Here is a 144,179-nt window from a genome sequence, read left to right as displayed (position 1 = left end):
AGCTTGAGGTCAGGGATCATGATGCCTCCAGAGGTTATTTTATTGTACAGGTTTCTTTTAGCTATCCTGGGTTTTCTGTTTTTCCATATGAAGTTGAGTATTGTTCTTTCCAGGTCTGTGAAGAATTGTGTTGGTATTTTGATGGGGATTGCATTGAATCTGTAGATTGCTTTTGGTAAGATTGCCATTTTTACTATGTTAATCCTGCCTATCCATGAGCATGGGAGATCTTTCCATTTTCTTACATCTTCAATTTCTTTTTTCAGGGACTAAAAGTTCTTGTCATATAGGTCCTTCATTTGCTTGGTTAGTGTTCCCCCAAGGTATTTTAGATAATTTGTGACTATTGTAAAGGGTGATGTATCTCTGATTTCCTTCTCAGCCTGTTTGTCAATTATATATAGAAGGGTTACCAATAATAGGTTACTTTATGGGTGTATATTTTCTTAGTTTGGGGAAAATTTCTTCTATAATATTGTTGAAGATCTGGTCTGTGCCATTAACTTGCCATTAACTCCCTCATCAATGCCTATAATTCTAACTTTTGGTAATCCTCATTAGTCAACATTTCTCCAGTACTGGTGGGTTTTAGAGAAAAGATACTGACTTGATCGTTCATATTGTTGGTATTTTTTGCAATGAGATCTGGGCATGTGGACTTCTTTCATTCTGAATCTGTTGGAGCAAGTTGGAGTAGAAGAAAGGTTTGGATAGTCAGGGAAACTCACAGGACTAGATCTTGGAGGAAGCTGTCTAAAGTCTGGTTACTAAGCAGGGTGCAGTGCAGAAGTGACCTGTAGGTGGCTTCAGGTAGGGCAGATCTTGGCAAAACTAAAGGTTGGTTTTAGTACTGGGAGGGGTGGTGTGACTAGGCCAGGGCATGAGTATGGGACCTGGAAGAAGCCTAGAGATTGGCTGTAGTGCAAGTTGAGATGGTCAGAGTAGCCTAGGGCTCTAAATTTTTGACCCAGGCTAGATCTGGAGTGCTTTGATGAAGCTATGGATGGGGAGTTCAGGGAGACTCACCAGGCTAGACCTTGCAGAAGGATGTACCTTTTCTGTCCTTCAGTGGGGAGACACATCCACCTTTCACACCCGTTGTCATGGTGGTGGTGTAATAAAGAGGCTTACACACTGCTGCATGGCAGTCATAAGCCATGGAGGCCAGGAGATAGGACTCAACAGTAGCAAAACCCACAAAGAAGAAAAACTGAGCTGCACACCCATTGTAGAAGATGACCTTGTTCCCTGACTGCAGTGTAGCCACCATCTTAGGAGCTACAGCAGATGAGTATCCCAGATCCACAAAGGACAGATTACTGAGGAAGAAGTACATGGGAGTGTGGAGATGGGAGTCTGAGAAGATAATGACCATCATCCCTCCATTCCAGAGGATGGACAGCCTTTAAAGCCCAGGATCCATTTCACAACTGAGTCTTTCTCCATGGTTTATGGGAGCTGAAGAATGCTGGATTTGGAGTTGGGTCTGGAAAGCAGCTATTCAAGCATCAAATGAATTCCAGTCTTGTCCTTTCTGCCCTTCTCTTCCCTCTACCTGTCTCCACTTTCCTTTCTCCTCCTCCCCATTTTTCTTGTCTTCTTAATCTCTTTCTACTCTAACCCTGTGCAAGACCTTTCCTCATCCTTGTGACATTTAAAGCTCTATGAGAAATTAAAGTTCAAGATCTAAACTCTAAAACTGTTATAGTACATAGTGAATTGAGTTTCTAAGTATATTTCTTTTTTAATCTATACCCCAGCAGAGGCAGAAAAGTGTGGGTCTTCCCATTATCTTAATGGTCTAAAGGCCTTTATAGTGCTATTTTCTGTCAAACTCACCTCAAACAGAGTTTGAATCCAAGTGCTACACAAGGATGCTGATTCTACTGTCAGTAGCTGGGAGGAAATCCTTATTCTCATCAGCTATGTGATCTCAATAAAGTCGTGTATTCTTTACATCAAACATGCAAGATAAATTGCAAAGATAATATGGAATCAAGTGTGTGTGAATCCATCATATTGAGGTAGGAAATGGCCTGAGTGGAATGAAGGCATGTGGACAGAGGGGACAATACCAGCATAAGATATGTACCCTGGTCCAAACATGGAGTGTGAGAGTAGATCTACCTAGGTGGAAAGGTTGAATATAATGGGAGAGAGTCCTGTTGTTTGGGCAATAGGTAGGGAGAGTACTGGCTGAAGCCTAAAATTCTGTTGTGGTTCAGGTAGGGCAGGCCAGATTAGGCCAGGGCACTGTACGTAGGATCCAGTGTGTATCTGGTACATTGTAGAGAAAGAATAGATGGGGTAGTCAGTGGGTAAGAGGATAGACAAGCTCTATGTAGGTTCTCCAGATCTCCAATTCAGAAGCTTACTATGTCTCCCTGTGGTAGTCACCATGGGACAAGAAAGTTAGATCCCCTGCATGTTGGCCTCCTATTCCAAAACTCCCTCTTTGCTTTGTTCTCCACAAGACCTATGAGGTGTCTTTCTTATATAAAGCCTTCCCTGTGTACAATCTAAAACTAAACTTTGAGTTCTATATACACAGTTAAGATTACCCAGTTTTAGGCAGTGGGACCAAGTCCTGTGCTCATTGCATGAGTTGGCTGTTTGAAACCTGGAGCTTATGCAGGAACACTTGGCTCAGTCTGGGAGGAAGAGACTGGACCTGCCTGGACTGAGTCTACCAGGTTGATCGCAGTCCTTGGGGGAGGATTTGCCCTGGAGGAGGTGGGAATGGGGGGTGGGCTGGGGATGAGGGGAGGGAGTGGGAGGGGGGAGAATAGGGGAACCCATGGCTGATATGTAGAACTGAATGGTATTGTAAAATAAAATTAAATAAATAAATTAATTAAATTAAATTTTTAAAAAAAAGATTACTCAGTTTTGTATTTGAGGTGAAATTTAATGTATTTCATTTGAGGGGTTTCTTTTTTGAGATTGTTTTTCATTTTTCTGTCAGACAGCATTGTATTTTAATTGAACTGTACATTATTAACTTGCAATATACTTAAAATATGATTACATTAGGTCTACTCTGAACTATTTTTGCTTACACTCTCTGCTTTTTTCTCTTTTATTTCTCGTTTTATAGTTTTACTTCTTGAGAACTTTATAAATGAGTACTTCATCTACATCACTGCCACCACATTCTCTCCCCCACTCAACTCCTCCCACATTCCTTTGTCCCAAACTCACGATGTCTTCTTTAATTAATATTGTGACATGTATATATCATGTCAACTGGTAGTGTCATTATGTTGGTCTTATTCATAGAACCATATTGTTAAGAGTTAATGGGTACATTTCCCTGTCATGTCTAGGGGACATTATTTACCAGCCAATATTCTGGGCCTCTGACTCTTGTTCAGGCAAAATCTGTTTATATTTTGAAATTCTAGACTATATAGTGACTTTCATTAATTATATCTATAAACACCATCAAGCAGTTAATATGTAAGAAGCAATATTAATCACTACTCCATTCTCATGCAGACATATTTTCTCACACCATTTGGCTCATGGAACAAGATATGAGTGAGGGTAGGTTTGCACTGTGCATCTTTGAGTCACTCTTATTTTAAGAAATAAATTCAGGCAGACTTTTTTTGTTCTTATAAAATCTAATTAAAAAATACCAGACTGCAACAGTTAGCCAGAGGTGAGGGGGGTTATTGAAAAAATAAAAATAAGAGCAAAAGTCTAGAAGGCTATTATACATAGTTATGCTAGATTTGCCAAACTTGATAGTTCTGAAAAAAATGCAATAGTTCAATTCAGAAGATAAAAATCTTTTTTCATGATCCTTGGAATAATTGCCAGTTTTCTCCAAATCTTCTACACATGTTGGTAAATACATTAGGCAGAAACCAAAAGCACAGAATGCAGGGCAGCCTCTCCAAAGAAAGGCATGTGAACTGAAGTTAAAGTTGATGGCGGTCATCTATTGAAACTGTTGAATTATTCCTAGTAGCTTATTACTTGCTACCAAAGTTATCTCATCACTTTGGTAAAAGCAGATGGAGAATACAGAAGCATAAAACTATGAATCAGAAGTAGGAAAGTGAATGGAGACAGAGGGCAAGTGTTAAGATTTGATCCTAAATCATCTGATTCTTAGTCCAAGCCCTACCATTCTCTGATACATCATTAAAAATAATGAAGAATACTCTGTTGGTATTAGAAAGTTAAGTACTAATCAAACAATGTTGAATAAGGAGACAAAAGAGCAGCGGAAATTTACCACATTCACCAGTATGCTTTGATCTACTTTAAGCAATGTCAAGAGAACCCCTCAAGAAAGCATAAATGTCCCAGGTTATGTTTGTTCTACAGAAGATCATCCTCTAGAACAAAACATTTCCAAGTGCTGCTTCTTATACTATTGAAATAATCACTATTCTTAGGGAAGGTAGAACTGAAATTATTCAGACTTCAAAAGTCTTAATGGCTCAGAAGATGTAAGATCCCTTACTTACCCGCCTACTTCCACCTCACACTAAAAGACGGAGGGTAAAGATTGTTGAGTATTTTCCAGAAAGCAATTTTCACTTCTTTGTTCCTCAGGCTGTAGATCAAGGGGTTCAGCATGGGAATCACTACAGTGTAGAACACAGATGCTATTTTGTCTGTGTCCATGGACTGACTAGAACTGGGATGCAAGTACATGAAGATGATTGTGCCATAGAAGATGGACACAGCGGTGAGGTGGGAAGCACAGGTAGAGAAAGCTTTCTTTCGTCCCTTGGAAGACTGTATGCTTTGAATAGCAATGTATATGAAGACATAAGAGATGAGAATTACCAAGAGGGTAAAAAAGACATTGAATCCCACAACAAAGAAGACAACAAGCCTAGTGATGTGTGTACTGGAGCATGCAAGGGCCAGGAGTGGGAGAACGTCACAGAAAAAATGGTTTATTTTATTAGAACTACAGAAGGAGAGTCTGAAGGTATCTGCTGTATGGATTGAGGCATTGAGGAAGCCACAGACATAAGAGCCAATGGTCAGGATGGTGCATACACCCGTTGTCATGGTGGTGGTGTAATGAAGAGGCTTACACACTGCTGCATGCCGGTCATAAGCCATGGAGGCCAGGAGATAGCACTCAACAGTGGCAAAACCCACAAAGAAGAAAAACTGAGTTGCACACCCATTGTAGGAGATGACCTTGTTCCCTGACTGCAATGCAGCCACCATCTTGGGAGCTACAGCAGATGAGTATCCCAGATCCACAAAGGACAGATTACTGAGGAAGAAGTACATGGGAGTGTGGAGATGGGAGTCTAAGAAGATAATGACCATCATCCCTCCATTACCAATCAGAGTAACAAGGTAGATGAACAAAAATATCAGGAGTAGAGGAACCTGAAGTTTGGGGTCATCTGTCAACCCCAACAGGATGAATTCCATCACTTCTGTGCTGTTCTCCATTGCAGTCAGCTTGAATTTTACCTGGTGTTTAAAGAGAATGAGCCATGAAGCTATAAAAGAGGACATTTTGAAGATATAAAAAAAAGGACACTAACATATATGAAAAATGTACCATGATCTACCCTTTCATTTTATTATAGTGTTAAATCATTTGAGATGACTACAATGTGCCTATTTTACAGATCACAAAGATAATAACTTCACTAACGAGGACTATGGGGGTCCAGCCCCTCGATAGTCCCCTCCCAGGGTCCGCGGAAGGCTCTATCAACCAGCAGAGAATCTTTAGGGTCGGTAAATCAGTCTACGCACTCAGAGTTCTTTGATCCATTCGCTTTAATTCCTCTGGCATAACATCCTTTATACACAGCTTCAGTTCTGTTCTCATGTCTAGCTCCTTTCTTGTTTGATTTCTCTCTATATTTATCTACTGTCCCCTCTATGTTCTATCTTAATTCCTTCATCTAGTTCTGTCCCCTCTAGGTTCTCATCTATCTAGTTCTTTACCCTATCAGCTCCTCTCCTGTCTCCTTCTCTCTCATCTGGCTCTTCCTCATCTTGTTCTTCCCCATCTGGCTCTTCCTCATCTTCCATCTCGTTCCTCTAGTCCTCTCTTTTAGCTCTTTAATCTAGTTCTTCCCCATCTCAGCTCGTTCCTCTCAAGTTCTTACCCATCTCGTTCTTCCATTCTCTTCTCTCTTCCCCGTCCTGTCCTCTGCTTTACAGTTATATATCTCCCCAAAATCACAATCCTCCCCTCCACCCAGGACACTCAGCCTGAACTTCCTCAGGCAGTGATTGTCCACTATCAGGATCAAATGGAGGGTTGATAAGAATTACAAAGAAGGGCACTAGTTGTTAATTACCATTTGTGACCCAAAGGGGAAGTGACTAATGAATCAACTAAAGGCTAAATATGGGTAATATCTAAGAAGAGGGGTCTTACGTGCACAACTATAACCTTAAATGTGTTTGGTAAAGGATGTTAAAAATCTATAAGTTGCTAGGTCAATGGGAGAAAATAAAACTGTCTTCTTTTTTCCTGTGGCTCCTATCTGTCCAAGCTGTCTGCCGTTTTTCTGCAGGGTGGGGGAAAGTGTGCTCAGTCTCTAGGCAACCTGTGTACAGCTAGATGCCTCTGGTGATACAGGGAGGCTTGAACTGGGAGTTCTGGCTGAGCATAGCTGTTAGCACAGAAGTTTATCTAAATATTCCTAGAAGTGGTTAGGTAAGTAGTTAGAGGTCTATAAAGTTAGTGAGGCTGTAAGAAAGGAGGGCCTAAGCTAAATTGTGTAAAACTATTACTTAGTGTCCACCTGGCCTAGGCGGCGTCCTCTTGTGAATTTACTATAAGTCAGGAGACTTGTACGTGGGCTGCTATCACTTGTTAGTCCTTGGAAATTGGGCGCCCCCCTGGGTGGTGTCTCCTTGTGGAATTTAAGTCAGGAGACTTTCAGGTGGGTTGTTATCATTGTTAGTCCTTGGCAGTTGGGCGTCCACCTGGGTGGTGTATCCTGTAGTCCTTGAAAGTGGCCAAGGGAGATATCTGATTCCAGAGAAAGCCTTTCCCTGAGGCTGTTCTCCAAATTACCTGGAATGTGTATGTCCAGAGAGTGCTCTGTCTACACTGTTAGTCCTTCTTAGGGAAAAGTCAATTGGGAAAGCTATGAAGGCACACATGATTTTCATAACAGAATACAGCTGATATATAACAAGCCAAGTAACACCAAAAACTCCTTGGGATTTGGCTTCCTCTGGAGGAATTCCATGATCTCTCCAGGTAGTGACTTTGCCATAACCAGCTGAGTTCTTATGATATATTCCTGCGGCCCACAACACTTCACAATACGAAATGAGAATACCTAATTAACCAAAGTCAAAGTCAAATCCATCTCTGCATCTCCGAGTTCAAAGTGCATGTGCATGCACATTATTATGTGGTTGTATCTGGCAACATCAGTTTTGAGACTTACCCACCTTTCAACAATAAGAAAAAGAAAACTGTGAAGTAAAATAATGTGAATCCATTCTTCCTTCTCTGCTTCATTCTGCCTTAATAATATGATCTCAATAGAAACTTTGTGAAACTTGTATATGTGCATAATTAAATCACATAGACTATAGAAATCAATATATATAGAATTCACTATATCTCTCTCCAAAATCTCTCCTTGAATTTAACACATTTTTATCTTAAAATCAACACTTGGGAGCTGATACTACCAAAAAAGGAATGTAAACACCAACCAATCTACAACCCCTTTGGTTTACAATGCTGTCCTGCCTGCAAAATATGCTAGAGTAATGGTTTCACAAAGGTTGTGGGAGAAGCAAATCAAGTTCTAATTTGACTTAAGGCCCACGCCACAAGATGGAGCCCATGCTTGAGGTGGCTTGGGTAACCAACAATCTGTGGCTAGATAGCCCAGAAACTCAGAGTAAAACCAAACACAGCTGGTCCTTAAAAAAATGATGATAAAGTGATTTCTAATGATATTCTGCTATACTCATAGGTCAGTGCCTTACTTGGCCATCACCAGAGAATATTCCTAAAGCAGATGGGTATAAATATGGAGCCACAATCATACATTATGCACAGAGAAAGAGACCCTGGAATACACATCTATAAAGGAGATGTCTTCATCAAATCCCTTCCTTCAGAGCTCATGGGACCATACAAAGGAGTAGGCAGAAAGAGTGTAAGAGCCAGAGGGGTTGAAAGACACCAGAAGTGCAAGGTACTCTAAATCAACTAAGAAAGCTCATATGAATTCACAGAGACTGAAGCAGCATGCACAGGGCCTGCATGGGTCTGCACCAGCTCCTCTGCATGCAGCTCCCAGTTTACTGTTTTTATGAGACTTTTGAGTGTGTGAACAAATAGGTCTCTGATTCTTGTGCCTTCTCTTAGGCTCTATTCCTTCAGGTGGTTTGCTTTGTCCAACTTCAAAGTGGTAGTCTTTGTTTTATTTTATGGTATTTTATTTTATGTTTTGCCATCTCTTCCAAACCTATTCCTTTCTAATGAGAAACAGAAAGGAAGTGGATCTGGATAGGAGGGAAGGTGGGGAGGAACTGAGAGAAGCTGAGGAAGGGGAAACTGTAATCAGGATATGTTGTATGAGAAAAGAACCTACTTTCAATAAAAGGAGAACAAAATAATTTTCTGTAAATTAAAACACATGGAGAACTTTTCCATCTTGCATTAGATTATTTCCAGTGGCAGTATAATTTATACTCTCTTTTTTCTTGCTAAACTGGATATCTGGATCCCTTTTTGGTTCATGACTGTGATGACTGGGTGTTCACACCATTCCGTGATATGTGTCTCCCACAAACCTTGTGATAGCATCTGCACCTTATCTATCTGATACAAAAAAAATGATATCATGTCTCTTCATGAGTACTAAAAAGCTATCATTATAAAACAAGAATGATAAGACTAATCAATAATTAAAGACTATTGATCAAAGTCATATAAAGATAACATTGGAAATTGAATTAAAACCTTGGAAAATTTCAAACTAAATCCAGAGATTTTAAATATAGTTTCTAATATTCTTATAAGTTTATTTCTAAAACATAGAATAGCTAAAGAGAAGGTGTAGTATTTATAGCATTTAGGTTTTAAAAATATAAGTGAATATTTCATAATTATATTAATGTAAGTATATATGCATCAGTTTATATGTGTGTAGAAGTTTTTGCTGTTGGTCCTATTACAGTTAAGTCCTCCTCCCTTTGTACCCTCAATGCACTTATGTCTTGATTATCACACATTTAGTCATACCGAAACCCAGTACTTCAACTTGATTTAAGACCCTGGAAACAGTGATGGTATTAATTCCTTCTTGGCTCACTCAGTCAACCACGGATCCTTGCTCATAAAAATAAACATTCTGATGCCGGGCGGTGGTGGCGCACGCCTTTAATCCCAGCACTCGGGAGGCAGAGGCAGGTGGATCTCTGTGAGTTCGAGGCCAGCCCGGTCCAGGAAAGGCACAAAGCTACACAGAGAAACCCTGTCTCGAAAAACCAAAATAAATAAATAAATAAATAAATAAATAAATAAATAAATAAATAAATAAATAAAAATAAACATTCTGTAAATTAAACAAAACATCAATTCCAAAGAATAAAAAACTTTTCATGTTTTTAAATTAACGACAAACAGGCTACAGTTATTTTGTCCAGTTGAGTCCACATTTCCTGCCAAAACACTAGCTTAGACTTATGTACAAGTATGTCCAGAGGAAATAATACATTTGGAGAAAGTCAGGGCTGGAGAAAGGCTTGTATCCTACTTTGCAGAATTCCCTCCTTCAGTTATTTTTCCTCTTCCAGAAGTATTTGCACTGTAGACTTTGCCTGTCCCTACTTACACAATGAGGGGAGGGGGAAGCAGGCTAAGAAGAGGAAAGAGAAGAAATGTGGAGAGAGAAAAGGGAAGGAGAGAAATGGGAATTAGGAGAGCACTTGGTTTCCTCTTGGCCTTAGTTTGCCTTAGAAAGCAGCCACCACTATCAGTTTGTTAAGGAGCCCTTTTTATATAACATGAAAGAACAAGACATCACAGTCAGTCTGTTCTATTTGGATGGTCATTCAAGAAGTGTGCCTGATTTTATAAATACTGGTTCAGCCAGCTTGGGACACCTTTATAAGCACTATTCCTGTAATACCCTCATTTGTATTGTTTACTGCCTTACCCAGCCTTTTTTTTTTTTTTTTTTTGACATTTGTATGCTTTCCAATTTAGCAGGCACAGTACTCTGTCTCTTTAGCAGACAGTGTCCTAATCTAACATATTTAAAAATTGAATCATGTGTTGCCCCTGGAGATCACATAACTACTAATTTTCTCACTTATACACTTTCTTGGGGCCAGAGTTCTCAACATCAACTTTATCAACACAATGAGCTAGACAATTAATCAGTGCAGATCATATGTGCTACATAACACTTAGCCATTTCTCTGGCCTCTACTCACTAGATTTTAAAACAATTCCCCCCAATTTTTCCTAAATGTGTTTCTGTGAAAAATCATCACAATATCTCATGAAATATAGTGTCCTTAATGGTGGGTCCAGTTTTAAAGATTATTCAAAAGAACACTTCCAGAATTTATAAAGTGTTCGTGTCCATATCTTCAGTCAATAATTGTGTGATTGGATGGATAAGATGGTGACATAGATATGAGTGATATAGATCATACAGATGTGAAGAATCTGAGGCATGGTGAGATGAAGTGACAAGTTCAAAGTCAAATGTTCCAATCAAATGTTGTTGCTTATTAGTGAAGGGATTCCAGGAAGGAAAGTAGCTTGCTAACTCCTCTCATTGTTTGATCAAGAAAACATAAACCATCCCACATCATATATCAACCTATTTTTCCTAATATAAGGCAAGATAAAAACAGAAAATTTCCAAGAATTAAATTTAGCTGACTTAGGGTGAATTCTGAGTTCTTTTCCAAAGCACCTACACAAATGCTTCTGCCATCAATTTTCATTGTATTTTCCATCCAAGCATATTTTGCATTGCATCAAAGGAGTGTGAAGAGTCCCTCAGTCTTCATACCCCAATTGTAATGTCAATAGGATGACTAAATTTTATGAAGGAAGTAACAGATACTATTTTGTTTATTATTTGTTGGATGATTTATTCATTGCCTAGATTACTGGCAACCACAGAGTTAAATGCTAGTTAACCAAGTGAATGAATTGCAATGCCACATCTAGGTTAAGATTGGGCCCTTTTTGAGATAAGAACTTGCTATATTGCTCAGGCTGGTAAAATGACCCTATTGTCTCAGCCTATGAGTAACTGGCAGGAAAGACATGTGCCACCATGCTTGGCTAAAATAATAAGCTTCATGGCTATTTGCTGTAGAACTGTAGGCAAATCAGCTTCATACCATCAAGAGAAAATGACCTGGAGCAAAATAAGGGAAAATTCAGCTACTGTATGCTCAATAGGCGTGTTAAATATAAATTAATTATCTATGACTTTATTCAACTCTGGGTCAAGCATTTGAATTTGTTCCTCGGGTTTTATGAGTGACATTTGGTGGCAACATCCCATTTAGTAACGGCTGTGTCAATGGCTGTCTTGTCTAAGCAAAGTGGCTGAAAGGTACCTATCGGAAACTTCTGTATCTTGTGAAATGGAGAAGAGGAGCCTGGGAAATAGAATCTGGGTCTTTTATATCTATGTTCTGACTTCCTTCCTCCAAGACCACCTCTTTATTTCTACCCACAACATAAAGAATGTTACTTTAATTTTAAAAAATTAAAAGTCAAGAAAACATACCTATGGTCTTGTGACTTCTGAGATCCTAATTCAGAACTGGCTTCAACCACTGGCCTTTTTGAGTCCTGTAAAATAAAAAGAACTGTTTGGTCTCTGGGGTCTTTCAATTTCAAGTGTGATAAAAGTTCAAAGGTGGTTAAGAGGTTGCTACAGAGAACCTACCCTGAGAGCCACACCAAACTGAGTGAGAGACTGAGATCTCTGAGAGATTGGTGTGTATGTAAATAGGATCCTCTGAAGGGAACATCCCCAAGGAGTCAAGCCCAATCCAGAGCTCAGTGACATGCAAACGTACAATCAAAACAACACCTTCCTGAGGGGACTAAGGCATTGCTGTAATATGAACGTTCCTGAAAGATATCTCAGGAGACAAAGGAAAGCCAGTTCCTTCTGGCTGAAAGCTAAGATCATTAACAGGAAAATCCCATCAAAGTGTCCTGAAAGAAATCTTTGAATATACACAGTTTTCCCTCACCTCAAAGATTTCCTGTGTTAGAAGCTGGCTCTTTACCCAAGTCTCAATGGGGAGGAATTTTTAAATGATCAAAAAAGGACTATAAAAAACTCTATTTTTCATAAACCCAGCTAATATTGCACAAGTTCAAGTACAAAGATGACTGTGAACAAAAATATTTTCAGGAAACTGTTTTCTGATAAGCTTAATTATAAATGAGCTCAGGCATAGAGTTGACAAGAAGCATGTATGCTGAGTCATTGATATTAATTTCCTGAATTAATACATACAGGGTGTCTACTACATTCTAATCCTTGTCTGTATGTGTGATTTCATTTCACATTCACACAACTCTTTGAGAAATAGTAATTTTACTAATCCTACAGATTTTAAAACATCTATGTATTCCTAACTTTGACATCTTTTTCTAATACTATTTATCAGTAAAAGAACAAGGTCTTCTCAAAGAAATGGCTAATATACAGGGAATATACCCAACAAGCCAGAAGTATATCATAGTTCTAGAAAGTAAGTAAATAAGATAGCTCTCAGACACAAAATCTTTATTTTTGTCATGTGGTCTACTTTTCCTTTCAGGAATCAACATGGGAAATTAGAAATGTTCTCAAGAATCTACAAGAGCATCTTGTTTCTCTAGGTTCTCTCTCTCTCTCTCTCTCTCTCTCTCTCTCTCTCTCTCTCTCTCTCTCTCTCTCTCTCTCTTTAATTTTTAAGACAGGGTTTCTCTGTGTAGCTTTGGCGCCTTTCCTGGAACTCACTTTGTAGCTCAGGCTGGCTTCGAACTCACAGAGATCCGCCTGCCTATGCTTCCCAAGTGCTGGGATTAAAGGCATGGGCCAACACCACCCAGCTTTTTCTAGATTCTTAAAAGTGTTTTTTTAGTACAGTGCATTATAAAAGTGAAGAATATTTGCTAACTTTTTCTTTCCTCTCATAAAAATATCTCCATGTAAAACTTATGCTGTAATGAGTTAAAGATTTCATAAAAGAAGTAATTATATCATGCTCAAGTAGGTAGTCAGCTAGGTGATAAAACTCAAATAGTTCTGTACCATTCTTACAACTATGTAAACTTTTATCTTCTCTCCACATGTCCTACACTGAATATTCAGATTTCTTCCTTCCTACTTAAAACAAGAAATTTTGAGAAGATGATGAGACAAAAAAGAGAGATGCAAAAACTAAACACAGGGGGTGAGAGAAGATGAGTAAAGAAGAAAATGTCATCTATAGACACATAGTTCTGACAGGTAAGACCCAGACTATCTGGAGCTATGAAATAATTTGATCTTTCCCCATATAAGTGTTCAGGATTCTGTAAAATTAAGTATCTTACACTAGACTCTGCTAGTAACCTTAGATGAAACAGTCTTGGATGAGAGTCTAGTCTCTAGAGTATTTCATTAACTTATTGGATAACTTAAATTATTGTTCTGTTTGTATGTTATTAGTTTCTCATGCACTGAATGTATTTTTTTTTTCTTTTGCTCCCAGTATCTCTTAATTCCTAAGTAAATACTTTTGATCAGACTACTCTGATGCCTTCAGGGTTTGGCCATTTCACAAGATCAGTTCAGCTCTTCATCTCCAAATAGATCCACCATGATCAAGTAGGCTTTATTCCAGAGATGCAAGGACAGTTCAACATATGAAAGTCTGTCAACGTAATACTCTATGTAAACAAACTAAAAGAAAAAAACCACATGATCCTCTCATTAGATGCTGAAAAGGCCTTTGATAAAATCTAACACCACTTAATGATAAAGGTCTTGGAGAGATCAGGAATACAGGGAACATACCTAAACTATTTCCTATTTTCTCTTTTATCAGGTTCAGTGTAACAGGCTTTCTATTGAGGTCTTTGATCCACTTGAACTTGAGTTTTGTGCATGGCGATAGATATGGATCTATTTGCAATCTTCTACATGTTGATGTCCAGTTATGCCAGCACCATTTGTTGAAGATGCTTTCTTTTTTCCATTGTACACTTTTGGCATCTTTGTCAAACATCAGGTGTTCATAGGTGTGTGGGTTAATGCCAGGGTCTTCAATTTGATTCCATTGGTCCATACGTCGGTTTTTATCCCAATATCAAGCTGTTTTTATTACTATAGCTCTATAGTAGAGCTTGAAGTCAGGGATGGTGATGCCTCCAGAGGTGGTTTTGTTGTAAAGGATTCTTTTAGCTATCCTCGTTTTGTTTGTTTGTTTGTTTGTTTGTTTGTTTGTTTGTTTTTCCAAATGAAGTTGAGTACTGTTCTTTCTAGGTCTGTGAAGAATTGTGTTGGGATTTTGATAGGGATTGCACTGAATCTATAGATTGCTTTTGCCATTTTTACTATGTTAATCCTACCTATCCATGAGCATGGGAGATTTTTCCATCTTCTGACATCTTCAACTTCTTTCTTCAGAGACTTCAAGTTCTCATCATACAGGTCTTTCACTTGCTTAGTTAGAGCTACCCCAAGGTATTTTGTATTATTTATGGCGATTTAAAGGGTGATGTTTCTCTGATTTCTTTCTCAGCCTGTTATCCACTGTATGTGTGCCTGATGCCCATGTAGACCATAAGTGTTGAAACTTCTGGAACTGGGGCTGTATGTGTAAACCACCATGTGGATGCCGGTCCTCTTAACCACTGAACCACCGGCCCCAAGCCCCTTGAATTTGCATTTTGTAAGTAAAGTCACTTATTATCTCACTTTATCCTTACAGCAAACCCATGTGGGGAGTACTCACATTTAACACATTAGGAACCTGAAGTTTGGAGAAAGTAAGCAACTCAACCAAGATTCATACCATTTTCAAGTTACAGAATCAGTGTTGGAACTTGTCTTGATCTGATTCCAGGGATCCTGTTTTTGTCACTATATCCAAACAGCAAATCCTAGAGAGGTGGACCACCTGGATGCTTCGGTGTACCTGCTTCTCCTTTGAATGTTCACTCCATAGCCCATGTCTCTTAGAGCCATTTAACATTATAGATACAGAATAATCTAAACCTAAGAGGAGGCATCTAAAGCAAAGGAACAAGGTATGGGGGTGCCTCATTTGGTAAAGTGCCAGCCATGCAATCATGGGTATCTAATTTCAGATTTCAGTACCCATGTGAAAAACTAAGCACAATGGTGTGCATCTGTAATCTTAGTGCTGAGGAGGCAGACAGGATGAGCCCTACAACTCACTGGACAATCAGCATAGCTGAACTGATGAGCTCCAGGTTCAGTGAGAGAGTATGACTCAGAAAATAAAGTGTAAAGGGATTGAGAAAGATACTCCAAGCCAACCTCTAGTCTGTGAATGAACATGTGTGCACACATGAACACATACACACATACATTCACCATGCACACACACACACAGGCATTAATAAAATATAAAGGCACAGAACACAATGATTCTAGCTCTAAACCAGTAAATTGAATGATTAGGTATATGCATCTAATCAATCATTTTTCCATAGTAAGTGGAAATAATGGCACTTGTCCACTCTTTCTCTCTCACACTCATCTACCACCACTAAATTAGGTGAAACCTATTAAGCTACCTAGAGGTAAGGATATTATAAAGTTCTGTGAATAAATGGCTTTACCACACACTCAAAGTACTTTGTGATTACCAATGACTTGAAAATTTTGTGATAGTATTTTTTATTTTATCTTTGTATTTATTTATTTTATATGTATGAATGTTTTGTCTGTGTGTATGCCTATGTACCACATGCATGCCTGATGTGCACAGAAGTCAGACAGCACTGGATCACTTGGAACTCGTGTTACAGGTGTTTGTCGGCAGCAATGTGGGTACTGGACCCAAACCCAGGTCCTCTGCAAGAAATTGTAGAAGTCTTTCATTTCCTTGGTTAGGTTCTAGATATTTTAAATTTTGAGGTTAACGTGAATGTGAGTTTGTTCATGTTCTCTTTTTCTGTACGTTTATTGTTGGTGTACAGAAAAGCTATTGAATTGTGCAAGTTGATTGTGAATTATACCACATTATTGAATTTGTACATCACTTTTTCTGGTATAATTTGGAGGAATTTTGGTGTATAGTATCATGTCATCTGTAAATAGGGATAATTTGACTTTTTCTTCCCCCATTTGTATTCCTTATTGATTCACCTAGTGTTTAAAATACAATATTTAAGTAGAAGTCTAGTCATCTTTGTTTTACATCTAGTATCCACCTATGAGTGAGTACGTACCATGTTTGTCTTTCTGAGTCTGGGTTACCTCACTCAGGATGATTTTTTCTAGATCCATCCATTTACCTACAAACCTCATGATGTCATTGTTTTTCTCTGCTGAGTAGTATTCCATTGTGTATATGTACCACATTTTATTTATCCATTCTTCAGTTGAAGGGCATCTAGGTTGTTTCCAGGTTCTGGCTATTACAAACAATGCTGCTATGAACATAGCTGAGCAAGTGCTCTTGTGGTACAATTGAGCATTCCTTGGGTATATGCCCAAGAGTGGTATAGGGGAACTTGGGGGAGATTGATTCCCAATTTTCCAAGAAAGTGCCATATTGGAAAACAGGACCCCAAAAAAGACATAGGTATCGCCCAATGACGGAGAAATGGATGAGATCTACATGAACAGCCTGGACATGAGTGGGGGGAAAGAAGGGCGAGGGTCGAGGGAAAGAGAGCTTGTGGGAGCAGGAGATCCCAGCTCGATAAAGAACAGAGAGGGAGAACAAGGAATAGGAGACCTTGGTAAATGAAGACCACATGAGAATAGGAAGACGCAAAGTGATAGAGAGGCCCACAGAAATCCACAAAGATACCCCCACAATAGACTGCTGGCAATAGTAGAGAGACAGCCGGAACTGACCTACTCTGGTGATAGGATGGCCAAACACCCTAATTGTCATGCTAGAAACCCCATCCAATGACTGAGGGATCTGGATGCAGAGATCCACGGCTAGGCCCCAGGTGGAGCTCCGGGAGTCCAATTAGCGAGAAAGAGAAGGGTTTATATGAGCAAGAATTGTTGAGACCAAGGTTGGATAAAGCACAGGGACAAATAGCCAAACGAATGGAAACACATGAACTATGAACCAATAGCTGAGGAGCCCCCACCTGGATCAGGCCCTCTGAATGGGTGAGACAGTTGATTGGCTTGATCTGTTTGGGAGGCGTCCAGGCAATGGCACTGGGTCCTGTGCTCAGTGCATGAGTTGGCTGTTTGAAACCTGGGGCTTATGCTTGGCCTGGGAGGAGGGGACTGGACCTGCCTGGACTGAGTCTACCAGGTCGATCTCAGTCCTCGGGGGAGGCTTTGCCCTGGAGGAGATGGGAATGGGGAGTGGGCTGGGGGGAAGGGGAGGGGGTCGGGACGGGGGAGAACAAGGTAATCCGTGGCTGATATGTAGAACTGAATTGTATTGTAAAATAAAATAAAATTTAAAAAAAAGAATTTAGCTCAAAAAAATAAATAAAATACAATATTTAAAAGGAGTGAGAATAATGGACATCCCTATTGCAACTATGACTTCAGTGGAGTTGCTTCAAGCTGTTTCCCATTTACAAGGATGTTGACTGTGCGTTTCTCATATATAGCTTTTATTTTGCTGAGACATACTCTGTCTAGCTCTACATTCTCTAGGACTTTTGTTATGAAGGCATATTGAATTGTTTTTCAAAGTCTTGTCTTGCATCTATTGAGATGACCACACAATTTTTGTTTTTAAATCCATTTACATTGAGTTATTACATTTGTTGACTTGCCTATATTGAACCATTTCAGCATTGCAAGGATGAAGCCAACACATGTATAGTGTATAATCTTTTTGACTTATGTCTGTATTCTATTTGCAAATATTTGGAGTATTTTTGAGTCTTTGTTTATCATAAATAATAGACTATAGTTTTCTTTTGTGTGTGTGTCAATTGTAATGTTCCCTGTTCCTTTCTGCTTCTGTTAATTTGGGTCCTCTCTTGCTTTTGGTTACCTGGGCCAAGGTTCTGCCAGTCTTGTTTAGTTTCTCAAAGAACCAGTTCTTAGATTCACTATTTTTTTGTTTTGTGTCTATTCAATTGATTCCCGCTTTGATTTTTATTCTTTCTTGCCATAGACTGGTCTTAGATTTGCTCTGTTCTCTTTTTCATCTTTTTAAGTCATGTCATTGAGTCATTTACTTGTCCTCTTTCTGATTTTTTTTTAATGGGGGTACTTAAGAGTTATAAATTTCCCTTGTAGGACTGCTTCCAATGTGTCCCAATGGTTTTGTTGGATTGCATTTTCTTCCCCCCCCCCTTTTATTTTATTTTACAATACCATTCAGTTCTACATAAAAGCCACAGATTCCCTTGTTCTCCCCCTTCCTGCCCCCATCCCCTTCCCCCCAGCTTACCCCCCATTCCCACCTCCTCCAGGGCAAAGCCTCCCCCGAGGACTGAGATCGACCTGGTAGACTCAGTCCTGGCAGGTCCAGTCCCCTCCTCCCAGATTGAGCCAAGCGTCCATTTTCATTTAGTTTCAGGAAAATTTTTGTTTGTGTTGATTTTTTTTCCTTGGTCCATTCATCATGAAAGAATAAGTTGTTTAATCTCCATGAGTTTGTGTATTTACTACAGTTTTTGCTGTCAATTTTAAGCTTTGTTGCATTGCTGTCAGATAGGCTACACGGCATAATTTCAAACTTTTTGAATTTGTAGGTATGTTTTGTGTCCTAGGATGGTATACTGCTGTGTAGAAAGTGTACTCATTGGTGTTTGGGTGTAATATTCTTTTGACATATTGTAAGCCCAGTTGATGCTTGATGTCAAACACTTCGTGTTTCTCTGTTTTTTGTGTTTGTCCAGATGACCTGTCTATTGAAGAAAGTGGAGTACTAAAATTATCTACTATTAAGGGATTGATGTTAATCTGTGTACTTAAATCCAATAGTAGAATTTTTATGAAATTGTGTACTCAGAGTTTGGTACACATATAATTAAGATGGTAATGTCTTTTTGGTTAACTCTTCCCTTGATTATAACAAAATCTCCATCTCTTCCACTTCATTTTATTTTGAAGTCTCTGTTATCAGATATTAGGATACCAATGTTTCCCTGCTTCCTTTTTCCATTTGATTGGAGTAGTTTTGTCTCTCCTTTTACTCTAAGGCAGTTCCTATCTTTAAAACTAAATGTGTTACGTATAGGCAAAAGATAAGTAGATTTTCTTTCTTGATCCATTCAGTTAGCCCATGTCTTTCTATTAGAGAATTAAGGCCATTGGTATTTGCTCTTAATACTGAAATTTGTGTGTTAATTGTGATGATTGTATTGTTTTGTTTTTGTTTTTTGTTTTTTTTTTCTTTGCTGCTACTGTTTGTGTTCTCGGTAGTTTTCTGTGTTTTGTTATGGCTTCATATTTCTTTCCATGGTCTCTATACTATGCTTCTTCCTCTCTTCAACTCTAAAGAAATGCTTCCTGCATCATCTTTAGGTTTGGTCTGTTGAATATAAATTTTTCAAGGCTGTGGACTTTATGGAAAAAATATTCTTTCTCCTTCAGCCATGGCAAATAGATTTACAGGGTGTATTAGTCAAGGCTGGCCATCAGAGTCAGTTAGGCTTAGAATGAATTGTTCCAGGCTCTTCTAGCTTTCAAAGTTTTCACTGAGAAATAATTGTTTAGAAATGGTTTTACTTTATATTTGGCTTATATTTTCTCTCTTGCAGTTTTTGGTGTATTTTGTTGTTGTTGTTGTGTATACTTAGCGTTTTAGTTTGTGCTGTAAGGATTTTCTTTTCTGGTCTTTTCTATTTGATGTTCTGTGTGCTTTTTGCATTGATAGGGGAATGTGCTTCCTTAGTTTGGGGAAGTTTTTTCTTCTATGATCTTATTGAAAATCTGTGAATAGTGAATCCAAGTCTATGTCATTGACTTGGATTCTTCTTCCTCATGTATGTCTATAATTCAAATGTTTGGTTTTTTCATGATGTCCACATTTCCTACATGTTTCTTTCCTGTGTGTGTGTTTTTAATTGAAAGTGGGATTATTTTTTTCATGTAATATATCCTGATTATGGTTTTCACCCTCTATTCCTCCCAGTTCCTCCCTGCTTCCCCTCCCCTCTCAATCAATTCCCTTTCTGTCTCTCACTAAAAAACACAGACTTCTAAGGGATAATAATAAGATAAAACAAAAACACATTAAAATTGGACAAAACAAACAAACAGAAGGAAAAGAGGCCAAGAAAGGCACAAGAATCAGAGGCCCACTTGTTTACTCACTCAAGCATCCCATAAAAACACTAAACTGGAAGTCATAATATATATGCAGAGGCCCTAATGCAGACCCATGCAGGCACTGTGCATGCTACCACAGTCTCTGTGGGTTCATGAGCTTTGATCATGTTGATTTAAAGGGCCTAGTTTTCTTGGTGTCCTCCAACCCCTCTGGCTCGTACACTCTTTTTGCCTCCTCTTCATGGGGTTACCTGAGCTCTGAGGGGAGCTATTTGATGGAGATACTTGTTTAGGGTACAGTATTACAAGGGCTCTCAGTCTCTTCATGTCTGGCTCTGGGTCTCTGTATTTGTCCCCATCTGCAGCAGGAGTAAACTCTGAGGATGTCTGAGCAAGGCATTGATCTATGAATATAGCAGGATATCATTAGGAGTCATTTTAGTGCTATGTTGTTTCTGTTGTTGTTTGCTGCTGCCATTGTTTAGAGCAGTAGTATTAGCTTTTACCCTATGTCCCTGAGGCTATCTATCTTGGTCACCAAAAAGAGTCAGGTATGGGTTCCATCTCATAGAGTGGGCCTTAAGTCAAATCAGTCATTGGTTGGTTACTCCAACAAACTTTGTGCCATTAAATTAGCCTATCTTGCAGTCAGTATACCATTGTAGATCAAAGATTTTGTGGCTGTGTTGGTGTTTATGTTTCTTTTTTTAATAGCCTGCAGAAGTTGTTCCTGTACCAAAGAAGCTAGAACACAGGGGTGAAGGCTCTATGTAAGCCTTCTTGTCTATGTTCAATGAGTTCTATGGGTGTTGTCTTCAGCAGTTGGGGCCTGCTGTCAGTTTATGAAGAACAATCTATAGTCTTGGCAATGGGCTGGGTTGTTTAACAATTCCTATGAGGCCTCTTTCACAAAAAAAGATTAATTGGATGTAACTTAATCTTGGTACTAGAAGGTTCCTTGGATGATACATGATGGACACTTGGGATTCTGTTTCCCTCATTATTTGGCAATAACATTTATCTTGCATTCATATATATATATATATATATATATATATATATATATATGAATATATCTTGCATATATATTTATTAGGAAGTTTCTACTGTATTCCATACTGTCCCTCAATGCCCATTAATTTTACCTGTCTCTCCTTGTACTCTCTCCTACAACCCCCTTTCCCTTCCACTCCCCACCTGATCCTCTAATTCCAGTCATCTCCCATTTCCATCCACATCTAATTTATTTCCCTTTCCTAATGAGATATATGTGTTCCCTTTAATCCCTTATTCTATAACTAACTTCTGTGGTTCTATGGATTATAGCTTGGTTATCATTGACTTAACAGCTAGTATCCCACATAAAAGTGAATAGATACCTTATTTGTCTTTCTGGGTCTGGGATACCTTACTCAAAATGATGTTTTTCTAGTTCCACCCATTTCCCCTTCAAATTTCATGATGTCATTTTTTAATGACTAATAAAATGAATTTGTGCATTTGAACCATGCTTTCTTTATACATTCTTCTGCTGAAGGACATCTAGACTGTTTCCAATTTCTTTTTTTTTTTGTTTGTTTGTTTTTGTTTTTTGTTTTTCGAGACAGGGTTTCTCTGTGTAGCTTTGTGCCTTTCCTGGATCTCAATCAGTAGCCCAGGCTGGCCTCGAACTCACAGAGATCCGTCTGGCTCTGCCTCCCTAGTGCTGGGATTAAAGGCGTGCACCACCACTGCTCAGCCTCCAATTTCTGATAGTTATGAAGAGAGCAGCAATGACCTTGCTTGAGGAAGTATCTCTGTGATAAGATGAACCCTCTTTGGGTATATGCCCAAGAGTGGTATAGCTGGATCGTGAGGTAGATTGATACCCATCCTTCTGAGGAACTGCCACTGTGATTCCACAGTGGCTGAATGAGTTTGCACTTCTGCCAGCAATGGATGAGTGTTTCTCTTCACAATCTTAGCAGCATGAGTTACTACTTGTTCTGTGCTCTTAGCTACTCTGACAGGTGTCAGATAAAATCTCAAAATAGTTTTGATTTGTATTTCCCTGATGACTATGGATGTTAAATATTCCTTTGTTTCTCAATCATTTGAGTTTCCTATATTGAGAATTCTCTATTTAGATCTCGACTCCATTTTTCAATTGGGTTATTTCTTGGTATCTAGTTTCTTGAGTTCTTTATGTATTTTGAATATTAGACTTCTATTGAATATGGAGGTGATGAAAATCTTTTCCCATTCTGTAGGTTGCTGCTTTTTCTGAATGATTGTGCCCTTACCAATGCAGAAGCTTCTCGGTTTTATGAGGTCTCATTTATTAATTGTTAATCCTGGTGCCTGCACTAACAGTGTTCTGTTCAGAAAGTCTTTTCCTGTGCTTATGAGTTCAAGGCTGTTTCCTACTTTCTCTTCTATCAAATTCAGTGTATCTAGTTTTATGTTTGAGGTCTTTGATCCATCTGGACTTGAGTTTTGTGCAGAATGATAAGTATGAATCTAATTTGATTCTTCTATATGTGCAAACATGGGAAGCCAGACTAGGACAGAGCACTGTATGTGGGAGCTAGGATAGACATGGAGAGTTGTGGAGGAGTAGATGGGCAGTCAGGGAGATTCAGAGGGCTAGACCCTGAAGGAGAATATGGGAAATATAGATACCACAAGTGGAATGGTTGCAAGGAGTACAGAAGGGACCTGAAAGTGGTTGCAGGTAGGGAGGTTCCTGGTTGAAGTTAAGAGCTCCTTTGGGTTAGAAGGCAGGTGTAGATGTATCCAACTGTCTTATTAAATAAGAAACACAGAACCAATGCAAAGAAGAAAGCAAAGAGGTCAGAGTTAAGAGCTAAAACCTTACCCTTCCTCCTGTGGTGGTCCTACCTCTCTGGAAGAGAGCTACTTCCTATGTTAAAGTCTTTATAAAGACTTTCAGTTCTGCCTTCTCATTGGTTGCAAACCCAACCACATGACCGCCTCGTCATTGCCTGTCTGCACAGACCTCCAGGTCCTCCATGGTTGGCATTGAGATTGAAGGCGTGTGTCTCCAATGCTGGCTGTATCCCTGAACACACAGCGATCTACCTAGCTCTGCCTACCAAGTACAGGGATTAAAGGCGTACACCACCACCGCCCAGCTTTCCTATGGCTTGCTAATAGCTCTGACCCCTGGGCAATTTTATTTATTAACATACAAATAACATTTTAATACAAAATAAAATATCACCATAGGCAGGGGTAGTTAGGGTAGGCCAGAACACTAGTTATGAGACTCAGGCTACATTTGGTGTGTTGTGGAAAAGTTGTTGATGGGTGGTCAGAGACCCATAGGGCTACATACTGGAGGGGGACAGGGAATGACTGGGTAGCATGTGGACACCTGTAATATATCTTAACTCCTATCTAACATGTAAAAGAACACCTGCAGAGGGAATGTTATATTTTCTAAGTGTCATTGAACATAATGGAAATCACCTCAATATCCAGGTGTGCCTAAAATCACCTCTCAGAATCACTAGAAATGGTCTTCATATTGTCAATCTCTGGATAACCTTAATTTAAGTACAAGTCTGTTTTATTGAGTGTATGTGCCCCTCACAACATCAATGCATCTCTAACTCATAATGTGGCTGTGTTTGAAATAAAGAAGTAGTTCATTTTTTAACTTTTTTGTTTGAAAATTAGATACAAAGATTTAAAAAAACTATTTTTCACCATATACAGGCAGAATTGTGGTAATATCATTTAACAGCTTTCCATAAGTGAGAACTAGGAAAGGCATGTGTATCGTGATTTCCAGGACACTTTTGAATCTCTTAAGATGAAAGCACCCCCTTCTCTGTAGTGATGTCCACACACATTCCTCAACTTCGCTGGAAAATTGTACAGGAAGCAAGATTTTGTTCCACATATATGAAAAACACACAGCACATTTTATACTTAAAATAAAAAAGGCTTCACTGTTATAGTGTAAAGAAGGATAGAGCAATGGCCATAAATTATTTTTATCTATTAGTATTTATGAAGGCAGTTAGTGGGTATGTACATTGAACATGTTTGATTGTTTTATTTATTCATTCATTCGTTATACTTTAAACTAGTAAAAGTCAGAATGTCTGTTCCACACACCCTATCAGTAACAGAATACCAACTCAAATCAGTTTAGATGGAGACAAGAATTAATTCATTAATGTGATTTCCTAGATTGCTGATATAGTAGAGTTAGGTGGCTTTTAAAAGTGGAAGGAACCTTTCTATCATTCAATTCTACTTTCCTTTTGTTAGCTTCTTTATCAAGCAGGCTCCTCTTTAAGTGATAATATATTTTTTAGCAGCTATGAGGTTGTATTATTCTCACAGCTAACAGTTCAAACAGATGGGAACTCTTCTTTCTCAGGAAATCCTGAGGGGGGGCACTATAGAGTCACATGTCTGTCCTGAGCAAATCCTCAGTAGAGGAGAACAGTTATTAGATTGTTAAACTGAGTGTATTAAAAGACACCAAGGGTTTCCTTTGAAGGCTTTGCCATAGGGAATTAACTGAGGGAGTGGCCCATGCTAAATGCAGGCCTCACGATTCCTTGGACTAGAGTCTTGGAATGAAGGGAAAAGTAAATGGAGAACACTGACTGAGAAGATGCATCCTTCTTTCTCTGCTGTCTGATCTACACAGATATGACCAAGCAGCAGCTTCATTCTGTTGCTACGCCTTCACCATTAAGATGGGCTGTACTTTCCAACCATGAGCCAAACAGGGCCTGCTTCCCTGTAAGTTGTTTCTTGTCAGGTATTTGACCACAGACAGAAAGGAGAAACTAACCAACTAAACTCAAGATATGGGTCAAGAAAAGCTAAAAAAAAAAAAAAAAAAAAAACTTCCACTTGATTTGATTTCCCATACCTATCCTCAATTACATCAGTTTCTCTTACTCAGCACAGTTCAAAAGCATTGTAGTCTAAAATCAAACAAAGCATTCTTTGGGTTATAGTCTGTACATTGTTGACAATATTTGTTCAGTACCTGTGATCTGAAATAGCCCTAATTGGAATTGTGTATTTATCCCAAGCAAAAATATGAATCCTATAATACAACATTTGTTAAGATTCAGTGATGTCAGCTGAGTGGTGGTGGTGCATGCCTTTAATCCCAGCACTCAGGAGGCAGAGCCAGGTGGATCTCTGTGAATCTCTGTGAGTTCAAGGCCAGCCTGGTCTACAGAGCAAGATCCAGGACAGGTACCAAAACTACACAGAGAAACCCTGTCTCAAAAAAAACCAAAAAAATGATTCAGCGGTGCCTAAGATAGGGAGGGAAGCTGGATTTACTTCATTGACATGCAAGAAAAATCTATGCAATTTTCCAGAATCCTGAATGCAGCAGCTTTCTTCCCACACAACATTAATTTAGGCACTATGTGCTTATCCTATCTGGGGCAGGAAACCTCCCACACACACTGTCTTACTTCTTACAGAATAGGTTTGGGGCCTTGCTGTGCACCAGAAATTGTTTCAGTTGTGTGGAAAGTACAGCTCAGGCACTGCCTCTCCTCCAAGATTTATCAGCCCTGTGAGTCTCAGGAGACTTTCATCTCCCTTTAATCTCTGGGTCCCAGCCCTCAGTTGCAGTGCTAGTGGCACATTCTCTCAGGACCAACATTTTGTGTCCTGGGGACAGACAGGAGCTTTTCCAGTCTTGTACTTTAGGGAATGTTGCTATCGCCTTTACTGAAGAACGGCTTATAACTTATCTTCAATAGGAATCATTTCTCATCTTCAAATATGTGTTTGTTTTATTTTTTGCAGTTCTGAGGAATTGAACCCAGAGCCTTGAGCATGCTAGACAATTTTTTCAATTTTATTTCAACTAGGAGTTTTGTTTTTGTTTTTATTTCACATTCCTAAATAAAATCTGGTTTTGGTGCTTCTTTTCAGTGGATGGTGTATGGGGGGAATGCAGGTTGGGTGACGGGTATGTGTATAAACAGGTTGTATATATGTGCCTGTGTATTATTTTTCAAGATGGTCTTTCACCAATTGAGTTATGCTAGCTAGCCTTTGAGCCCCAGGAATCTACTGACCTCCACTATTTCCCAACACTGGGATTACAAGTATATATCAGTGCCCCAGAACCTCCACCCATCACTGCCCCAGTTGCCAGTCAAAAGGGAAGACTCCTACAGGAAGGCTTCCCCCACCAACACCCCCCCATTGGGCCTACAATCTACAAGACCTATTCCCTACCCCAAACCAACCCATCTCTCTGCAACCTCAGCAGCTCCCTGGGACACAGAATCCACCAGCTCTGATTGGACTAAGAAGTAAGTAAATCTTCTACCACCCAGAGAGTCCTACCTCTAGGACCTAGGCCCTGAAGCACAACCCCCACCCATCGCTGATCCAGTTGTAGGCCAGCAAGGAAGACCCCTGCAGGCAGGCTTCTCCACCAATATACCCCATTGGACCCTGCAATCTACAAGACCCACTCTCCAAACCCCAAACCCACCCATCCCCCTGCAACCTCAGCAGCTTCCTGAGACACAGAATCCGACAGCTCCAATTAGACTAAGAGCTAAGACTGAACCTAGAGTGGACCCTGAGACATAGACACAGTAAGAACAGATTAGAACAAGAGCAACTCACTCAGACACAGACACCTCTTGCACCTATTGGAGGAAGATGAGTAGATGCCTGTGAAAAAGTACATACAACATAGAGAACAATATGGCACCACCAGAACCTACTAGTTCTCAACAGGAAGACCTGAACATCACAAGAGAGAAGCAGAAGAAAGTGACCTTAAAATTAACTTTATGAAGATGATGGAGGTCTTTAAGGAGAAAATGAAAAAGTCCCTAAAAGAAATTGAGGAAAAGACAACCAAAACTGGAAGAAATCAATAAATCCCTTAAAAAAAAAAAAAAAAAAAAAAAAAAAAAAAAAAAAAAAAAAGCAAAGAAAACCAAGAAAAAGCGATTACACGGGTAAAGGAAACAGTTCAAGATAGGAAAATTGAAATAAAAACAATGAAAAAGACACAAACTGAGGGAATGCTGGAAATAGAAAGTCTGAGTAAATGAACAAGAACTATAGATACAAGCATAACTAACAGAATACAAGAGATGGAAGAGAGAATCTCTGGCATGGAGGATACAACAAAGAAAATAGATTCATCAGTCAAAGAAAACACTAAAGCCAAATAAGTCATAACACAAAACGTCCAAGAAATCTGGGACACCATGAAAAGACCAAACCTAAGAATTAGGGATAGAAGTAGAAGAATACCAACTCAAAGGCACAGAAAATATACAAACAAAATCATAGAAGAAAACTTTCCCAACTTAAAGAAGGAAATACCTATGAAGATACAAGAAGCTTACAGAACACCAAAAAGACTAGACGCCCCCAAAAAGTCCCCTTGCCACAAAATAATCAAACCACTAAACATACAGAATAAAGAAAGAATATTAAGAGCAGCAAAGGAAAAGGGCCAAGCGACTTATAAAGGCAGACCCATCAGAATAACACCTGATTCCTCAATGGAGACTGTGAAAGCCAGAAGGTTCTGGACAGATGTAATGCAGACACAAAGAGACCATGGATGCCAGCCCAGACTACTATACCCAGCAAAACTTTCAATCACCATAGACAGAGTGAACAAGATATTCCAAGACAAAACCAGATTTAAACAATACCTATGCACAAATCCAGTCCTACAGAAAGCACTAGAAGAAAAAAAAATCCAACCTAAGGGAGTTAGATGCACCCACGAAAACATAGGCAATAGATAACCCCACAGCAGCAAATCCCAAAGAACAGAAATACACACATACTACCACCAAAAGATAACAGGAATTAACAATCACTGGTCATTAATATCCCTTAATATCAATGGACTCAATTCACTTATAAAAAGACAAGCTAACAGAATGGATATGAAAACAGGCTCCATCCTTCTGATGGATAAAAGAAACACACCTCAATTTTAAAGACAGACATTATCTCAGAGTAAAAGGCTGGGAAAAGACTTTCCAATCAAATGGACTTAAGAAACAAGCTGGTGTAGCTATCCTAATATCTAACAAAATAGACTTCAAATTAAAGTCAATCAAAAGAGATCCAGAAGGACATTACATATTCATCAAGGAAAAAATCTACCAAGATGAAGTCTCAATTCTGAACATTTATGCCCCAAACACAAGGGTACCAACATATGTAAAAAAAACATTACTAAAGCTTAAATCACACATTAAACCCCACAAACTAATAGTAGGAGACTTCAACAGAGTGCTAGAGAAGTTCCCAGGAATCCACAAGGATGACCCCAGCAATAGTAGAGGGTGCCTGAACTGGCTTACCCCAGTAATCAGATCTGTGAAAACTCTGTCATCATAGAGCCTTCAGCCAGGAACTAATGGAAAAAGATGCAGAGATCCACAGACAACCACCAGGCTGAGCTCCAGGAGTCCAGTCTGAGAGAGATGAGGGATTCTATGAGCAAGGGACATCAAGATCATGATAGAGAAACCTACAGAGGCAACCAAACTAGTGAGAACTCATGAACCTTAGACCAACAGCTGTGAAGCCTCCATGGGACTAGACTAGGCTCTCTGTATAAGCAACACAGTTGTGTATTTTGGTTTGCTTAAGGGGCCCCTGGCAGTAGCATCAGGATCTATCCCTGCTGCATGAGCTGGCTTTCTGGAGCCCATTACCTATAGTGGGACACCTTGCCCAGCCTTGATGCAGGGGGAGGGGCTTGAACCTGCCTCAACTGAATGTACCAGGCTCTGCCTACTCCCCATGGGAGGCCTTACCTTGTCTGAGGAGAGAATGGGAAGTGGGTTATGGGGGGGAGGCTGGGGGTGGAGGAGGGAAGAGAGGGGGATCTGTGGTTGGTATGTAAAATGAATAAAAAATTTCTTAATTAAAAAAATAAGTGTACATCAGCACACCTGGCTTTTTATATGGCTTCTGGGGATGGAAAGCAGGTCCTCATGCTTGAAGCAGCAAGCAATGGACTGTCTTCCCAGCTTATGATGCTTCTTAATTCTGTGTTCATAAAAGCAATCAGTACCTCTGCTCTGTATGTTTCATGACACCATAAAGCCTGGTTTCACTCTGCTTTTGAACTCTGAAGTTTCAGATATGTTCCTTTAAGGAACAAGCAACACCTACTCATTTGCTTTGGAAATTCTATGAAAGTAAGAAGATCTTTAAAATGTTCACTTTGAGCATATGAGTTTGAGGTTAACCAATAACACCCAGGTTTTTTAAGTATTCCCATAACCTTCATAGAACCTCTGTGGTTTTAGAACTCTTAATCCATCTGGCCTCTATTCTGTGAATGATTCCAGCTTATCTCATGCCAAACTGCACAATCCATTCCCTCAGCAATATATTCATATTCACTAATAGGAACGTGACTTATGACAGTCTAATTAGGATGACTCACTGAAGTTTTGTTTATAAGAGCTAGAAAATAAAAAGTACTTTCCCTCCCCATATAAGTAATAAACATAGGAACACACATGACCAAACTTGTAAGGAAAAGCAACTGTGTCTATCAAAGCATCATCCTGGAGAACTCAATATTTCATATATAGTGGGTCAGGTGGGAACTCTTCCTCAACAGCAGAGCTCTGAGTCTATGATAAATTTATTTCTGAACACATATAGCCAAGGATGGAAATGTCCTGCCTGGGAGTAGGGTTTTATATTTTGTACACTCAGGAGTTAGTTAGAACCAAAAGAAGGAGTTAGGTGATCAGTTTAAAGAATGTACTTCTGGTATGGGAGGGGTGCTTCTTAAGGAGAATATTTACCCGAGGGCTGTTTTCCTGTTAAAAGGTTGGGTCTCAAGGCAGCATCTCTTCTGGAGCAAACATAACCACATCTACTATGAGAGGAAACTGTTGTCATTCTTAATTGAATGCTTTTGAGTTCTGACATTTCTCTGATATCTAAATATTTGGATTGTAAAGGATCTCAAAACAGCCAGTTCTTCAAACAAAAACAAAAGCACTTAGCACCTGAACATTTTTCCTTTTGCACTAAAACCTCAAGTTTACTTTGTCAACCTGCCAAAGTGACTGTGAACACTGCCTTATTCACACTTGCTATGATGTCAACAGTGGAGACAGTGAAAAAGACAGTAAGAAACTGAAAGTGCATTGCTCATCTGCTATGTTCAGCCAGCCAAACAGGACAGAAGGCCAGATGGCTCCATATCTCTGTGGCCTCCGACATATACTCCTAATTTCATAGAATTAACTGTCACTACTGCTTTTTAACTCTCAAAACTCTCTTTTTATCCATCCTAGCAAAGGAGACATGTAACCAATCTCGGCAATAATCAATTCATTTTAATTCTCTAGGAAGTACTATTTTCATACCAACTTTAAAATAACACATTCGGTCCTAATTTTTTTTTTTTGTGTGTGTGGGGGGGGACTTCCAGAGAAAAGGTTTTTGCCTGTAATCTCAGAATCCAGGATTCTAAAAACACTTATGCTTTTTCCTATAATAAAAATAATAATTATTATTTTTGAGATTGTGGTAAGAAAATAAAGCACACCATCCCCAAAGAGTGCCTCACTTACAGAAGCACGGCTCCATGTGCAGCCTACTTTATAAACAAACCAATAGGATCTAAGAAAGTCAGATTCTTCAATAATTTGTAAAGTTTTCTATAAATTAGCCTAAAGTACTTTGAAAGAACAATTGCTAATTGTTTGTGGCGTGGCTTTCCTGCCCAAACTAAAGGACATCACTTAATCTTTTGTAACATCTTTCCTTGGAGAAGCTATGCACAGACATTTGTCTTCATGAGGCAGTTTTGAGTTTGAAGGAGACACATTCTCATTTTTCATTTTTGAAATGCATTTGTAAGGTATTTAATGGACAATCAGATATTTTTAGAAAAAGTGAAAACAAATTCTAAAAGCCTTGTTACCTTGTAATGATTCAAAGATTTACGTCTCAAAAATAAAATGGCTAAAGGCCCAAACTAAAAAGATGTGTTATAAACAATAGGTCTCCTCTTTTAGTTTCTTCTGATTAAAAAGGGGTATATCTGCTGTATACAAGGAAAAAAGAGAAGGGATACAAATTTAGATACAAATAGTATCTGGTATTCTATAATATGGGAAGCAAAAAGTTTATCTATCACATGAATATGACAATGAGTCACCAAAACCACAAGCTGCTTTATTCATCACAGATGTCAGTTAAAATATACTTCCTCTTAAACTAGCAAAATGCATTGAGGAAAGGCACTAAGGGCTTAAGAGTAGTGTCATGACTCCTAAGAGAAAGGAAGAGTCAGACTATGGGGCACACAACTAAAGATCTAAATGGGGCATCAGCAGAGGTAAAATGTGAGAAAAAGAAAACCAGTGCTGGAATGAATTGTGCACATGAGAAATATACCTTCAGAGGGTCCTGATAGCATGATCTAAATCTAAATGCAAATACATAATTAAAAAATAAGAAGTAGCTTCAAAAATAAGTTTGTAAGTCTAGTAACATCTAGAAATTCCCTTATTTGCTCATTTCTTGTACTCTATTAGCCCACCGAGTGAAGGTCAGGGAAAGAAACTGTGCTCCTCCCTGCCCTGGTCTCAGAAGTAGATGTGGATCAAAGGGGACTACAGTGAAAAGAGCTTATTGAAGCAGAGTTGACAGTAGGTCTTGTTGTTCTGCTCTCTGAAGACACCTTTCGACAGCTGTGTCAGACAGAAAGCACACACAAAGTGCTCAGGATGAAACTTGTGCCCCATGGCACTGATGCAGCGGCCAGTGATGGGCTGCCCACAGCCATGGCAGAGGGTCCCTCGGCGGTGATGGTAATGGAGTTCACAGAATGGACGGCCATCCAGTTCAAAGAAGGAGCCAGAAGAAAAGCTGCAGAAGCAGTCCTGAGGATGGAGTGAAGACAGACAAAGGAAATGCATGTCAAGAAATAATGCCACCAAGTAAACTTTTCATCTTCAAAACTCCTGCCAGTTACCTGCCAGTTGTAAGACTTATCTCAGGTCCTTGACAAACAAAGGCTACATTTACACATTTGCAAAACAGACCAGCAAATGCCCACAACAGGAGCTGTGTGCTACTCTTCTTTTTAAAAAAAGTAATAAAACTAACATAGATTCCTCATCTTGGACTAGAAACTATCTCACTAAGTAGCAACTAGTCCTCTCAGAGAAGAATACTCTTTAATTTTCCCTAAAATCGAAGGTAATTGAGCATACAAACCCCACACACAAAGCACTCTGGGTGCCACACAGTGTTCATGGCTGAAAAGTAGTTTTCCAACACTGGGCGGTTACAGCCACCACACTTAGGTGAGAACATGGCTAAGAAATCTTTTCGGCAATATGGCTTCTTGTCCTTCTCATGAAAGCCTGAAAAAAATAAAATCAAAGATTCATAGTTGTAGTCTTTGAGTCCTTTAAAGCTACATTAGAAGCAGACCATAAGTTCATTATTGTAACCTCCCCCAACTTTAGTATCCCCATGCTCAAAAAGGAGATAATGCAGGTGTCTTTCAGCACTGAATCTGGATCACAGTCTAAGTATTAAGGGCTATTTCTCCTTAACACCTTGATACAAAGTGTTCCCTTGGCCTGAAGTTCTGCTTCTGACATTGATACAACTGTGAGTCAGCTCAAATGGCCATCTTCTCAGAGGAATCAAGCCAGTCCTTCTTTGTCAATTTACCTGTCTTCGTTGTCTTTCTAGCACTTACTTCATCTTAAGTCTTATAGCACTTAAGTCATCTTATAGTCTACCTTCCGTCACTGAACATTAGCTCTGAAAGAAACTAGATACCATTGGTCTTGCTACCATTATCCCCCCAATGTTTAAAATATTTTAAAATAAAATAACATTAAATAGTAATTATCTTTGATAAGTTATCCATAGCAAACTAGTCAGGAGAAGAGATAAAATTCACATTCCACCCCTATCTTAAATGCATCCTAAATTTGACCTCTCCATGGGAACTGGTAGATCAACTAAGTGCGAATCTCCTAATCAAAACTGTGTAAACATGAAAACCCACTCTGTGCCTCACCAGCCTGGTGGTATGCAACAAAATGTACTTAGTGGATTGCTCTAGCTGCCTGTTCAAGAAACATTCTAGAAATCATAGTAGCCAGATCACAAAACTGTAATAGGATGTCAGGGCTATGACCCAAATCACACAGCTGCTCTTCTTGCCTTTAGTTCTTGCCACTGTTGGATATAGCTTGCTTCACTCAATTACGCCTTCTCTTAAAAAATTGGTTAGTTTGCAAAATTATAAAGCCTATGGGTCTGAGAATCCAAAGTACACCTGCCCTGTGTTATTCCTTTGAACCCCACAGACTCAGAAAGCTTGCTTTACTTTTCTCTTTTTCTTTTCTGACCCATTCAAAAGATGTCTAGTGTCTGTTTAAGAGAAAGTGAATGTCAAACCCCTACTACTTAAGGAAAAAAAAAATACCTATGGGCATCTTTCTTGCTTTTGTGTAAAACAGTATTTTTTTTAACTTCAGCATGCTTCATTCACCTGAGAATTTGTTAAAATGTAGATTGCTAGTCCTCCCTGCCCACCTCCTCCACCTGCCCCCCCAACCAGGGTTTTTCATTCACTGTTTCTAGAATGGTACTGAAGATTTTGCATTTTTAACATGCCCCCAAGTGATGTAAGTTGGTATTTCTTAAGAAAGCTGCAAGACACACCACCTAACCTAGGTATGAACCCCATTTAGGAATCTGAAGAGCAGTTGGTCTCCAGAGTGAGACAGCAGGGGAGTAACAGCCTCCACTTCAACTTGGGTGAGTCTCGGGAGGGGAATCCAAGCAATCCACCAAACTTGCTATAATGTTCCCATACTTAGTAACCCAATAAATTGGGAAAGTTTCAGCATTACTGTCCCAAAGGCTCTCTCCGGGGCCAATTACTTCAAGAGAATGAATGAGAGACACTGACAATTAAAAGTTACTGCAGAGAGAGGAAGAGTGTTCCTACTCCATTGTGACTCTTAGCCACAGGGGAAATTAAAGAGGACCTGCATGGCTAGGATAATGAACACTTAAAAAGAAAGATGGGTAACACTGAGGACATAGTCCCCTAGGAGAAATGGTAAGGACCAATGCATTTAGAAACTTGAGCCTTAAAGAGGGATTCTCTGAATTGAAGAAGAATGCAGATGAATTTAATTTCCCAGGAGGTTTCATGGCTTAGCTGTTATTAAGTGTTGCTTAACTAAAGTGCAATGTAGACATGAAAGACCCAATGATTTATTAAGTGCATTGAACAAGCTCCAATGCACAGGCAAATCACTACAAATTACTTTGTTAGTACATTATGTCAGTGCTACTGTATCTGTCTCTATTGCCCAGTAAAGTACAAATTAGTACTGAGAAAGTAAGATCTAGCAACAGGAGAGTTTAGTCTCAGTCAAAAAGCAGTTAGAATATGTTAGCAAAGGTGTGTGTGGAACTTACAGAAATGAGACCAAATGAGTTCAAATTCCATCCCTTCAACCTTCTAGTTTTACTTTAGGGCAGATGTCTCAGTCAATAAGGTGCTTGCCTTGTAAACACAAGACAAGGAATTGAGTTACGTCCCCAGAAAGAACCCAACAAATAGGCAAGCAAACAAACAAATAAGTATACCAGGCATAGTGACACACATTTGTAATCTAGAACTGGGGAGACAGACAGTTGGTATCTTGGGGCTCACTAGACAGACAGCCAATTGAACTTGGCAAGCTTCAAGCCTTCTCTCTCTCTCTCTCTCTCTCTCTCTCTCTCTCTCTCTCTCTCTCTCTCTCTCTCTCTCTCTCACACACACACACACACACACACACACACACACACACACACACACACACATTATGGCAGCTGAGGAATAAAACCTAAGGTTTCCCTCCAGCATCCACATGAATGTGTGAACCTGGGAGGTGATGTAGGAAGTCATCATCACCTACATAGTAAACCTGAAGCTAGCTGGAGCTACAAGACACTCTGCTGATCCAAAAACAAAATGAACAATAAAAAGCGGGTTAGATGCCAGGACAATTCAGAAAAATAAATCCTTGCAAACTAATAAAATGGGTCACATAGAAAAGAGAAAACAGGGATGATAGATAGTTCTGTGGGTAAAGGAACTTGCTGCCATACCTGAAGACCTATGTTCAATCACTGGGACCCATGTGGCAGAAGGGGAGAACTGACTTGCACTTGATGTCTTCTGACCACCACATGTATGTGGTGATGTTATGTCCCCAATATATTGTGCACTCTAATACACTTATCTGGGGTCAGAAGACAGAATAGCCACTAGAGAGACATAGAGGCCAGAAAATGGCACACACACCTTTAATCCTATCACTTGGGAGGAAGAGATCTATCCCGATCTCTGTGAGTTCAAAGCCATACTGGAAACAGCCAGGCATGGTGATACATGCCTTTAATCCCAGGAAGTGATGGCAGAAAGCAGAAAGGTATAAGGTGTGAGGACCAGGAACTAGAGGCTTTTAGTAGCAGTTCAGCTGAGATCCATTTGGATGAGGACTCAGAGGCTTCCAGTTTGAGGAAACAAGATCAGCTGAGGAGTTGGAGAGGTGAGGTTGGCTGTGGTTTGTTCTGTCTCTCTGATCTTTCAGAACTCACCCCAATACCTGGCTCCTGAGTTTTTTATTTAATAAGACCTTTTAAGATTCTTGTTACACATGTACATCATGGTATTCTCACATTCACAGACAAAATAAAAATGCAATAAAAATTTGGGTAGTATAAAACATGAAAATAGACTCTTAATGAAAACCTCTCAATTATAGAAGCTGAATGCAGTTCTAAGAATTACGAGTGCATGGGCAGTGGTGGCACATGCCTTTAGTCCCAGCACTGGGAAGGCAGAGCCAGGTGGATCTTTGTGAGTTGGAGGCCAGCCTGGTCTACAGAGCGAGATCCAGGAAAGGCACCAAAACTACAGAGAAACCCTGTCTCAAAAAACCAAAAAAAAAAAGAATTATGAGTACAAACAGTTCCCACTATATATTAATATAATTCCTATAGAATTCTATATTGAGGCAAATCAAGGGCAGAATAGAAACATGTAAGAAATTATCTAAATTATAAAAGAATCACAAAGAAAAGGAGAAAAGGGAAGGAGATGCCACTATGCAATATCAGTAAGGGTTTTTGATGGTTGTTTTTGTTTGTTTGTTCTGTTTTATTTTTTATAATGTAAATTACAGGAGTGGCCTCTAACTTGACAGAACTAAGGCTGAAAGGGATAGCCACTTTCACTATTGGGGTCTTCAGCATGAGATCTCCCAGCAACTGAATGCAAAGTACCCCTCAACTTTAGACAGGACTGACTCAAAGTCTGAAAAGCCACTGGAAGATCTGATGCCCCACCCTGTCACAAAACACAGGGACTATTTGAAACTATTTAGTAGAGTGGGTGCTCTAGCATACCTAAGAAATAAATCAATAAATCCACTGGGAGCGAGGGGGGGAGGTGAATTAAGAAAAACTGGCAAGTTAACAGCTTCTCAGCCATCAAAGCTTTCCCACCTGGTTAAGCTCAGTGGGCCTCAACAATCAAACAAACAAACAAACAAACAAAAATATCATCAACAACAAAAAGTCATCAGTGTGGAAAGGGTACTACATGTCAGGAGGAGGGAGGAGGTAAAATGAGGTATATAGGACATTAGAGAAGAAAGTTATAGTAATCAGGATGCACATTATACATGTATGAAGTTATCAAAACACAATCAAAGGAAGAAGAAATGGGGTCCAGGAAGCAGAGGATCTGAAGAGAAAGGTAGTAACAGCAGACTCTAACTTAGGGAGAAGGACCAGAATGACTGCTACTTAGCAGGAAGAAAGCATTTCAGGTTGGAGCAGGAGGGTTGGCCTCTCTTGCCAGATCACCAATAAAATAAAATGGAGCAGACTTCTTACAAGATGCAGCTGACTGTTCTGATAAGAATTTCATGGCTCTATCAGGTAAATTAGTGGCAATTATAGTGAAAACTAAGCTAGAGGAAAGCAACTCAAATTTTAATTTCAAGGGGGGGAAAATGGTTCATACCTTTAAGTAATAGGGACACATTGTGTGTGTGTTTGGGGGGAGGGGGTAATTGTATGTTTGCATGTTTGTGTGAGAACAAGCGAGCATATGCCATGATTCGTGTATAGAAGTCATGAACACCTCTGGTGGCAGTCCTTTCTTTCCATGTTGGAGACAGTCTCTTTTGTTTGCACTATGTACATTAGGCTAGCTGGTCTGTGAGCTTCTAAGATTCTCCTGTCTCTACCTCACATCTCTGGTGGGAACACTACTGTCACAGACTTGCACTACCAGGCCTAGCTTTTAAGCAGATTCTAGGGATTCATTCCGGTCTTCTTAATTTTGCACAGCAAGGGCTTCACCTACCAACCATCTCCTGAGGGCACAATCTGTTTTTAAATGATGAATTTTCACTTCTTTGATTTAAAAAAAATCACTTTTAAACTAAAGTGGTAATGTTAGGGAAAGGTGGAGAGATGACATCTAGGCATGAAATTGGCTTGTAAGTGGCAGTGCTGAGAACAGAAACTCGGCAGAAAGCAGTCCCCAAGGAACAGTGCTGCAGGCCTTCCCATCTCTCACCCTGGGGTTAGCTGTAGCCTCTCCTCTTACCTTCTGCACCAAACACCTCTCCACAGTGAGAGCAGAAGAAGTGCTCTGGGTGCCACGTCTGGTTCATTGCTGTCAGCACTTTCTGGAAACAGGACACATGCAGAGGTATTAGGAGGCTACAGAGTTGTAAAACATGTCCAGTGTTCCTAATGAGTAGTCAGACACTACATGGAAGCTGGCAGGGGTAGGGAGTTACTCACATCCATGATGGGAGAAGCACAGTAGGCACAGCGTGGAGAAAACAGATGGTGGTAGTCCTTGGAACAGTAGGCCAAGCCACTCCGCTCAAAGAAGGGACTGGAGCCAATCTCCTCCTTGCAGTGAGTGCAGACAAAGTGCTCTGGGTGCCAAGATTGCCCCATAGCATGGATCACCTGGGGATATCACAGAGCCTGACATGGCAGTGCAGCAGAATGCACCTCTAGACCCCACTCTGTATGCTGCATTCCATGTAGACAACACCTCCTGAGTTATACACTAGCAAGGCCCAGACCTAGGTTACACTAAGGTCATCTGTGACCATTTCTTAAAGGATAGTAAAAGTGATATGCCATATTGACTAATAAAGAAGCCAAGCAGATTTTACTCCTCAGCTCTGAGCACCTTGCTTCTCAACCTTCCAGAGTCAAATTGGAAAGCCCTGTACTGTGTGGATTTGGTGATAATGATTCAGAGCAAGTCTCAGTATCTCTTTTTAAGGTTACATTTAGCTGACATTGGAGTGAATAAATTTAAGTCCAGAAATGTCTGAAGAGAGCGAGCAGTGAGAAAGGTCATCTCAGTAATTGCAGTGAATAAAAATGATTAGGAATTCAAACTCAGAAGCTAGACCATCCTGGACTCAAATGTTCCCTTTGCTTCTTTCTTACTAGACCTAGGTCTAAGCAGCCAATGTCTCTGAGCTCTTGACTTCCTTGTTTTTGCAAAAGACATGAAAATAAAACCTCCTTAAAAAGTTTAAGCTGGGCAGTGGTGGAACACACCTTTAATCCCAACACTCAGGAGGCAGAGCCAGGTGGATCTCTGTGAGTTTGAGCCTGATCTACAGAGTAAAATCCAGGACAGGCACCAAAACTACACAGAGAAACCCTATCTCAAAAAAAAAAAAAGTTGATTCAACTATTAAATGCAGAAATACTTACAGAGCACTTAGCTCAGGGTCCAGAATAATATAAGCAGTTGGTGGTTTTTAACAATTACTAAAATATCTTAGAATATAAAGAGAGAGAGCTATTCTTGAATACCCACAGACATAGACCGATTGTACCAACATCCTGGATCACCCCACCTTCCCAGCAATTGGCTTCTGGCAGGAAGCACAGTGGCCCTTAGGAACCGTGGCAATCCCAAGATCTTGCAGTTCCTGTTCCAAACCCCCAAGCATTGAGTCCAATGATGCCTTGTGGTCCTGCTTGTCTGGTAAGTGTTTCTTGCTGGCATCTGCGGTCACTGGAACCTTGGACAAGGAAAGAACCATGAATAGGAATCAGCCTGTGTGCACCTTTATTCTTTTTGACATTTGCCGTACAACTCATCCCTTCACCTCTGATGGCTGATCTTGTTGTCTTCCCCTAACCTTCCTTCACGCAATTGGAGACACCAATAAAAACACTTTTATTTCCACTTCATTTTAAAATTCTTGAGCAAAATGAAATCTGATCATTTGTCATTTATTTGTAAACCTTCTGTTTGCCAAAAAAGAAAAAAATCGAGTAGATGAAGATTATACTCTTTGTAGCTCTTACAGTGACCCTAGGTGAAAATTAGTCATCTCTCCTTTTCATTCATTTATTAATTGCCAAGCACCTAATTCGTCACAGTCAGTATCCAGGAACTTGTTATGAAGCAGTATATAAGCATACCAAGTTTCTAGCCTCTTAGAATTTTCATTCTGTGACTGGCAGGTAATCAACATATGCTGCATGTCAGATAAAGAAAAGTTGTACGTTATATAGGAGATAGTTGTGATGGAGGGTGGTATGGTGAATATGAACTGATTTAGGAGAAAGTACCTCTGAGGAAGTGATATGTGAGTATATGTACGTAAAGACCCAGATATACTGATATTAGTGAGATGGTCATTCCTAAGAGAAAGAAGGCCCAAATGAAACCATTTGGCACACTGGAAGAAAAGTTACAAGATCAACAGGGTCAGAACAAAAGTACTAAGACTTAACATACAGAAGTGTGAGGAGAAAAGCAAAAGGTCACCTAGGTCCTTTATGGCAAAAGTTGGATTTGTATCCTAAAGTGATAAGTGAGACTGAAGGGAGGCAAATCTGAGAATGAGGGAGCAGATGTACAATACTTTGTAATGATTTGTGTAACGTTCAAAGCCAGTGTTAGGAGAAAAAGTAGTGTGGTTGCATTGATTCGAAGATAGATCCAAAATTATTATAAATCACTCGTCAGTTTTACACACACACACACACACACACACACTCACACACACACACACAGAGCCTACTTTTTTTCCTTTATCATTTCATGTCCTTTTCTTCATGAGCATCTACGTACATGTTTATCTCATCATACAGATACAGTGGCTCTCCACTGCCTACCCCTTAATTTTTAATCACCAAATGAATATTCACAGTTTCACATCCACTATCCTCAGTTTGTCTTCCAATCTTATTTTCTATTTCACAATAAAAAAGCCTTCTTGTTGAAGCAGGCTGGCTCCCAACGTTCTCCTGAATGGTTCTGCTAATATTTGCCTTCAGGCCTCTGGTTATTGAGTCTTCACTGCCTATAATAACCTCACACTATTTTACTACTCATTATGCTCATTTCCCTTCAAAAAATTGCTCCTCAAACAGATTTCTTTCCTCCCCTCTATATAATGGAAGTTAGTATTTAAGAGGTATCTATTCAAAGGATTAATGTCCGGAGGTACCAAAATTGTTATTAATTTTATATTTGAAAAATAACTAAGTAAAAAAATAACAATATATTCTCTACATCTACATCTCTTTGCTTGCATATTCCAAAACACTTCTGGACACATATGTCAAATGCAGTATATTCTGATGACCTGCAGGGGGCAAAATGGGACAATCCAAGACAAATGATATGGAAATGATTTACTGTAAACATATTTGTACTTTTGATTTTGTGCAATGTATATGTAATGTTTAGTTTTAAAACACACACTTTAAGTTAAAATTTAAATATACCAAGACATACTTTAACAAGAAAACACAGCATAAATTTCCTAATATGATTGTTTTTCTAGCATCATCAACTATGAAGCACAAGTTAATTCACTCAACTTTAGTGTTGATGTTAGCTCTTTATAGAGTGTTAGTGATCAGAGAACCTTGTCTGTGACATTTCTTCATCTGTCCCTCCAACAACTATGTGTTTACTTACTCACTGTGTGATAGGCACTATGTGGGATATTGGAAATCTCATGCTGATATGGCCCCTGCCCTCCTCTATCATACAAATTTTAACAGTCTGCCTTAAACATTCATACTGATTTCATGAGTATGCATCTTAACTTCCAACCATATTTTAAAAGGTTGAATTCTCTGTATAAGAAATTCTAAGTATATGTCCTTGATAAATGCTTAAGACTCCTGATCTGGATTTTGCTCTCTGCCAGAAACCATGAGTTTGCTATTTTCACTCTACAAAAAAAAAAAAAAAAAAAGAGCAAAGTTTATCATGGCATGGTCTCAGAACTCATCCTTCCTACTTTGGCCTCCCTTGCTCTGTGTCTCAGCCTGCCCACTGGCCTCTTTATCCTGCTCAGGTACGTGTTTTTAATAAACCTTCTGCATCGTCATGCCTTTAGTGCAGTCTTTACCATCAAGACTGTCTACAACTCTTATCATTATGTGTCCATACTTCTCCTATTCTTCAGTGTCCATCCTAAATCCCATCACAACTTCTCTATTAAAATCTGCTTAACCTGTCGAAATCCCTGGGGTTTGCTCCACTCATTTTGAAAAATCACCATCCTTTTATTCTAAAAACATTGCAGAGTTTTATCACTGGCTGTACCAAGAATACCAAACCTCCTCCAGATCAAGGCCTATACCATGTTATCTTTCATGTCCAAATGAGTTTCTCCACTAAAATAAATGTAATCTAGGAAAATGAATACCACCTTAGAATTCCCAAGCAGGGATGAAGGACTGACTACTATTATGCTAACTTGGTGCCTCTCTGGAACCCAGAGACTTTATCATCCATACTGCACCCACCTTGGCCTGCATTTCACTCAGGTGGGCCATGAGTTCATCCAGCTGAGCAGCTGCTGAAGTTTTAGGGGGTGGTACTGATTCCTTTGGCTCTTGTACCTCACTGTAGACAGAAGGAAAAAAATTATACTAACACATGAAAACTCAAATAAATATTAAGTCACACATAAAGTATTAGAGGACACAATTTTACCTATTCACCTATTTGATATGAATCTAAAAACCAGAGACAGGGAGTATTTTAAAAACAGCTGCTATTCTAAATAAATAAGTAAATAACCTATTTGTTCCCAAGTATATGAAGAAAAGTGCTGGACATGTCTCAATTACTAGAGTCCAAGCAACATTAGAACAGAGCTTTAAAGCCATTTTAATAGAAAAATTTTTAATTATTTTTAAAGTCATACACAATAAAAAGTTTCAAAGGTAACCAAGGGACTTGAGTAAGCATTCCTCTAAAAATGACTAACAGCCACCAGGTATACAAAAAGGTGCTCAACCTCATTAATTACCAGAAAAATGCAAACCAATATTACAATGAAATACCACTTTATACCCATCATAGCATGAGGCAAGTTCTGGCAAAAGTGTAAAGAAATGAAAGCAATGTAAACTGCCAGTGCTCTGCACATCGGTGTAGTCACCATGAGAAACACTGTGAAGACTTCTAAAAAAAATGAAAAGTAGAACTACTATATGACCCACCAGTCCCTCTTCTGTAAAGGAAATGAAACCAACACACTGTAAAGAAGTCTGTGATCCTATGTTCCTTATAGTGTCATTTACATAGCCAAGATATGGAAATAATCAAAGTGTCTGTAGATTGATGAAGGAATGAATTAGGAAGTTAAACTGTGATAGATGGCATAGATACTGGAATATAATTCAATCTTAGAGAAGAAAGAGATCTTGATATTTGATTCAACATGGATAAGCCTAAAAAGCATTGTACAAAATGAAATAAAGTAAAACATTGCATCATTGTACTTATATGTAGAATGTAAAAAGATTAAATATATAGAAATATAAAACAATGGTTCCTAGGAGTGAGAAAGTAGACAAGAAATGAAATATAGGCCAGAGGACCCAAAGTAGCAGATATATGTCTAGAGATCTAATGTACAAGTTGGGGGTTATAGGTAACAAAAATGTGCATATCTGAGATTACTACTAAATTTAAAAATTTGTTCATTTGCTTCATTACATCAGCTTAAGCACATTAATAATAACCTCAGAGTCACCAATAACTCATCAGTGTGGCATTAAGAGCCAAAATCAATAAAACACGTCTCACTGTTGTCATTTGACCAAGAGTAAGCCTACATTTGAATTCTCTACTTTGCTCTCCTTGTGTCTTCCATCATTTCTAATGAAGTGTTTCTGCTGTGTATTTCTTGAATGGGACAGAAAGTGCCACATGAGTAAAAAATGAGGGATACTTTACAAAATCTCTAACAGAGTTTTATAAGGGATTAAGACACTAATTCAAAATGACACCAACTGACCCAAATAATAAACAAACCAATGCTATCAAGCAATACCCATGTTTCACTCAACATTTATGTGGATATTCATTTTATAAGGCTGTTATTGGCCTTTGTTCTGTTTTTAGCAAATGATTATCATAGCACACACACACTACTCAAGTCTAGTAAGTTTGTTTGTTTCATTGTTCTCTTAAAAGTATGTTAAACAAACAGGCTGAGTATATAGCAGGATAGTAGTCTTAAGTCTTAAGGGACCTTAAAATGTACTATTAACTCTGGCTGTAAAGTCCAGGAAAAGTTCCAATCTCTTAGAATATAACAGATATTTTTATCATGACATTGCCACACTTCACTAAAGTAAACATTCACTATTTATATGTATCCTATATATTGTGTTGCAAACATTGAATATGTACAATAAATCAAAGAGAAGACCCACATAAATGGAGATGTATACTATGTGTCACTTTCCCACATCAAATTCAATAAAATTTCATAAAAATCCCAGAAGAATTATTTGAGCTATCAATAAGATTACATTAAAATGTAGGGGCTGGAACACCTATGAAAAAACTTAACAAGGTTTAAAAAAGGCTGGACATGGTGACACACATCTATAATCCTTGCAACTGTGAGGCACAGGCAGGCTGATCTGTGTGCATTCCAATCCAGCCAAAGATACATAGACACTATCTCAAAAATAACAAAAACAAAAACCAATTTCAGAACAAAAAGTTTGTCCCAATAGAGGTAACATTTTATAAAATAAAAGTAATTGGGAGCAAGTAGTTATCATGCAACACTGCAAATGACAATAATTAAATGTGTGCAACAGTAACAGAATGAACTGATCAAAGGAGCAGACTATAAAACACAGAAGCAGGCCCCTGCACCTGTAAAGATCCAGTATGTTTCATGAGGCATTTCAAAGAATCAGCAATATATTTAATGAGTCAATGAATCCAAATCTGTGTAGAACAAAATAAACTTATAGCCCTCAACACATCAAATATGAACAAGTGAGTGGAACTGAATATAAAAAAAAATTAAAACATTAAAATACTAGAAGGAAATGGATGATTTTAAAACTTAGAGCCTATAAGGCATTTTAACCAAGGGAATAAAATTAAAATGATGGGAACTAGAGAGATAGCTCAGAGGTCAAGGGCACACACTACTCTTGCAGAGGACCTGAGTTTGGTTCCCAGAACCCACATGGCAGCTTACAACTCCCTTAACTCCAGTTTCAAGGGCTCAAACACCCTCTTCCGACCTCCATGTACATCAGGAATATAAATGCTACAAATACATAACTGCATCAAAATATCCATATACATAAAAAATTAATTTAAAAATAAAGAAAAGGTTTCTTTAAAATCCTCTGGAACAAAACAAAAAAAGAAAATATATTAATAGTCTATTTTGCAAAAGTATTACAGTTAAATCATATTCAAAATGTTTATAAAACTTCTATAAATTAAAAAAGCAAACCAGTGAAACATGAGCTTAAAATCAGGTTTAAGAATGATAAACATACATGTTTATTATTATAGACATGAACGGAAGTTCCCAAAAGGTAATTGTGACTTCAACTAAATCTGCAAGGCTGGTTAATTGACTTGGACTTCAATGATTGTACAGAAGTTGGAATGTTGCAGGTCCAGAGCCTAATTGAAATTTGTTTAGGGCTATATTTAGGTCCATAAATAGTCATTTCTTGCTCACATAATATCCTGTGACTAACAGATAAAACCTTGTGGAATGCTTTAACTAAACAAAATCTTAGTTTCCACCAATCATTAAGAGTAAGAATACCATCAGATTAGTACTAAGGCCTATAACAGAGGTTTCAACCCACCTCCGTAATGTTTCTGCTAATGTGTTTGAGCATTTCTTGATTAATGACTTTCCTAGTTTTGGTACTATGAAAACTTGATCGAAGTTTTATCATGTTGTAACATGAACAAATCTGTGCTCACAGGCCATGGTCACTTATATTTGGCTTCAGAGTAAACTATCTCATATCTCCTTTGAAGTGAGAGTTATGTTTCACGTTGACATACAAAAATATGCTTGATCCCATCAATCTTTAAGCAAACAATTTAAGGGAGAAATGAATTTTTACCTATTAATCACAATTTTAAAAACTTGACAATATGCATTGTTAATCAAGATTATACACATTTACACACACACACACACACAGAGCCATAGGTATTTTACAGATTCCTAAAACCCTCTTCAAGACAGAATCTATCAACATTTCAAATGTAAGTACCCTTTAGTTCAGCAACTTCACTTTTAAATCTACATCCTACAGAAAAACTGAACACAAACATGAAAATATAAACTAGGACTATTTGGGGAGAGGAAATGAAATAGCCAGAGAGGAGACAGGAACACTTGAAAGGGCAGTGAGAGAGGAACAGATCAGAACAAAGTACAATGCCAGGTATGATAATGCCATAAGAACACCCACGAACTCTGTATGCTGGGGTGATTCCACATTTAAATTTGGTCCCCACTTGGTGATGCTGTTGGAAGAGACTTTGGGAGGTTCAGCCTAGCTGAAGAAAGCACAACACTAGGAGAAAGGCTTTGAGAGTTTATAGCCCTGCTCTCCTGTTTGCTCTCTCTGCTTTGTGTTTGTGGTGGAGTTGTGACCTCCCTGCTTCCTCCTCTTGCCACCATGTTTGTTGCTAACTGCCATGCCTCACTGCCATGAGAGACCATCATCCCCTTCAGAACCATAAGCCCAAATGAATTCTTTCTTCCATAAGTTGCCTTGTATTTTATCACAGCAGCAGAAAAGTAACAAATACATATGCTAACTTAAAATTAATTCAAAGACAAAAAGAAAAATTAGGGATATATATGTACATATATACATACATAGCAGGAGAGAGGTATAACAAAGGAAGTTCAATACAATACAGGGTTCTTGAGCAAATAAAAAGTAAACTAAATAGTGTTTTAGCCAAATAAATTATGGTTCATCCATTTTACAGAATAGCATGTAATTGCTAAAAAATGTACATATAGACTTAGATAAATTGAGAAGTAATTCTAGCATATGTTGTTAAACTTAAGAAGCAAGGCCTAGAACAGTATGAAAAATCCCCCTCCACAGCTTCCAGGGCTCAAGCTCTAGTCTTGTGCTTGCACAACAGGCACTTTACCAGCTAAGGTATCTCCCCAGCTCCAAATGTAGATTTTTATATGGGCCTCCTTATTCATAAAGCCTCCTCACCTTACAGTTGGAGAAATTTTGTTCATGTTTAAAAAAATGCCCACACTCTTTTCAACTAGAGTCAATGCATATAGCATAGAAATAGAAGGGACCATTGTCAAGAGTCTCTAACATCAGCTGACTCAGCAAAATACTAATCTACACAGAAAATGCAAACTTGAAGAGCTGAGAGTCACAAATTAGAAGCCCATTTTAGGAAATATTCTTGAAAAGAGAGAAACTTCACATTAGAGACATCTGATCTGTCCCTGGCCTTTTAAACATAGGAAAAATGTTTTGTCATGAGCTACAAGCTGCTTTGTGATTTGAAGACTTTAATAATACAGATCACAACACAAACATATTTGAAAGAATGTACAGAATGTACACTTCCCAACAAAGGAGCTTCATTGTGCTGAGTTTTCCTTTGTTTAATTGTTATATTTTGTGAACTGTTCCTCCCTACTATCAGAACTGCTATTTTTGCTCAGGAAATAGATGTACTTAGAAACTACTGCCATATTGCTATTGATGTACAGCGGTTAGAAATATCCCAGTGCTGCAGTCAGCGTTGCTACAAAGCACACTTTCAAGGATTACTGGGAGCGATGTGCAGCTCATTTATGCAAACAAGAGTATATGATGGAAACCAATGTGGGAATCTAGTTTCTGAGTTTAGCATTCTGTGTTGGCACGCCACTGTTCATGCCACCTTGGAAACTTATAAAAGTCCCACATAGTTATGGATGGATTTTATATCATATTCCCACACACATATTCACTGTAGGTATGACTTGGTAATGGATGGTATACCAGTCAAAGTATTCCAGTCCAGAAAATATAAGCAAGTTTGAGTAAACAAATGGAATTAATGTAGAAAATCAATTATACAGATGGTGAGAGAACTAATAAGCAAAACAGAAGACATATGGGATTACCAGAAACCTACAGCAGCAGCAAGTCTTCACCACCCCTAAGCTAAAAGGACAAAATGCATGACATCATCCTCATCAGAGCCCAGGGCCTCTGTTCAGTGCACTAGCTGACAGAGATGCAGCTACTGATAGAAACACTGCAAAGTCAAGGGCCAAGACCAGGGCAAGTGCCCTGCACTGTCCTACTCTGCAACTGCCAGTATCTCTAGCACTTCTTATTGGTCAGAGCCCATGACAGCCAACTGTCCTGGAGCCTGAAAAATCCAACCACCAGTGTTGGATCCCTAAAGCATGAAAAGTTAGGAATTGGGGATCAAGAGGGTTCCCAAGATAGCCTGCTTTTTGCATATGAGATTTATTAAAGGAAGTAGTAATGCCAGAGATAGACAGACAGAAGGCAGTGTGGTGGGGGCTCTGAGAAAAGTTCAGGTCCAAATGGCAAAGTGAGAGTCCCTTATACATTTCAGGGAAAGGGGAGATTCTATACCACCTAACTGATGAACAGTCCATGATTTATGCTTGCAGTCAGGCTATCTCTGATATCTGGCTGGTGTGTGTATGTACTGAGGGGTGGTCTGTTAATGTGGACCTATATATACAGAATCAGGTATAAGCCTGGGGAGAGTAAGAATCTAGAAAAACAAGTAAATGAAAGACCTTTACAAAAATGACCTGGCCCTAACTAACAGAGCACAGGACAAAGAAAGGGGAGGAGGCCAGAGACCCAATGCTGTAGCGGGGAGCTGTCCATAAGATAGTGTCGCAATCGAATAATTGATCACAATGCCAGACATACCAGAAAATGGCTGGTGCTTGGACTGGTTTTCATACTACAATTTGAGTATTCACATGTATTTCTATTGACATCTTAAGAAAACACACATTTGCTGAGGGCCTCTTGAGTACAGGCACTGTTTTCTTATTGTTTGTTTTTTAACTACAACAGGAGGGTGAAGACAATGAAGAAGTATTCACCCACCACTTCCTGGAGCTGGAACAAATAGGTAATGTATATTAATAAACTAGCTTCACTCCCACCTCAGTAGAAAGTGACCTCAACTGGGAAGTTTTTAAATGACTTCATGTACCTCAAGTCCTTTCCCTGTTTTAGCCTCCCATGTGTGCTCTATGTGCCGTGATTCTGAGACGAGATAGTGCAGTGGAGCACTCCGTGCCAAGCACGAATCCTTGAAAAAGAGCCTATTTTTTTTTTTTTAATGAAAGCTATGATTAAAGAGAGACATGAAAGAGGTGGCCTTTCTGTTTCTTGTCTGTTTTAGACTACTGGTTCTGCTTTGACCAGGAGAAATGATTTAGCAAGTGAATCTATTCCATGTGTAACTTTTACTAAAGGGATATTCTTCCACCACATAAACTTCAAGCAGACCTAGAAAGTACAAGTATGCACTCATTTGTCTGTGATGGACCCTTGTTGTCTTCTTGTAGCCCTGATCCTGGCATTGACATTGCTGGACCCTTGTTTAAGTTTATTCAGGTGTGTTTTCTCTTCTGAGCACTGCTGCATGATACCTGGAACTGAAATGCCAAAACATCTGTGCTAACTCTGGAACTTTTTGTCCTTTTCAGGTGGTAAGGAAAATACATAAACCCACTGCCCCCAGCCTGGACAGCTGTCTGGAGGAAAGATACCTTGGGAGGCTGCCAAGTCAGCATAGAAGGGTTTTGCCTCTGTTCAAAGGCTCTGGGAAGAGATATGGAGGAAGTCCAATAATAATTTTTACAAACCAAATTACTGCAATTATTAACAATAATTACCTAATAACTTTTAAATTTGAAATTATTTATTAGAAACCAAAGCATACCTGTAGACATTGGACTCCTGGATATTGGTCGTATACACGAGCTGCACCTAAGACATAAGTGACAGAAAAGAGCAAAGAATGACATCTGTATTGGAACACTGATGCTTATCAACATAGAGAGTGAGAGAAGTTTGTAGCTTCCAAAGGGGATAACTAGAATAGCATGATGGTGCACACTTGTAATCCAAGCTACTTGGGAGGCTGAAGAAAAAGAAGCATGAGTATCAGATTAGTCTGGGCACAATATTAAGAACTTGTCTCAAAGCAAAGAATAATAATAATAACAACAACAATAATAACAATAATAAGCAATAAAAGCAATAACTAGTGTATTGCTTAAAAATAACTAGTATATTGCTTACATGTTTCCAAAGGCAGAGTTACCTTCCATCATGCAGAAAAAAAAAAAAATTCTAAAAAGAGAAGTTGGTACCTGAACAAGTACTACCCTCCTTGCCTTAAAAACAAAGATATAAAGGTATATATCATCCTCAAATAGGAAGCATAAAACAATATGGTGGCTCAGGGGAAGGCCCTTTAAGCACAATGGTGCCTAGGGAAGGCTAGAACACAAACTTGCCTTATGAAAAGTAATAATGTGTCAACCAAAGATTTGGCTGGACAGCAATTCATCTATTTATTCACTGAACAGATATTTACTGAGTAACCAATACATTCTAGGGCTTAGGATGTTATATCCAAACCGCAAAATAAAGCAACCACACTAAAGCCAAATATTCTGGTGAATGAAGATGTAGCCTCAGTTGGAGGAGTGTTTGCCTAGCATCCATGAGGCTCTGGGTTCTAATCCTAGCACTGTATAAACCTGGCATGGTGGTGTAATCCTGTTACGCCAACAGTTGGGAGCTGGAGACAGGATCAAAAATTCAAACTTATCCTTCCCTACACAGTGAGCTCAAAGTCAGCCTAGCTTACTTGAGACCCAACTTAAGAAAAAAAAAAAAAAAAAACTGAGTACTCCAGAGCTTATATTTTATTAGCAAGAAGTAGATATAAAAGTTAATCAAGGAGTAGAAATTAAGACATTTGGCAATAGAAACAGTTATAAATGCATTGATGGGGAAAAACTCACTGAGTAGATGACACTTGAGCAATGACTTACATGAAGTAAGGAAAGCAATCAGGTATCAGGGTAATGTAGATCATGTGCAAGAAATGAATGGGAATGACTGTTGACCAACAAGGAGGCCTATGTGGCCTGTGCAAGGAAGCAGGCAGAGGGGCTAAATCTGCAAGTAGTAATCATACATTTATTCAGCTCAAAAGAGATACTTACAAGGGAAAGGGGGGGTCTTTAGAAATAACACATTTAAATTTTTAGAGGGGGGACAAAGAAGAGAGAAAGAGACATACAGAGAGAGAGAGAGGAGAGAGAGAGAGAGAGAGAGAGTAATCTAGTCCAGAACTCAAGCTCTTGCCTCATCTTCATCAGTATTGATATTACAAATATATGTATCACAGTTCCCTAATAAAATACACATTACTAGCCAAACAACTTCATTGTATTGTATTGGTAGACCTATAAAATAATTCTAATCAAGGTAAGGATGTGGAGGTTCATGCCTTCATGCCTTTAACCACAGCACTTGAAAAACTGAGGCAAGATGGCAAGCTTGAGGCAAGCCTGAGTTACATGGTAACTGTCTCAAAATAATCACAATAGAAATAACAATAATTTTGCCCAAAACCTCTTTTTCTTTTTTTTTTTTTTTTTTGAGGCAGAGCCTAATGTAGCCCAGGCCAGCATCAACTTTCTATGTAGCTGAAGCTAGCCTTGAAGTTCTTGTTCTCCTCGATGTGCCGGGATAACAAATGCAAGCCACCATACCTGAAGAAATTTATTTTCTACACAGATTTCTCCAAAATAATTTAAAACAACAAATAGCTATATACATGATGGGAAACTTCTTTAGTGTTCTTTTTATTACTTACACATTTAAAACAGCATAAGGAAACAACTCTCAACATATAGTCACATACTTTAATCGGTAATGTGGTTATTGTTGGCTCTAACATTTTAATTTAGGAATTTTCCTTTGAAATGCTGAGTTTTTTAAATATATAGTGCTGTCATTTTTTGAATTTGTAATGTTCTCCAAAGCTACATTTTGTGGTTATTAGATTTGCGATTGCTGTTATCTTTAACTTGGGCTTTTCTCTAGGGCATAGTGCTTTTAGTAGAGATGTGATCTTAATGCTGATGAACCTGAATGTTCAGGGCACATTCTGCTCGGTGGAACATATTCTCAATTCTTTTTCTCTACTAAAACGTATGAATAAATTCAGGAAAATGTCTTCTTTTAATTAATTTTCTTAGTGCACAAAATAGTGGACTTCATTAGGAATTTTCATGCAAGTATATTAATGTACTGTGCTTGTATTTACCTTTCCACCACCTCCTTGTGTCCCCTTCACCCTCTGGTTAATTCCACTCTACAAGTCTCTCTTTTGTCTTTATATCATATATAGAATACATCAAAGATATATATGACATAAAATACAATATTTGTTTTTTTTTTTCCTTCCCATTACCTCTCTTTATTCTTACCCACTCCCAGGCTTTCTCTCTTCTCCTTTGTCCAAGACAATATTCCCATGTGTCTTCTCTTAGCCACCTCCATTCACAGCATCTTTCTCCATTAATATTCTAATAAGCCCAAATTTTGAAGTCGTCTCTATTTGTGATTCTTTTTAACATATTTTGTAAGGGATGGGTAAGAGCAAAATCATTGACTTCTATAATTTTATTACATTTTGGTTTATAAATTTATCCAATAAAATAAAGTCAAAAATCCATCAAAGTCAAGAAATTTTAGAAGCACATTTCAAATTAAGCAATTAAGCGACATGAGCTCTCATCTCTTGTTATTTTCTGGGAAAAAAAATTGGAGCTGCTTCCTTTTGTTAAACTCAATTGTATATGTTTGCAGATTGTTAAGAAGCACTTTTTCATTCTATATTGATTGAATAATTTGATTACAGCTCTCCAGCTGATTTTGCACACAGTGCAATCTAAGCTTTATGAAATGAGGATAGAACATTTCCAAAACCCAGAGAACAAGAGCCAACACATAAAGAAAATCAATATGCCATGCTTAGATATTGCTTTGTTTTTCATGTCACTCCTAGAAAAAAACATGATTAGCATGACATTTGCCAGTCTTGATAATTTTAGTTTTGATGGGCAGAATGCTGCTGTTTGTTTTGATCAAGTCAAGAATTCTGTGTACTTCACAATCAACTGCAAATTCATTTCTGCTCTGTTAGATTTAAGTTGGTAAGAACATATTACCATGATGCTATCTGTGTTCCACTAACAGTCTGTTTTCTTATTCTTACCAGAAGATTTTGCTATCTTCAATACTTTTTCAACTCACTGTACTGACTAATGTTGTTTGTTTTCTCTTTAACAGGAAAATTAACTTCCAGGAGTTTTATTTTGATACTGTATATTGGATGAAAAATAGAGTTGGAATACTCTAATTTTCTGACACCTCTGATGACAGTGATTTAAGACTGATATTATTTGATTGTTTTCAACGCTACTCCTTCCACTTTACTTATATGCAGATGCAAATGCAAAATTGAAAATCGGCAAAAAAAAAAAAAAAAATGTTTACAAGGGTGGTTTGCTAGTGGAAATGTGTATTTCACAGTGATCTGCAAATACATTTCCTACAGCTATGTATGAACTGTTATCTTCAGGAACATGCTTCTTAGATTAGTACTAAATCTAAAGTACATGCTAATTCTTCTTCACCTCTTTGATGTCTCCTGATTCTTAACGGGACAGTAATATCTCTCCTCATTCCCTCTGGTGACTGGAAAACATTAAAAGATGCTTTGTGTAGCCTGGCGGTGGTGGCGCATGCCTTTAATCCCAGAACTCGGGAGGCAGAGCCAGGTGGATTGCTGTGAGATCGAGGCCAGTCTGGGCTACCAAGTGAGCTCCAGGAACGGCGCAAAACTACGCAGAGAAACCCTGTCTCGAAAAACCAAAAAAAAAAAAAAAAAAAAAAAAAAAAAAGATGCTTTGTGCAAATTACCAGTCCTCATAACTGCCTTGAGAAAATCAAACCTGAAGATTTTGTTTCTGTTTTGCTTTAAGCCAACTGACAAAAGATTAATATTAAGATTTCTTTAGTGCTAACAAAATAAAACAATTAGAAATTTACAAATACAAATACAAAATGCTTTAATAACATTCATAATATAGTATTTGTGATGACAAGAATACTAAATTCTATTTCTTGAACATCATCTTTATGTCATTAATCGTGATTTCCTTATTACTTTCTGATCCCAGAGGTTCCATGTATGCATCACATGGACCATAACAGGGTGTGACTGGCAGCATACCAACTGGCCAGCAGATTTCTTCTGCTCCCACCCAAGACCAGAGGAGTTAGCTCACATTTCCACTCGTAGACTTCTTAGTCATCTCCCTCAATACTGTCATGAAAGGGTGATTACTGGGATTTTGTCTGAACAAGATCAGGAAGAGTCATTATTAGTCACCTTTTGGAGTTACTCATAATCATATTAATATATTAATGCAAATACTAATAATAAAACTTCAAAAACAATTGAAAATATTACATGAAAGGAAATCAATGAGATGTCAGGAAAATAAGCAAAAGCTCAGGTCTCTTACAGGTAAACAGGATGTGGTCATCTACAAAGCTCAGTGCAACATTGTGGCTTCTACTGCAAATGAGATGGGAAACACCACCAGAGTGAGGGTAGAAGAATGTCATGGTCTGTCTTAAGTCAAGGCTCTATGAGGCTGCTATGTAATAATAAAGTACAGATATCTATGCAGGAGAACATTAGGATGCTATGACTGTAGTTTAAGAATTTCAACAACTACTCTCTTGTAGAGAGTCAGATAATCTGAGGAGAAGTTAGAAACTACCTATTCCTGCATTCAAATTCAAAGTCTGGAATATTAATTCTTTATGAGTACCCAAGAATGAATCAGAACATCACAGTTCATAAATACCAGATGTGAAGAACATCCACCCAGTGTCTCTTGTACTAACTGCATTCTCATTAAGCAAGCATTAATTATAATAAAGGTTTGTGCATATGATCCAAAAAAAAAAAAAGAGAATACACATCTCAGTAAATATATACTTGATAGTTTTAACACTTAATCCTAAATTAACACATCAGATTTCTGGGCTTTAAAATAGTCACCTCTGGCAGATTTAGTTTCTTCATGGTGGCTGCTAAGAGCTTTACAATCTCTAGCTGGATGAAAACAATTTCTGAATCTATTCAGCAGTAAGACTAATGAAGTAACAGCTGTATAGTCCCCCCAAAAGACTTGTCTAAACTACCAGGTGATCCCTGATCTTACTGGGTATGACTCTGGTCACACTCTAACATGCCACCTCTGGTAGCCAGGGAGCAACATAACAGTAGCCAGTATGGATGAGCCAATAGCCTTCACTAGAAGAAAAACATTTCAAAGGCATACTCTACAGTAATTTTCTCAATTCTCCTCTTTCCAAAAGCAACTATTTTTAAATTAATATTGAAATGATACTTTTTTCTGTTCTGAATATATGCTTCTCCTTTAATATAATTTTATGTGGGATACAATTAATTTTCAGAAGTGTAGTCAAATATTGTCTAAAATACTACAACAGATGAAATGTTACCTTCAAGGGACTTGTGTAACTCTGAGATGACAAGGTCTTTGGAGTTTGGGGAAGTTTGCTCTCCTGTTTGGATTGCTGATCCAGGTGACAAGAAATTGGGTTTGAATATTCATCACTGTCCTGGAGGGTGGAGCGTTCCAATTCCTCCAATAAGGCATCTACATCACAGGAAACAAAGGGGGAAAAATGTAGAATTTGTGAGTCTCCAGAATTTTTTTCTTCTTAAATATTCTCTTCTTGTTTGGGATGACAACAATTTGCAAATACCTCCCTCCCTCCATACCTCACTTCAGGAGTGTGACATGTCTTAGGAGATGTCTGAGGAAATTACATTATGGTCCATTTGATATTTCCTATGTTTGCATTCAATTTCATATGCTCTCTACAATTTAGTGTTTTACAATTTGGCTTCTAGGTATTGGTTTTTAACCAGATCATATACACAAACACACACCAAAAATAATATTTATTTCATATTATAAAAAGTAAGGTTTTTCAAAATATACCAAGAGGCAAACATTCTTTTTTTAATTCTCTCATACTCTATATCTCAACCACAGTGAGGAGGCAAAACATTAATCTTGATTTTTTTTTTTAGTCTAAGATCTCAAGGATTAGCCCAAGACTATAACAACAACAAAACTTATGTATTAGTGGTTTTTTGTTGGTGGTGGTTGTTCATTTGTTTGGATGTGGAAAGGAAAAAAGTTGGAAGAAAGAAAGGAAGGAAGGAAGGAAGGAAGGAAGGAAGGAAGGAAGGAAGGAAGGAAGGAAAGAAGGAAGGAAGGAAGGAAGAAAGGAAAATATTGCCCAATCAAGTAAGAGGTAGCAATCCAAATAATTGTGACTTCTTTTGCAGTTTTCTTGGGAAAACTCCAATAGGCTTCACAAGCATTTTGCACATACTTTCCTGTTGTAATGTCATTAATCACAAGGATTAATGAAAATTAAACAATGCTAATCACAGTGTATGAAGAGTGTTATCCTAGCACTTTGAGGTAGAGGACATTACTGTCCTCATTTCATACACAGGAAAGAGAGAGTGTAGCTCTCACAGGCTCTTGAGCACAGAATCTGAACTCCAAGGGGAGCTCTCTGAGCCCCACCTCCAATGTAAGCATTGTAAACTTGTAAGTTAGAGTTGCCATCATGACCAGACTGTCTGAGTCATCTGAAGCACAGCATGTTCTCTGAAGGTCTTTCTTCATCTACATAATGAAGCAATTGGATTGAACAATATTTTTCAAATTGCAAGTCAAGATACTTTAGTGTCTTTTTTTGAACTTCAGTGGATTTTTTAAATATGTTAGTTTTTATAAGCTTACAAAGCATTATTAGATGGTATGATTTCTAAGGACCTGCCTAGCTCTGAAATTCTCAAATAAAGAAAATGAACTTAACGTGCTATTAAAAAACAAACATGTATTTCATATTTGAGAGAATGGGGGTTTTGATCTGTCTAGTCTTTAAGAGAGATTGCCATAGAGCAACTTGGCCTGATTTACCAACTAGACGAGGAGGGCCTAAAACTCCTGCTCTTCCTGCTTCCACTTCCGAAGTGCTGGGATTACATGGGTGTGCCAGCAGCAGCAGCAGCAGCTCAAAAACTGTCTTACCCCCACTGTCTTCCCTCTTCACAATGCTGAACTCAGGAACTTACATATACTACACAAAAGGATGTTAATGTGCCACCAAGCCACATCCCCAGATTAAGGATGTGTATTTCTCAATATTATAAGGAAGATCTAATCGTTCTGTTTTCACAAAAGAAATCTTCTGTAGAACTTTCTCAATCATCCATATCACAAAATTTTGACCTTTGTACACTATTTCAGAAATAACCGAACTGGACTAATCTCTTTAGGCCAGACTGTCCTTCAATAAATAAACTGACAAGAAAAAAAAAAAAAGACAGAAGGGGCACATATATAATTAAAAGAGTCCTAAGAGACATATAGCTATTTTCAATTTAGATCATAACTATACTTTAAAAAAATGAAGCAATCAAGAATACTGAGAGTATTTGTGTGAGACTTTGCTGAACTTGTGATCAAAAACTTAAAGGCAAGTACAAAAAACATCCTCTTTGGCAATTCTGAATTCAGTGTTCAGCATGAGTTTTATTTGCATAAGAAGACAGTTAATAACAAAAATAAAATTTTTAAATTTTTAAAAAGAATATTTAACATTGTATAGTTGATAATATTAAATACCAGCATTTTAGGAATTTGAAAATATTGACATTAAAGTGACTTCAGTTAATTTTAGGGATGATAATGTTATTTCATTATTAGCTATTGTGGGTATGATACTGTTAATATGGTTGTTTTTGTAAATATACACATATTTGTATAATAGATTAAGGCTAAAATATTTATAAATTTCATATCTGAAATTTTTTGAAAACAATGTGAAATAAGATTGTGAAGAGCTGATGATTGTTGACACTGATCAGAAGGCTTAGATTTCGTTAAAATGTTTTCTCTACTTCTATGTATTTTTAAACTCTCTACAATGAAATGGGTTTTCTTTGGAGTAAAGAAAACAGAACAATAAAGCAAAAGTTTTATCTCAGAACTTAAGTGGCCAGACTCAACTCTGAATTTCAGAATTCCAACGTTTTATTCTACATCTGTTAAATAGAGTCATTCTCTTTTCTATTTTCTAAGCTTTGATCCAATCAGAAGTCAGAGGCCTTCCTGGATCACTAGAATCCATTTATATTAAAGATTATGAGATAGGAGTTCATTCAGCAGAGGTATGAAGTAATCACAGAAGCATCAGCTCACCAAACCTATTAAACTCTGCTTTCTGCACCTGAGTTAACAGGACTTTCACTTCCTGTTTCCAATGAGTGCACATTTCACCAGTACCCTGTGGCTACTCTTTTTGCTTCATGCAGATTCTATAATTTAAATAAGATGACAACTTTAGGTGTGACAAATGTAAGATTCCTGGGAGTGAGTGAAACTTGACTGAAGACTGCAGTTCTTCCTAGTCCTTGATCTGTGGAAACTGAGTATCAACCTTCACCCACAAGTCAAGTCGCTTGTGGATCTCCACAGGTTATAATGATCTCATGCCTAAATTGCAAAGATTTAGGTGAAACCTTCTAGGTGAATGCATGCTACTAACATCCAAAGCAGCACTGCAGAGAGGGAGGATCTGCCCACCTGAGCCAACCTCTCCTTGATACAGTTTCTACAGAAGTTGAAAGAAAACTCCACCCCAAGTTGGTTCTTGCTGTTTAAGGCAAGGTCTTACTCTAATCCAAGCAAACCTGGAACTGGCACAGCCCAGGCTGGCCTCACACTCTGGGCAGTTGTCCAACCTCGCCTCCCTAGTGCTGGGATGACAGTAGCAAACTATTGTTCCTGGCAGATACTCCCTGCCTTTTGTTTCATTTTGGTTTTTGAGACAGGGGCTCACTACATAGCCCTAGCTGGCCCAGAACGTACTATGTAGACCGTCTGGCTCAAATTCACAAAGATCTAACTGCTTCTGCCTCCCATGTCTGCCTTTTTTGAGATAGACTCTTTTAGGCTCTTATGTAGTCTAGTTTGGCCTCAAATTTTCTAATAGCCCAAAATAACCTTAAGTTTCAGAACCTCCTGTTTCCGCCTCTAGAGTACTAGGATTACAGGCAGGCAGCACCACACTCCATGCAAATGGTGACAATTTGAAGAGACTGTTGAGATGCAAGTGTCAGCAGTCCACTGACCTGAAGCTCCCCGCATAATCTACACCATTACCTTTCAAAGCTACATACTTTGTACATCTCTGAGCAAGATTTCCCTGACAAGTATCCTACTCAGAAAATAGAAAGACATACATTTTTTAAAAAACATTATTACTCCATTAGCCACCCGAACAAACACACTTCTAACATAGAACAACTTGTAACATTGTCATTTAATTGCTCTTAGTGTCAGAAGCTCCTGAGAGTGAACAAGATGTTTTGTTTTTCTTTATTTAAAGAAAAAAAAAAAACGTAATACCTATTTCATGGGGTTGCTGCAAACATTAAACTGATTAACATATTTTAAGTTTTCCCTGTATTACTTGTCTTTTAACTTTTTGAACTAAATTTGAATAAAAGTTTAATATCCATAAAATAAAGCAAAATAAGATCCTCTCAGAAAAAAAATTGGTAAAACTCCATGGAGAAATGCAAATTCCCTCAATACCCACACGGGATACGCATGCATCAAATTCTCAAAGAATAAATAACTAATATTATATAGAAAAAGAATCTGTATTCTACACCAAAGTTCAATATACAGCTTTTACCACAGTTTCAAAATACATTTTCTTGCCAAAATAATTCAGCATTTATTAAACACCCCCTTTCTCCGTAATTCATTTCTCTCTCCTTTCTTCCTGTTTCTCCAGCCCTCAAAACACAACCCCAATAATTCTTTTTAAAGACAATGTACAAGCTATGCATTTTGTTATTGCTGGCAATTTTTGCATAGCTACAAACACACAGACAATGTGGAATTAATTCAACTTGAAAACAGGATGAAAGTTAGCAACTTGATGTTAAAGATGCTATACGTAAACAAACAAATAAGTAAAAGCTGACAAGGTGTGTGTGACATGAGTCCCAAGGAGGCAGACTTCACAGCTCCCAAGCTTTGAAATCTGTGGTTTCTCTGGGTAGGGTGGCTGGTGACATGTCTACTGCTGCTCTCCTGACCTCAGCATGGAAGGAAGGACTGGATTTCTTGCCAAGGAATCTGCTCCTTAAAGATTTTTCTAAAGATAAACAACAAGAACCACTACTGTGATGCTACCTCTGTAGTTTATTAGTACCCTACTGGCCTCTGCAACCTCTACAGACCCTTTACTCTGCACTGTGATTTATTGTCCTCCCACACTCTCCCTGTTTTCCTTTCCCTTTCCTGTCTTCCTTCCTTCCCTTCATTTAATTTCCTCTCCCTTTTCCAACCTTGTTTTTATTTTTCTTCCAAAATCATATTACCATAAGCACCTAGCTGTGGAGCCACCCTATGATCCCCAGTAGCTGCCAAGGGGGAAAGCACTTTCAATTACATTTTCTTCTAAAAGTGCTTCTCTGGGTGCCTGTTCTGTGATTAGCTCTCAGCTGTCTGCCTACTGTACCTCTGCAAACAGACCCTATAGTTCCCCCAACAATCAAAGTTCCTCCTGCCTCACTCTTGTTTGAACTGAGGACAAAAGCGAAACCAGACTCTCTCAGCACTATCCTCAGTTTGGCTAGAAGACACCTCCTCGGACATGGGGATGGATGGTAACCAAGTCCACACTTCCTCAGAGCGTCTTCCAAAGCCCCTCACTCACCCAGCTCTTCCATGGTCTTACACCCACGATGCTCTAGTCCTGAAGACTGTGAAGAACTGTTTTGGCATGTGGTGAAGAAGGGGACCACAACGGAACTGAATGAGACAGTGCAAAGCAGCCTCTATGACCCTTTTTGGTTCCTGTATTTGCTTAGCACTTCCTCACTTTTGATTTGTTGAATTTTTTTTTTCTTTTCTTTTCTAGTAGCTTAGTTTTGTTTTAAATAGTGCTGACTGAGAATGGCAGGTTGTGCAAGAACGAGATTTTGATGTTACATTGGGCAGGGTGGTTATAAAGACTGGACGTTGATTTTTTTCAAAATTTAAACACCCACCACATACAAGGGTTTAATTTTTCCAAGTTTAAGTATCCCACTGCCCACTGCTGGCTTCCTTTTTTTTCCCACTGTAAAATTAGAGGAGCATGGAAGCATAGGCTCCTTCCTTAAAATTTCTGATTAAACAGCACTAACTTCATTTCACTATCTCTATTTTCTTACTCAGCAGTCGTGCTGACATGATTTCCCCGACAAACTGTCATTAAAAAAAAAACTTTTAAAAATTATGTGTGTGTGTGTGTGTGTGTGTGTGTGTGTTAGAGAGAGACAGATTGAGAGAGAGAGAGAGAGAGAGGACACTCGTGAGTTGTGGGAGTCAAGTCTCTCCTTCTACCACCTGGGGCCCACAGATGAAGCTCATAAGACTTGTCGCAAAGTGCCTTTATCTGCTGAGCGATCTACCGGCCTAGATTATAAATTCTTTAAAGACAAATAGAAGTAGGTTCACTTTTGAATTCTCTAGTACTGGTTTATACAGTTATCCAAAATGCAAACATCTACAGGCTAGGGAAGAGTCAACCCAGCAAATTTAAGATACTAGGTACTGAAATCTGAATTACTCACAACCCCAGCTCAGTTCACATTGCCTTGTAACAATTTCTTCAAACAATAAGGAAGGTCAATTTTTTATCTTATCACGGGGCCTTAGTTCATCTCAAAACGAAGAAAGCATTTATAACAGGCCCATCTTGAGAAGTCAGTATGTAAAGAACTGTAATTATGGCCCTGTGAAGTGGGTTTTGTCCCAGTGTTTACCAATAGAGAAATAGGCCCAAGGAATAGTAATTGGCTAAAAGAACAGAATAAAGAGATAGCCTTACTAACTTACTATATAATCCAGTTTTACTTCGGTATGTTATCTTTCTCCTACAGTACAGTGATTGTTTCTTGAAAGGAATAAGTCATTCATTTTACTAAGCTCTCTTTTTAAGGGTCTCGTTTTTTGTATTACTTTAAGCAGCCATTGGATGTCAGTGCTGTTCCAAATGTGCTCACTGTAAATACAACTTGAAAATTCGTTTCTAGGGACACTGTCGGTTTTTACAACTGAAAACACTAGTCCTTTGAAAGAACCAAAGACTCGATACAGATTAAAAGCATTTGCCTTATCTGTGGGGCAAGTGAGCCAAATGCTGGAAAGAAAAATAAATTTCACTGCATGTTAACAGTAAAATTCAGAATTAGATCCCCAAACCTTGTATCTCCATCCTCTTGTGTAGACCTTAACTGGGGATGTTTCCATCTTCAGGGATAAAGAGTCTCCTTGCAAGTTGTTCCCTGGTTACAATGTATAAAAAGGAAACTAAGGTCTGCAAACAATGTATAATAGGGAAATGAAGAAATACCTACAATGTATACCAGGGAAAGGAACACAAGAGGCCGCAGAATCACCAGCTGTGGCTTAAACAAATGGAAACCCCCCACCCCCCTTTACCCACCAGGAAACTACTTAGTTGCACACGCTTAGTCAAAAGCTGCTATTCTGACTGTGCTTCCTGTGCTGCCGAAACATCTACAGACCGCAAAGGCATGCAGCACTGGGGCGGTGAGCATGAGAGACCGCTAGCTTCCCCACATAAATCGCTGAGAGTCACGCTAACCCTCTCTCCAGGTCCAGCTCAAGGACCACAACCAAAGGCAGCTCAATGCCCAGTTCCTACCAGGAAACAACTTGACAATCCGTCCCTACGTGGTTTATTAAGATTGAAATGGCAGCAGAACGAGTCCCTGACCTCCAGGGCCTCACGGGTGAGAGGGTCAACACAAGATGGAGGAATGACAGCAGGTCGCAGAGGAGACATCAAGTGACCAAACCAAACTAGGGGCCGTGACGAGGGCACTTCGGAGAACTTACACAAACGCCAAGCTTAACAGTAAAAAAGAAGCAGTTTAGGCTCAGGTACCAGTAATTGGCTCAGTACCTGTGCCAGTTGTACGCAGGCGTCGCGACCTCACCCGGAAGCAGTGCCTCTCTGGAACGTAAACGCGAACTGTGCATAGAGAACTACATTTCCCGTGGTGAGTCAGTCAAAAACTCCCAGACTTCTCCCGGCCTCTAGTTCCCCATCATTTCCCCTGGAAGCACAGACTCAATAAGACTCCGTTTCCCAGAATGCCGTGGGCTACACTAGCCCTGCGCGTGCGCCTCAAGACCATCCCGCGCTATTCCCTTAACCCCGCCTCTAGCCCATCGCCGCCATTTTTTTTCAGAGACTTTCATCCGGCAACGGACGGGGCCTTTTTTTCTTAAAGGAGAAGCGGCAACTCAAATAATTTACCCCTTCTCCCCTCAGGAGCTGGCGGCGCTGGGGACAGGAAGGCCAGAGCAGGAAGGTGGGGGTCCGGGTGGCGGCGGGATAACGTCCAGGCTACTTGTTAGGCTAGTAAGAGCCCTGGGGGGGAACAGGGGCGCCTCAGGGAGGCAGGTGCGCGCGCAGCCGGCTGGGGGGGGTGGGGAGATGCGCGCGAAGCTGGTGAAGGTGCGTTTGGTCCTCCCGGCCGCCCTCGCCAGCCCTGCCCCTCCCGCCGCCCCCCGCTGGAGCTGAACTCCTGAGGGGCGAGCCAAAAAAAAAAAAAAAAAAGGTCACTTTGGGATTGTCGCGAGACGCGGCCGTTTAACGGTGAGAACGGGTGCGCGGGGAAGGAAACCTCGCGCTCTCCCTCGGAGCCGTTTCCTGATTGGCTGAAAGGGAGGGGTGGGGGAGGGCACCGAGTACGCTACTGCGTGTGAGGCCGCGGAGGGGCGGGGCCGGGAGGCCGACCCTCCTTCCCGATTGGCCCACTGCTAGTCTGTGCCGGTGCGCGCGTGCGCGCCGCCGGCGGCCGCGGGCTTGAGTGGCAGGGGCGGGAGGGGGGGGCGCCCGCCCTCGGAGCGGGCGGAGGGGCCGGAGGGGGGGGGCGGGGGGGAGAGAGCGGTGCTCCGGAGTGAGGGAGCCGGACTCTCCGGGAGCCTAGGGGCGGGGGGAGCTGCGCCGCGGGCGCCGCCGCCTCCGCCGCCTGGGACGCAGGGGTGGGGGACGGACGAGCCCCGATGCCGGGGGAGACGGAGGAGCCGCGATCCCCGGAGCAGCAGGACCAGGAAGGGGGCCAGGCAGCGGCGGCCGACGCGGCTTCGGACGAGCCCCGGCCCGGCGCGGCGGCGGCAGTGGCGGCGGCGGCGGCGTCTGCAGGGACCGCGAGCAGCCGCGTGCTGAGGGGAGGTCGCGACCGCGGCCGGGCCGCTGCGGCCGCCGCCGCCGCCGCTGCCGCTGTGTCCCGCCGGAGGAAGGCCGAGTATCCCCGCCGGCGGAGGAGCAGCCCCAGCCACAGGCCTCCCGACGCCCCCGGGCAGCAGCTCGCGGCCGCGAAGCCCCCGTCTCCTGCTCAGGGCAAGAAGAGTCCGCGACTCCAGTGAGTAACACAGTCTTTGAGGCTTTGGGGAGGACCCCCCTCTGATCCGCACTACCCTCCCGGCTCCCGTAGCACCCGCTCCACGTGACACCCCGCTTGCTCTGCCCCCTGCCGGTTCGGCACGCCAGATGTCACGCCGCTAGCGGCCGGGCTCCTGCTGCTCCGCAGCCTGTGGCCGCCAGCCCACGCCTAAGTCACCCTGTGCAGACTGCGTACCCTCTGCTTCCCGCCTGCTCAGTCCTCTGGCTTCTGCGCCCCCTTTGTCAGCCTATCGCATCCAGTTTTACATCACATTCCCGTGAGGAAATCAGCAGCGCGGTACTAGCCCTGAAGAGTGTTTTTGCCCGACCCTATTAAGTAGCTTGCGAGCCACTTAAAAGTAGTCTTTCTCGCCCTCCTAGATCGTCAGGTTCCTTTTTACCGTCTGGATGAAAACGTGGCTGTGGCAATTTGTTTTGTATACCCAAACTAGATGTGTAGTTCTTTCATGTACTTTTTCTTTATGCGTGTATTTTGACGTAGATACTTCATTCTTAAATTAGATTGATCTGAATTGCTACTTTGAACTAATAGAGGCCCTTAACAGATGGCCAGGAGCGTAAATATTTTAAATTGCTCATTAAAGTAATACTTAAGAATAATTAAGCACGTGAGTTTATAAAGTTACACGTTTAATCAAATTAGCTTATTCATTGTTGAGAATTTTATGTCATTTGATTTACAAGTGGGAAAGGGGGCAGAGAAAATCGAAGAGCAGGGATTTCAGTTTCAGATAACCTTTAACCTTCCAGTAGCAGTACAAGGACTTTCTTACCTTAGACCTAGGACATTTTTAAAGCTTAAAAACAAGCTTGTTTCAAAATTAGTGATTACAAATTCTTAAGCTGAATTGAGACTTGTCACTGCTGTATGTACATGCTTCAGAAATCCTAAACTCTTATATATTTAACTCACAAACTTGAAAATATGTAAATCATTAATCTTAATTGAGCATAAATTTGTAGGCAAATTCTTTAACCTATGTATACCTCGGTTTCTTCATCTGTGCACAGTTGGGGGCGGGGCTTACCTCTATGACTTGAGTTTGTGTGTATTAAATATGTTTCACACAGTAAAATACTAAATCCAATTTGCTATTTTGAGTAGTGGTGGCCTATCAGAGACAGGAGTACTTTGTAGTGATGTTTTTGTGTCAGTTTTGTAAAGTTGTACGGTTTTGTATTACCTTACATAAACAAGTATTTTAAAATTTCTTATCTGCCACTTGAGAGTTAAGTACATCTGAATCAAGTAAAATTATGTATAGAATAATAATATTTTACTTTTCCCCACATGATAGGAAGTACTACTGATGGACATTTTGAATCCCACAATATAATTGTGGAAACAGTTGATCTTGGATGAATATGATTGCTTGCTTGCCTGTTTTTTGATCACAATATTTGTTATGGAGGGGAAGAAGCAATCTTAATGTTCCTTCTCATCTAGTACTATAAATAGTTACAGTGATCTTTACCTTCTTTGGTCTTCAGACTTATCCCTTGGTCATGTATTTAAGATCAAATTTTATCATTCTTAAAATGAATTTTCATTTTTATTGCACATTTTACTTATTCAGTGGCCTACAAATCAGAGGATTCTTGAAAAGTTACCTGAAAAGTAACTGGGACTAGAACTGTTAATCCTCGAGACAATAGAATATTAACTTAGACCTGGTCTTGTATTTAAGGACCGTGCTGAGAAAGGGAATGTTGATTAGCACTCATTAAACTTGTGTACAAGGGTTACAGATGTGACAATAAGTTTTTAAACTCACTTTTCTATTTGATCCTTTAAGACATGCAGTTTTGAGTGTCAGTGTCCTGAACTCTGACCTTGATTAATCTCTTCCAAATAAAACATTTAAAATGGAGATGAGAAACTAAATTTCTATACTAATTATTTGTTCTTTTCAGGTCTCTCCCTCCCTAGTTACTTTTTCAGCCATTTTCCCTATCCCTGCTTTTTTACCTACAAAATCCTATGCAATTAGCTATTAACCTATATTTGTTTCTCTCAATTAAAGAAATAGCAGTATGTACAAAGTTGTTTAAAATATTGAAAACATAGATTTGGATCAACTGAAACCTGTGTTACTAAATTATATAGTGGAAAAAGCTTCAACTTGATATTTCAGGCTAAAAAATTTGATGTCTCAGCTTTTACTGCTCTCTGGCTAAGTGACCTTGAGCAAGTCACCAGCATCTGGAGAGCTATTTCCTCTGTTGTGGATATTTTGAGTTTGTAACAGGAGCTTTACAGCTGAATAACAGGCTATACTTTCATAATTGTAACTTTATAACGACTTAATTCACATTGAAGTTTTTGAGAATTAAAATAATACAAAATATGAATACAGGAAAGTAAATTTCAGTGACTATGTTCAGGAGGAAGGCATAAAGTTAAATGCTAAGACTCATTTTACACAACCTAAATAGCTTGTAGTTAGGAATTTAGATTCAATTTGTACAAATTTGTGTTCATGTTATTTAAGAAGTAAGCTCATTGTTTCCTGTATTTTAGTTAAGATTCTCATTTCAAATGTGGATGTACTTCAAGAAGCATATGGTATAATTTGAAAGTTAAGGATATTTTTTCCTTTGGCTTATTGTTTCTTACGTGTTTTGCTTTGTTTTTCTTTTTTGGTGTGTTTAGTTGCTTTTAGGGTTTTCTGGTTATTTCTTTCTTTCTTTGAAGACAGGGTCTCACTATGTAACCCTTATCTGAAACTTTGTATGTATGTATATACACCATACTGTGTCTCCAACTGACAGATGTGTCTGTTGTCTTCTGCCTCCCAAGTACTTTGATTAAAGGCGTGTGCCACCCTGCCTGGCTTTTCTGCTTTTAATAAATTAAAATATCCATGTGCAAACAGTGGAATCAAATTAAGACGAGGGTAGGAGGCAAAATACCTTTATTCTATAGTATAAAATTGGATATCTGTATATTCCAGATTTTAAAACTCTTTAACAAATAAGAGTTAAACTTAAAATATAGCTCTTGCATAGCCTTCTTAAACTAAGCCTTGAATGGTTTTGGAAGTCTTCTTTAGGTTCAGATGAGTGACACATGAAGAAGAGTGTTGTTTTACTCTCCAGTATATGGAGTTCAGAGTTCTTTGTGGAGTTTTTTTGCCAAAAGTAGAATAGTAATAAACCTTCATTTTTGCTGTGTTCGCTTGAAGGGTTGTGGATAGTTAGAAGGATGGATGAGGTTAATATTCTGAATAGACAAACACAAGCTTTTTGTTTCTAGAAAGCTTCAGTTGCACAGCATTGGAATCCTGAGTGTTAGGATCCTAGAGGCAATGTAGAAGCTATTTCAAAAACATCTCAGGCATCCACTAGGTATGTTTTTAGTGCTCCATTTACTAAAGTAAAGGAGGTGGTTCACAATTGTCCACAATTGTTAATTGTGAAGTTTGTGGCAGAGCTAGTAGTACTACGCTTTTAAAAATTAGGCACAGTGACAGCTGTTCTTTCACAAAACATCTTTTAATTACATTGGATTTATTTGCAATCTTTATGCTGCTAGATGCTATGTAGTACCTTTATAACAGAAATAGGAAGCCAATTTACTTCTGAGTTAGTTTGGAGAAGGTTTATGAAATTCACAATACTGTCTTTCCAGTTATATTTGCTATCCCAAATTAAAATCATAGGGATCACTTTGTAATTTAAGTCAGTAGGCTTATAACTATTTGACCCTTTTACTTGCATTTAATTTATAAAGTATAAGTAATATTTATCTGAGTTGTGCATATATTGCCTTTCTAGAAATTTTTATTGGATTTAGTGATCAATTATAGGGACTCTTAAAGTTCATTAAATTTTGTTAATAAGATTGTTCAATAAATACAAAGTAGAGGAAGTAGTGTAACAAAACATCCATATTTGTCAGTGAGATGAATTACTGACATCTTTTACCATCCTTGCTAACACCTGCTTCCCTACCTCCTTTTTTAGACAGAGGTGTTTTAGAGCACATCTTAGATGTTGTCATGTCAGTCTTAATTACTGTACATATATAAAATGACATTCATTTTCTTGCATAACCACTTTTAATAAAATTAGCAACATTTTCTTTGGGATTTTTTTGTGATTAAAAGCTACTATTCCAGTGCTGTTGACTATGGTAGCCACTCTTTAAGTTTACATTAATCAATATTTTAAAAACTTGTTTACAGTTGCTATAGTATATTTTAGATAGGGTATTTCTACCACTGCTGATAATTAGGCTTTGCTTTGAACAACATCTTTCTGTACTATTGTAGAGATGAATCTAAAATAAATACTTTTGTGTTTTAAGGAAATGCACAAAAAAGTACTTATTTAACATTTGACTCTTAATTTCTTTTAGGTGCGTAGAAAAAATAGCAACTGATAAAGGTAAGGTTCCTTCTTCCTCTTCACATATAGGAAGCTCTGACTGTCTTGTAGTCTAATAGAAAAGGCACTACACTTCAGCCTGATTATTCAGTGCTTTCCATTCAAAGGTGACTTTTTGCAGTAGGCCTACTAGAAGAGTTAGAATCTGTTTTGATGACACAGAAAGCAGATTTTAAAAATACAGTGTCTTTGAATTTAGAGACTCAATAATGGGTTATAATTTAAAAGCCACTTCAATTTTTAAAACTAGCCATTTTTTAAGAAGTAACAAAAATTATGTGTAACAATAGTAAAGTGTAGGCAAATCTTGATAGCTGGTGGACTCACAGTTTGAAGAATGTGGAAAGTTTGCTAAGATTTTACCTTGGTGAATAATTGAACAAATCATTAAGTCATTTCTATTTACAGTTTAGCAAATAAAATATAACGTCTTGATGTTGAATGTAGTTTTCTGCTTATCTAGATTATAAAAGGAAGCTCATGTTCACTTTTAAATCTGAGACTTCATTCTGGCTTTGCTTTGAGTTATTTAAAATGCCTCCATCATGTTACACCAATTGTATTTTTTTTTTCTTTTTCTAGTCCTTAGTTGTGATCTTTGAAATTAAATTTTAAGCTGGGCCAAATAACACTCCTTAATTGTATTTCATTTTTTGTTTGTACTCTTGGTCTCATCTAACATGGACAGTTTTCATCTCCTGGAGTTAACTTAATTGTAGAATTAACTAGTAAGTTTTTAAGGTTCAATTATGCATTGCTATTTTATCTTTAATTTTGGTGGAGACACAACCCCAATGTGTTGCCCAAGCTAACTCAGAATCTTCCTGCTTTAGCTTACTAGTAGCATGTGTGTGCTTTTGTGTGTGTGTGTGTGTGTGATGTATGTGCCTGTAAATATATATAAATGACATTTTACATATCTGTAACTTCAGTGACAAGTTTTCTGTTCTTTATAAAGTATGCTTTGCAGATGTTTAAGTCACGTTTAAAAATTGGATTTTTATGCAATTGGAAAGAATGGCAGTGTGATTAGGAACCAGTAACTTGAATTGGTGATTTCTTTATCAAGTTCTTTCCTCGAATTTCTTTTTCTAATTCTTGGACTGTAAAGCTAATATCTCAAATACAGGAAGAAGACATGATTGTTTTTGTCTAGCAAGGTTCTTGTTGGAAAGTGTTATTATATCTGCCAAATGTGGAAAGTCTGTGTTCCTTATTCAGAAATCACTTTGGAGCTTTTACTATATGGGGAGGTATAGATAGGTAATGAGTACTAGAGTACTTATTAAAAGAAATTTTTTTTTTTTTTTTTTTGGATTTTCGAGACAGGGTTTCTCTGTGTAGCTTTGCGCCTTTCCTGGAACTCACTTGGTAGCCCAGGCTGGCCTCGAACTCACAGAGATCCGCCTGCCTCTGCCTCCCGAGTGCTGGGATTAAAGGAAAAGAAATTTTTAAAGGCAATTGCTTTCATCAGAGCAGAAAATAGATTTTCTTGAGGAAAATTTTTGAACTACTCTGGAAATGATTTGTGCTTGAGTATTTTAATCTGTAAGTGCTAGCATGATGGGTAACTGCAGCTAGGGAAAGATGAAAACTTGATTCTGGGTCTGGATAATTTCAAACTCCCATCTCCTTCATGTCTTCATTAGTCTAATGTTAGTGCAGTTTGAAAGAGGAAACTCTTGTCTTCCACTCACCTGCTAGCTTCATTAATCATAAACTCTCAGCTTGTCCCCAGCTGTTTATTTGTTGATTCTGTTTATAACTTTGCTTCTATAACACTTTCTAAGCCTTGTTTTCTTTATTGTGTTATCTTTTGGTTTCAAGTAGTAACAATAACCTTGCTAGACAAAAATAATCATGTCTTGCTTGAATATAGTACTTCTAACTGGTATTTGCAATATTACTTTCTGTTCTAAGAATCAGAAAGAGAACTTGACAAAGAAGTCACCAGTTCATTCCCCCAAATTTGGTGAATTAGAGTGCAACAATTTATTGTTTCTGGGTTGAACTGTTTCTGTTTTTAGTTTTTTGAGGAACCTCCTCACCATTTTTTCAAATTAGGTTGCTAATTTATATCCATCAATAGTGTGGTGTTCTTTTTCTAGTTATCACTAACACTTTAATAGTTCCTTTTGATAGTAGTTATACATTTGAGTTGATAATTTCATTATGAGTTTATCAGTATTTATTTATTGTTTAGTGTTTATAGATGGGCATATGGCTCATACTTGTAAATCCCAGCCCTCAGATGCCTTAGAAGGATTGCCACAAATTCCATGCCAGCCTGAGCTCCAAAGTAAAGCCTTCTCTCCAGCAAACAAGAACAATAAAAAGTAAATGTATATTACATAACTTAATACCCCATATTCTTTAGCAAAAAAGAAACTGTCATTTACAGATGGAAGTAGAGAACATTACGTGAAATTAACCAGATAGAGAAACAAATGATGGTGTATTACTTTAATGTTACATGAGTTGTAAATTATTCTGTTATACAAATAGCAGAGTGGTTACTAGAGGCTAAGAGGTTGGGGGAAGGAGGTCTGTTGATGATAGGGTACAAGTTTTGCTTAGACTCCAGGAGTACATTTCAGTGCTTTATTGTATTGCACTTTAGCACAGTAAGTAATAATGTAATAGACATTTCAAGATTGTTAAAGTCATTTTTAGTGCTCATACAAAAATGGTAAATTACTTAACTGGCAATTATGTTAATTAGCTTAATTGAAGCTTTATAATATAAACACCAAACATTTTGTGCATGCTCTGACTGTAACTTCCAAATTTCTCCAGCTTAGCTGGCAATCACCAAAGGCTGGAACAAAAGAACAGCAACCAAGGATCCACCTGCATGTGTTTCTTGCAGAGTGGATTTGCTTTTTCCTAGGTCTTACTACATAAAAGCACACTTTGGGGGAGTTTTTAGTATTCCCAGACTCTAGAGAGCAGTGGCATAGGCGCAGGCCTTACACAAGGGTAGCATAGTAAGGAAGATAGGAGAGACAGCAACAACAGGAGCTGTTCAGGCCTGGGGGCGGGGTGACCTGGAAGTGCATGGGACTGCAGGCCTTCAGAGACATCTCGGGAGATTTTATTCATGGCTACACTCTTAAGGCATTGGGGATGTGGTATTAAAAATTGGAAATTGGCTGGGCAGTAAAGGTGCACTCCTTTAATCCCAGCACTTGGGAGACAGAGACAGGTGGATCTCTGAGTTTGAGGCCAGCTTTGTTTACATAATGAGTTCCAGGACAGCCAGGGTCACAGAGAAACCCTGTCTCTAAAAACACAGAAAAATCAAGATTGATGGTTGAATAAGCCTTGCCTGGTTATTATAATGCTAAGTATACAGTTGAAGTATGTGCTGAGACAAGGCTAAATTAGAATCATTTACTGTACCACTAAATATAATTACTTGTCAGTTAAAGATGAATTTTGAGAAGCTGAGGATCAGCCAACAAGAAATTGAGTTAGCTGTTGGATTTTTGTTTTGTTTTGTTTTTTATCTAAATTCTAGGCTGGAAATTTGGGGTTTCTGATACAGTCTTGAGATTGAATTTTGAATTTTTTCCAAAAACGTAAGTCTTAAAGTCTTTCAACTGATCTAGATCAGTGTTCAGGCCAACAGCTAGATACTACAGCACAAAATATTAATACTAAGAATTAACTAACCATGAAGCTTCTGTTCTTAGCTGGATGTGTTGGTAAAGGTCTGTAATCTCAGGACTTGGGAAGCTGTGACAGGACATTTGTGAGTTTGAGGTCAACCTGGTGGTGTCCCTGTCTCAATCCCCAGAGTGTACACACACACACAAATGCAAAAAAGAAAAAGGAAAAAAAAAAGCCTCATTACTGGATTGGCTTTTAAAATACCTATGCCTTTTTAAACTCTTGGTTGTTTCCCTCTTTTGATTTTGCCATGTGATCCCCCTGTACATGATGCAGGACTGGCGTCTTTATATAGACTTTCCTGTCTCCAGAATTGTGTGAATAGAGGTCTTTGTTTTGTTGGAGAGGGGGGTTATTTTGTTGTTTGGGTTTTCTTGTAAATTGTTTAGTTTTCTTCTTAATTTCCCTCAAATTACTGGTTCTGACAACGTAGGACTAACAAACTGTTTATCTTAAATTCCTAAAACAAAGGTCACATAACACCAGTTTGTGTTGAGATTTGTTCTTTTTGCATGCCAAGTGGCCAGTCTTTTCTGTATAAGATAATATCTGGGTTTCCCCTAGTTTAGTGGTTCTCAACCTTCCTAATGCTAAGACCCTTTAATACAGTTCCACATGTGGTGACTCCCAACAATAAAATTATTTTCATTGTTACTTTGTAATTGTGATTTTGCTACTGTTATGAAGGAGACTCACAGGTTGAGAACCGCTGCTCTAGTTGAATTCATTTTGATACCCAGTTCCAGTACTGCCTACCTGGGGATAGCATCCCATCTCACAGGTTGTGCCCACAGATTTGTTTACCACTTCAATGCCAGTCTCAGGTCCCTGGTTTTTTTCCTATTACTTCCCACCAACACTAAAATATTTTTACATTCTCTTCATTGGGCCAACTAATTTGCTAGAGTGACTCGTGGAACTTGGAGAAACAGTTGGGATGTAAGGAAATTACAAAGCATATAGATGCATAGGACAAAGCCTGTCTTGATGGACCACACTCCAGGAACCTGTGTTCCCTCAAGCAGTTTTTGGAGGGGGTGGGGTTTCTGGAAGCTTCACTGAGTAGTATGGTTGATTTAATCGCCGGCTGTTAGTGGGTAGCTAACTTAAGCCCTGACTCTATTGGTGAAATTATTAAGGCCACTCCACATAGTTAAAAGGAAGATTTACAAATGAAGGGATAGGTAGGTCGCGGGGTCTGGGGAAGGTGTATTGCAGTCCAGCAGTGTTCTCTGGAGCTCTGCTCGGTCAACCTCCACCGTCCAGGGTCCAGGAACAGAGAGTGAGCTGGTCCATCCTGATCTCAGGTCTCCAGGGTCCTCCCTTGGCCCCGCCTTGTAGGCGTGACTCAATGGGGGTTGGAACTTCCAGATCAAAGCTGGAATGGCTACCCACTACATGACTCCCTGCAGGTGAGGCAGAAAAGTGCCAAATGTTCATTGTGCCTTAATCATAGTAATGTTCGCCCTAAAGCTACCCAGAAACTACTAGGCAACAATCTGTTCATTAGCATACAAAGACAATTACTATATATTCTCAAAGATTTCTTGAGTTGTATGCAAAAGACAGGGTTCTCACATTGCTGTTCCTTTTGTTTTTTTAATGAAGTATGGAAATGCAAAATAGAAGTTGTTTTTTTTTTTTTCTTTTTTAAAGTTTTAAAGTAAGTTTATGCAGATAGTGCTATGTATCTAAAAAATCTTAGTTTAAAGCCAGCATGCACTGCATAGTTTTAGATCGTCTTAATATAAAAATGAATAATATGGATATGGCTTTTCCATTGATCAGTTCATTGTCTTTAAAGAGAAATTCTTGTGTATCTTGCTAACTGGGGTTGGAGGGTGAGCTTTTGTTTTATTTCTCCTAAATAGTAAAAACACGTGGTAGCATAGGATCTCTGTGTACAAAACATTTTTGGGGCTAGAATCTCTTCGTTTTTGCCAAGGCAGACCTAAAAGTAAAACTAAATCCTCTCTTTTCCTTCAGCTCCCAGGTGCTAGGGATATAGGCATGTACTTACCCAGACCAATGTCAAACTACTTTGGAAAACTTATTCTTTGTATTCTTCCCCTACACCCTCACTTTGAGTAATGCCATTGTAATTCCAATTATTGAACCTTTCTGGAATGGTTTGAATGCATACTGTGTTTCTTATTTGCCTCACTGCTTCATTTGACCTTCAGAGTCTCTTATCACTGTCTGGAGTCAGTCTCATAAAATGTTGAAATGTGGCTGTACTGGCTCTTTGTGTGTTCTTTTGACTTTATGATTAAGTCAGTTTTATCCCTTCACAGTCATTTTAGTGGTTTTAAAAGCAAGCTGAAACAAAAATATATGTGTATTCTGTTGAACAAGAAGTCTCCTGAGCACCCTAAAACCTTGATTAATTCTGATACCTTTTTAATTCCATCTAACCTCTTGGAATTTGAAGAGTATATCAATGAGCTAGATATGATTTTAGAGCTTATTTCTCCTAACCTTTCATTTAAAAATGAAGGCACTGAGACATAAGGAAATTTAAAATTGGTTTATTGAATTAGATGAGAAACCACACTAAATTTAGTGTCTTAAAAATAATGTGTTATTTTTCTGAAATGGGTGAGTAATTGTTATTCTTTGGGAATCATTGGGCATTTGTGAAATCAGATAACTTCGGAAAGGGCCATCTGGCATGTATGGCAGCTGTTGCCTAGTTATAGGTTCTCTTGCATGTGGCTAATTTCTTTTAGATGACTAGACACGCATTATTACCTGACAACCTTTAGGTAGCTTTTAAAGGGAAAGTACAACTATAAAAGTGATAATGTCTCTCTCAGTTATGTCACGTTTACAGTATAATACATCACTAGACTTGTATACTATATTGGCACCTTCATAGAATTTTTACATCTCCAATGTTAATGCCCTTCCTTCACAAGCTGTTCCTTATAGCCTATTTCGTTGCTAGTCACCTGATTCTGTTATTTTTTTTAATAATTACCCTTATTGAGAATGTCATAAAATATACAAGAAAATAAGATCATATCTGTTCCCTATTTTCCTTTCTATCTCCCCACACTGTCCCCAAACCTAGGTCACTGTTTCATCTTTTTGGAGACAAGGTCTTCCTGTGTAGCCTAGGCTGACCTCAAATTTGTGGGATCATTTTGCCTTACCCTCCTAAGTGTTAAGATTACAAGAGTTGCCATCAAGCCCTGCTTCTGTGTAAACACTGCAGATCTGAAGCCAGGTGTGGTAGCACATTTGTAATCCAGCATTAGAGAGAAAGAAGCAGGAAGATCGGGAGTTCAGATCCACCATAGCTATGTAGAGTTCAAGCCAGCTGGCCTACATGGTACCCTGTCTCAAAGGGAAAAAAAGAGATCTTTCAGCTTTCACCCCAATATCTGGCTCCAGGGTTTTGTTTTGTTTTGTTTTTTAATAAGACCGTTTAGCAATTCATGTTATACTGTCATCTATTACTTATTTATCCTTTGGAGTGCAGGGATATCTATTAAACATTGAGCTAATTGTCAGGTAAAGAGGCCATTAAGTTAATAAACACAAATTAAGAGCTACATTTAAAGAGAAAGCAAAACCAGTTATTGGTGCTTTTTTAAGAAACGGAACTAGCTGGGCAGGGTGGCGCACGCCTTTAATCCCAGCACTTGGGAGGCAGAGCCAGGCAGATCTCTGTGAGTTCGAGGCCAGCCTGGTCTCCAAAGTGAGTTCCAGGAAAGGCGCAAAGCTACACAGAGAAACCCTGTCTCGAAAAACCAAGAAAAAAAAAAGAAACAGAACTAATGTACCTAATGTTGTACTATGAAAGTCAAAGGCACTATGATAATTGGGTTGTTTTGTCCTAAACTTTTAATATCACATAAAAAAAAGTGTATGTTTATTAAGTTTATATTTTTTATGTTTTTGTACTGAATAGTAGTAAACAAAGATAACTAGAAGATCTAATTTAAGTGTTAACATATATACACAAATAGAGTCTAGTTAACTCAAAATAAGAGAACCATCTAGCTGAGAATGCAGCTCAGTTGGTAGCTCGTCTTGCATGCTAGAAGCATTTCCAGAGTTCAGTTCCCAGCTCCCTATATTAATGGTGTTGCTCACCTAAATCTCAGCACTCAGGATTACATACGTTCATCTTCAACTACAAATACTCAATTTGAGACTGGCCTGTCTTTACCTACAGAAAAAAAAAAGGAAAAGAATAAGTAAACCTGGACAAGATTGTAGGTCATGTAATTTCTTGTGGTTTGAAAATCCATCGCCTTTTCTCCTGGTTTGTGTTCACAGAAAAAAAATTCTTCCCATTTTGTTTCAAAACATAAATATCATGTACATCTTTCTTATGGGTCTTTTTAAGTCACTGCATGTTATAGATTGGATCTTGGCCCTTGTCTAGTTGTAAATTATCAAATCCAAAGGAAGTTTACATTGACCCCTCATGTTCATTCCTCTTTTCTGTGGTTAGGTACCTATAGTGGGAAGGATGTAGACTTTGGACTTTTCTGTACTGTACTCTTCAGTTGTGAGCTCTATAACTTAATGTATGAGTGAGCATAAGGAAATTTGTTACTTGCTTTCCTCCCCTTGGTCTGTAAAGATGAAAAAATAATTATTTGGTAGGGTTTGTTGAAGGAAGTGTGAACTATATTTAGAGAAATGGGAAAAATAATTGCTGGCACTAGGTGGGTATTTGAGGTTTGCTAATTCTCCATAAGACACAATTAAGATCTAAAAAGACTTTTACACCAGTTTCTAACTCAACTAAACATCCTGTTTCAGCAAAGAACCAGATATTAGCTGTATTTAGCTTTTCTAAGCCTGAGATTAATGAATAACCTGAAAGTCAGAGGACTAAATATTGGGATGCCCTATCTAATATATTTTACCATGGCCAAATGGCTGTAATTCCTGGAATTCTATTTAGCTTCGTCTTGCTGCTTAGGAGAATTAGAAAAAACATTCCTGTTGCTAGTGTCAATATCTTGCCTCAGTTCATAAAACTAACCACTCTTGTCCAAATGTCTTCTTTCACCTTAGCTATTCTGGCTCCCACCCCCACCACCACCCCCATCAACCTGTAGCCTTGTTTGAGTAGGTGTGACTTTGTTGAAGCAAGTGTGTCACTGGTGGTGGGCTTTGGTGTAGCTAGAGTTTTCCTGCCTTGCCCACAGTCAAGACAAATCTCTCTCACCCGTCAGTCCCACAGCCGCTCAGACCTAACCAAGTAAACACAGAGACTTATATTGCTTACAAACTGTATGTCCATGGCAGGCTTCTTGCTAACTGTACTTACAGCTTAAATTAATCCATTTCCATAAATCTATACCTTGCCACGTGGCTCGTGGCTTACCAGCATCTTCACATGCGACTTGTCATGGTGGCGGCTAGCAGTGTCTCTGACTCAGCCTTCCATTTCCTAGAATTCTTCTCCTCCTTGTCCCACCTATACTTCCACCTGCCTGACTACTGGCCAATCAGTGTTTTATTTACTAACCAATCAGAGCAACACATTTGCCATACAGAACATCCCACAGCACTTTGGGGTTTCAGAAGCCCAAGCCAGGCCCAGTGACTCTTCCTACTGCCTGCTGATCCTCATGTAGAACTCTCAGCTACCTCTCCAGCATCATGTCTGTCTACATGCCTCCATGGTTCCCACCATAACAATAATGGACTAAATAAGCCTCAGAATGTAAGCAAGCCCAATTAAATTCTTTCTTTTAAAAGAGTTGCCCTGGTTGTGGCATCTCTTCACAGCAATTGAACACTAAGACAATATATTTACAGTATTGTACAACCATGGACTCCTGTCTAAACTCCAGATGTTTCCATTACCACCAAAGAGGATCACTATACTATTTAAGAGTAATATTCCTCCTCTCCCCAATCCTGACTCCATCCCCTACCTCAAATAGTAATTTCTACTATCTGTCTCTAGATTGTCCTTTTCTGAGTATTTCATGTAAATGGTGTCATATAATGTGTGACTTTTGTGTCTGGTGTTTATTGCATAGCACACCTTTTTTTAAGGATCACATTTTCCTGCTTCTCACACTGTCTTGAAGGCTCAGGGGATGAGGCCTGCCTGATATAATTAGGTTACTGGAAGCAGGCCTCAAAAAGTTAAACCTGTCCCTGGTTCTAGCTGCAATTTATGTTTCTTCAATCCGTGCTATGATGTGAGAATCTGCCTCATGCATCTATTGCCACATCTTCCTGCCATAATGAGCTGAAATTGAGCAAAGATAAATTTTCCTCCCTTGTGTTGGCCATTTTTTTGATAGGTAGACACAAAAGTAACTCATAGTTTAGATACACAATCTTATGTTGATTAGGTTATTTACACATTTTGGCCATCCTGAATCGTAATATTACACAATTTCTATATAAGCATTTGTTTGATTAAATCTCTGTTTTCACATTTTGACATGTGACTTGTCTTTACTAGGATAAAATTGCTAAGAAAATAATTTACAAATAGGAAAGATTTATTTTGGCTTCTTGTTTCAAAGATTTGCATCTATTATCATTTGGCCTGTTTCTGGGCCTGTAGTGAATCATAATTATTTTCCCCTTTTATTAAAAATAGATTCTTTCCTCATACAATATATCCTGAATAACAGTTTCCCTTCCCTCTGCTCCTCTCTGTTACTCCCTACCTCCTCTCCTATCTGTATCCATTCCCTTTCTGACTCTCATTAGAACAGAACAGGCTTCTAAGAGATAACAACCAAATTCAATAAAATAAAACAAAAAACATCTTGTTGAAGTTGTACAAGGCAAACCAACAGAAGGAAAAGAGCCCATGAGAAGTCAATAGAATGAGAGACCCACTCATTCACACATTCAGGAGTCCCATAAAAATACTAAACTGAAAGCTTTAATAATATATATGCAGGGGACCTGGTGCATTTCCATGTGAGGCCTGTACTTGCTGCTTCAGTCACTGTGTTCATATGACCTTTGTTTGGTTGATTTAAAGGGGCCTTGTTCTGGTATCTTCATCCCCTTTGGCTCTTAAACTCTTTCTGCCTTGTCGTCCATGGGGTTCCCTGAGCTCTGAAGGGAGGGATTTGATGGAGACATCCCATTTAGAGCTGTGTTCCAAGATCTGTCTCTCTGTGTAATGTCTGGCTGTGGGTCTCTGTATTTGTTCCCATATGCTGTAGAAGGAGACTGCTCTGATGATGACTGAGTAAGGAACTGATCAGTGAGTATAGCAGAATATCATTAGGAGTCATTTTATTGTTACCTTTCTTTTTTTTTACACCAATAGTGTTTGGTTTTACCCTAGATCATTGGGCTATCTAGTCTCTGGTTCTTGGTCACCCAAGCAGTATTGGGTATGGGTTCCATTTCACAGAGTGGGCCTTAAGTCCAGACAGATTTGTGCCACCATTGCCCTAGTGTAATATTTCAGGCGGGCCACCATTGTAGATCAAAGGTTTTATTTCTAGGTTGGTGTTTACATTTCTCTTTTGGTAGCCTGCAGAGTACGTTCCCATACCACATACACTAGAATATAGGGACGAAGGTTCTATGTAGGTACCAGCTCATCTTCTCCATGTTCAATGAGTTATGTGGAAGTTGTCATCAATAATGGGGCCTTACTATCAATTTAAGAAGAGCAAACCATTGTCAACAGACTGGGTTGTTTAGGGATTTCCATGGGGCCCCTTTCATCCACAATGCAATTGGATGTAATCTCATCCCAGTAGTGGAAGCTTCATTTGGTGACAAGAAATAGCTAGTTGGGATTCTGTTTCCCTTATTATTTAGATACTTCATTAGGATTGCCATCATATATTTTAGGAACTTTCCACTGCTCCAGGTTTCCATACCACCCCTCAGATGCCCCTCAAATCTAGCTGTCTCCATGAATTCCTTTCCTCAACCCATCTGCACCTCCTCCCCACTTGGTCCCCCCACTCCCACCCCCAGTCCACCCATAAATCTCCCAGGAAGATCCATGTGTTTCCCCCTATGCCTAACTTCTCTGGATCTATGGATTGTAGCTTGGTTATCATTTATTTAATGGGTAATATCCACATATAAATGAATACATAACAACATTTGTCTTTCTGAGTCTGTGTTACCTCAGGATGATTTTTCTAGTTCCATCCATTTGCCTGCAAATTTCACAATGTCATACTTTTTAACACTGAGTAATAATACTCCATTGTGTAAATGTACATTTTCTTTATCCATTCTTGAGGAATATCTAAGTTGTTTCAGGGTTCCGGCTATTATGAATAGAGCAGCAATGAACATAGTTTAGCAAGTGTCCTATGGTAGGATGCAGTGTCCATTGGGTATATGCCAAAGAAGGGTATAGCTGGATCTTGAGGTAGATTGATTCTCAGTTTTCTGAGTAATCACCATATTGATTTTTATAGTGACTATACAAGTTTACACTTCCACCAGCAATATATGAGTATTCCTCTTACTCTACATCTTTGCCATATGAGCTGTCACTTGCATTATTGATCTTAGCCATTTTGATGGTGTAAAATGTAATCTCAAAGTAATTTTGATTTACTTTTCCCTGATGACTAAGGATGTTGAACATTTCTTTGTTCCTCAGCCATTTGAGTTTCCTGTATGAAGAATTCTGTGTTTAGATCTGTAACCAATTTTTTTTATTAGATCATTTGGTTTTTTTAGATCAAGTTTCTTGAGTTCTTTATATATTTTGGGTACTAGTCCTCCTATCAGATGTGGAGTTTGTAAAAATCTTCCCATTGTATAGGCTGCCACTTTATTACAGTGAAGGAAAAATGCTTTATAGCAGCCAGGAGGAAGGCCCACTTCCTAACAGTCTACTAAGGCATGAATTCATCTGTGGATTAATTCACTGAAGTTAGAGCTGTCATGATTCTGTTGCTTGTCAAGGCTCAGCATTGAAGCTGTTGAAACTAAAAGACTTAGTTTTGAGTACCTGAGTCTTGGGGGGGGGGGGGGGGCATTATATCCAAATCATAACACAAACTAGGAAATCTTGGATCATATATAATTTGGTGTTGATGTTTTGAGAATCTTCCGTTTTACATCTGTTTGCATTGTACAAGGGTTCCAGTTTCTCTGGATTCTCTCCAACACTCTTCTTTTTTATAACCATCCTAGTCAGTATTAAATTATGGTCTCATCAGGCTTTTGATTTGCTTTTCACTAATGACTGATTTTGAGTGTCTTTGCATGTGGTTTTAATTTTTGTTTTTTGGGTTTTTTGTTTTTTTTTAACTTTAATGAAATGTTTGTTCATATCTTTTGCTTACGTTTCTAGTTATATGCCTTTTTGTTAAATTGAAAGATGCATTTTATGTATTTAAAGTATTGTAGCAGACATAATTTGCAAATATTTTCTCCCATTCTGTAATTTTTTTTCTGAGGTGTCATTTTTCTATTAGGCTATTATTAAATAGACTTTGCTTCTGTTTAACTTTTGCTATATTTTATAATTATGCAGTCAGATGTTACCTTAAATTTTACATTATTTTGGAAATGTTTTTACATTGTGAAATTATTAAAAGGGTATCTACTGTCCATGTGGGTTTGCTTCTAAATATAAAAACTACCTTTATTTACTAGCTGTACATATTCTGGATACTTAAGCTAGTGCTGAAGTCTTCAATGCTGTGTAAAAGAGGATAACCCACCTCATTTCATTCACCCTAAAAATGTGAGAAAATGTAAGATAATATAAAATTGTTTGTGCACCTGTATACACTGTCTTTACAGAACCTAAAATAGAATAATAATGAAACTAAACTTTACCATGAGGTTATTGTACAGATGAATTTAAAGTCATGGTGTGATTCTAAGTAAAATTTAGCATCAAGGAATGGCATTCCTGTTAGGAAAATCCTTTTAAGTAATTCTTTGCAACATTACGTTACTGAAATATCCAGAACTATCGTTCTTTTTGTGTCCCCGAGTTCTGGTTCTCTTTCTGAGACTACTTTCTTAATTTAACTTAGAGCTAATGGTGAGAATTCCATGAATTAATTTCTTGGGTCTATTTTACATGCATTTTTAGTAAATAAAGTACTGTTTGGCATTGAAAAGTATTTTACATAGAGTAGCAACATTAGGATAAGTGCTGGTTTAGTATTGGGGTGTGTGTGTGTGTGTGTGTGTGTGTGTGTGTGTGTGTGTGTGTGTGTACACATAGATGCATACCACAACATTTAATTAGGGTTGCTTGCATGAGCATTGGTACAAGGGCAACTTGTAGAGTGGCCATGTCCCAGGGCAGTATTGCTGCCCCTACCCCAGCAAGCATTAACTGCCTCCTTAGAGGTAAGTGAGACCTTATGTTGAAGATCCCTGTCTTAGCAGATAACAACAGCCACTGTTTTTTTGTTTTTTGTTTTTTTTTTTTATGAGTGCAGTAGCCATGTCAGATTCAGGACATAGCATTTTACAACACAGTCTCCCATATTCTGATTCTTATATTCTTCCCTCCCTTCCCTAAGCCTTGGAGTAGATAATATAGATGTCCTGGACAGTGGCTGAGCCCTCAACAATCACTTATTCTGAGCACTTTAACCAGTTAAGGGTCTCTATTATTAACCTACTGCTCACTGCAAAAAGAAACTTGTCTAATCAAGGCTGAGAAAGCACTAATCACTAGATGTAAACATAAATGAAAGCAATGTGACATGTCTGGTTAGGAAAACAACTAATAGGTTTCCGCACCTACAACATACCCCACCTCCCAACCAGCTGTTGGACTTTGACCAGGTTGTCCCTAATAAGCATGGATTCCCTCTGATGGAATGAGCCTCAAATCCAGTTCAGAAAGCAACTAAAAGCAATTGATCACCCCTGTAACAGTTATGCCACTATTATACAAATGGGTGTATCATGTCTGGCAGTATTGTAGATCAGTATTGTGGAATGCAGGGTCCACAACTGAATGAGACTTGATGACTTTCTCAGCAGTGTGCATAGCACCTTTCAGCCCTATAAAGTTGAGTCAGCAGAAGGCAAAGCATCCAATTCAGTTTCACCTTGATTTTTGTCTTGTAACCAAAGTATGTGGTGTCTTCAGCAGAGGGTTCTGACCATTCAGTTCTAGTGGGCAATTGCCTTTGGGTTTGTTTGTTTGTTTGTTTGTTTGTTTGTTTGTTTGTTTATAATCCCAATGGCCTTAAGTCATGATCCTTCTATCTGAGCCTAAGTGGTATTGTAGGAATACTACCTACCACTTTTGTGTGATGAAACACCATGACCATGGCAACTCTCATAAAGGAAAACATTTACTTGGAGCTTGGTTACAGGTTCATAACGTGAACAATAATAGGTCCAGCCTATATTGTTTGCTCCCAGGGTCCGTGGAATTGTCTACCAACCAGCTAAAGATTCTAATCTGAGGGATAGTCAGTATATCTAAGCACACTGAGTTCTTTAGTCCATTCGCTTTATTCTTCTATGGCGATTTCCATCTACACAGTTTCTTTTCTGCTCTCTTACTTAGCTCCTCTCGGTCCCTCCTGCTCTCAGTTCCTTTTGCTGTTCTCTCATCATTCTACCTAGTTCTTTCCATCTCCGTCCTCATCTTTGTTATTTTCCATCAATCCTATTCCCTGTGCCCTCAGAGAACCAGTATATATACCCACACAGTAAATTTTTGGAAAGCAATGTGAGGCTTGAAGTTTTCAGGGTCTCAGAGAGAGGTGGTAAGGACCCACACATAAAACAATTAATGGTCAGCTTCCAATTACAACCCAAAAGGGGAGTGACTAAAGGGGAGTTCTCTGGTAGGGGCAACTAAAGCCTAAGACCAATTAGAGAATTTATGTGCTCAAACTATAATCTAGAAATGGCTAGGTAGAATGTTAGGGGTCAGTAAGTCACAAGAAAGTAAACTGTCTTTGGCGCCACTTTTCCCACTCATCCCAGCTGCAACTGCTTTCTGATAGGGAGGGGGACATATGTTAGGTGGCTAAGCAACCTATGTCAGAGCATGTAGTATTTGGTTAGTAAAAGCACTTTCACTCAGTAATTGCTGAGGAGAAAATCTAGGAATAGCACCTGGCTGAGGAGGAGTAAAACTTAATTTGCACAAGAAAGAAACTTGGCACCTGTTGCCTACCTGGCCTGAAGGCAATCTCCTTGGGTCAGTGGGAAGTAACTACCTTAACTCAGTATCTAGCAAATGGCTAAAACTTCATCCCAGGAATGTGAGCAGTAAATCTCTTAAATTAGGGTCTTGTGTAAATAACCCAGGGTAAAGGTAAGGAGTTGAGGATTTAATTGTTAGTGGTTCTTTTCTCTATCTGTGAGATGAGCTAATGTTTATCTATGTGCAGTTTTGTCCTTGGAAAAGGTATCTTTGCTGAAATACTTTTGTCCGGAGAATGGCCCTAGCCAGATACATGTTAATGAAAAATAAACGCAGCTGGGAACAGTTGTCCAATTACCCCAAATGTATAGGGAAAGCTGTGCCCAAGATTGAGATGCAATCATGAGATTACATGTACACTAACATGGAGATGCACGGTAAATGGGGAGAATCATAGCTGTTATTGCACAAGAAGTTTACAAGAGACAGCCAGTTCATTCAAAAGGCAGCAATCCCATAACACCTTGTGTGATGGTTCCTCTAACAGAACCCTTAGTTCTGATAGGTTGACCTTCTGAACACTAGTTGTCACTGCTGTGTACTCTCATGGACTTTCACTACCAGCGGCTCTCAATAGGTTCAGAGGTTTAGTCCATTGTTGTCATTGCAGGAAAGGTGGTGGCATGCAGGCAGACATGGTGCTAGAGAAGTGCCTGAGAGCTCTACATCCAGATCCACAGGCAGAGAGAGAGATACTGGGCCTAGCTTGAGCATTTGAAACCCCAAAGCCAACCCACCAGTGACATACTTCTCCTACAAGGCCACACCAACCCCAACAAGGACACACTAATAGTACCACTCCATAATAATGAAGCATTCATGATAATGAAGCATTCAAATATATGAGCCTATGTGGGTCATTCCAATTCAAACCACCACTAGGCTCAAATAAAGACCCATGTTATTTCAGTGTCCTCTTGTTTTTTATTAATAAACGTGTGGTGGTGGGGGTGGGTATTTTGCTGGTTAACTGAAAACTTGAAAAGAATTGTTTTCACCTAGATCCCAAGGAAGAGAAAGAAGATGATCCTGTCCTCCCTCAGGAAGTTTCCATTTCTGCAACGAGACCTAGCCGGGGCTGGCGCAGTAGTAGCAGGACATCTATCTCTCGCCTTCGAGACACTGAGAATACTCGCAGCTCTAGGTCCAAGACTGGTTCATTGCAACTTGTCTGCAAGTCAGAACCAATTACAGATCAGCTTGATTATGGTACGGTGCAAATACAGTATTATTACTCCAATGCCTAATTGGTTCTTTAATCTCAAATGTAATGCTGAGCATTTACCTAAATGTCTTAAATTTCTGGGGACAGGTGGTAATGTAGGTAGGATTTGTTTTAGATACATTGTAGATAGTCTCCATTTACAGACCTACTTCAATGATTTCACTTAATCTTTGGCTATGAAAAGAAAATGTCTTGTGTGTGTTTCTCAGTAAATTTTGGTTTTATTTTCTAGAAGTTCCAGAAGAACATCAGTCTCCCGGTGGCGTTAGGTACAAAGTTTATTTCATACTTAAATCTTTGAATACTCAATTGCATTAAATGATTGGGACTTTTTTATTTGATAGAATTTTGAGCTGTTAAATTAACTTCATTTTTAATATATCACACTTAATATTCCACATTTAATTTAAAATGGACTGTAAAACACAAAACTTGATTTCCTAGTTCCAAAAGCATGTATTGAGTATATTCTCTGGGTGAAATTATTCTGTGTTGGCACAGAAATACAAGTATCTTGCCAGTGCCTTTCATGATATGTTGGTAATTTAATATTGATTAAATCTTTTGTCTTTTTTTATCAGACATAGAATTACAAACTCAGTTGTCTAAGTCTTTGTGCCATTGGGCAATTATTTCTTGTTTTTACTTAAAAATGTTATAGTTTATCTTATTTGTGGATTCTGAGTTCTAAGTATTGCTTATAAAAAAGGAGTTTAGAATGTAGTCCAATCAGATCATAAGGATAAAAATTTTAGGTAATGTGATTGGCTGTGTCTTAAGTATTCTAATTCAGTCCTATCAGGTAATCCTTGGAGCCAGAATTTATCATTTGTTTGCTTATTTTTAGTAGTGATGAGGAAGAGGAGGAGGAAGAAGAGATGTTAGTCAGTGAAGAGGAAATACCATTCAAAGATGATCCAAGAGATGAGACCTACAAGCCTCACCTTGAAAGGCATGTTTGAAATTTTTACTGTATGTGCTAGTGAAAAATAAATAGGAATACACAGTTGAATATGTTTGTTTTATTTTTGTTGCAAGATTAAATAAACATAAAAATAATTTTAAATGAGTGATTGTTTTGCAACTATAACAACTTATTCTCACATAACCCTCTCTTTGATCTGTTGAACTTTAATATTAACTATACTATTTAGTAGATGTGTGCATGTTTTAATAAGGTTTTCTGGAATGTTTAGAATTGTTTCGCTCAGTATCTTTTTCTCTTTGCAACTATAGTAAGATTTGATTTTTATGTTTTTGGCCTGCCTGAGTTTGCATTACTGTTGCTATGAAGACCAATGATGACCAAAAGCAAGTTGGGGAGGAAAGGGTTTATTTATTTGACTTACTCTTCCACACCTGTTGACCATCACTGAAGGAAGTCAGGACAGGAACTCAAGCAGAGTGAGAACCCGGAAATAGGTGCTGAGGCAGAGGCTGTGGGGGGACACTGCTTCCTTCCTACCTTACTCAATCATGGCTTCCTCAGCCAACCTTCTTACCACCAGCCCAGGGTTGGTCACATCCACACTGGACTTGGTTTTCCCCCTTAAGGAGACATTTTCCCAGTTGAGAGTCTCTCCTTTCAGATGACTCTAGCTTATGTCAAGTTGACATAAAATTAGCCAATATAAAGCAGTATTCACCTGTGCTCGCTTCGGCAGCACATATACTAAAATTGGAACGATAGAAAGCGGTATTCACCCATGAACAATATATACATCATTGCTGTGGGGTTGAGGTATGGACAGTTGATGTTGTGGTTTGTAAGCTGAGAATCACAGCTTCAGAATAATGAGATAATGATAAATACTAAACTTTAACCTGGTATCATACACTACCTTTAATGAAGTCTTTGTTAGAATATTTGTATTGAAATGTTTTTCTGTTTGCAGGGAAACCCCAAAGCCACGGAGAAAATCAGGGAAGGTGAAAGAAGAGAAAGAAAAGAAAGAAATTAAAGTGGAAGTAGAAGTAGAGGTGAAAGAAGAAGAGAATGAAATTAGGGAAGATGAGGAGCCTCCTAGGAAGTGAGTAGGCAGTTTCTACAAAAAGTGGAAACCTTTCTTTTAAAAGGTTTCTTTTAAAACCATTAGTATACAGACTTCAAGGTACATGAGAGTGTGTGTGTGCACACACACGCATATACACACATTCGAGCATAGAGAGAGCATTTAATCCCAGCACCTGGGAGGCCAACCTAGTCTACATAGCTAATTACAGCCCACCCAGGGCTACATAATGAGACCCTCTCAAATAAAATACCCAAGTACACAAAAGATGTGTGTAAACTGCTCATGTTAAGCAACTTGAGTTTCTTTGGGGCAACTTCTCAGAAGTTTGAAAGTTTGTTTTGGTGTTGGTTTTGTTTCATTGCAAAGTAATATATAAAAGACAGTCTCTATGGGAATACAGAGGGAATAGAGAAAGCCAGGGGAAAAAAAAATATCAAATGTGTGTTCTCAAAAACTAATAGGTTAAATGATGCAGAAACCTTGATTCTGTAAAGACTTTCCATATGGTGTACACTTTGTTGCAGAAATAAGATTAAGTGTTATATTATCCTCGATTGTCTTTTTTGATTAATTGCATTTAGATGGTGAACTCTTTACTATAACTAGCCTTCAAGTAATAACATTGAAATTTAGTCAGATATTTCATAGTAATGCCTAGTTTACTCCAAGGTAAAGAATAATTTATGAGTGGAATTACCTCAGAGTAAATCTGGCTTGATGGCCAGATGCCTTTGTTTTTTTGTGGTGTTGGTTATGCTCTGTGTCTGCCACCTGTTCTTTGGCCCCTAGAGTGTGCTTCAGCCGTCCTTATCTCCATAAGCTTCCATCTAGAATATTTAGTAAACTGCTCTTTCTTAAATTATAGGAGAGGGAGAAGGAGAAAAGATGACAAAAGTCCACGGTTACCCAAAAGGAGGTGAGGCATTTCTGCTCCTTTTTTATACCTTAAGCCTTTGATAGGTGTTTGAGTACTTTAGCTTTCATAAGCAAAGGAGGTGTGGCTTATTGAAAATTTCACAAATTTCCTTAGTGTCCATAATACACAGATGGTGTATTTTCATTTTCATTGAAAAATGCTGAGTCGTCTGAAATCCTCAGTATTTTATAGCTTGCTAGCTTATTCATGCTATTTTAAACTATCAAGCATTTGGCAGTTTGATTACTTGAGTATAAATTTTCTGAAACCTATGTATTTCTGTAGATGTTTTAATTTATATGAGACCTCTGTTATCACATTATGTATAGAGTAGCAGTTCTCTTGCTAACTTTTTTTCTGCTAACTTTTTTCTAACATTTTGGTAATAGGAAAAAACCTCCAATCCAATATGTCCGTTGTGAGATGGAAGGATGTGGGACTGTTCTTGCTCACCCTCGCTATTTGCAGGTCAGTGAAGTTGTTACACAAGACAGTCTTTGATACAGTGTCCCTTACTTATCTCCTAAGATGTCAATTTGTGTGACATTTGTAAACAATAAAATGTGAAGAAAAAATATTCCTAAATATAAAATTGAATAAATCATCTTTACTACACTTGTACTTCTTTAACAGAATACCTAAGACTAGTAATTTAAAGAACAAATGTATTGGCTTTTGGTTCTGAATCCCTTAGAAGTCTTAAGAATGTGGTACCAGCATCTGGAAAGGGGTCTTCTTACTTCATCACAGAGTAGTATAAGGCTGAAGGACAAGAAGGAAGCATGAGGAGAAAACAGGGATCTGAGTTCACTTTGTTAACAACTTTAATCCATTTGTGAGGACAGAATATATCTCAGCGTTTATTACATTGAAGACTTAGATTTTCAACACAGAAACCCTGGGGGATACACTTAAACCTTACTTAGCACATTCTATTAAAGAAATATTAATGAAGAACTGAAAAACCTGAGCCCAAGTACAGGACTTCTTGGATTTTTACAGTGTTACATTATGTTCCAAAATGGTTTGAAGAAGTCTTCTATAACAGATTATTGAAACAATACACAAAGACACAGAATAGGGCTGGAGAGATGGCTCAGAGGTTAAGAACACTGGCTGTTCTTCCAGAGGTCCTGAGTTCAATTCCCAGCACCCACATGGTGGCCGAAAACTATCTGTAATGAGATCTGATGCCCTCTTCTGGCCTGCAGGGATACATACAAACAGAATACTGTATACATAATAAATAAATAAATCTTAAAAAAAAAAAGACACAGAATAATAGATTTTAACTTTAATATATATTAGGACAAAATGAATATAGCATTCAAACAAGTGATTTCTTTGAGATAGTACAAAATGTTTTTGTTTGTTTGTTTTAATTTTTGGTCTTTTTAAGTTTTCCCTTAAGTGAATAGATATTTAATTGACTGGGTTTTGGGGTATGTACAAGTCTCGCAGGAAACGGAATTGAAATAGTGAAATGCTACTTGGGAAATTCCTGTTAGTCTTTAGCCGCAAATATGAGAAACTAAGACCTTACTTTTGGAGTATAGTTTTGTTACAGTAATACTGGGTTTGGGTTTTGGTGTGTGCCATTTGGTATACCCATTATTGTGTTTTTATTTTGCAAATGAAAACTAAAACTTGAAATGTTTAAGTACATCAAAGATCACATTGCTAGTGAGTGACAAGTGTAGATCCAGATCTATTTCATACCCTGTGTTCTTTACCATTTTACTCTGCTAGTTTTCCTTTAGAACCTTTTTGATTTAGCAAAAAGAAAAAAAAAAGAATGTTGAGAAAACTTAGTTTTCCTTTTCACTTTCCTTTTTTGCTATTTTAGCACCACATTAAATACCAGCATTTGCTGAAAAAAAAATATGTATGTCCCCATCCCTCCTGTGGACGACTCTTCAGGCTCCAGAAACAACTTCTGCGACATGCCAAACATCATACAGGTACATTTCTAAACAGTTTATCATGTAGCCAAGTGAACTGCAGTTTGGGCATATAGTCTGGTAATGTAGCCAGATTTTTCTAGTACATGTCTTCTTAAAAGGTCCTAGCGGAGAAGCATAGGACAATAAACGTTAATAAAATATAAACATATAGAAATTTAAATATGCCATTTTTGAGTTGAACTTGGGCTCACACACCTATAATCCCCAGCACTGGGAAAACTAAAGCTGGAGTTTGAGTTGTAGGCCAGGCTGGATTGCATAGACAGAACCTGTTTTAAGAGCTGGAGATAGAGAAGATATAAGATCTCATTAAGAAGCCTTGGCTGTACTGGAACTCACTGTGGAGACCAGGCTGGCCTCAAACTTCAACCCATTCTACCATAGTTTCCCATGTATTGGGATTGACATTCATTAGTTTTCTAGTCTTAAAATAACCTTGTTGTTGGGATAAAGCGCTTGCCCTGCAAGCATGAGGACCAGAAATGAGATACTCTAGGACCCATATAAAAGCCAAGTAGATGGCTTCCTATAATCCTAGCACTTGGGAAATAGCATCTATAGAGCAATCTGGCTAACTAGCAGGAATCAGTGCTCTCTGGGTTCTGTGAGCAATCCTACCTCAAAGAATAAAGTGGAGAGCAATACCAAAAGATAACTGACTATAACTTCAGTTATACGAAACCAGAAGTTTAAAAGAATTAAAAAATTTGCCAATGATCACCTAATTAAACAAACAGAATCTTTTAACTCTGCTTCAGGTAGATACTTATCAACAAAGATAGACACTTGGTAGTAGCAGTTAGGGATAAAAGTAAAATGAACATTAATGAGAAATCCTAAACAGTAAAGGGGTTTGCTTTCCTGTATGTTTTTCTATTAAATAGCTCGAGATGTATGGAGATCATAAAAGGTAGTTACTGAATTTGTTTGCTAATTCCTATAGAAACAACTCAAAAACAGAAGCTGACTAATGTGTATTATGGAATAGACTCAAATTCTGTTCATTTATAGCCAGTGACAATCTGAATGAAATTCTGCTTTAAACATAGAAAAGCCTATTAATACTACACAGTAGTAAATGGATGCATCTCACACTTGATAATAATTGCATGTGTTCCGTCCTCAGTCTTGGAGAGTAAGACTAAAAATTCCCCCTTGAAAAAATCTCTCTCCCCTAGCTGATGATGATGTATGTACTCTCACTTAGGCCAATTACTTTTCACTTTTCCTTAACTATAAATTACAGGTACCAATATGACAGACTGATGGTAATAAAGATGAAATGAGATAGCATGTGTTTCTATTTATTTTATAGAACTTGCAACATAGTAGACATTTGCAGAATACCAGGATATGAACTTTTGGGCATTAATTTCCCCAAAGTCTACAGTCATTTCTTCATAATATATTAGTTGAGGGGTTGGTGCAGGGGAGGACTGCTGTTTTGCTCCCTGAATACATGTTATAATTTTTTTTTGTTGTTGTTCTTTCTGTACTGTTTTTTTGTCCCACTGAAAGTCTTCCTGACAGCCAGCTTAGACTATTTTAGCTAAGTACCCCAAATCTACTGTGAGAAACTTTTAAAATGCATTCTGGTTCAAATATTTATATTTGGTTAATATAATTTCAGAATGTTATCTTTCTTTTTGGAAATTAGTATTTGCAGGCCCCATTTGTAAATGTAACTTATGAAGTGGGTACCCCATATTTGCTCCATGGAAACTGGAATGTTCTAAGCTGATTGTCAGGAAGACAAAGTGGGACATTTGTGTGATGCTGTTGTTTCTGTGTTAGAATTGTATTTTCAGACCTTGTATAGTGTGCAGCACAGAATAACCAGCCTTGGCAGCATTTGGGTTTTTTGCTAGCCCTCTCTCATATGTGATGAATCAGCATATTCATTAGTATCTCCAAGGTGACTGCTGTGTATGTTCAAATTTGAGGAAAAAATAGCTCACTCCTCAGCCTCCTGAGTGAGCCACTTACCATATCTGACTGGTACACATGTTAAAGCTATTTGGGAAGGAGTATTGGATTAAAGTAGATATTGTTGACAACTTAACTTACGCATGATTTTACTGTGATTGCATCAAATAGTTTTAAATGGGATAGAAAATGTAGTGGTTAAAAACAAATTATTCAACATGTCTTTGTCTTTTAGCTCCCTAACCAAAGTAGTAGAAGCATAGTACAGTGATCCTTTATGTTATTGATTCCACATTATGCTAGATTCATTTAAGTTCTATAAAACCTGAGGTGAGGAAGGGAATTACAATGAAATGAGGAAATACTTTCATGCAGAAGATGCAGGGTGGCAAATAAGATAATTGAAATATTATCTGGGTATTATTAACATTGAAGTATTACCTGGCCTGCCCCTTGAGGACCTGGCCAGTAAGCAGGCAGTACTTTGGCCTGCTCAGGGTTCTGACAGTGTCATCTGTATAGAACATTTGCATTCCCTAGGTCCCCTTTAAGAGCAAACCACCCCCTTCCCACGAGGCCTTCTGTCTTCCCTCTTTCCTGTCTCCTCTTCTCTTTCTCTCTCCTTCCTCTTCTCTCCTCAGCTCTTGTGTTCCCCGTTCCCCGCACCACCACCCCCAATAAACTTTCCATGTGAGTGCTGTTGCAGGGTGTGAATGACTTTCCGCCATGCCCCTTGACTCTGACCCACCAAGGCTGCCTGCTGCCTATTTTAAAATACAAAAGATATCATTTAACCTGAAACAGCATGTTTACTGTTTTAGACATGGATCAACTTGTTCCAATAGAAAGCTATAATGTTTGTTATTTGGGTTTTTTAAAATGTTAGATTGTCTGGGAGGAGGGGACTGGACCTGCCTGGACTGGGTCTACCAGGTCGATGATCTCAGTCCTCGGGGGTGGCCTTGATCTGGAGGAGGTGGAAATGGGGGGTGGGCTACGGGGAAGGGGAGGAGGGCAGGAAGGGAGAGAACAAGGGAATCTGTGGCTGTTATGTAGAACTGAATAGTACTGTAAAATAAAATAATTAAAATAAAAGTTAGATTGTTTTTATGTGAACATCTTCCACATTATGAAAAAATATTTTAAAGAATAAAACTCATAGAAAATGTACTTAATGTCTTAGTTACTGTTCTGTTGCTGGGAGGAGACACCATTTTCAGTGCAACTCTTTTAATAAAAGAAAAAATGCTTTCTTTTATTAAAGAAAACATTTAATTGGGAGCTTGCTTACAAAGTCTGAGTTAGTCCACTGTCATGGCTTGGGAGCATGTCAGCAGGCAGGCATGGCATTGGGGAAGTAGCTGAGAGCTCACATCCAATCCACAAGTTGCAGGCTAAGAAAGAGTCTGTGCCTGGCTTGGGCTTTTGAAACTTCAAAGCCACCCCCAGTGAGTCCTCTCCAACAAAGCCACACCTTCTAATCCTTCCTAATAGTTCACCAACAGGAAACCAGATAGTCAAATATGTGAGCCTATAGGGCCCATTCTCTTTTCAAACCACAAAATCCTAACATTTATTCAGTATCTGGAATGTTGGTACAACTAGGATTGAGGTTCTGGTTCCCTCGTTTATACCTAGATTTTTGGTTTGGATGGGTTTTATTTTGGTTTTTTGAGACAAGGTTAACTATATAGCCCTAGCTGACCTACAATTCACTATGTAGACCAGGCTGCTCTTATAAAGAGATCTAGCTGACTCTGCCTCCTAAGTGCTGGGACTAGCCTGGTTATTCCAGTTTATATGCTGACATCTGAAGGCTTGGAGCTAGGAACCACAAGTAATAGAGAACTTTTGTCTTTCTGCATCTGGGTTACCCAACTCAATATATTTTTCTAGTTCCATCCATTTACTTACAAATTTCATGATTTCATTTTCCTTCATAGCTGAATAAAACATTAGGTAGGTAGGTAGGTAGGTAGGTAGGTAGGTCAATAGATAGATCGATAGATCGATCACACTTTCATTACTCATTCATTAGTTGAAAGACAAAATTTCATTTGTTTCCATTTTCTAGCTTCTGTAGAACAGCAGTGAACATGACTCAGCAAGTACCATGTAGATAGAGTAGGATTTCAAGTTCTTTAGGCATTGTCAGAGTGCAACAGCTGTGCCATTTGGTAGATTTATTTTTAGCTTTTTGAGGATTCTCCACACTGATTTCCAATAGTGGATGAAGGTTTCTTCCTCCATTCAACATTTGTTGTCAGTGGTTTTGTTAGCCATTCTGGCAAGGATATTCATTTGTATTTCTCTAATTGCTGAAGATGATGAACACTTTTCATGATGTATCTTAGCCACTTTTTTTTTTTTTTTTTTTTTTTTTTTTTGAGACAGGGTTTTCTGTGTAGCTTTGCCTTTCTGGAGCTATTGTAGCCAGGCTGCTCGAACTCACAGAGATCCACCTGGCTCTGCCTTCCGAGTGCTGGGATTAAAGGCGTGCGCCACCAACGCCCGGCCTGCCACTTTTATTTCTTTTGTAACTCTGTTCTGATCCATAGCCCATTTTTGAAATGGATTGTTTTCTTGATTCTTTGTTTTTTGTGTTCTTTATATAGTCTACATATTAATCATCTGTCAAATGTATAAGAGGCATAGATTCTTGCCCTCTCTATAGGATTCCTCTTCATTCAGTTGTTTTCTTAGCTGTACAGAAGCTTTGGTTTTATGAGAACCAACCCTATGGAAGTTTGAATGAAAATGACCCCATTGGCTCATAGGGACTAGCACTATTGGGAAGTGTAGCATTATTGGAGTAGACATGTTGTTGGAGGAAATATGTTACTGAGGGAGGGCTTTGAGGTCTCAGAAACTCAAGCCAGGCAGAGCAGATTGTTGTCTCTTCCTGCTGCCAGATGTAGACCTTTCAGCACCACCTTTGCCTGCATGCTACCATGCTTCTTGCCATGGTAATAATGGACTAAACCTCTGAACTGTACACCAGCCTCAATTAAATGTTTTCCTTTGTAAGAGTTGCTGTGGTCATGGTGTCATGTTTTATTTACAGCAATAAAACCCTAAGAGGGCCACACTTGTCAGTTGTTGTTAACTCCTCAACAAATAGAGTCCTATCTAGAAAGTCTTTCCTAAACCTATATCTTAAGTTTTCTTCTAGCAATTTCAGTGTTTCATGATTCATACTGAGGTCTTTGGTCCATTTGGAGTTAATTTTTGTGCAAGATGGTAAATATAGACCTGATTTCAGTAGACATCTCATTTTCTCAGCACCATTTCATGAATATAGTTTTGTGTTTGGGATCCTTTTTATTATTAAATTTTACAGTCAAATATAATTTAATAGTTGTATAATTAAAAATTATTATTGCTGTAAAAAACATCTCAACCCAAAGCAAGTTGGGGAGGAAGGGGTTTGTTTTCCTTATATTTCAACATCACAATCCTTCAAAGGAAGTCAGAGCAGGAACCTGGAAGGCAGGAACTAAAGATACCATAAAAGAACATTGCTTACTGGCTAACCCTAGGACTACCTGCCCAGGGGTGCCACCACCCACAGTGAACTAGGCCCAGCAATCATCAATCATGGCCTGAAGTACCACAGGCCAATCTACTGGGGCTATTTTATCAGTTGAAATTCCTCTTTCAAAAGAAACTCGAGCTTGTGTTAAGTTTACATAATGCTAGACAGCAGAGCATCTTCAAATATCAGATGGCTATAGTTATGTGTACATATATTTGGATCTTCTCTTTTGTTCCATTGATCTACATGTTTATTTTTGTGCCAGTGTCATATATCTTGAAATATAGAATGGTTATTCTTCTAGCATTGTTCATTTTTGCTCAGGATTGCTTTAGCTGTCTAGGGTCTTTAGGGGTTCCATATGAATGTTAGGATTTTTATTCTTTTCTGTGAAGAATGTTGTGAACATTTTCATTAGTATTGCATTGCATCTATAAATGTCTTTCGGTAAACGTCATTTTTCACAATATTAATTCTAATCCATACTCATGGGAGGTCTTTCCATTTTCTAGTGCATTCCTCTCTCTCTATTCAGGATTTCTTTTTCATTGTAGAGGTCTTTTATCTCCATATTTAAGTTTATTCCTAGATATTTTAAGACTGTTGTCAATGAGACTGTGTCCCATGATCTCATTCTTTGTTGTATATAGAAAGGCTGCTGTAAGTTGATTTTTTTTTTTTTAATTCTACAACTTGACAGAAATTGTTTATAGTTTGTAGAAGTTTTATGGTAGAATTTTTGGGATCTTTGTTATACATAATATGGTATCATCTGCAGATCAGGAGTATTTGACCCTTTTTCCTACTTGTACATTTTTAATATCCTTCTCTTACCGTATTGTTTCAAGCAATATTGGAAAAGAGTGAGGATAGTGAACTGTCTTGTTCTTGATAATTATTTACTGTTTTGATGGGGGAATTTAGATTGACCTAGCAGACACATTTCTAGGTGTGTCTATTCAGGGGTTCCTAGAAAAGTTTAGTGATGCTCTGAATATGGGCATCAGCACTAAACTGCCAGCTAGATTCCTATAGTTCATAAAAAGGAAGAAAGTAGAAAATGAGCTAAGGACTTGCATTCTCCTTCTGTTTCCTTATAGTCGCCATGGACCAAGTTTTCTCTCAAGTGGATTGCAATCAGCTGATCTGTAACAATGATATAAACCATTTCACCAGTTACTTGTCTGTTATTTGGTCATAAAAACAAGAAATGATGAAACTTAGACCTGTGAGATGTTCATCCTAAGTTGGAACCTCTAAAAAATATTTTTATTAATTCTTAAAGAATTTCATAACAACATATCTTGATTATATTCAACCCCTACCCCTCCCCTGAACTTCTGCCAGACCCACCCACCCCCAGTGTCCTCTGGTTTTTATACTATCTCACAGTAGCTGTCTTGACCCTCTACCTCCTAAAATCTTTTTGTGGTACTTCCTGATTTTTTTTTTTTTTTTTTTTTTTTGGTTTTTCGAGACAGGGTCTCTCTGTGTAGCTTTGCACCTTTTCCTGGAACTCACTTGGTAGTCTAGGCTGGCCTTGAACTCACAGATCCGCCTGGCTCTGCTTCCCAAGTGCTGGGATTAAAGGCATGCGCCACCACCACCCGGCTAGGTACTTCCTGATTTTAATGGGATTGTTTATTGATTTATTTTTCTCTATTTTAAAGACAGTGGTTCTCAACCTTGCTAATGCTGCAACCATTAATGCAGTTCCTCATGTTGGAGTGACCCCCAACCATAAAAAAATTATTTTCATTGCTACTTCATAACTGTAATTTTGCTACTATTATGGATAATAATATAAATATCTGATATGCAGGATATCTGGTATGCGACCCCTGTGAAAAAGTCATTCAACCCCCAAAAGGGTCTCGACCCACAGATTGGGAACTGCTGATTTTACAAGATTGTTGGCTGTTTTTTTTTGTTTGTTTTTTTATATAACCTTTATTTTAAGGTTTATTCTTTCCAGTCTGGTTCTTCAGGATTTTTATCCATAAAAGCATTTAAGAGTTTGTCAAAGACTTTCATGTTCCTATTGAGATGGTCTTGTGATGATTTTTTTACTTTAAGCCCATTTATGATTTGTTTACCTACATATATTGATTGATTCATCCCTGCATTTCTGGGATAAAACCAACTTGATCATGGTGGGTTATCTTTTTGATGTGTCTGTATTCAGTTTGCAAGTATTTTATTGATAGTTTTTGTATCTATGTATATCTGAAATATTGGCTTGTAGTTTTATTTTTTGTGTGTGGCTATATGTAGCTTGGGTATTAAAATAATACTGGCTTCAAGAATTACATTTTTAAGCTGATTTTTATTCTACTGACTGACTTCATGGATAAAAAATAAAATCAAAACAATATTTTTTGTTAAATTTAGCTTGCTCAAAGTATTTACTCATTGCAGAGGGTGTTGTGTGCTATAGACTAACTACCAGAAGACTTGTTCACCTGCAAACTGCAGAAAATGCTTAGCAGGTGTGTTAATGGAACATTAACCACATTATTTTTCATCTTAGATCAGAGGGATTATATCTGTGAATATTGTGCTCGGGCCTTCAAGAGTTCCCACAATCTGGCAGTACACCGGATGATTCACACGGGCGAGAAGCCATTACAGTGAGTATTTACTTGCTAGTGAACATCTGGGTAGGAGTGCATTTAACTCTCTTGGAGGTTTCTTGTCCCTTATAAACATTTCAGTTGTCACTATTTTTTTTTTTTTTTTTTTTTTCCGAGACAGGGTTTCTCTGTGTAGCTTTGCGCCTTTCCTGGAGCTCACTTGGTAGCCCAGGCTGGCCTCGAACTCACAGAGATCCGCCTGGCTCTGCCTCCCGAGTGCTGGGATTAAAGGCATGCGCCACCAACGCCCGGCTTCACTATTTATTTTTACTAAATTAAAGTTTACTAAATTAAAATTCATTGGGGAGTTATTGTTGACTTTTTCTTTCTTTTTTTTTTTTTTTTTTTTCTTTTGCTATTCTTTATAAATATATTTTTATTATTTTGAGCATTTATTCTGCCTTAACCACTTCGAAGCCACCCTGCCCAACCCCCTTTTTGAAATAAGTCATGGAACATATTTTGTGGTGCCTTTATACTTGAATAGGACTTTTTTTGTTTGTTTGTTTGCTGTTGCTTTGCAAACAATTTTTTTTTTTTAGTTAGATTTCCATCTAACCGTTTCCTAATCCTTCATAAGAAGTATGTACTATGGATTATTGTGTGTTCTCACCTGGCACTTGATTTAATAGTTCTCTGCTTGATCATTCATTTCCTTTGGCTTTCCTTTAGATGTGAGATCTGTGGATTTACTTGTCGACAAAAGGCATCCCTTAATTGGCACATGAAGAAACATGATGCAGACTCCTTCTACCAATTTTCTTGCAATATCTGTGGCAAAAAATTTGAGAAGAAGGACAGCGTAGTGGCACACAAAGCAAAAAGCCACCCTGAGGTGCTGATTGCAGAAGCTCTGGCAGCCAATGCAGGCGCCCTCATCACCAGCACAGATATCTTGGGCACTAACCCAGAGCCCCTGACACAACCTGCAGATGCTCAGGGGCTTCCTCTTCTTCCTGAGCCCTTGGGAAACTCAACATCTGGAGAGTGCCTACTGCTAGAAGCTGAAGGGATGTCCAAGTCATACTGCAGTGGGACAGAACGGGTGAGCCTTATGGCTGACGGAAAGATCTTTGTAGGCAGCGGCAGCAGTGGAGGCACTGAAGGGCTGGACATGAACTCGGATATACTCGGTGCTACCACAGAGGTTCTGATTGAAGATTCAGACTCTGCTGAACCTTAGTGCAAAGGAAGACTTTGGGCACTGGGACAGTGCAGACTTTGTATTTAAAAGATAAAAAGGACAAAAAAAATTTAAAGCATTTAAAATCTAGTAAAATAACTGAAGGGCCTGCTCTTTGCATTGTGGATCACACACACACACACACACACACACACACAACACACACACACACAGACTCTCTGTCGTCCCACACACACACATACACTTCTCCTTCCCTCTCCCTTCCCCTGAACTCCCCTCACTCATCCTTAAAACATTGATGTTGCCTTTACCAGAAAGGTCATTGAAAAAGCAGCAGCATACTTGGCTCCAGCCAACAGCTGACTTCCTGCTCATCGGCAGATCTCCTTTTCCCAACCTATAACTGATGTGCTCTGGATCAGCTTTTAACTCATAATAATATATTACTGTCATCTAAATCTTTTCTCCTCTACTGCTGCCCTATGGCTCTGGCTTCTCAATGCAACAACCAACACTTATCAAATATTATATAATTCTATTTTCTGGAGGCTGGCAGCTTGACTTGGCACTTTAGGGCCCTTAGCAGGATGCTGTTAAAACAGCACATATCTCTCACCCCTCTTCCATTATTTACTGGGTTTGGGGAAGGAAGGATACATGGGGACCACCTCCCTCCCCTTCAGTGGATCCCAGCACCTCAGTCCCGTCCCCCCCCCCCCAAACCTCCATATGGCTCTTAATGGTGCTCACTTGCTTGGAAGCAGGCTCCCAAGAGAGAGGGGACTGCCTATGTATGTACAGTCTTCTGTAAGGCTGTAAGACAGGGCTCTATGTCAGTGAGAAAAGTCCCAGGCTAATGGCAGAAATTTGCACTTTGAACATGTGTGTTTTTTGTGTTGTGGAACCTGAGATTCCTTATTTATTAATGGAAAGTCTGATTTTTGGGGGGGAGGGTCTTTGTTGCTATGTTTTGTGGGGCTGGGAGAGTAGATTATTCTGACATGGGATCCTTCCTACAAGAGGTACTTTGAAGGCAAGGCTTAGAGTTAAAGAAGCACAGCCAGCCTCTAAAATCATAGTTTTCCAGTGGCCTTTAAAGAAAGCTGGTCCTCAGCACTAACAGAATCACTACAGTAGCCTAGTGCTTTTTTGGAAGCCTTAGGGAAGGTTGATAGGTTTGTGGTAACTAGTGTGCTCTTTGAGATACAAGGATTTGAGGGGATGAGGAATGTTGTTCAAGGTCTGAATCACACTTAAAAGATTTTTTTCTTCTGTGATTTTATTTTCTCTTTTTGTCCTTACCATTCATTTCTTTGCATTTATCTCCCTGCTGACCTAATTGGCTCCTTGTTTTGATTTCAGTTTTGGTTTTGTCATTGGTCATTCCAGCTCTCCCTTAGTGGAAGACCAGACCCTGTCATTCATGAAGGAACAAAATTAAGAGTCCTAGAGTTTTGGTTAAGAGAAAACTGTTGTGTCTTGTTTCCCCTATAGAAAAGACAAAGTTTGAATAGACATAAACAAAGGTGGAAACCTGTGTGATAATGCCTGAATTATCTATTTTTCTTGGAGTAGGAATTTTAATGCATTGTGGATTATAAATATCATTGGGAGATGCAGATTGTGTTTTTACATGCTTATACCTCTCAGAAGACTAAAACCCTAATTCAGCTTCCCTTTTTTTGAGAATTAGAAGTGCAGTTCCTCCCTGTGTGCTTCAGAATCTGCCATTGAAGACCTGGCCGGTTGTCAGAAATACATGATGACTGTTGGGAAAATTAAGAGTCTGACTGAGAACAAAATAAGGAACAGCTTGTTTTTCACAAACACTAAAACTATGGAGTTTATCAAATTTTCTCTGTTTAATTTTTTTCTCAAAAAATGTCATCTCTGAAAGACACTTACTGTACACCCACCAATGTCACTGGTTGGGATGCCAGGGAGGAGGAAGGAAGACACCTACAGGAACAATCTTAAACACATTATTGTTTTCTCTAGAGTGTTGCAGACTTTGCCATCCCTTCCATGTGAGGGAAGAGAAGGCATGAAGACAGGCTGTCCTACCCCACAGAGTTTGACTTTGGTACATTGGTTTGAAATGTATATTAACTTTGGTACATTGGTACACAGATTTGAAAATACTGTAAGAGTAATTATAAATGGAACTGCAACAAAGTTGCTCTACTTGATACTGTTTCTCTAGCTAATATCTGTATCCTACACTTACCCTTTGTTTTTCACATTTAGACTGTCTCCATAAATTTCATTTAGAGTGGTTACTCATCCATCAGATATAGCCACCCACAGGAAAGCAGACTGCATTGTAAACATCTCTTCTTTCTGGGATGGGGAGAAATATGTTCTTTTCTGTACCTCACTCCCCTCCCCAGGAAAGCAACTAGTTATAACAATTAGAAACTTTCGGTCCTCTCATTTGGAGGACGGGGTATAAAGGGGGCTCGGTCATCTTCATAGCTACCATTTGCTGACAATAAATTATTGTAGCAGTTTGCAATAAATTTTAAGATATTTTTCATGAACTTTTTTTTCTTTTGAGAACAAGTGCTTGCATAGTAAAAGTATATGAGCAAACTAAGCACCATTCCCATTTTCTTTCTTCCTATGCCACTTGTTGAATTGTCCTTTAAGGGGTCTTTTTAAAATTAAAAAATGATAACTATTTCATACTCATATCTTACTATCTTTTAAATAACTAGTTATACCTTCATTTTCATTTGGCAAGTCTAAATTTTATGGATATAGTTGTGATAATTACTCGGTATTTCTGGGAGTTATGCATACTCCTTGCTTGGGTTGCTGGTGTATTTTACATAATTAGACCCTAATACATTTTACAGGATTTAGTCAGACACTGACTGGGAGTCCTGGAGATGAGCATGCAAAACATCATTATAGAGCACTTGGACCTCCCTTAAACACCTGTTTGGAGGAAGAATGTGAACCCAACCACCAACCTAAGTGAGGTTTTACAGCCTCACTGCAGACCAGTTTTGCTCCTGTCCTTCCAATTTTCCATATATTCAAGAAAATCAGAACATTGTAATGGGGCAGTTGTATATCCTAAAATCTTTTTTGCCTGTTGAAATGTGCAGGACCCTTTTCCTGTGATGAGAGATAGGTGGTTACTTGATTTAGGTTTAAAAGTTATGTAAAAAAAAAAAAAGTTATAATAAAAGGGATACTTTGCTTTTAAAATCTTGTTTTCTCTTAATCTAGGTAACCATATTCAAAATAAGTATGTAAAGAAGAAAAATAAAAGTTGTCTTCCTGGAAGCAACTGGTCTTCCTTGGTTGTACTGAGTTAGTCATCCGAGAGTAAAACAGTTGATGCTGCTAAATGATGCCCCCAGGGTAGGCTTTTGTATGCTGCTATTTGCTCTTTGTTGAGAGTTGGGTAGCGGTTCTAATGCTGAGATGCCTTGTAGTTCCGTGTTTGGCAGCCTCCAAATGGTGTTTCAGTTGCTTACTTGGGGACATTAGGATACTGTGAAATACAGTTTACTCTGATAATGACAGAACCTTGGTTGTATTTAATATCAGTGCTTCTTGACAAAGCTGTTAATACCTATGTCAAGTTCTAATTTAAAGAGAAAACATAGTCTAACCTTGGTAAAAGTTCAATGATAGTCATTCCTCATTTATTATTTGCCTATGTCAACTTGCTCCTGAGATGGCAAATGTTTGAACTTCTTGGCAACGTGTGATATGAAATAGGGACACTCATTGACCCATTTAAGGATGAAACTTAAACTTTAGCCAATTAGCATCACCCACTGAGTGCAGTACGATAGAATGGCAGATCTGTAAGCACCTTTTAACTCTTTTGTCCTCATTTCAAAGCCTTGTTCATTCTCTTGTTCATTCATTCAAAGCCTTGTTTAGCATGGAGTATGACTGGGACTGGGAAGAAAAAGAAGCGTGTTGTCACTTGAGTAAAACTGCCTCAGAAATGTTACCAAGTTAGGGTTGGGTGTTTCCTTTGGGAGCAAACAGGCCTAAACAGTGCCTTCCACATCCTGTAGCTACTAGGAAGGCACCATGATTGAGATTAGAGATGCTCCTTTAGCTAATTTTTAAACAAATTTAAATTAACCTTATGAAGTATGGGAATGGAAAGATGCTACAAAGGACCTGTATCATACAATGTTTGTCTCTTGCACAAAACAGGAGCTACACAAAGAAATGGTAAAGGGAGAGGGGAGGCAGGATAAGCCCAAAGACCAGTGGAGAAACATAAATCTAGTTTATTGGATTAACTTCTTTGATAAAAGTTTCTGATATATCAAATGAGAAAGTATTATTTACACCCAAAGAGAACTAATACATAGCTCAGAATAACTCCAGGAATCAAATGAAGTTTAAATGCTATAACACAGTATTTAATAAATGGCACCTAACTCAATAATACACTTTACCATATTAAAAAAAAATAGAATGTAGAAAGCAGAATAAAGTCAACAGATTATATGTGTAAATAACAGACTGTGTTAGACAGGGGTGGGTGTCATGAGGATTAGTGTGATAGTGACCTTGTTGCTAAGTACAAAAGCAAAACAATGACATAAAAACAAGTGCTAAGTACTGAGTGGAGGAGAGAGATGGAGGCAGACGCTTCGGAAAAAAAAAGACTGATTAAAAAGGGCCCTTTGATTCCACAGGCACAAAAATCCACAGCCAGGAATTTGCTGCCACCTCTGAGTCAGGCAGGGGGTGGGGATGGGGGTGCACAATCCCATTAGAGAATGCCCAGTGGATTTAGTCTGTGGGAGTCACATTTCTTATTTGGCCAGTGAAGACAGAAGCAAACCAGCTCACTTGTTTCCTGGGACAGTTGATTTAGGGGATGGCTTTCGCAGAGCAGTCACCTCTGACCCTTCACCGCCGGGACCTCTGTAGCCGTTCTATCTGGCTAGCAAGGAAGATTCGTTCAGACCTGACTGCTCTTATGGAATCTTATGTAAGTTGTCTATTTTGCTGTTGTCTGTTTTCAACTCAACTCTTAACCATCAGTGTTTAAACCCATAACCAATTATGAAAACTCTAGTCTTAATTGTCATTCATATATTAAACACCTATAATTTGGCATGGCCTCTCCCTTGAGAAACCTTACTGTCTTCTCCTAGGCTGCATAAGAGACAGGTCTTTTCCTTAAGTGAGAAGATACATTAGTTGATTTTCTTTTTTTCTGATTCCTACCAGGATAGACAGTAGACTTTCTAAGTTTTTGGTTCTTCATAGAATTTTTGAGCTTTGGAAATAAAAGGGTTGTAGCTCTAGGAAGAACCTTAATGGAATTTTGGAGAAATTTATAGTTTCCCTCTGTACAGTATAAGCTACCTACATTTTAGTTTTCCACATCAGAAGTATACCTGTAACTAAATAGATTTGTCAAAAATATTCCCTGGAGTATTCACTAGAGTCTTGTAGAAATGTTAAATTACCATCTGAGTTAATTAATTTAGTTGCAAAGAACAGCAACTATATATATCTTCAGATTCTATTTGGGGAAAAAATGGGGCCCACTGTACTTCCATACTTGGAAGCTGGGGCTATGCATTAATAGACTGGTTTAGTGTTGACTAGTGTGCTTGAACATTGGGTTAATCACTTTTTATAGCAAGTTAACAGATGAGTGATAATGGTACTATAACTACATATTCGACAGTGCATGGAATGCTCAGATTAAGTAGAGTTCTGGGTTTTCTCATTAAGGGCCTCCAACTGCTGTGATATTATTCCAGGCTTCAGATAAAGTTAAATTTTATGTTCTCTAAGAATTGATAACTTTTGAAAAGCCTTGCCATTTATTAGACTCTGGTTACCCTTTTAAACCCAGTTCCTACTATGTTTTAAAGGATTGGTCTCAACATGAGAGTATACATGGGGGAATAGGGAAATTCAGATAGTCCTTCAAGATCGTGGCTCCCCAAATGAAGGATTTCCATTCTAGACATTTTCTTTACAACTTGGGTCTTTGACTATAGAAGTGAAGGAGATTTTATTTGTGATTGAAGAAAGGAATTGAGATGATATCAAACATACCATGTTTTGCTATATCCTCGGCCAGGTGAAGCATCAGGGCCTGAATAAAAATATCAACCTGGACTCTGTGGATGGTGTGCCAGTGGCAAGCACTGATCGTTGGAGTGAGATGACTGAGGCAGAGCGACTCCAAGAGAACCTCCAGGCTTACCGTACCTTCCATGGGATGTTGGCCAAGCTTTTAGAAGACCAGAGGGTGCATTTCACCCCAACTGAAGGTGACTTCCATCAGGCAATACATACTCTTCTGCTCCAAGTTTCTGCCTTTGCCTACCAGCTAGAGGAGTTAATGGTGCTTCTTGAACAGAAGATCCCTGAAAATGAGGTTGATAGGATGCCTGTCACTGTTGGAAATGGTGGCCTCTTTGAGAAGAAGCTATGGGGCCTGAAGGTCCTTCAAGAGCTTTCACAGTGGACCGTGAGGTCAATCCATGACCTCCGTGTCATTTCCTCTCATCAGATGGGAATCTCAGCACATGAGAGCCATTATGGGCCCAAGGACAAGCAAATGTAGCAGTTAGCCCTTCCCTCTCCTTTCTTGTTCTGGTGAGATATAGTTCCCTGAGGCCTCGTTTTCTCAGAATCAATTTTTGAAAACCTTAAACTACAGGCATTTTCATCAAGTAGGGTTGGCTCACACATGAACAGATGGATATAAAGGGTTGTTCTAGGTGTATGCATATGTATGCACATGCTTTTTTTTGTATTGGTGATACAGTAGAGTAGAAACAAGGGCACTATCCTCATACCTTAGTGTTTTGACGTTCCTTGATACTAAGTGGCCTTTCTAGGCATTTAACAGCTTTACAGACAGAAGAGAAATTGTTACTAGTTCTGGTTGACTTCTGAAAAGACTGAATAAAGAAATAGGAAGTCCTAGACTATCGCTGTTGAAATTACCATAATAAAAATAACATTGCCGTGCTGAGGCAATGAGTGTGCCATGGCTTTATGTATATTCTAAATAACTTTTCATCTTTGTCTCAGAGGGTTAGAAGATGTGTCATGCAATCTGTCCCTAGCACTGAAAAGCAGCCCTTGCTACATATCCTCAGAAGTCAGCAAAAGACAGCCATCCTCAAGTATTTGTTGCCCACACCTGGCAAAGAACAGCAACTATACATCTTCAGATTCTATTTGGGGGAAAAAATGGGGCCCACTGTACTTCCATACTTGGAAGCTGGAGCTATGCATTAATAGACTGGTTTAGTGTTGACTAGTATACTTGAACATTGGGTTCATCACTTTATAGCAAGTTAACAGATGAGTGATATAGGAACTATAACTAGATGTTCGACAGTGGGTGGAATGCTCAGGTTAAAGAGTCACAGAGCTCCATCACCTTACATTCTCTGGGCTTAGTCATGAGAGAAGGATGAGGTCTGGTTGGTTCCCACTGAGAATGCCAGAGATTCTTAAACAACACAGTAACGCTCCACTTTTAATGTTCTTGTGAGAGCCACACAGCATGGAAGACTAGGAAACACATCCCTGAGGAAGGTCATTTTCCATGAGGCCTATGCATTCATTAGTGGTGCATTGTGAATCTATCGTACCATTTGTTTTTTACTTTAGTTAAACCTGAGAGATCGTGAGTTGGGGGCCATGTCTAATCATGACATCTTGCTTCATAAATGAACCATGAGTCAGAGAGGGCTAACTTCCATAAGTTGCATGAGGTGGGGATATGTGACTCATCTTGTATCCTCTCCTCTAAGGGGCTCTATGCAGGCTAGAACTCTGATCAAGTATGTGACAGGACTCAGCCGAGCGAGCACTGTAGTAGCTCAGAGGAAGTGAGACTCTGCTTTCTACTGTGTTTGTGAAAATACAGTTGTATGTGTATAAAATAAAGAGACCAAAGCTAAGGTGGGATTATAAAGAATTGAAAGAGATCAATTAAAGCCACAAATAAATGTGTTTCCTGGGTTGGTGTAGTACGATATAAAATAGACTCCAAGAGAAAAAAACAAAGAGTTGGCTCATGAAAACAAGTTAGACATGGTAAACATCTGGACCCAGCACCATAAAAGGCCTATCTTATTATATTCCATTTGTGATTTTGGTATAGATAATTTCTCATTTTGTTTAGAAAGGCTTATTTTAATTGTGCTTATTAAATTGTTCTGTTTGTCAGCATTTTCCATTTAATAAAGTATGTTAACAAGGTTCATGTTTGAAAAAAAAAGTGGGTCTAAAATTTCATTATGGGGAATAACAAGATTACGAACGATAGGTCATGAGTAACCCCTCTCCTAGGGTTTTTGTGTCTCTCAGGTGTGACAGATACTGCAGGCTTTTCAGAAATCAGTGAGTCTGGCTTAAGCTCTATTCAGTTGCATATGAAGGAATATCTATATAGGTTTCAAGTGGAAGGCAGCCCAGAGAAAGTACAAATATTAAATGAGAAGAAATAGGAAGATGTCTCAGTCCTGTAGCTCAAAGAAACGGTGAGTCTCTTGAGTGCCCTGTCATCAGATTCATCTTCAAAAAACTTGGTGGTGCATGGCAGTATCCCAGCATTCAGGAAGTTGATGGATTGGGAGTTAGAGGGTGGCTTGGACTGCATAATAAGAATGTGTACATACATAAACCCCAGGAAGAAAAACAAGAAACTTAAAGTATGCCGCACAACAGTATGTAGAAACCTTTCAGGAAGTAAAGAGGGGGAGTGAGTGGGGAGATGTCTCAGTGAGTAAGAGTGTTTGTCCTGCAAGCATGAGGACCAGAGTGTGAATACCCAAAAACATGTAAAAGTTGAGCATGATTGTGTGTGCCTGTAACACCAGCATTGGAGAACAGAGGCAGAGTGGATCCTGGGAGTTCACTGGCCTTTCCAAAACAGTAAGTATCCTGTGACATGGTTTCAAGACAATAAGGCAATAATAGATGAAGACACTTGGCATCCCTCTTTGACCTGAGCATGCATGCAGACTCATATGTGCCACACATGCACATACACAAATTAATTTTTAAAGGGGGTGGGTGGAGCTGGGCATGGTGGTGTACACCTTTAATCCCAGCACTCAGGAAGCAGAGGCAGGAAGACTCAATTCAAAGCCAGCCTGGTCCAGCTTTAGTACTACATAGACTGTCGAAAGAGAAGGAAAGAATAAAAGGGTAAATGGTACTTAGCTATATAACACAAATATAAACGCGTGTGAGAGATAGCATGTGTAGAAAATGCATCGTGTTTACCAGAAAGGCATAAAATTGAATGAAAGGCTGACAATGTGCCAATGCTCTAGATGTATCTTAATAATGCAGGTAATAGTACTGTGGACACCAAAGATCTTAATGGGCCTGGGAAAGGGGTTGCTTTCAGAATGGGACATGAAATCTAGTGCCTCACATAATAAGCAAGCACTCTACACTGAGCTCCAGTCCCAGCATATTTGGAAGGGTATGGTTTCTAAGGATTCACAAGGTCAATGAGATTTTTCCTTAGATTTTATTCCCTTATTTCCTAGATCTGTCTATGGATAGAACTGCTAGAAAATCATAGTAAGATATATAAGTTCAGTTCCTCACCTTCAACCTTTACATTGTTATTAAAAAAAAAGAGATTCTACCCCACAGCCCCCAAAAAAGTTCTCTGATCTGAGGCAGAAAATTCTCTTTTCCCAAATTGCATGAATGAGGCCTGACAAATTCTCCTTAAGATGATGATATGAAAGACTTAAATTTAGCACAAACTTGAGGCCAAGCATGGAAAAGAGTTTTAAGATACTGGAAATTGAGAGAAGTAATTGTTTTAATAAAACATGCAGAGTATAGTCATAGCCCTGATATTGCTGTTATTTCAGACTGCTGTGGATGAAAGCCCAATGACACTGTTGTGACCTCTGGCCAGAGGGAAAAAAGTCTGAAAAGTAATTTCAAATGACTTCTCATCATGCGTCCTTGGGTCCTCACTGAATACCAGAGCATCAGCTCATTTATTGCTTTTATTAAGGGTTAGTAACATAGAAGTAGGCCTCCACCAAAATGAGGAATGGTGGGGGTTGAGTTGAGGTTTCAGTTGATCGTGGTGTGTGTGATATAATGTGGTTTGGGAACAGGGAAATCTTTAAAAGAGATGGCTTGGCGTCAACTTCAAGCTTCATGGTCGAAAATGAACCCTCTAAATCCTGGTGCATTCAAAAGTAAAAGACAGAACAATCTCACCACAAAAGCTTTTACAGAACTCTATCACTGATAAGAAAAAAATGAAATGTTTGGTGTTTAAGATAAATATCTATGTGCTTGAGATTCTTAACAAAAGAATGTTTCTTGGATCGATCTATTTTGGGCACAGAAAATAAAAGATGCTAGAATGGCTAACAATAGAGTTCTCTTCTCAGCAAGACCACAAGTTACTTCTTTTATTTCTGTGTCTTTGGATGAACAAGGGGAATTTCAAGTGATTTCAACACTGGATGAAATGTAATCCTCTCAGCCAGGGCCAGGCTCAATCAAGCATGCTGGGTAAATCTCCATGATGCCAGGCCACTGGGCAAAATTCCCAGGGTCAGGCAGACTGGAAAAGGCTGAGTGCCCCTACACCAGCAGGCCAAATGCTCCTGCAACTCTGAATATGTAGTTCAATCACCTAGGCTATAAATGAAGATTTGGTTTAATTTGAAGTATTTTATTCCCAGCCAAGCCTTTGGCTGAAAAAGATCTCTGAGGAGTCCATTTCTGGTTATTTTAGAGATAGAAATTAAGTTGTGACAAACCACATAGGTGAAAATAAAATTGCTGAGTGTGTATTTCTGTCTGCATGATGAGTTAGTAGGAAAGAACAATGCGTTTACTTAGCATATGAGACAACTTGACACTGTTTCATGATATTTAATCCTTTGAGATATTATCGTCTTTCACAGATGAGGGAAATGACGATGGGCATTAATTTGTTCAAGTTTATTCCTCTAGCATATGACAGGACTGAAGATTTAATTCTGGTCTCAAAGCTTTCTTCTATTCTCATACCGTGAGAGACCTGGTGACCAAGATCATCTGATTCTGAAATCCACCTTCACCTCTATAGTTCACTTTCCTTGGACAAAACCAGTATCAACTTGTCCCAAAGGGCAACAAAACCAATTTAAGTTCCCAACCTGGGACAAGTCACTTTCTCTGAGCTCACTTATGAAATGGAAATGATGACAAATACCTGACCTCACAGGTTGTTACACAGTTCAGACAAATTATCTGTATGTACTTGTAAATGGCATGTGAACTTCAAGTGTATTTAATAACTCAAGCAGCCTAGATTCAAGTTACACTTTGGACTGAGGAGTGTACTCTAAATATTCCAGAGATTGTCATTTTCTCCCCAGGATGTACCTGGTGGGGTCATAACCTAGTTTTTACCTTGTTGACCTTAGGCTACAAAATACCAACCCAACCTCACTCCCAGCCCCCAGGAATCCTATGTCTCTGGAGAGTTTGAGGCACAGGCCGTTCACTGTACACAGAAGATGACTCTCTGTAGTGTAGTCAGGCCCTGGAGACACCTGGCAAGCCCTAGACTGGAGAGCCAAGGAAACATGCAAACCTAGGCACCACCCAAGATGTGTTAAAGCATGCATTTAGACTCATCCCTCTTATACCCACACCCTCCTCTTAATACAGGAAGGAACTCAAACTTCATTTAGTCCTGTCCCTTATTAGACACCTAGTGTGAGAGAATCAAAGACATTCCAAAATCTGTCCCAATATCCCAGCTCCAAAGAAAAAGAATGAGAACTGCCATATAAGTCTGCAACACACACACACACACACACACACACATACACACACACACACACACACACACACACAACCACTGCACCCTCTGGCCTCTCCATTAGACCAGCTTTCAGAAGGCATCAGCTGTCTTTCATCCTCATTATCTTAACACTCAACCTCTTCAGCTCCTGTACTTCTAATAATCCTTTGAAGCTCTAGGACTTAGGTCCTTTGAAACTCAATGGTTCCAAGTATTGGAACCCTTCATAGCTTTAGCAACTCATAACCCTACATTTTACTCCCCAACCACAAGCTCTGTTGTAATCTAATGGTCCTATATCCTATCCCTCTATGACATGGTGAGAGATGTAGAATACATTCTAAAATCCTTCCCAAGACTGAAGGCACCCAGAGAAGACTTTAAATAATATTCCAAGAAACATGTTTTCAGGTCAGATGTTGATCTTTATGTCATAAAGCTAGGGTAAGAGTTAAGAAATTTCTCTTGCTTAACAGCTGCCAACCCAGTTCCTATGCCCAATTCAAGATAGCAAGAGATTGAGGGTTATACAAATAACTGAAAGGTCATGAGAATAATGCCAATATTTTCAAGCTACCTTAAAGCTTTTAAAGTTCAACTTTTGGAAGTTGCCTGCCAAAGTTCAACCAATTTTAACACCGCCTTTTGACAGAACTATTTTGGGTCCCTGCTGATACAGAAGTGGATGGTAAAGATAAGTGTATGTGGTATTTACTCTGTGCCAGGTGTTGTTCTAATTGCTTTCCAGGCATTGTCTCATATATTCCTCTTCAGAAGTCTGTAAGATACATAGAACGATCTTTGCTTTACACAGCAAATAGTGAAGGCCTATATCTGATCATTGATTGTACTTGAAACACCCACGGTCCCTTGGAAATGACAGCAGAATACAACTAACTGTCAGGATTTGGTGTGCTTAGCGGTTCATGTGGATAACCCAGAGTGGTGAAAGCATAGAAAACACACTTTAGAAGTTGGGCAACCTGACAGTTGGGCATTGAAGGATGATGCGGATTTTGCCCTTAAGAGAATAATAATAATAAAAGGGAGAGGCAGGCAAGAGCACTGTAGTTAGATTCAGTGGCATTTGTCAGGGCTTGGCTACTGGGAGGCTTGTGTCATGTCTGAAACCATTCAGTGTGGCTAAATCTCAAGGCTTTCTGAGGGTTTCAAAGAGAATGAGGGAAATGATGACACCTTGAAAAAAGAATGCATTAAAGTTTTGAAGATGAGGAGAGCTAGCATCAACTCTTTGTTCCAGAATGTATCTGAGACAGCTGTGTCTGCACTAGAGCCTAACACAGCTGGAGGCAGAAGAATTAACTGACAATACAGTGATGCTCAAAGTAAGCCTTGGGAATACTGATGCTACCAGGACATAGAGATGAATACAACATAGATCTTTACTTCTGAAGTTTGCGTTCTGGTGAGTGAAGATAAGTAACACATAATAGTATAACTTAGATATTGATAAGAAATGTATAGAAAAAGTGAAAGTAGTAGACACAAAGACAAAGAGGAGGAATCCTTGAGGGACAGTACTCTAGGGTCTCATTCCTTCTACATGTGAGTCAGGATCTTCACATGAACTTTTCTGGTCAATGCAGATCCACAGGGAAATAAAATGAAATTATAACTGAGAGATTGCATTTCCTATAGTATTTTGTTGATAAAACCTCAGCAACAAACAACAGGTTATGTAAAATAGCCAGGATCTATTTTCTGGCCATAGTAAATGGTTTGTATCTAACATTCTTCACTATTTTCAAGAAGGATTTGCTATTTTACTCTACCTTAATTTTCAGGTTACATTTCCCTGAGATCTGAGTCAACCATTAGTAGATCTGAGTAAAGACACCATTAAGTGCAAATCCCCAAGGCAGGACAGAGTTTCTTGTTTTCAAGGAAATGAAAAATTGATGGGGCTGAAGCCAACTGAGCAGAGGAGAAATGACAAGAAAAAGATCTTTCAGCCAGAGGCCAGGAGGAACACAATGCTGCTAAGCAGCTGTGTTGAGGGGAAGATGATCCAAGAGGAACTGTGTTGCCGGAGGGCTTCTCTCCAGGTTCCACCAAACCCTGCAGTCCCACAATCCACTTATAAAATAATCACTCAGACGCTTATATCACTTATAAACTGTATGGCCGTGGCAGGCTTCTTGCTAACTGTTCTTTTATCTTAAATTAACCCATTTTTATAAATCTATACCTTGCCACGTGGCTGGTGGCTTACAGAGTCTTTACATGCTGCTTATCCTGGCGGTGGCTGCAGTGTCTCCCCCCTCAGCCTTCTGCTTCCCAGAATTCTCCTCTCTCCTTGTCCCACCTACTTCCTGCCTGGCAACCTACTTCCTGCCTGGTCACTGGCCATCAGTGTTTTGTTTATATAGAGCAATATCCACAGCACTTCCTCTTTTTTTCTTTTTTTTAAAAAGGAAGGTTTTAACTTTAACATGGTAAAATTACATATAACAAAACAATTACCGAGCGAGAATTATAGTTACAATATTAAAGAAGATGTCCTATCTATCTTATATTTGTGAGTTTAAGGTTTTATATCTAACTTATCTTGTATCATAACTGAGGAAATTATAACTATCTAGTTTTCAACCACATCAAAGACCTGAGAAGGAACATAATGGTACCTGAGAAATGGTAGATGGATGCAAGCAACTTTGGGGAATCTTGCAAGAGTAGACCAAGACAGCTGGCAGCCTGGACAGTCACCTAATGTTTTTCAGCATTGTTGGTGCATTCAAATTGGCTACAGGCCTAGAGTATCTGACAGACCATTTTCAGAAGCAGAAATTCTGAAAGACCATCTTACCCTGTCTTGGCAGAGTACAATGGTCGCTTTTCTTGTGTCCCGCTTGTCCAGGAAGGACAGCATTGCATTCGTACTGTCAGTCGTCAAGGCAAGGGCAGTTCTTTGCCCAGTAGGCCATTTTGTGCCAAGAAGACAAACTTCCAAATGGAAATGTCTTAGAAGCCCAACATTCTCTGGGGATCAATTGGTGCAGCCAGGAGCAATTGTGTCTCACGTCAACAGAATTCTAAGTTATTTAAATGCCATATTCTCTAGGTCTATGAAGAGTTTGAAGATTACCTATCTATCTGAAATATATCTATGTATATACCTAGAAGACTTAACTAACATGGCTACAAATATGATTATCATAGATGACTAATTATTAATCTGTTTCTAATTATCCATTACAATTTTAAATGAGTTAAATATAATACCTCAAACAAGAATAGAAATACATATATACAGTATAACAAAATTAACTTCAAGTTTGTATCAATAAACTAAAATTTATACCAACAAGTTGTTCTTTAAAAGTAGGTTCATTAATCTACCCTTTTATCTTATCATCTCCATATCCTCCTATATATCTATATCATATCCCCTTTTCTTTTTTAGAAAGAGATCACATTTATAATCAACCTGTTTTAAATAAAAATATTGGTTTTTCTCGTCCCACACCAGAGGGCTCTTCTGATTTGGGACACAAGAATCTCTTAACCATTTTTTTTTAAAGCAATATGTCTGAGTTTAGAGGGGGAGTGAGTCAATTCCGCCTCTAAAGCCAGCTTGGTATATTTGGGAATTTGGGCGTAGCATCTCTTACTACTTCCTGCTGGAGGGGGGGCGTTGTATCTTATGGGGACGCAAAGAAAATTTTAGGCCTATGGGGTAGTCCGTGAAGCTGTATTGTGTGAACCAGTTGCCTTGAAACCGCTCTGGATGTTGGATCATCTGGGCCATGGTGTCATCAGAGACCTTTCAGGGGGTCTTGGCTGGTGAAACCTGATGTATCTTAATCTGGAACAAATCCATAGCCTCTGGCTTTCTGTGGAAACAAAAGTAGAACCTCTTTTCCAAAGTAACATATCCTTATATCCAAATTTTGAAGTCAAAGTATCTTTAAAATTTACATTTTGGCATAACTGAACAGCTTTTATAATCAAATGTTTTTCTTTAGTTACGAATATCAAAAAAAACATAATCCAGAATTTGTGTGTGATAGTCATCTTATTACCTTTACTATTTTTTTAAATGATTTATTTTTAGATACTATTTGTTTATATAATGGTATATATATATATATTGTCTTTTAAGCCTACGTATATTTTTACATGTATTATAAACTATTTTATCTGAATCAGTCTTATTTACTGTAGCCTTCTAAGCCTGAAACGTCACTGTGGCTGCTGGCTCCGCCCTCTTCAGCTTCCCAACATGGCGGTGGTATGTTTTCTCCAGCTCTGGGAGTCATCAAGTCTCAGAAATAGTAGGTCTAAGCTTTTATCAAAGCAGCGTGTAGCCCAGAAACCTCTTTTTTTAAAAAAAAAAAAAATACTAGTAAAGACTAAATCTACCACACAGCGTAATGTGCCGCTGGCAGACGCCTCATTTCCACCATACTGCCGGTCAAACGCACAGGTCAGGAACCCGCCAGTGTTCAAACCTGCGTTTTGTGGCGTCTAGCTGCCTGTATGAGACAAGAAGCAGGAACCTGGTTTTGGCTCTGTTTAGAATTGGTTATTAAATATTCTCAGGTTTAAGGTGGAAACTCGAGCCGTTGGGTGCCATTTGTTGCTGGAGGGCTTCTCTCCAGGTTCCACCAAACCCCCGCAGTCCCACAATCCACTTATAAAATAATCACTCAGATGCTTATATCACTTATAAACTGTATGGCCGTGGCAGGCTTCTTGCTAACTGTTCTTTTATCTTAAATTAACCCATTTTTATAAATCTATACCTTGCCACATGGCTGGTGGCTTACTGGCATCTTTACATGCTGCTTGTCCTGGTGGTGGCTGCAGTGTCTCTCCTCAGCCTTCTGCTTCCCAGAATTCTCCTCTCTCCTTGTCCCACCTACTTCCTGCCTGGCAACCTACTTCCTACCTGGTCACTGGCCATCAGTGTTTTATTTATATAGAGCAATATCCACAGCAGAACTGTGAGTATTTCAGGAAGAGCATGTTAAAACCTCTTTTGGCATTTTAGGCTGTGATTGGCTGATAGAGTAGAGTCTAAGCACGACAGAGCTTTGCTCTAATTGGACACTATCAGAAAGTGGGGCAGCTCTCTGTTGTTAACAATCAAATGACAGATTTAAATGCCTTCAAGGTTGGGCTTCACCCACAACCCATCATCACAGACAAAGAGAGCATTGGCACTAGACAGAGGTAGAATGAGTGTCAATATTGTTTTATAAGAGGTGGTGAAGAACTGGGTACGTTGATGCATGCATATAATCCTCAAACTTCCGAGGCTAAAGCAGGAGGATCATGAGTTTGAGGCCAGGTGTTGATGACCATCTTCACTCACCCTGATGACTAAGCACAAAGATTTCCAGAGTTGTCACATCTTTAAACAAGAACTAAGCCCATTTTTGTGTGCTTGCATCCACCTGTGAAAATCCCATATATCAAGTTGGTGGAAGCCCTTGTGCTGAGCACTAAGTCAACCCCAAGGACAACAAGAAATCAGGGCAACAGATGAATCTGTACAACTGCCCAAGAGAAGAAAGCCTTTAAAATGGTTGGTTGAGCTTGCACAGTGGTTTTTGAGGTGCAATTAAAGAAGACAATATTAAAGAAACAACAAGCCAAAGATAGGGCTCAGGCTACACACACACACACACACACACACACACACACACACACACACACACAATTTATTTAAGGTGATACTTTGTAGATGGTACCATAAACTTATTTGTGCCTGTGTGTTGACAAAATTATGAAGTGGGCTGTTTTTTTCTATTATGTGGTCTCAGGGTAACTTGGTCTGAGGCTATAATTCTATGAGGTTGTTTATATTGTCTCTGCTCACTGAGCTATGCACTTCAGCTCAAGTTGTAATAATCCCAGAGTACTCTGGGGGCCACAAGCTCAATTCTAGCAATCAGCAGTTACATTAATTTCTCTCACTAGTGACAAGGTTATGTATGGAAAGGAAACTGATGAGCACAAGCAAATATACAAGTGACTCTAAAGTCAGTGTGTGATTAATCCTATTTTTTACTGTTCTTCCTAGATAGCAAAGAGCAAAAATTCCTATCTAAAATGATGTCTAGATACCTAATGGTGGAATCACCATTGGTTTCTGATAGCACAGAATCCAGAACAAAACTATACTTTATTGAATCTTTCCCCAAATTAACTAACCCAAGTCCGAATCATACAACAAATATCTTTAACATTTCCATCTGGAGGTGTTGCAAGGCCCCCTGTGTTCAGCTGCCTCCATAGTTTCAACAAGCCAATAAACCTTACTTTGAATCCATGCATTTTCCAAGTAATGTTTACAAATAATCATTGGAAAGTTTTAAGTCAGAACATAATGGAATTTATATTATATTGTTAAAATGAGCTTCAAGTTGCTATGGGCAGGTGGGTTTATGAGGGCAAACTCATGAAAAAAATGAAAACTGAATGGCTAAATCAGAACAGTGTGACTGACCACAGGCATGGAGAAAAAAAAAAAAGAAGAATTCTGGAAAATGGGACAGAAGATTTTTCAAAGAGAGTTGGAGAGAAGGATGGAGAGTTTGAAAATGAGGTAGAAACCAAGCAGCAGCCACTCCCAAATAGGATGAGAGAGAATAAATCGAGCAGAAAACAAGAATGAGGACTACGTATTAGATAGTGTCTAGGACCGTGCAATGCTGATTTGTGCATGAGCTAAGTTGAATGTGCAAAGTAGCAGAATGGGAAAAGAGTGAAGAATAAGACTAGAGGAGAAGGTGGGGCTTAGCCCTCAAGAGCCTTAAACATATTGCTGAGGAATTCCAATTTTGTTTTATAGACATAGATCCAATAGTCTAAGACAGGAAGAAAGGAAAGCAAGAATAGAAGGAAACCACCAGGGGTCAAGTCCATTCTCTGACTTAGCCCTAAAGGGGACTGCAAATCCAAGGGCAGAGCCTTTGGTGGTGAGAAACCCCTCACTTTCCATTTCTCATTTTGGAAAAATCTGCATTTTCTAAAAAGGAGTCCATCACATATCATTCTCTCTGTGTCCCCTTCATCTTTCTCATTATGTCTGTATTAGTCAAATTTATATATGAAAGAATACCTGAGATGGTTGATTTATTGTTGGGGTCCACAGAGGTTTCCTAGTGAGATCTGAGCTTGCTTTACACAGCAGGGCTGCATAAGGGGATGGATTGACCACATGTGTGATTACCAGGTGTTTGGAAGGGTACTTGACTGTGCTAGGGGGAGGTCTTTTGCTCCACCCCTTGGCATCTCTATAAATAACCCTTTAGAAGAGACAGAAGGGGCTGGTGGGTTTTGACCCAGGCCCTCCTGAGGCTATCCTGTGTTTCTGTCTATCTCATTCCCCTCTATATTTCTAATCTATTTTCCACTTCTCCCTGCTCAAGAGTACACTGGAGAGAAAGTGGGGACAGGTCCCCCACAATTTATAAAGAGAAAAATGTTTGTTCTGCTTCAATCACAAAGACTTTGGTTCATGATTGTTTGACCCCATTGCTTTCAGTCTGTGGTGGAGAATCAAGACAAGGACATGGCAGGGCTTGGAGGCATACACATATATAATCCTGTCATTAACATGAAGACTGTGAATTCCAGGCCAGACTGAGAGGTATAGTAAGAACATGTCTCAAAAGAAGAAAGAGGAAGAGGAAGAAAAGTGGTGGACAGGAGACAGGAGGAAGGAAAGTGGGTAGGTGATGGGACTAGACCACAGGAAACTCACCAGTTCATGGCCACATGCCAGAAGGCAGAAAAAGAGAAAAATAACAAGGTTCTACTGTCCTCTCTAAAGGCAGACCCCCAATAACCTAAAGTCCTTCTATCAGATCCTACCTTCTAAGAATTTCACCACCACCCAGTAGTGCCAGACAGTACCAAGAATTCAACACATGGGCCTTTGGAGATGGTTAAGATCAAAACTGCAGCAGTGACTAACTTGTGTTCATGCTTCTAGACCCAGATGATGTCACCTCTTTGTGAAATGATTCCTGATCAGTATCTATCTATCTGCCAGTCCTCTCTCTCTTCGTTCTGGCCATTTTTACACATCAGCTACTATCATGACTGCTTCTACTCCTGACGACTGACACTATCACAGCTGCTGACATTAATGACATTGAACCCTGACACTGGTCGTGGTGCTTTACACTTAGCAGCACATGTAACCCTCATCACAACCCCTTCCTTATATTTGTTATTCTCATTTCCACTTTACAGAGGAAACAACCAAAGCTCAGAAAGTTTGACTGGCTCGAAGCTCCAGAACCAGTGACTGGTTCTCCTTTGCCCATAGTTTGTCTTTTCACCATCCAGTTGCTTATTGTCAGCTATAGTCTGAACATATTAATATTTATCTTGAGTTCTTCAAGAGATAACACATTAATATAATTTCCATTATAGAACATTGTTATGGTTGTTCCATTTTATCCTTAGTGATGGTGCCAAGTTTCTTACTGCACCTAATTTATAAACTAAAACTCATGGATACATATGTATGTACAAGAAACTATATAATATATACACAATATATACATACATGCACATACAGATTGATGATAGATAGCTGATAGTTAAGACAGATAAGGATAGATAGATAGATAGATAGATAGATAGATAGATAGATAGATAGACAGATCGACTGACTAACCATCTGTGGTTGCAGATCTCCCTGGGAAGCCTATTCCCTACAGAGCAGCTATGACTACTGTATTTGGATACACAAACCATCCTTCTTTTGTACTTAACTATAGTACTTCTCACGACATCGCGTATTAGTTGTTTATATGCATGCCCTTTTCCTCCAGTGTGGGCTTTTGAAAGGCATGTCTGTGTCTTCCCTAGCATAAGGAAACAATTCACCAAGTGCTATCTAAATGAGAGAGCAAAGTCAGGTACAGGGCGTGACAAAGGCGGTGTATAATGGAAAACGCGGTTTCATACTAGTGCTTACTGATCTTTTCCACAGAGATAATGACTTCTGCAAAGCACCATGGAGTAAATTGGAGAATCTGGATTCTAGGGGGAAGCTGCTCTAAGCTATAGGGAACTGGACCATGGTGCATGCAGTATGCCTACTTTACAATTGGTTACTATCATGATAAAGGGGTTAATTAGTACATCTTGGACGTGTGCTCTATATCAAGGGTTAGCAAACATTTTTAAAGGTAGAGTTAAATATTTTAGGCCTATGAGCTATAAGACTTCTGTTGCAACTATCCAACTCTCTCATTGCCACACAAAAGCAGTTATAAATAATAAACAAATGCAGATGCTATTTCCAGTGAAACCTTACTTCAAAAACAGGCCCCTTCCCTGTGAGTCACTGGCTGGCCAATGTTTTATATGGATATTGTGCTTCACGAATTGGTATCCTCTCCTCTTCACCATTTTTAATTTTGATAAAGTCTAATTTATTGATTTGTTTTCCACAGATTCTTTTGATATCATACCTTGTTGGGGGCCCACAGAGACTCCATAGTGAGGCCTTATTCCATCTTGACTCAGGGTCAGAGTCTGAGTTTGTTTTGCCCTGCAAGGCTACATAAAAAGATGTTTTAATCAAAGGCATGGTTACCAGGTGTCTTACACTTCAAGGCCTAATTACAGGATGCTTTGCCGTAAGGCATGGTTACCAGGTGTTTTGAAAATTAAGGAAGGGTCTACACTTGTTTGTACTTTGTACCTTGATCTTAAAAGAGGGAGGTCTTTTGCCTCTGCCGGTGCTGGTGTACAAAAATTCCATTGGGAATAAACTTAAAGCGACTGTGGTATTGACCCAGAGCCCTCCCGATGCTACTCTGCGTCTCTGTCTTTTTCTTTTACATCTGTTACATTAGGTGTTATCCTTTATGTCTCTATGTTTCATATCTATTATTTCTTAATCCCCACTCCTCCCTTCTAGGACTGTTCGACAGGTTGGTGCTGGTCCCTGACAATACCTAAAAACCTTTCCCTATCCCAAGCTCACAAAAATTTTTTTTAAATATAATTTTTGCTTCCATGCTTTATATCTTTGGCACATAATAAAGGGTGATCTTTAGGAGGAAGAATTAATACAAGAAAAGGAGAGAGGGAAGGAGGAAGAAAAGGAGAGGGAGAAATAGATGGAGGACTTAATACAAATAAAAGCTCCCCTTCCCTTCTTTCTTATTCTTTCTGCACTCAACTCCTCAAGCCAAGTTCCCAAAGGCTCTTCGCATCTGAACCGGGTCTTTAAACTTTCAAACTTGTTCATTGATTTTACTTGTAATTTGGGAACTCCTAACCTTTCAATGCTATAGCATGACTTTTTCCAACATATATGCCATGTATGTTAACTTTCACCTTAAACTGCTTTTAAAATCTTACTTCATGCCAGGCGGTGGTGGTGCACGCCTTTAATCCCAGCACTCCGGAGGCAGAGGCAGGCGGATCTCTGTGAGTTCGAGGCCAGCCTGGGCTACCAAGTGAGTTCTAGGAAAGGCGCAAAGCTACACAGAGAAACCCTGTCTCGGAAAAAAAAAAAATCTTCATTGGCCCAAGGGTTAAAAGCACTGGCTGTTCTTGAAGAGGACCCAGTTCTGTTCCCAGAACCCATGGCAGCCAACAGCCACCTTCAACTCCAGCTTCAGAGGTTCCAACACCATTTTTTGAACCTCCAGAGGCACCAGACCCGCATGTGGTGCACATACACACATGCTGGCAAAACACTCATACACATAAAATAAATAAATCTAAAATTAAAAAAAAAAAAAAAGATTCTGTCAGCATCCAATAGCATCTCCCAGGGGACCAAGTCTTCAATGAATGGACCTTGAAAGGGCATTGTAGATTCAACCTAGGTACCTACTTTATACATGGAATTGGTTCTCAGAGAAGTGAGGTTCCACATTGCATTGATTGTACAACCATAGCATCTGTGAATTCTGTATTTGTAACTTTGGAAGCCAGGCATCCCAGGATTTCTCCATCCTGTGGTGCCCACTGAGGACCAGGAATTACAGAAGAGTAAGGCATAAGGCTTCCCTTTTGCAGCTTCCCCTCAGGTCTTGCTATGACTTATACTACAGAAGGGAAGTCTACCACCTGTGACTTGAAATATGCCCAGCCTCAGGGTATTGACTCAGCTGGAAGCAGGCTCTTTGTCAATGAGCAATTAGTTCCCTTCCAACTCGCTCTCCAGTGGAAAGAATATCAAGGACATCCCTTATCAGAAGCATGCAAGAATGAAACCTGGACAGATTCCAGGCTTTTGATTCTATCAGGAAAGGATGCATACAGCCCAAGGGCCCTCTGAACTCAGCCCTGTAATAAGAACAAATGTTCACATTTATCAAGCACCTAGTGTTTTAGCTCCTTGACCCTTGCCACATGCTGCAGGTAGCAGCATCCTGCTCCTAAAGCCTGCAAATGTAAGGCTCAGAAATGAACTGCCATTTGTCTACAACCAGGAACAATTTTATTTCTGGACTTGGAAAGCTGAGTTCCTCTTCTCTCTGTTGGGCCAGCATGAGACACATAATACCTGGGATGTCACCCTTATTCAAGGTGGATTTCCCTGTGGGCTTTCAGCATACAGTATAGAAAGAATCCCTCTTCTGAACTAAGTCAGGTACACGGCAGTGCCAGCAAATGTGGTGGCAACTGTGCCATGCTCTAGAACCCTGGTACATTGGCAGTGTAGATGATCTCAAGCAGGCTCAATACATCCAAGATTTTTTGTATTTTATTGTATACCATAAACCCAGCTTCATAAAAACAGAGCTCCAATCCAAGATTTTCTCTTGTACTATTCTTTCTGAAGCCTTATAGGGACTTTTATTTTCCCTGAGATAAACCACTCTCAAATGAGTCTCATGGGCTAGATGCTGTATAATACCATCATACCTCCCACTGCCTGTCTTTTACATCTAGAGAGGCTAAGTAGAGTGCCAAGGTCACGGTACATAGCAGTGCTGGCATTTGCAACCACGTTCATTTGAAGCCAAAGCACAGTTTCCACTCTGATCTGTACTTGACATTTCTTCCTGCTGCCTAGGGCACTTGCATTTTAAACAAGGTTCATGGAAAGGGCATGCATTAGTTACCTTTTCCGTCACTATGACAAAATACTTCAGGGAAAAAAATTAAGGAAAGAAAGATGGGTTTATTCTGGCTCACAGTTTTAGGGTAGAGTCCATCATGGTAGGAAAGTCATGACAGCCCTAGAGTGAAGGGGATGGTCTCACTGCATCTGTAGTCATCACAGAGAGGTGAGTGCTGGGTGCTCAGCTTGCACCCTCTTTTTTATTTAGTCTGGGACCCCCAGCCCATGGACTGATACCCCTAACATGTAGAATCAGTTTCCCCACCTCAATTAATTCAGTCTAGAAATTCCCTCACAGATATGCCCAAAAGTTTGTCTCCCAAGTGATCCTAGATTCTGTAACCAACATTAACCATCTCAGGAAATATTCGATAGTGCTGGTAAAATAGAGCTGCAGCAGGGAGCTTGGAGCAGCATGCTTGGAGCAGGAATCTTTCTCAACCAGTGTGTTTAGGGAGAGGCTCACTGTCCTGTTACTGCGGTTGCCCTTTACCTCTAAAGGTGTGAACTGGAATCCGGGCTTTGTCAATGCATCAAGTGAATTTTCCCACTCTCCTGGATGTCTTCCCTATCCTACTTCTCATCCATTGCAGGCTCAGAACAATGCAGTCCTCTTCAGGCTTCAGCTATAGGGTGAAGCTAATATCTCAGAGAGGTGAGCTGAGTGATTTGGCCAAGACCTGGGTTTGATCTCAGGTTGTCTGAGTCGCAAGTCTAGCACTCCTCTACTCCAGCGGTCCCTTTCAAACTCTAGCTTCACTAGAAGCATGAATGACTTCTGCCAAGGTGACTTGGGATTGGTTGTTTGCTGCAGAGAAGCTGTTATCTGGGAAAATGACAAAGCTGTTTTCCCGCTTGGAGTTCCTTTCTGTGCCAAGGACAAGGAATCGTTGTTACTTTGCTGCTTCTAGTCCATTGAGCCAGGCACAAGCCCCTCGTGTCATTATAAGTCCATGCAAACTTGTTTTGCTATTAGCACTCTCCCTGGACCTAGGTCAGGTTCGTGGGCATTCTCAACCATGACTCTGAAAGAAAATAAGTATACTTTGAGCTAAATAACAGCTTTGCATTTGCTGGTTTGGATTGGAAACTAATAGGAGGGCAAAGAAAATTGTGAGGATGCTTTCTTACCAGCTAGGGAGTAAGTGCTGGGGCTAAGAGATTAGGAGGGGTCAATTGGTGCCCAGAGCACACATCCCCCAATTGTTCTGATCAGGGTTAGAAATGTTCAAGCTGCAGAGCCTTCAGCATTGAATGCTGAGACCCTGGGTGACCTTGGGTTAGAAGTATGACTTCCTTTTAAAAAGGATCAAACAGGACATTTTAGCTGTTAACTTTAGAAAATGGTGACAAATGCTTGTTATGGAAATTAAAAGAGCAAGGGGGTTATATAAGGTGAAAAAGACCTGCTGAACCTAGCTATGCTTCCCAGAGAAAACCTGAAGTCAGTACATAATCCACAAATGCAGGAATGCAGCCAGACTCACATGCATATGCTATTTGGCAAAACCTTGAACTAGGCCATATACTGTTTACCCACAGAGAAACTGACTCGCAGAGAAAGGAAGGGATATGGACAGGTCATACAAGGATATAGCACAGCAAGGCTGGGCTGTCCCTGAACTGTACTGTGCTTCTAGATTAGTGCACCTTGAACATTTCTTCCCTCCAAGACCCCTCTGGCTAAGCACACTCTTACTAAGATCCACGAGGAACACAAATGCAGGGGATTAGTACTGCAGATGAGCACGGGAAGTAGTGAAAATATTTAACCCCATGCAAATTGCAAGTCCAACCAATCAGGACTAATAAAGGCTGCAAATGACCTTCCTCTGGTTAGTTACTGGATCTGTATTTACCCTGCTTGTGGAGGCTCATTTCATATTCGACACATCTCCAAAGGAGAAACAGTATAAGAATAAGAATGATGTGTCATGTTTTTCAACAATACTCTCCTACTTAGCATTAAAGGCCAATTTGACACAGCCTGGAATTATCTGGGGGAAAAAAATCTCAAATTGGTAGTGATCTTCATGAAATTGACCTGCAGGCATGTGAGTAAGGGATTGTGTTGATGGTTAATTGTTATCGGCGGGCCCAGACCACTGTAGGCAGTATCATTCCCTAGGCATGTGGTCCTGGGTGTACACAGAAGCTTGTGGAGCATGAGACACAGAGAGAGCCAACAAGCAAAACTTTGCAATGATTACTGCTTCAAGTTCCTGCTCTGATTTCCCTCCGTGGATGGACTGTAGCCTGGAAACAGAAGCCAAAAATAAATCCTTTCCTTCCCTAAGTTCCTTTTGTTTAGAGTGTTTATTATAGCAGCAGAAAGGAAAGTAGAATAAATCCTATTAACTGACTATATGTTTTAAAAGTTATTTGAGTGTTTGGCAGAGGGGAAGAGAAGACATTAAAAAGGAAATAGTTAAAAAAAAAAAAAAAAAAAAAAAGCCGGGTGATGGTGGCGCACGCCTTTAATCCCAGCACTCGGGAGGCAGAGCCAGGTGGATCATTGTGAGTTCGAGGCCAGCCTGGACTACCGAGTGAGTTCCAGGAAAGGCACAAAGCTACACAGAGAAACCCTGTCTCGGGAAAAAAAAAAAAGGAAATAGTTAAAAGGGAGAGTTTGGAAGAGTTCTGTAGAATTGGGGATGTGTTTATATAGTTCTGAGCTTGGTGGTTTTGAGACCCTGTAAAAGTGATTTAACCTCCTTGCTCCCTCTTTTTTCTTCCAGACACCTGTACATGTAAGAAAGAGGAAGATATCAAAGAATAATTTAACCAGAATTATATCAGTTAAGGGTGTTTGAGGGACTTTTAGGCTGGCAAGCTAATAGTTCAATGTCCCTGGACCCTGAATTTAAGTTGAAGTTTTGAGGTCTTTCTTACCCTCAATTCTATGTGAAAGGGGCTTTGAGTTAGCTTCTCCATGACCCCTCTTCCTTCTGGGTTCACCCCCACCTACAGCATACCATATATAGGAAAACACTGCCTAAGCCAAATAAGACATTGGGAAAAAAGGAAAAAAATGTGGTTGACAATAATTAACTGGCTGTTTCAGAAAACCTAGCTAAGAGTGCACAAAGAAATGATCTGTATCTGAGGTGATAGATAAATTACTCAGATATGACCAGCACATATTGTATACATGAAAGGAAATATCACACAGTACTGTGGGCATTGAGTATATATAATTGTTAGGTGTTGATTAAAAAATACGACATTTTTTGAAAAAAATTACCAAGTCATTCCTCTTCCTTCTAAACACACCAGGGAATCCTATTTCCTTCAGTCTCCTGACATTTCTTGTGATAATTCTCCTTAAAGATGAGCACTTGTGGAGGCCAATGAGATAACTCAATTGGTAAAGTGCTTCACACACACACACACACACACACACACACACACACACACACACACAAAGGCTGCCTATGGTGGCATACAGTTACAATCCCAGCCTCTGAAAGGCAGACACTTGAGGATCCATGGGGCTTACCTGATAGCCAGCTGAGCCTACTTGTTGAGCTCAAAGTCAATGACAGACCCTGTATAAAAAAAAAAACAAGATAGATGACTCCCAAGGCATGACAATTAAGGTTGTCCTTGAAGAATTGTTTATGTGTACATGGAATTCACAGAAACATGCACACCCCTAGAAACACATACTCACACACACAAAAATCATGGGTCTAACTCACTTGATTACATACACACACGCATAGATGCATACACAGATTGCTCATGGATCTACTGTCAATCCCTTTGGGAAAGAATAAGACCACAATTTATTATTATTATTATTATTATTATTATTATTATTATTTATTTTACAATACCATTCAGTTCTACATAATAGCCACAGATTCCCTCATTCTCTCCCCTCCAGCCCCCCTCCCCTTCCCCCCAGCACACCTGCCATTCCCACCTCCTCCAGACCAAGGTCTCCCCCAGGACTGGGATTGACCTGATAGACTCAGTCCAGGCAGGTCCAGTCCCCTCCTCCCAGATTGAGCCAAGCGTCCCTGCACAAGTCCCAGGCTTCAAACAGTCAACTCATGCAACGAGCCCAGGACCCGGCACCACCGCCCAGATGCCTCCCAAACAGATCAAGCCAATCAATTGTCTCACCCATTCAGAGGGCCCGATCCAGCCAGGGGACCCCCAGCCCTTGGTTCATAGTTCATGTGTTTCCATTCATTTGGCTATTTGTCCCCGTGCTTTATCCAACCCCGGTTTCAACAATTCTCGCTCATATAAACCCTCCTCCTTCTCACTAATTAGACTCCCAGCGCTCCACCGGGGCCCAGCCGTGGATGTCTGCATCCAGGTTCCTCAGTCCTTGGATGGGGTTTATGGCACAGCTATTAGGGTGTTTGGCCATCCCATCACCAGAGCAGGTCAGTCCCGGCTGTCTCTCGACCATTGCCAGCAGTCTTTTGTGGGGGTATCCTTGTGGATTTCTGTGGGCCTCTTTAGCTCTTTGTTTCTTCCTTTTCTCATGTGGTCTTCATTTACCATGGTCTCCTATTCCTTGTTCTCCCTCTCTTTTCTTGATCCAGCTAGGATCTCCCGCTCTCTTTCCATCGACCCTCGCCCTTCATTGCTCCCACTCATGTCCAGGCTGTTCATGTAGATCTCATCCATTTCTCCGTGTCTTTCTTGGGGTCCCGTTTTCCAGGTAGTGTGGTGGTAATCTAATTGTACTGAATTATTATTTTGATTGTATGTTAATAAATAAAGTTGTCTGGGGGTCAGAGCTATTAGAGCCATAGCAAGAGTGTGGCGGTGGTGGCACACGCCTTTAATCCCATAAGATCTCTGTGTGTTCAGGCTTATAGCCAGCATTGGAGACATATGCCTTTAAGACCTAGGGGGCTGTACATTCAGACAGTGACGAGGCAGTCATGTGTTTGGGTTTACAACCAATGAGAAGGCAGAACAACATACTATAAAAAAACGAACCGACAGGAAGTAGGTCTCTTTTCTTGAAGCTGGGACAGCAGGAGGAAGGGTGAGATTTTAGCTCTGAGCTCTGACCTCTTGGCTTTCTCTTTTACATTGTTTCTGTGTTTCTTATTTAATAAGACGGTTGGTTACATCTACAAGGTAGTCTCACTAGTGATGTGAGTAGCAGTCCAGTCATCCTTGTTCCACATCTAGCATCTTCCTATGAGTGAGTACATACCATATTTGTCTTTCTGAGTCTGGGTTATCTCACTCAGGATGATTTTTTCGAGATCCATCCATTTGCCTGCAAAACTCATGATGTCATTGTTTTTCTCTGCTGAGTAGTATTCCATTGTGTATATGTGCCACAATTTATTTATCCATTCTTCAATTGAAGGGCATCTAGGTTGTTTCCAGGTTTTGGCTATTACAAACAATGCTGATATGAACATAGCTGAGCAAGTGCTCTTGTGGTATGATTGAGCATTTCTTGGGTATATGCCCAGGAGTGGTATAGCTGGATCTTGGGGGAGATTGATTCCCAATTTTCTAAGAAAGCGCCATATTGATTTCCAAAGTGGTTGTACAAGCTTGCATTCTCACCAGCAGTGGAGGAGAGTTCCCCTAGTTCCACATCCTCTCCAGCATAAAGTGTCTTCAGTGTTTTTGATCTTAGCCATTCTGACAGGCGTAAGGTGGTATCTCAGAGTTGTTTTGATTTGCATTTCCCTGATGATTAGGGATGTTGAGCAATTCCTTAAATGTCTTTCAGCTATTTGAGTTTCCTCTGTTGAGAATTCTCTGTTTAGTTCTAAAGCCCATTTCTCAATTGGACTGTTGAAGACCACAATTTTTGAGCCAAATTTAAATCAAGCTTTATTAAACACTGGCCAAGTCCATACCAGGGATTCCTAGAATGTGGCAAATTACATTAGTCAGGGGCTTGTAAAAGTAAAACCCACAAGGCTACATACTTCCCTTTGTCCAATCAGGGGCAAGCATATACCCTGACATACTTCTTGCCTGTGTACCTTCTGCCTCTGTTTGATCAAGCACATCCTGTGCAGTTAGGGCAACCAAGCTTGTTTACAGAAGTGAAAATATTTGGCTTGTTATCTTACAAGAACAACAGCCCTCAGCATTCTAGGAAGTTGTGCAAGTGGGGCTTTCAGGTTAGAGGCATTTTGTTTTACAGATCCCTTAGGCATAGTAATTTAAATTTAAAACATATCATTAGCTCTCACAGTACCTCATCTGATTATGGATACATTTATTCTCCATGGTTTGGCTTTAAGAAGACCATAAACCATCAAAGTGAGAGAGCTGGGAGAGAACAAGTCAATGGAGAACCATGATCAGCATGTCTGAATTAGTCTGTGCCCTTCAAAATCACATTTCACAAATGTGGAGCAAGGGAGACACTTCTCCACTAATGGTAGGAGTGCAAGCTTGTACAGCCACTTTGGAAATCAATAGGCAATTTCTCAGAAAATTGGCAATCAATTTACCTCAAGACCCAGTGACACTACTATTGAGTATATATCCAAAGGAAGCTCAGTCATAACACAAGGATACTTGCTCAGCTATGGTCACAGCAGTTTTATTTGTAATAGCCACAACCCGTAAACAACCTAGATGTGCCTCAACTGAAGAATGGATAAAGAAAGTATGTTACATTTACACAATGGAGTATTACTCAGCCATTTCATGACATCAGGAAATTCGAAGGCAAATGGATAGAACTAGGAAAAAATCACCCTGAGTGAGATAACCCAGACCCATAAAGACAAACATGGAATGTATTCACTTATAAGTGGTTAATATAAGGTAACGTAAAGGATAACTATGCTACAGTCCACAGACTGTAGCTTAGTAACAAGTAGTAAGAGGCTTACTCAACAAGTAACAGAGACTTAGTAGCAAGGAGAGCCCAAGGGTGGGGTATGGATGCATGGATCTCCTGGGGAAGGGGAAATAGAAGAGATCTAATATGTGGACTGGGGACAGGTGGAGATGGGAACATGAGGGATCAGGTTTGAGGGGTAGAAGGCAGGGGACAGTACTGGAAGAGAAGACTGGAAAGGGGGGGCATTTCAGGATCAAGTAGAAACCTGGTGCAAGGGAGACCTCCAGGAATCTACAAGGATGACCCCAGCTAAGACTCCTAGAAATGGGGGTTACGTAGCCTGAACTGGCCATCTGGGCCAACTGGCAATCTTGCTGAAGAGAGGGAGGAAGGATTTTAGGAGCCAGAGAGTCAAGGACATCACAAGAAGACACATAGAATCATCTAACCAGGGGTTATAGGATCTCACAGAGACTGAGCCAACAACCAGGGAACCTGCTTAGGACCAACCTAGACTCTTTCTATATATGTGACAGTAGTGTAGCTTGGTCTACTTGTGGGTCCCTAGCAGTGGAGCAGGGGCTGTCCCTAAAGCTCTGACTGTCTTTTAGGAACCTATTCCTCATACTGGGTTGCCTTGCCCAGCCTAACACAAGGGGACAGTATCAACTAGATATGCCATGCTTTGTTGATCCCTATGGGAGGCCTGCCCTTTTCTGAACAGAAACAGAAGAGGAGTGGATTTGGGGGTGGGGCGGAGAAGAGGTGGGGGGAGGGAATAGGTGGAGAGGGGGAGGGAAACTTTGATCAGGCTGTAAAATAAATGAATAAATTTAATTAAAAAATACATAAATGTGTGGAAAAAATTTAAAAAACCATATTTCATATCAACATTATATTTTTCCCTGGAGGATTATTGTAACCTCACAATCAGTGTCCCAACCTCATGAAGAACAGCTGGAATCTTGGCTACCCCAGAACAAAAGCCTGCCTTGGGTCCTTGCTGATGGCATTGATTACAAATTAAGCCTGTTCATAACAGTTTCTCAAGCTTTTCTGAACTAAACTTTCAAAAGCTGAGTTGTGACATCCAAAATGACCACACCCAAAAGATCTCAGGCCTCAGAAGTCTCTCTTCATGTCACACTCACAAGTCATTAATGGTCCATTGTCTTCAGCAGCCTGTTAATTCCTAAGGCAAAGGTGATTTTGAATTTAAAACTTTATTGAGGTATTATAGGTATTTTTCAGAAAAGGAATTGTCTGTAACTACTGCTGCCAAGGCTTGTGGGAAATTAAACTGAGTCCACGGGATCTAAGAGCTGGAAGCACTTAGAGAAGTAAGGTGCAAATTGTTTACACTGAATCTACATTGGCTGTTAGTCAGAAATAAGGGACAGGACAAGTCAGGCCTGGAAAAGCATCAGGCCAGGCCAGTTCCCAAGCAGACTTGTTACTTCTGAGTTAGCTGAGGTTTGTCCCTCAAAGTACTTGGTGCTTTCATTTAGAAAAATCTTTGTAACTGGATGGTACCAGAGGGTTGACTCTGGAGTATGAGTCAAGGTTTCAGTGTACATTAGGGAATGTGCAACAGACTTGTTGAACTTCCCTTATCCTTCTCTCTCTCTCTGCCCTTGCCCTCTGGCCTTTGTAATTAAATCGGCACATCTACACCTTTCATTTTATCAAGCATAACTTCACTATTGCAAGAGACTCTCACCCAGACCAATGTCTTGATATTCATCATTGGAAGTTCCCAAAATATCCATTATGTCTTCAATGGAAAGCCCCAAGGGACAGTTTTTGCCCTAAGAGTTTGTGAGTATGCTTATCTTGTTTTACCCTCCAGCCTTAGATTGTGGTGTTCTATTGCACAATCACAGCAGGGCCTCCCCTTTCTCTCTTGACAGAAGCGCCTTAAAGGAAGTTTCCAATTCCCTATAATTTCTCCTCCTGAGTGCTGAGACATTATCAAATCCCTGTTGCTGTCTTCAACATTTATATTCATGGTATTTGGGGAAATGGCATCTGGCAGCCCCTAGTCACTGTCTGTACAGTTGGCTTTGAGAGATACTGGATGAAGATAAGCCCAGTTGCTGGGCCTATGGTCAAGGTCCTAGGTGATCTGAACATGCCCTCACTTTCAGATCAGTTGCTCACTTACTCTCTTTTACAAACCTGACACTTGACATTATCCCAACCTCTTAAATTTTATCAGCTTTGTGCTTTTATTCATGCTTTATGCTCTATTCTCTTTAAAATTTTATTTAGCCATTTGTTGAGAATGGCATGCATATATACAATGTATTTTAACCATATCCACCCCACACCTCCCCTTCTAATTTTCCCCAGATCTCCCATGACCCCTCCAAATCTATCCTATCTCTCCCCACCCCCAGTCCAGTTATGGGCATGGTAGTGAAATGCACTGGGGCATGAGCAACCTTCAAGGAAACTGACTCTGCTTTTCCCAGCAGCCATCAACTGCCAATAGCTCTTAGCTAGGAGTGGGGCTTGTGATTCCCCTCCCCCATCTACACTGGAATGTTGACTGACTTGATCTAGTACTGATCTTATGCAGGCATCCATCACGGTTGTAAATTCATGAGTACAATGGCTCTGTTGTATCTAGATGGCACAATTTTGCAACATTCCTCTCTGACCTTCAACTCTTATAATCTTTCTGCCCCCTATTCCATGATGTTCCCTGAGCCTTGGAGTTAGAGGGTGATATAGATATCTAATTTGGAATTATTATGTTCTGTTCTTCCTTCAACAGCTAAACATCTTTTTAATTTTCAAATTATTTTTAATTATCCATATATGCACATATATGCCAGTCTCCAGAGAGGCCACAGGCATTGGATCCCCTAGAATTGGAGTTATAGGTGATTGTGAGCTACCTGATATGGATCTTGGGAATCTAACTCTTCTGGAAGACTAGTATGTGCTCTTAACCACTGACCAGTCTGTACAGACCTTCCCTGGTCTCCAACACAGTAACCCCTTAGTCATCCTTCCCATATGAATGTCCCTTTGAATCCTTGTCCCTCAGCAAAACTGCTTTGGTTCTATGATTTGCTTTAACTAATTCAATATGATAGACCTGAAGCCATCTCTATACCTAAAATAATCTGGAAACTTGCACTTCTGGGAACCTGAGCCATCCAGCTATCTGTGAAAGACGAAGAGATCATAGACTATTTACTAAAGGAGTTTCAGCTCTGCCCATACCCAGCTCACCTGAGCCGTTATGCTTTGTTCACACAGGTATTCAACATGTAAGAGCCATTTGGATACCTGGACCCAGCTGAGCTCCTGGCTAACAAACCATAGCTCAGAAGTGCTGTCCAGGTGAATTGAATTAGACCACAGAACCATCAAATTTTACTTGTTTATCTGTTTTTGTGCTATGAGGAGTGTACCCAGGGCCTTGCACATGTACCCAGGGCCTTACACATGCTGAATATATGCCTTACATTTGGTTATACGCCTAGACCCCAGACCACCAAATTTTGTCGTGGTCTACTGTGCAACAATACCTTTCCGCACCACAGCTGGGAGCAGGAATAGCTTAGTTCATTTCCTGCTTAAGTCTCCCTGAAGGGAAACCTTCTATCATTTCCTGGCCTCCTGGTAAACTCTCCATGAACTCAATGTATTTTATGGTCAATAGACTTGTGCTAGTCTGAATGAGATGTCCTCCATAGTCTAAGCACTTGAATACTTGGTCCCCAGCTGGTATCTGTTTGGGAAGGCTTAGTAGGTATGCCCTTGCTGGAGGAAGTATGTCACTGAGGGTGGGTTTTAAGAGGATAAAGTCTTGTGCTCTTTTGAATTTGCTCTTTCTGCTTCCTCTTTATGATTTGAGAAGTGTGCTATCAGCTCTCAGCTTCTAGTTCCAGTAGCCATGGCCTGCCTGCTGCCATCCCTGCCATGATGGTGATGGACTCTTATTTTGTATAGAACTATAAGCCCCAAATAAAACTCTTCCTTCTATAAGGTTCCCTGGTCATGGTGTTTTATCACAGCAACAGAAAAGTAATTAATACAAGGAGGGCTCTTAGAAATCCTGCTTTGTTACAATCAGAATTAGTGATGTAACATTTCTGTCAGTGAGATGTGTTGCTTAGAGAGCTATGGTTACTATGTAGATTTGTGTGGCTACTCAGGTTGTCGTTTACCTAGTAGAGATGGAGGTGATAATTAAGAAAGTACAGAGGCTGGAGAGATGGCTCAGTGGCTAGCAGTGCTTCCTTTTCTTCCAAAAGACCTGGCTTTAGTTCACTTACATCAGGCAGTTTACAACTGCATGTAACTTTAGCTCCAGGCAATCTTTTAATATAAAAGAGTGTACAGCAGTGTCCACATGAGCAAAAATTAAAGGGTAGCCATTCAATCTTCTTGGCTTAAAGCACTTTTTTTGTTTTGTTTTGTTTTGTCTTTTGGTTTTTTGAGACGGGGGTTTCCCAGTGTAGTTTTTGGTGCCTGTCCTGGATCTGTAGACCAGGCTGGCCTCAAACTCACAGAAATCCACCTACCTCTGCCTCCTGAGTGCTGGGATTAAAGGTGTGTGCCACCAACGCCCAGCTGGCACATTTTTTTTAAACTAGGTTATTATCCATGACCATATTTACTGCCAGTTTTAGAAAGCAATGGGCCCCAAGCAGAAAAGATTCCTCTGGTGGTGAACAGTTCGTTTTATTGTGGAGGCTTGTACCACCCTGTAACATGAATCTTAAAGAGTCTTATTAATAAAAACAAACCTAGAGCAGGTATTGGGGTGAATGCTGGAAGATCAGAGAAGCAGAACAAGCCACAGCCACCTCACCTTGCCAATTCCTCAGCTGATCCTGATTCCTTAGACTGGAAGCCTCTGTGTTCTCATCCAGAATGAATCTCAGCTGAACTGCTTCTCGAAAGCCTGAATGCTTAATGAGCCAAAAGCTTCTAGTTTCTGGTCTTCGAGCCTTATATACCTTTCTGCTATCTGCCATCACTCCCTGGGATTAAAGGCTCAATTTCTTGGGATTAAAGGTGTGTGTCACCATGCCTGGCTGTTTCTAATGTGGCCTTGAACTCACAGATCCAGAGGAATGTCTGCCTCTGGAATGCTAGGATTAAAGGTGTGAGTGCCACCATTTTCTAGCCTCTGTATCTAGTTGCTGTTCTGTTCTTTGACCCCAGATAAGTTTATTAGGGTTCACAATATTTTGGGGAACACAATACCACCACCCCACCCCACTGTTGGCTTCATCTACTAGCAGAGGGCGGTGCCAACAAAAGTTATCAGCGTAAAACACTCCTTTCTCATGGAAAGAATTTTTGTTTGTTTGGTTACGTAGGGGTGTGTGTGTGTGTGTGTCTGTGTCTGTGTGTATGTGTGTGTGTGTGTCTGTGTGTGTAGCGGACTGCCCACTGAGGCCAGAAGAGCATTAGAGCCCCTGGAGCTGGAGTAACAAGCAGTTGTGAATCCCTGATGTGGGTGTTGGGAACCTAACTTGAGTCCACTGGAAGAGCAGCAAGTTCTCTTCCTGCGGAGCCATCTCACCAGCCCCCTCTCCAGATACTTTAAAAAGAAGAGAGATATCACTTTGTCAGCTGTTTTATAATCCAAATAAATTAGTTTTACATAAAGACTGACAATCAGAGCACTTTCTCTCACTGCCTTCTACCTTTTGTAACTCAAATGAGGACATTCCACACTTTGAATTTTATCAAACATAACTTTACTATTCCAAGAGACTCTTGCCAAGGCCTGTGTATTTGTAAGTGATGACATCCCTGTGTCCCTTCAGTTCCTTCTGGCACCTGCTGTACATATTTAACTTACAGCCTAGTGTTTTATACTTTGGGCTAATTAAAGAATGGGGAAGGATCAGAGAAATTTCATTCACTGGGTAAAATACCCAGGAAGGGGCAATTTGGCTGCCTGTGAAAGATCTTTGACCATTCATGTTCTTCCTTCAATTGAATGTTCCTTTGGGAATCCTTCAACCAGAAAGAAACTCTCAAGTTAGGTGTGGTACACTGTACATACCTCCCCACAAGAGAGAGGCCGATGTGAAGATTGCTGTTAATGCACAGCCTCCAGCCGCTCCCCAGGCAGCCTCTGTAGGACTTCAAGAAACCTCTCTTGGAGAGCCTTTATGAAAACTCAAAGGATAAACTGTTTGTAGTGCCTCATGACTGTAATCCCAGCACTTGGGAGGCTGAGACCTGTAGATGTCCAATGAACAAGGAGCATCAGAACACAGGAACAGGAAAACAAAGCATTCTTGAAATAAATTCAGACTCGCAGGACACTAGGAATGGAGAATAGGCACAGCATGTCCACCATGGGTGGTATCTGTTTGAAAATCTTGAGGTAAAGAAAACTCTGTCTTCAGTTGATTAGCTTGAACCGTTTGGGAGGCCCCCAGGCAGTGGGACCGGGACCTGTCCTTAGTGCCTGAGCTGGCTGTTTGGAGCCTGGGGCCTATTCAGGGACACTTTGCTCAGCCTGGGTGAAGGGAGGAGGGGACTGGACCCGCTTCGACTGAATCTACCAGGCTGAGCTGAATCCCCAGGGGAGTCCTTACCCTGGAGGAGATGGGAAAGGGGGGTGAGCTGGGATATGTAAAATTTAATTAAATTATAAAGTAAAAAATAAAAATAAATAAATAAAATGCTATTTTAACACACATCCTCAAACTTAAAAAAAAAAAAAAAAAGAAAAAAGAAAACTCTGTCTTCAGAGGAAAACTAATCATGGTAAGAAGAAATCAGTCTCCATGGTGACCTAGTGTCCTGGTAAAATTGTCGTGGTTTGAATGAGAAATGTCTATATCATCTCGCATGTTTGCATACTTGATTGCCCATTGTTTGTGCTTCTGGGGAAGGTTAAGGGATTTTTAGAAGGTGGAGCTTTGCTAGAGGATGTATATCACTGGAGTCCGTTTTGTGGATACAGACTGGCTCAACTTCTGTTTTCTCTCTGCTTCAGGTTTGCAGATAGAATGTGATCATCCAGTTTCCTGCTTCAACCATTTGCTTCCATGCCATCCCTGCCACAATAGCCACTAACCTTCCGGAATAATAAGCCAAATAATCTCTACCTCCCTTCAGTTATTTTTGGTCAAGGTGTTTTTTCATGCCACAGAAAAGTAATACAGAGCCCTAGTGAAAACATTGACCTCTTTATTTTCATCTGACAGTCGCTTCTCGGCCTTTTGGCTAAGATCAAGTGTATTTTCATCTGACAGGGTTTCAGGTAGTTGAAGAATATCTGATCACAATGTAAGTATCATAATAAATATTCCAATAACAATTACTTTTTAACCAGTCCCTATTACATGTGAAATATTGCCACATATTTATGGTAGAGTGCAAATTAATCTTTATAATCATGAGATGACAAAGGCTCTATTTTTCTCATTTTAGAGTTGGCAGCATTGAGACAGAGAAAAATAAGAAACTTGCTAGAAATCATTGGAATTTGGGTTCCATGAAGACTTGGACACTGGGCGGTGGTGGCGCAGGCCTTTAATCCCAGCACTTGGGAGGCAGAGGCAGGCGGATCTCTGTGAGTTCGAGGCCAGCCTGATCTCTGTGAGTTCGAGGCCAGCCTGGACTACAGAGGGAGTTCCAGGAAAGGTACAAAGCTACACAGAGAAACCCTGTCTCAAAAAACCAAAAAAAAAAAAAAAAAAAAAAAAAAAAAAAAGACTTGGGCACTTGGGCACTTTTCAACTTTGTACTCTTTTCACTATGCCGTACACCATAGGTGTAGTGTGGCTAAATTGGATAAACTAATTGGAGAACTACTGATAAGAGGAAGGAACACATACTAAGATGACAAGTTGTGGAGAGTATGTGAGGTTTTAAAAAAACAATTTGTGAGAGCTAGAGAGAGAGAGCTCTGCTGGTAAAGTGCTTGCCTTATAAGCATGAGGATTGAGGTCTATCCCTAGAACTCATGTGAAAATGCCAGGCATGATGATAAGCATTTTGAGTCCCAGTACAGGGGAAGCAGAGATAGGCTGATTCCTGGGTGCTGTGGCCGGCAGGTCTAGCCTACTTGGAGAGTTTTGTCAACCATAGTAGAGATCAGTAACACATAGAAATAAAAAAATAATCAATAATCAGGAGAATAATTACACAATGTGAGGCAAGCTTGAAACTAGCAACTGATGAAAATACTGAAGAATAAATTAAGTAAATGATATTTAAGGTAAATTATGTATTTCCAAAGTGTAGTGGGTACCCATTCCAGCTTTGATCTGGAAGTTCCAACCCTCATTGAGGCTTTCGTAACTGTCATGCCTACAAGGTGGGGCTGAGAGAGGACCCTGAAGACCCGAGATCTGGATGCACTGACTCGCTTGGTTCCTGGACCCTGGATGCTGGAGGTAGACCAAGCAGAGTTCTCCAGAGAACACTGCTGGACTGTGCTACACCTTTCCCAGACCCTGTAACCTATCCCTTCACTTGTAAGTTACCCCACAAAATAAACCTCCCTTTTAACTACATGGAGTGGCCTTAATAATTTCACCAATACCAAAGTCAGGAGAAAAGAATTTTCATGAGCCAAGCGGTGGTAGCTCATGCCTTTAATCCCAGCACTTGGGAGGCAGAGCCAGGTGAATCTCTGTGAGTTTGAGGCCAGCCTGGGCTAACAAGTGAGTTTCAAGAAAAGGCTCAAAGCTACACAGAGAAAACCTGTCTCAAAAAACAAAAAACAAAAAAAAAGAGAATTTTTCATGAGAATGAAAGTACCCACCAATTATAATATTGTTGAAAAATATTCAAAATTTAGAAAGTAAAAGAATATTTATTTGTGACAATAATTGTAATTAGGCAAAGAAAAAGAGTTTAATTGGTTGCGTGTAAGATACTAAGCACTTACTGGGCCGATCTCTGGGAGCCCTGCTGAAGAGAGGGAAGAGGGATTGAAAAGGGGAGGGGGGAGGGAGGGGGTCAAGGTCATGACAGGGTAACCCACAGAAACAGCTGACTTGAGCTTATGAGAGCTCATGGACTCTGGACCAACAGCTAGGGAGCCTGCATTGGACTGACTTTGGCCCTCTGCATGTGTGTGACAGCTATGTAGCTTAGTCTGTTTGTGGGTTTCCTAGCAGTGAGATAGGGACCTGTCCCTGGCTCTTGGGAACCTATTCCCCATTCCATGTTGCCTTGCCCAGTCTTGATGCAGGGGAGGAGCTTGGTCCTGCCTCAATTCGATGTGCCATGCTTGGTTGACTCCCATGGGAGGCCTGCCTCTTTCTGAACAGAGATGAAGGAGGAAGGGTTGGGAGGGCAGATAGAGGTGGGGGAGGGAACAGGAGGAAAGGAGGGAACTGTGGCAGGTATGTAAAGATAAGTTAAAAAAAACTACTTTAAAGTATGAGAATAAGAGCAATGATGCCCACTAAATGGGTAATTCAACTGAAGCACCACCACAAAAGATGAAGCTGTTTCTTCATGCTCAGCCAGTGAATGACAGGGATGCAATTTTGAACTTCAAGGCACAATTCCAAAGCCCACATTGAAAGCAGATAAAGGGCTGAACAAAATTAAAAGAAGTATTATGTCAGGAATTCCCAGTAACAATCTCAGGTTTGACAGCTCCCTGTGAGAATTCACAGAGCTCAGAGCAGATGTGATTACAGAGCAAGGACACAGGGTAGTAAAATCAACAAAAGGAAAAAAGTACACAGGCAAGAGCCAGTTCCGTTCCCCCACGGATGGCACACAGTCAGTGCTTCATCCTTCTCCCACAAGTCTGTGACAACACGTAGGAACTGTAGTTGGGCAGAGAATCTCCCGTGAAACTAGGTACCTAGAGTTTTTATTGGAGTCACTCACAGAGGCTTAGGAGGAACATATGACTGACATAAGTTCCTCAGTTTCAGGTCCACCCTACAGGTCAAAATAGTCTAGTATGGCTGAAGGTCTTAGGTGATAGAAACCATTGCTCAACTGTAAATCCTATTGTTAGCATAAACTATCTAGTGTGGATCAACTTCTCAGGTAAATAAAGACATTCTTCTTAGTTGGAATATTCCAAAAATTCAGTGGGACTTGGCAGAGACCTGAGAACTCTCTTGCTTCACTCTTTTGCACTGGTTGTATTTTCTTCTCCAAAAAGCACAGAGGATTAGAGCCCCCAAAGAGCTATAGCCTTTCCTGGTAGTGTCTATACATCAAGTCTTACATCTCATATATTGAAATTGCCTGAGTAACCATGGGATGAGAACATGTGGTCACTCCGAAAGAGATGGGTCAACTGGAGGGTCAGGCATGAAGGGAGTGTTTTAGCATTTTGAAGGAAACAGACTAAGGAAAGAGTTGAGACCTATATCCTCAATTGGGCAAAACTTCACAGTACTATAGTCCAGTCAATAGGTGCCAAGGATAGTCAGTAGATGAGAATATCACAGTGCTGAATCACACCTGGGTAAAGGATATACCTGAGTAATTGCTCTATCCTTGACCTTGATTATGCTTAATTGCGGCAAGCTCCTCGGCCAGCGAGGAAGAACGACCACCACTCGAGGATTCTTCTCAGATCACACTTTATTGGAACGCCTCTTGATTAAGGGAGAGCGGGAGGTGAGGGGCCCCGAGGACTAAAATGCAGCTGCTTATATAGGGAATCAGGCAAACGTGCCGTACTGTGATTGGGTCCTGCCAGAATGCAAGCACGAGGAGCCACGGGATAGGCTGAGGACATAAGGTTGATTACCATACCCTCGCATGCGCAGGTCACAGGACACGTAGTCCTGAGAGCATAGCCAAATATGGAGTTGTTTACAGCTGGGCTACCAGGAAGCCAGCGCCATCTTAGAATGGCGGCTCCCTACATCTCCCCCCTCTTTATTAATTAAGCAGCAGGAGAGAGTATAGGTCTGATTTCTGCAACACAAGTATTTCATCCAATCAGGTCCCCACCTCATGATGTGTCGACCGATCGAAGATGAATAACACAGCCATTTCACCCAATCAGGTCCCCACCTCATGATGTGTTGACCAATCGAAGGTGAGTAACTGTGATAATTGTCCACATACCTTCCCAAGTGCAATGGACTAACCAGTCCTAAGGGTGCAAAGGCTATGTGAACCCATATGCAGTCAGACTTGCTCTCCTTGAAGGAAGGAAAATGTCCTACACTTCAAGTGCAGTGCACGAGCCTGGCATCCTGTGCTCAATACAAGTAATATGTGAAAGCTGTCCACATACCTTCCCGAGTGCAATGGACTGCCAGTCCCAGGGGTGCAAAGGCTTTGTGGATATTAGTTGTTCTTTAAGGCAGAAAGACAGATTTGAGGGGAGGAGCCACACTCCAGAGCGGCTAATGCTTGAGTGATAATGACCTTGTCCTTTTTTGTACGTGTTCGCAAATGGCAGACCAACCACAGACAAAACACACATCCTCCAAGGCAGTATGCCAAAAATATACCCACCCCCACCCATTCTTTAAACAGGGAAAAAGTAGAAGCAATCCAGGAGGACAGTCCCTCTGCCACGCTGAGATCCACTCGGGTGGAGTTGATAGTCATCACTGCAACTCTCAGTTTTTCCAGCGTCTCTTCAAATTCTCTGGACCAATTTCCTATAAGATAACTGGACAATTGTTTAGACAAATTCGCTGCTCGGGAACCATTCTGAAACTGCTAAGGTATAACTGGCTGTTACTCCATAAGCTCGAGCAGCCTCTACCAGGTCTTTTAATTGTTTATAAGGCACAGGTTCATGATATCTGTTGTTTGATTACGGATTTTCAAAAACTGGAAACGCGGATGCTAGTCACGCCCAGGTGTCCCTCCTGATAAAATGACAACCTCCACCTGTTTGCAGATACGAAGGTGGTGCCGGGGGTGGATGTGGTCCCAAAGGCGCCGTTGGTTCCACATTCACCCCAGCAGAAACATTATGAAGAAGAGGCCACCACCGCCCATATCTCTCTTCCTCATATTCAGCGGCGGCTTTCTCTAAATTTTCCTCCTCATCTGAATCTAATTCATTATCAGAGAAATCAAGTTTTGCAAATTCCTCTAATACTAGATACAAAGGGTTCCCTTTCTTTTCTGAATTTCCTTCCTTCTCTGGCTTATTTTCTTTATTTTCCTTTTCTTTATTCTTTTCTTTATTCTTTTTAGGCCTACTTAAGTTCTCCCCTTTAGAGTCTGATTCTGATAGACTATCCTGGTGTTTGCTTAATGCTTTGCATCCCTCTCTAATAATCATAAGAAGGAACACGAAAGCAAACACAAGCGGATTAATCCCAGCAATCAGCATACCTGGAGAACTTACCGACGTCACTGCTCCGTGTGTTGAGTTCTGAATCCTCTTCGACCCCTCACCTGGTGTCCGAAGATTCCCTTCCCGGGTTTCAGCACCAGTTGTGGTGAGCTCTGAACGACCACCACTCGAGGATTCTTCTCAGATCACACTTTATTGAAGCGCCTCTTGATTAAGGGAGAGCGGGAGGTGAGGGGCCCCGAGGACTAAAATGCAGCTGCTTATATAGGGAATCAGGCAAACGTGCCGTACTGTGATTGGGTCCTGCCAGAATGCAAGCACGAGGAGCCACGGGATAGGCTGAGGACATAAGGTTGATTACCATACCCTCGCATGCACAGGTCACAGGACACGTAGTCCCGAGAGCATAGCCAAATATGGAGTTGTTTACAGCTGGGCTACCAGGAAGCCAGCGCCATCTTAGAATGGAGGCTCCCTACACTTAATCAGTTTATTCATGAGACATTCAACTCTGGCTGGCATTTTGTTATCATACAGAACAAGAGACAAGCAAAGAACATGGCTTACCTGATTAGGTTTTAAAATCTGACAATGAATTTTTAAAACAAACCAAAATCTATGTCCGAAATATGTGAATAAAATGTCTATAAAGACTTCAGGAACATTAAGATTCGGTGGCCAAAGAACTCATACTTTAAATAGAACAATGGATGCTGTGGTGGGTTGAATGAGAATGTACTCCATAGGGTCATATACTTGAACATTTGGTCTCTAGTTAGTAGACAAGTTTGGGAAGGATTAAAAGGGGTGGTCTTGTTGGAGTAGATATGACATTGGAGAAGGTGTGTCACTGGGGCTGGGCTTTGGGGTTTAAAAGCACATAACAGGCCCAGTCTCTCCCTGCCCACTATCTGCAGATCAGGATGTAAGCTCTCAGCCATATTCCTGCCTGCCTACCACCATAGACTAAACCTCTAAATTAAATTAAATACTTTCCTTTATTAGAGTTTCCTTGGACATGTTGTCTCTTCATAGCAATAGAACAGTGACTAGAACAGATGATTTGAAAAAAGATTAACTAAAAAAAGAATCAGTGTACTGAGGTGAAGCAACACCATAACCAAGGCAATTTATAAAAGGAAGCATTTGATTGGGGGT

The 144,179-nt window shown here is 39.6% G+C and overlaps 4 protein-coding genes and 2 non-coding genes across 11 annotated transcripts; 4 read left to right on the top strand and 2 right to left on the bottom strand.

Annotated features, from left to right (window-relative positions):
- Window positions 1-4,485: 4,485 nt before the first annotated feature.
- On the bottom strand, window positions 4,486-5,439 carry LOC114703479 (olfactory receptor 1444). The gene has a single exon (XM_028884325.1). It carries the CDS (start codon window positions 5,434-5,436, stop codon window positions 4,486-4,488), a length of 951 nt encoding a protein of 316 aa, XP_028740158.1. The 5' UTR covers window positions 5,437-5,439.
- Window positions 5,440-8,705: 3,266 nt separating this feature from the next.
- Window positions 8,706-8,809, top strand: LOC114703514. Its single transcript, XR_003736142.1, has one exon. It is a non-coding gene; the product is annotated as a small nucleolar RNA U13 (small nucleolar RNA).
- A 22,452-nt stretch (window positions 8,810-31,261) lies between these two features.
- Lpxn (leupaxin) lies at window positions 31,262-62,470 on the bottom strand. 3 transcript variants are annotated; one of them, XM_028884197.2, is made up of 9 exons: window positions 62,309-62,470; window positions 55,455-55,612; window positions 49,768-49,814; window positions 42,297-42,396; window positions 39,374-39,541; window positions 38,286-38,459; window positions 38,086-38,167; window positions 32,655-32,803; window positions 31,262-32,317 (listed from the first exon to the last, which is right to left on the bottom strand). In XM_028884197.2, the coding sequence occupies exons 1-9, from the start codon at window positions 62,319-62,321 to the stop codon at window positions 32,048-32,050; spliced, it is 1,161 nt and encodes a 386-aa protein (XP_028740030.1). In that variant the 5' UTR covers window positions 62,322-62,470; the 3' UTR covers window positions 31,262-32,047. The 3 variants fall into 3 exon arrangements, with proteins under 3 accessions (XP_028740030.1, XP_028740029.1, XP_037060994.1); XM_028884196.2 differs by lacking the exon at window positions 62,309-62,470 and adding an exon at window positions 60,777-60,929; XM_037205099.1 differs by lacking the exons at window positions 49,768-49,814; window positions 62,309-62,470 and having other exon boundaries at window positions 55,455-55,541.
- Window positions 57,473-57,597, top strand: LOC114703513. Its single transcript, XR_003736141.1, has one exon. It is a non-coding gene; the product is annotated as a small nucleolar RNA SNORA40 (small nucleolar RNA).
- A 1,445-nt stretch (window positions 62,471-63,915) lies between the features above and the next one.
- On the top strand, window positions 63,916-103,306 carry Zfp91 (ZFP91 zinc finger protein, atypical E3 ubiquitin ligase). Of its 4 annotated transcripts, none has more exons than XM_028884195.2 (11): window positions 63,916-64,503; window positions 68,905-68,933; window positions 85,735-85,941; window positions 86,190-86,226; window positions 86,808-86,909; window positions 87,853-87,987; window positions 88,838-88,888; window positions 89,278-89,356; window positions 90,735-90,849; window positions 98,844-98,943; window positions 99,619-103,306. In XM_028884195.2, the coding sequence occupies exons 1-11, from the start codon at window positions 64,145-64,147 to the stop codon at window positions 100,127-100,129; spliced, it is 1,725 nt and encodes a 574-aa protein (XP_028740028.1). In that variant the 5' UTR covers window positions 63,916-64,144; the 3' UTR covers window positions 100,130-103,306. The 4 variants fall into 4 exon arrangements, with proteins under 4 accessions (XP_028740028.1, XP_028740027.1, XP_037060993.1 ...); XM_028884194.2 differs by having other exon boundaries at window positions 86,805-86,909; XM_037205098.1 differs by having other exon boundaries at window positions 64,033-64,503; window positions 86,193-86,226.
- A 180-nt stretch (window positions 103,307-103,486) lies between these two features.
- Cntf (ciliary neurotrophic factor) lies at window positions 103,487-108,324 on the top strand. Its single transcript, XM_028884200.2, has 2 exons — window positions 103,487-105,068; window positions 106,179-108,324. Exons 1-2 carry the CDS (start codon window positions 104,955-104,957, stop codon window positions 106,665-106,667), a joined length of 603 nt encoding a protein of 200 aa, XP_028740033.1. The 5' UTR covers window positions 103,487-104,954; the 3' UTR covers window positions 106,668-108,324.
- Window positions 108,325-144,179: the final 35,855 nt, after the last annotated feature.

Source organism: Peromyscus leucopus, chromosome 1, assembly GCF_004664715.2.
Source record: "Peromyscus leucopus breed LL Stock chromosome 1, UCI_PerLeu_2.1, whole genome shotgun sequence".
In the NCBI taxonomy this organism is placed as follows: domain Eukaryota; kingdom Metazoa; phylum Chordata; class Mammalia; order Rodentia; family Cricetidae; genus Peromyscus; species Peromyscus leucopus.
Note: the sequence above shows the minus strand (reverse complement) of the source record. Positions and strands in the feature narration are given on the sequence as shown.

Excerpts from the sequence above, each read along its gene's own strand:
- LOC114703479 (XM_028884325.1), bottom strand. The coding sequence starts at position 5,436 with ATGGAGAACAGCACAGAAGTGATGGAATTCATCCTGTTGGGGTTGACA.
- Lpxn (XM_028884197.2), bottom strand. Across the intron at positions 38,168-38,285 it reads GTGCTTCTCCCATCATGGAT|AAAGTGCTGACAGCAATGAA; the intron begins GTGAGTAACTCC and ends TCCTGTTTCCAG. Across the intron at positions 32,318-32,654 it reads CAGAGTGCTTTGTGTGTGGG|GACTGCTTCTGCAGCTTTTC; the intron begins GTTTGTATGCTC and ends CTCCATCCTCAG.
- Zfp91 (XM_028884194.2), top strand. The coding sequence starts at position 64,145 with ATGCCGGGGGAGACGGAGGAGCCGCGATCCCCGGAGCAGCAGGACCAG. Across the intron at positions 64,504-68,904 it reads AAGAAGAGTCCGCGACTCCA|GTGCGTAGAAAAAATAGCAA; the intron begins GTGAGTAACACA and ends AATTTCTTTTAG. Across the intron at positions 89,357-90,734 it reads CTCACCCTCGCTATTTGCAG|CACCACATTAAATACCAGCA; the intron begins GTCAGTGAAGTT and ends TTGCTATTTTAG.
- Cntf (XM_028884200.2), top strand. The coding sequence starts at position 104,955 with ATGGCTTTCGCAGAGCAGTCACCTCTGACCCTTCACCGCCGGGACCTC. Across the intron at positions 105,069-106,178 it reads CTGCTCTTATGGAATCTTAT|GTGAAGCATCAGGGCCTGAA; the intron begins GTAAGTTGTCTA and ends ATCCTCGGCCAG.